The sequence below is a fragment of the Myodes glareolus genome, chromosome 7, assembly GCF_982192425.1.
Source record: "Myodes glareolus chromosome 7, mMyoGla1.1, whole genome shotgun sequence".
Lineage (NCBI taxonomy): Eukaryota > Metazoa > Chordata > Mammalia > Rodentia > Cricetidae > Myodes > Myodes glareolus.
Window position 1 is genome coordinate 50,501,500 of NC_142032.1, and position 122,978 is coordinate 50,624,477.

At 42.9% G+C, this 122,978-nt stretch overlaps 3 protein-coding genes, 1 long non-coding RNA gene and 8 other non-coding genes across 12 annotated transcripts; 6 read left to right on the top strand and 6 right to left on the bottom strand.

The window, feature by feature from the left end:
- Nucleotides 1-16,061: 16,061 nt before the first annotated feature.
- On the top strand, nucleotides 16,062-17,015 carry LOC148121397 (olfactory receptor 4D11). Its single transcript, XM_087907611.1, has one exon. The coding sequence runs from the start codon at nucleotides 16,083-16,085 to the stop codon at nucleotides 17,013-17,015; it is 933 nt and encodes a 310-aa protein (XP_087763737.1). The 5' UTR covers nucleotides 16,062-16,082.
- A 10,873-nt stretch (nucleotides 17,016-27,888) lies between these two features.
- LOC125398006 (olfactory receptor 4D9) lies at nucleotides 27,889-28,824 on the top strand. Its single transcript, XM_048430566.3, is given in 1 exon segment — nucleotides 27,889-28,824. A coding segment is annotated over 1 exon segment (936 nt).
- A 13,921-nt stretch (nucleotides 28,825-42,745) lies between these two features.
- Nucleotides 42,746-42,818, bottom strand: Trnav-uac (transfer RNA valine (anticodon UAC)). The gene has a single exon. It is a non-coding gene; the product is annotated as a tRNA-Val (tRNA).
- Nucleotides 42,819-43,085: 267 nt separating this feature from the next.
- Nucleotides 43,086-43,158, bottom strand: Trnav-uac (transfer RNA valine (anticodon UAC)). The gene has a single exon. It is a non-coding gene; the product is annotated as a tRNA-Val (tRNA).
- Nucleotides 43,159-43,391: 233 nt separating this feature from the next.
- Trnar-ucu (transfer RNA arginine (anticodon UCU)) lies at nucleotides 43,392-43,478 on the top strand. The gene is given in 2 exon segments: nucleotides 43,392-43,428; nucleotides 43,443-43,478. It is a non-coding gene; the product is annotated as a tRNA-Arg (tRNA).
- Nucleotides 43,479-43,908: 430 nt separating this feature from the next.
- On the top strand, nucleotides 43,909-43,991 carry Trnal-uaa (transfer RNA leucine (anticodon UAA)). Its single transcript has one exon. It is a non-coding gene; the product is annotated as a tRNA-Leu (tRNA).
- Nucleotides 43,992-45,426: 1,435 nt separating this feature from the next.
- Nucleotides 45,427-45,499, top strand: Trnak-uuu (transfer RNA lysine (anticodon UUU)). Its single transcript has one exon. It is a non-coding gene; the product is annotated as a tRNA-Lys (tRNA).
- A 1,107-nt stretch (nucleotides 45,500-46,606) lies between these two features.
- Trnaf-gaa (transfer RNA phenylalanine (anticodon GAA)) lies at nucleotides 46,607-46,679 on the bottom strand. The gene has a single exon. It is a non-coding gene; the product is annotated as a tRNA-Phe (tRNA).
- A 2,925-nt stretch (nucleotides 46,680-49,604) lies between these two features.
- Nucleotides 49,605-49,677, bottom strand: Trnak-uuu (transfer RNA lysine (anticodon UUU)). The gene has a single exon. It is a non-coding gene; the product is annotated as a tRNA-Lys (tRNA).
- Nucleotides 49,678-53,837: 4,160 nt separating this feature from the next.
- Trnaf-gaa (transfer RNA phenylalanine (anticodon GAA)) lies at nucleotides 53,838-53,910 on the bottom strand. Its single transcript has one exon. It is a non-coding gene; the product is annotated as a tRNA-Phe (tRNA).
- Nucleotides 53,911-62,204: 8,294 nt separating this feature from the next.
- On the top strand, nucleotides 62,205-62,874 carry LOC146893587 (uncharacterized). Its single transcript, XR_015003224.2, has 2 exons — nucleotides 62,205-62,311; nucleotides 62,463-62,874. It is a non-coding gene; the product is annotated as an uncharacterized LOC146893587 (long non-coding RNA).
- A 1,381-nt stretch (nucleotides 62,875-64,255) lies between these two features.
- On the bottom strand, nucleotides 64,256-95,826 carry Osbp (oxysterol binding protein). Its single transcript, XM_048430515.3, has 14 exons — nucleotides 95,385-95,826; nucleotides 90,108-90,316; nucleotides 87,357-87,607; nucleotides 83,042-83,240; nucleotides 82,695-82,797; nucleotides 82,376-82,430; nucleotides 82,057-82,188; nucleotides 76,647-76,892; nucleotides 76,289-76,409; nucleotides 70,334-70,437; nucleotides 69,376-69,471; nucleotides 68,066-68,247; nucleotides 66,617-66,837; nucleotides 64,256-66,533 (listed from the first exon to the last, which is right to left on the bottom strand). Exons 1-14 carry the CDS (start codon nucleotides 95,738-95,740, stop codon nucleotides 66,391-66,393), a joined length of 2,418 nt encoding a protein of 805 aa, XP_048286472.2. The 5' UTR covers nucleotides 95,741-95,826; the 3' UTR covers nucleotides 64,256-66,390.
- Between the last annotated feature and the right edge of the window lie 27,152 nt (nucleotides 95,827-122,978).

Genomic DNA, 122,978 nt, shown 5'->3' on the forward strand with positions numbered 1-122,978 from the left:
CAACTGCTCTGAGCATGAGACCCTCAAGAGTTCCTGACGGCAGGGGAGTGGTTTCTGGTGGGCTTGCAGCTGAGAGTTAGGGGGTGGCCATTGGTCAGGGAAGGCACTATATAAGCTGCCCTGGACACAATAAAGTTGGCATTCTTGTTTCAAGGGGGCATTCTTGGCCTTCTTGTTTCAAGGATGATCCATGTCTGTGTGTGTGTCAATCTCTAGTTCCTGGCCCAGCTCACAAACCATACCATAGTGTAAAGAGTGTAGAGTAGGCATTACAGTACAGTCTCCAATAGTCACTGGATTTTCCACCTCAATACAGCAAATACTTACACATACTTCCCACAAAACTCGTCCAAGAGGGAACTGGGGAGATGTATCAATTACTAAGAGCACATACTGGTCTTCCAGACAACTTGGGTTTGATTCCCGGCATGGCACAACCATATCTGATGGGAACAGTTAAATTCATAAAACCAGCACAGCTTGCTTTACAAAGATCCAGGTGTCACATGATGGCTTTGATCTCTGCAAGTTATATGCTTTGGGGTGTGGTTTTGGATATTTGTACAACTTTGGGATATTGGATTGATAGGAAATTTCTTATTAATTGTTTATGCCTTCTCTCAGGAGTACTGCTTCTAAACTTCCCCAGGAAAGTCCTGAGCAAACTGCCCCTCCCATTTTCAGGGAGATATTTTTATCTACCTGAAGGTCTTCCTATTCCTTGGAGATTGTGACACACATAAAGAAGCCAGAGATCAGCTGGGCAGGGGTGGTACACGTCTTTAATCCCAGCACTCAGGAGACAGAGGCAGGTGGATCTCTGTGTGTTCGAAGCCAGCCTGATCTACAAGAGCTAGTTCCAGGACAGCAAGGGCTTTGACAATGAAAAATCTTGTCTCAAAAGAAAGGAAGAAAGGAAGAAAGGAAGGAAGGAAGAAAGGAAGGAAGGAAGGAAGGAAGGAAGGAAGGAAGGAAGGAAGGGAAGAAGAAAGAAAGTATTGGGTTATAGGGTTGATGAGTAAAAATTATTATAAAAGATAACTGTTGACAAAAAGATAACAATGAAGACTAAACTTGAGGAAAATTATTGTAAAAGATAACTCTGTTCTGCCACAGTTCATCAATGATGACTACTTGTGACCCCGCATGTGTAAGAAAAAAAAATTAAACACATGTCCAGAAACAAAAAAGAAATGTCTATGTTTTGGAACAACATGAATCTATCCCTGCTTACTGAATTCTGTATAAATAAAGAAGCATTCTGACTGCTACACAGTCAGGCTGCAAGATTCTCGCCCCCACCATGGCCTAGCTCACTTCTTCCCTCACCTACTCCTTTCCTCCTCTCTGGAACCTGTCAACCACTGGGCAGGCTCCGGCACCAGCACCCAAATCAGGTTGCTCACAGATACTTGTAGCTCCCACTCCAGAAAGTTCTACACCTCTGGGAATCTCAGGCACTCATATGCCTGTGGTGCACATGAATTCCCACAGCTATACACACATATATATAAATAAAAATGAAGAAATGTGTTTTTTAAATATTCCAAGGCATAAAATCTGCATGTTTGCAAATATCATGGTCACAACCACACTCCTGGTGCAATTTCTGCATTATTTTCATTTCTGTTGCTGTGAAGCAAAATACCCAAGTTAAAGAAAAAAAAAACAGCTTAAAGGAAAGGTATTGCTGCCTGGAGGGCCAGCCACAGAATTAGTCTTTTTTATCTGAGGGTGTTAAGGGAAAAAACACTCACACACTCTCTTGATGACTTCCCTCAGACCTTTTTTTTAATTCTTCATTCATATTTTCTATTCTTCATTTCCCTGGCAATTTCCTTCTCACATTCTAACTCTTTATTTTTGATGTTTTCCTCCTAATTCCTTCTAACTCTACCTTTATTCTTGATGTTTTCCTCCTAATTCCTTCTAACTCTCTTATTCTTGATGTCGTTTTTCTTCTAACTCATTTTAGTTCTCTCTCTAATCTTTCTCTTGCATCTGATATACCTCAGAAAATCAGCAATATAAAAATTACAATGTGGTTACATTCAACTTCTCAAGTAAATGATTACAATGAATACACATAAAAAACAGCATCTTTCCCATATCCCTTAACATGATTAAACATTTTACATATTACAGGTGAAAAACAAATTATCCCAAGAACCCATGTTTATTCATGCACAAGCAACTTTTGTATAAATTAACACTGTGTAAGTAAGCAAGATATTCTTTTATTGACAGCCTGCATTTTGTGATCACAAAGAAAGGGTCAACTACCTTATTACTTATCTTGAAAGATAATATTATAAGGAATCTTAAAAGAATCACAAATCTAAGATTTTATACATGAAAAATATTAGTCAACTCTTGGCAAAGACTACTTACTCATTCCCAGCTGCCCAAATCCAAAATAATCACACAGAAACTATATTATTTCTAATACTTTTTGGCCAATAGCTTAAGTGTATTTCTAACTAGCTCTTGCATCTTAGATTAACCAATTTCTATTATTTTATATTTTACTATGAGGCTTGTGGCCTACTGGCAAGGTTCCAGCTGGCGACTCATGTCTTTCGCCTCTGGCAAGTACATAATGTCTCTCTGACTCTGCCTACTTTCTCCCAGCATTCAGTTTAGTTTTCCCACCTAGCTCTATTCTGCCCTATCACATGCCAAAGAAAGTTCTTTATTCATTAACCAATAAAAGCAACACATGTACAGAAGGACTTCCCACACCAGTCAGTTATATTTTAAATTTTTAGGGTGTATACCCACTCATCAATAGTTTTTATATCAGGAGACTGAGGGCAAGAATGGGTACAAGGAATTAATCATCACCTTTGGTCATCAACCAATCCTAGCAAGAAAGGCACATCAACTCATGATAATTAGGCTGCTTTGTTCTTGTTCCCTGACCTTAAAGAGTTCCTCACTCAACTATGTACCTTTCTAAAACTTTAGGTAGTCTCCTTGGATTATTCACTCCAAAGTTATTTGACAAAAACATCTTAGTCTAACTTTAAGTTATTTTCAAAGCCTTGTTTCAGCTATAATGTACTCTGAAAACACATCTCCCTACATTTAAGGTTAAAAGAACTTAAGCTAACTGGTCTACTGGGACTCAGTTGTTTTTCTTAATCTTTAACCTAAGGCACAGTCTATGTGGCTTCTCAATAGAAAATCATATACCTAGTTGTATGACACTTCTTTGTTTTAGTTTTTATCATCAAAACTCTACCTAAACTAAACTATCTGAACTATCGATTAGATGGTACAGATTAGATAGGAATCACATTCATAATAATCCACAGGTAAAAATGCCCAGTAGAAAAGGATGTTTCCATAAGATAAACACACTACATTACAGACAGTGGGGATCTCCTCACATCCATTCACACCATGCCAGATATCAGAGAAAGATGGCAGCAGCAAATATGTAAAGGCACAGCAGAAACAAAAGATATTCTGGAATTGGTCTCGGGGCTTTACCTGAGATTCACCTATCTGGGATTCTCCTCCAGGTGGGCTGACACCTTGAACTTTACTTGCCACCTGCTGGTCCTCTGACACTGCCACCAACAGAGATGGATCCAGTATACAGTTCTAGGTGGTAATTCATCATTGTGAGGATGTCAAGGTGATAGAAACCCCAGACAGCTCATCACACCACATTCACTGTCTAGGACAGAAACAAATGAATGCATGTCTGTTCGGTTGCTTGCTTGTGACCAGCTCAATTCTCCACTCTCATATAGGTCAGGAACCTCCTACCTCTGGAATAATGTTGACAACAATGAGCTACATCTACCCCTATGAATTAATTAAACCAGCTCCTCACAGATATGCCCGCTGGCCAGCCCAATGTAGACAATCTCTCACTGAGACTCTTCCCAGGTTGTGCCAAGTTGACAGTTGAAGCTGACCATTACAGTAATAGAGACAGGAATAGTAGAATGATATAACTCAGTCATGGACCTCTGTGGGTGAGAGGGCAGCCTTTCTCACCCTAGAAATAACCGTAACCAAGACTTCCCACCCCAAATGCCAGGACATGGTTTCTTATCATTTTTATTCTGCATAGCAGTAACGTTGATAACAACAAATATAGCATATGAACAACTGTATCAATTTATCTCTATCAGCATATAAACTTGCATCTATCTAACTCTCCCCCAAATGAAAGGTTTAAATGCAAAAATGGCGAGAAATGATTGACAGGTACATCTGTATACGCATTCTATATAACAACATGACGAGACAGGCATAAAGGTTCAAGAACCAGTACTATTCTGCTTGCTAAGGAAATAAAGAACTCTGAAACTGTTTAGAGTTTAATTCTCTTTTCTCGTTTCCAGATAGCCTCATTCATGATATCTATCACAACATACATACACACATATGTATGTATACATATACCCACACCAGTCAGCTATACTTTAAATCTTTATGATGTGTACCTAAAATATACAATTTTTATGTATTTGAAACCATGAAATAAGACCCTGCAATGTTTTGAGTATACAATCTGGCGTGTCTCAACAAGAACTGATTAACTCTAACAGTTAGGGGAGTTGATATGGCAACAAGAATTGACTAACTCTAACAGTTATGGGAGTTGATATCTCAGTTGAATACAGACTCAAATGCTGCTTTTTTCCATATAAATTTTCTGTGTGTTTACATGTAGATGTATACTTTAGCAACAATTTAACAATTCCCACTGAAACTCTGCTACCACCAGGGGAAGTAGCCAATTGATTTCCACTTTCTTGCCCAACAGAAATTCTCTGCCTAGCTCTCATTATAGAGCTGGGACTAAGGGACTAGAATACTACACAGGGGTCCAGTGCAAAAAAAAAAAAAAAGAATTAGAAGGTACAAGTCAAATAGACTCTTCTATTTCCTCTAAAGAATTCCAAACACAAGAAAAAAATATATCAATGTGCACACATGACTGTTTTGATAACACTTTAATGAATCCCATTGAAACAACATCATCAAAACTACAATAAGTCTGCTACTGCTGCTTTCCTGTCCAATAATATCCCCTTTGCCATTCTTGCATTAGGTCCAAAGCTGAGGGATTTGAACGTAATACAGGGACACACTGGCAGAACCTTAAAGATGTTGCTTGTGTTTGTCCTTTCTCTCCTGAAAATGAAGAAAGACACAAAGACATCCAATCACCCAAAGATCTTTACCTTCAGAAGCACATTTTTCTTTTTTTTTCTTTTTTCTTTTATTGATTTTATTGAGCTCTACATTTTTTTCTGCTCCCTTCCCTGCCTCTCCCCTCCCCCTTCAACCCTCTCCCATGGTCCCCATGCTCCCAATTTACTCAGGAGATCTTGTCTTTTTCTATTTCCCATGTAGATTAGATCTATGTATGTCTCTCTTAGGGTCCTTAATGTTGTCTAGGTTCTCAGGGATTGTGGTTTGTAGGCTGGTTTTCTTTGCTTTATGTTTAAAAAATCATTTATGAGTGAGTACATGTGATAATTGTCTTTCTGTGTCTGGGTTACCTCACTCAATATGATGTTTTCTAGCTCCATCCATTTGCCTGCAAATTTCAAGATGTTGTTAAGTTTTTCTGCTGTGTAGTACTCCATTGTGTAAATGTACCACATTAACAGGTATGGTGATATAAGTTATGGTCCCAGCACTTGGGAGATGGAGACAATAATATCAGAAGTTTAGTGGGGAAGCAAGTGGGAGGCCCAAGCCTTAGTACCAACACTTGGGAGGCAAAGGCAAATAGATCTCTGAGTTTGAGGCCAGCCTTGTCTACATAGAGAGTCCCAGGCCAGTCAAGGCAACAGAAAGAGACTCTGACTCAACCCTCCAGAGAAGAAGACCAGAAGTCCAATACCAGCCTCAGCTATTTAAAGAACCAATGAATGCCAACTTGGGCCGCATGAGATCCTGACTTTAAAAATAAATATAAACTATTTACTTTTATTTTATTTTCTGACTGCATGACTTCCAAAAAATAGCAGACATCTATGAAAGTAGTTCAGACTTTCTTTATGGGTTAAGAAATATAAGGGAAAGTGGACCGCTGTAGGCAATGTATCAACCTTAGTTTTATTTACTTATGATATTTACATATTATATATTTAGCATGCTGTGAATCTTTTCATTTTTCTGAAGATAGATACTAGTTCTTAAAATTGTTGAGTCTAGGAAAGTTTTATGTAAGGTACAAATTGCAGTACACAAATCAGTCAAGCCAAGACTCTGATGTGATGACAGACCTCGAGAGGATACAAGGAATGGCAAAGAGGCCGCTGATCCAGCTTAGGGGAACAAGAGGAGATGTGCAAGTTGAGGTCGGAAAAAGAATGGGAGAGTGGGACCAGGTGCTTTTAACCTACAGGATAGACCACTAAAAAGCTCTTGACATTCACACTGAATAAAATGGAAATCATTTGAAAAGTTTCAAAAAACAAAATAACGGTGCAGATTTTGAAAGAATAGAAGGTACTATCTCATGAGGATTGGTATATTTTTAAGTAATACTAAAACAAACAAACAAACAAAAAAGGTGCTACCTCTCTATGAACAGACTGAAGAGGGAAAAAAGCCAAAGAGATCAACTAAGATGTTTCTTCAATCAACCCATGAAATAAATAATAAGATACAATGTAAGATAGTAATGGTGGGCAAGGCAAGATATTTGAAAAACAATTGAAGGTCAGGTTAGTTGGGTTTGTTGATGCACCCAGTATGGATGAACTCTGTGAACATAGTTATCCAGCCATCAGCCCACCGAGAGCTTCTGCATTTTCCCCTACATGTTTCCTTCAGATCTGACAGTTCCTTTCAGTGCTCTACACCACCCATCAGGAATCCCCTGAGTAGATGAAATTGCCTTAGGTCAATAGAAATGCATTTCCCTACAGGAACATTACCATCGCTTGAGCTTCCTAGAGCTTCCTATAGGTTCATATAGGGGGAAAAAGATAAAATAATAAAATTTAAATTTTACATTTATTATTAAGCGGTATGCCTAGAAGCCACAATTATACAGTGTTGTTGTTTTCTGTTATGATTTCGCTATGGATATGTTGCCACTACTGTTATTTGTATTTCTGAGTTTCCAAAAAAAAAAAAAAAAGTATGTGAGGCCACATTCCAATGCAAATAAGGAGGCAGATCACAGGGACCCGGGAGGTTGAAGAGAATTTAAGGAATCTCAGGCTGATAAGTCACAATTTACTCTGCACAGGAAAGACCAGCACACAGGGGAGTTGACAGGCAACCTCCAGAAAGCACATTCCAGGACACTTGGGATCCTAAAGGGCAGCACATAGGCCCACAAACACACAGGCAGGCTTACAAAAGCCAAGGTGGTTGAACTCGTCTCTGGCTTCAAGAGCAACTTTATATAATATCTCACAAAAGTGGCATTCTTCCAGAAATACTTATAAACATTACTGTTTAGTTTTGAGGTTTTCCAGCCATCTGGTGTCAGCCATTTGTGCTAACTCATAGCTCCCAATATCCAGTGTGAGCCATCTTGACCCCTAACAGATATTGATATTGATATCAGCATCATTGACTCTCTCTGTTCGCTATAGCACCATTGCAGTGAGGGGAGGAAGAGGAAGAAAAGGAAGGAAGAAATGCTGCGGGAGCTCCTTCTGCTCCTTCAGCCAATAGCCGCTGAGATACCAGCCCATAGGGGCGTGGTCTCTCTCCCTTTAAAAAAGCAGCGGCTGTCCTCCACTCTCTCTGGCTTCCAGTTCCGCTTCCAGCTCCTAGACTCCTTTCCTGTTCGTGCAGAGGGGCTGTTGTCTGGGATGGTAATCTGTAACTTTTTTCCCCTTTGAATAAATAACCATTCTATTAATCATAATTCCAAACTGGTGTGAGATTGTTTGTGACTTACACCTTCAAAGGAACGAGTGAACAAATGAACGAAGGAAGGAAGGAAGAAATTTTCCTTGAAGAAGAACTAACAGTAGTACTAAAGCAGATACATACAATATATATCTGGAACATCTTGCCAAAATTCAAGGAAGTTCTCAAAAAGAAAACCTGAGGTGTGCATAAGGGACCAAGTGGCCTTTTTAAAGGGTTCCCAATGGCCAAAGTAGAAACAAGCCAAGCAACAAAATATATATGACACTGCTGAATTATTACTCAAAGCAGAAAAAAATCCTTGAGTTCATGTAGATATAGACATTTGGATGTATAAGCAAATTCAGGGTGCTCGTGTACAGAATTTCAAATAGTTTGCAAAGATTCTCCACCCTCAAAGATGTGTGGTCTAACTCCCAACTCCAGAGGTAATAGTTGTTAGGGATAATCTCCTCTTGATGTAGACAAAAGGATATTGTAGACAAAAAGATATGCACTGAAATAGAAAACACTATCCTGAGTGAGATAACCCAGACCCAAAAATATGAATATGGTATGTACTCACTCATTAGTGGATTCTAGTCATAAACAAAGGACATTGATCCTACAGTTCGCAATCCTAGAGAACCTAAGTAATAAGGTGAACCCAAAGAAAAACATAGAGATCCTCCTGGAAATTGGAAGCAGACAAGATCGCCAGGCAAAAGTTGGGAGCATGGGGGTGGAGGCGGGGTGGGGGGGGAGAGAAGAGGAGGAGAAAGAAGGGAGAAAGTGAGGGTTGGGGAGAGCTTGGTTGAGTAGGATGGTTGAGATGGAGGAAGGGAGGGTGGATATGGGAGCAGGGAAGAAGATATCTACATCACCATAAAACCCTCATTCAGCGACGAATGAAGATAGAGACAGAGACCCACATCAGAGCTCTGGACTGACCTCCCAAGGTCCAGTTGAAGAGCAGAAGGAGGGAGACTATGAGCAAGGAAGTCGGGATTGCGAGGGGTTGGTCCATCCACTGAGACAGTGTGCCTGATCTAATGGGAGCTCACCAAATACTGGGACTGGGACTGAACAAGCGTGGGGTCAAACTGGACCCTCTGAATGTGGCTGACAATTGGGGCAGACTGAGAAGCCAATGACAATGACACCCTTTGATGCTGTTTAGCAACATAAATCTGAGAAACTGTCTGAGCCCCATAGAGCTAAAAAAGACATGGACACTAAATGTAATCTGGTATCCTAGATATAATCCTGAGGTAGGAAAAAAAAACTAAAGAAACCTAAATAATGGATGGACTTTACCTAATAGTAATTTTTCAGCATGTTGTCCATAGGTCCTGATGCAAGAATCATGATGACATTAATGGTGAAATATACAAGAATTTTCTTGCGACTCTGCAGTACATCTACTCCAAAATTTAAGTTTTTCTCTTCAAAGTACCTGGCACACTGGAAAGATCAATGAATACAGGCCTTATTTTCGCATGGAGATGTTTCTCAAAAGTTCAATGAATACAGGTCTTATTTTCGCATGGAGATGCTTCTCAAAGCATTTCATTTCTATCCCTAAGGCTTTCAACAATGGGGAGACGGTGGTGCTGGAGACTGACATAATACTGAAAATCAATGTCTTGCCAACTACCATTAGTGGGAACCTCTTATATTTGTTTATTCAATTTAAAATGGATTGAAAGATTTGTCATCTTGAAAGAGATACCTTTAATAAGCCAGGCAGGTGTAAAGTAAATCCCTGTGTTCTTGTGACTGTGTTAGTTCTGAACCTAAGCCCTTCTTCAGCAACTATTCCTGCGAAGGTAAGGACTCCATCTAGTGACCTGAAACACTGCTGCATCACTGGATTCAATTCTGATTGCAACTGAGAAGTGACAGCTGGTTCTGGAAGCTGAGTCAAACTCAGGGAGACCTCCAGCCAAAGAAGGAAATTGAGCCATGCTGCCTCGAGGCTGCCTGGAGTCAAAGGAAGAAGAAGCCACAGGCAGCTCTGAGCTTGACCTGCAAGGAAAGCAATTATTGCCAGTGATTATGGTAAAGGGCCTTAGAACTACAGATCCTGCCAAGCATGGTGGTGTACACCTTTAATCCCAGCACTCGGCAGCAAGAGGCAGGCAGATCTCTGGGAGTTCCTGGTCTACTTAGTGAGTTTCAGGACAGATGCAGGGCCACTGTCTAAAAAATTTAGGTGACCAAAACAGTCAAGAAAGCTATCAAATGAACTCACATTTGTTGCTGTACAGCCATCTTGTTACCAGGCTTTATTGATTTTTCTTAGTCTAAGTAGTACCTGTTGTGGAATATTTGTTTATACTGTGAAGATGTATCTTCATCAAGGCACCTTCTGATTGGTTTAATAAAGAGCTGTATGGCCAATAGCTATGCAGAAAGAAGTTAGGAGGGCCTTCTGGAGACAAAGACTCTGGGAAAAAGAAAGGCAGAGTCACTAGCCAGACAAAGAAAGGAGACAGGAGGTGCAAGATGGAAGAGAGGTAAAGCCACATGAGAGAACATAGAATTAAAACTATGGGTTAATTTAAGATATTAGGTTATCGAGACAAGCTTAAGCTACATTACAGGCAGAATTTTTGTCAGGACTACCAGCTCCAAAATAAACACACAGAGCTTCAGTATTAATTTTAAATGCTCAACCAATAGCTCAGGCTTGTTACTAACTAGTTCTTACAACTTAAGTTAGCCCGTATTTCTTATCTATGCTCTTCCATATGACTTGGTACCTTTTCTCAGTACAACATGCTTATCTTGCTTCTCCCTGAATCTACTCAAGCCTCCTATGACTACACCCTTCTTCCCATCATTCTCTGTTTGACTCTCCCACTTAATCTTATCCTATTCAGCTATTGGCCAGTCAGTTTCTTTATTTGATATGGGATTTCCCTCTGTATGCTGTGAATATGTTTTGTTACTATTGATTAATAAAGAAGCTTATCAACCAATGGATTAGCAGAGTAAAGTCAAGCAGGAAATCAAAACAGAAATAGAGAGAAAGTGGGCAGAGTCAAAGAGATGCCATGTAGCTGCCAAAGAAGACAGATATCACTGCCGTAACCTGTCCAGTAAACCAAAGCCTTATGGCAATACACAGATTAATAGAAAGGGGTTCATTTAAGATATAAGAGCTAGGTAGGAATACAACTAAGCTATTGGCCAAGCAGTGTTGTAATTTATATAGTTTCTGTGTGATTATTAGAATCTGGGCAGCCAGGAAACAAGCAAACAGTCTCCATTTATGTTCATTAAACAAATCACAACGGCCAATCTTCATAGTGTATGAAAGGTTTGTTCCACAGCACTAAAGGCCAAGCTTTCAAAATTAATGATAAGTCTCTGGGTCATTATTTGTGGGTTGATGGTCCAAACGTAGTCCAACAAGAAAGCTTGCTACAAGTCCCCATACTACTTCAGCCTGCTTCAACCTCTTCCCAACATAGATGCCTTGTGAACAAAAGCTGCTGAGATATGAAGTTTAAAAGTTCTCCCAAACTTTATGTGCCTAACTAAACCCCTTTTCTATTGGAGTTAGGACAGGGAACTACACTTTTAGATGCCAAAGCATCCATTGCTGAGTAGCATCTTAATTACTCCCACTGAAACAACCTCACCATCAGCAGAAGTTTTCCAAGGTCACATCCACTATAATCCCTCTGATAACCCTCACTTCTGTTCTGGGACTTAGAAGTCAGCCAATATAATGGAACAGAGTAAATTAGTGAGGAAGAGCCAAGAAAATGTCATTCTTGGAGTCTGCCCTTCGTCACACCAATGAAAGGAGAGGCTACTGAACTCAGTGGCCTTCTGGACGTTCTGAGCCAAACAATCTCCAAGGCTTATGTGAACTTTGCTTAAGATGCTGGAGTTCTTGAAAAAAGGTCAAAAATCTTCGGTAAGCAATGGAATCTGGGAGTCTGTGGCATCCTGTGTGTAGAAATAGGGGTGAGAAGGTAACAATGAGACATGTTGAAATCTGAGTGTAATCATCCAGTCAATGTGTGTACAAAAAAATCCTACATTTCAGGGAACATGTGCTAGCAAATAACACAGATTAGAAACATTTACAGACTGAAATGAGACACACGAAGAGGAGATCCGTTCCGAACATGGGAAAAGGTATGCTTTGTTACAAGAAACTTCTCAAACTGTATTGAGATCTCCCCACCAGGCATTTTTCATCTCTGTAAGTGGGTCTCCTCTGACTGAAAGTTACAGAAGTAATTTTTATACTAAATTTTAACCTAAAAAATAAAAATAATTTATTTCAAACCTTCGAAAAACTTGAAAGACTAATACAAGGAGCCAGAAAGATGACTCAGCAGGTAAAGTCGCTTGCTGTGCAAGCCTGAGGACCTAAATTCAATCCCCAGAACCTGCATAAAAGTGGAGGGAGAGAACCATCTCTACAAAGTTGTTCCCTGGCCTCCACACACACACACATACACACACATACAACAATAATAATAATAAGTAAATAATTGAAAAGAAATAAATTTTAAAAGACTAATAAAAGTAACACCTACTACCCTTTCTCAAATTTTGCAAAAATAAAAATTGTTATAACAGTGATTTCTGTATGTATCTTCCAATACCTTTGTGTTCAAGCCATTTCTTTCCAGACAAAACTCCATTCCCCAAGAGGCTTTCAGTACCCAAATTGTCCCCTTGCCCACCTTTTTCCCATTCCCGTGGAACCCTACTATAGTCATCACCTCCTCTGTGCAGCTTTTCTGAGTCAACTAGTGAAAAACCCTCCTTTTCTCGAGCACAGTTTTAAGGTGAAGGGGCCACTCCCAAATAACTGTTAGGTCTGAATTCTTTTCCCACTGTGTTTAGATTCTATACTTTTTCTCTAATAACCTAAAACTCTGCCAAGGCTCCATCAGTATATACCAAATTATTAAGTGGATTAATAATGCCAAATTATTAAGTGCTCCACAGGGCGGAGCAGAAGTTGGAGAAGTTTTCTGGACATAAAACCTAACTTCCTAATCTGAGTTATGGTCTGCCTTCTTGCTTCCCACAGCAAGTGTGCTGTGTAAGTGGGGGGCAGAATGAAAGCTTTTGATGACTAAATTGGTCTCCTGAACATCTCTATTAACTATTCAGAGTTGGTATTTTCTAGTGGCCATCTCTCAGAAGCCAAGCATTTATAGTCAGTTACCACTTAGCTGATCTAAGTTAATTGACATCTTATACTAGATAACCAGCCTGTACATGAAGACTTTTACATATTACTCTAATCCCCACAACTTCCCTTCACCATCATCTGCATTCCACAGCAGTGGAGACTCCGTGAGGCCACACACTTGCCTGTCTCTCACAGACAAAACCAGGTCTTAAACCTTAGCAGCTCTTGCTCCAGATGCCCTGCTAAACCACTTCCAGTCTGTGTAGAAGATAAGAAACCAAACTAAGCATGTATGTGCTCTTTTCACATGTAATGCCACCCCATTCTGCAATATCCACTGCCTCTCAAAGAAACATGTCTTAACTTCCTTAAGAGTGTGTGCTCTGATAAAATTGTTTTAGGATATATATTCTGAGAAATACTCAGTTCCTCTGAGATATTGGTGTGTTTGAAGAATCTGATCATGTGTGAGTGGTTAACGCAGTTTTTCTTTAACACACACATAATCACATTTCCTATTTATTAGGTTTTAAATACTGATGTCTTACATGAATTAATTCATTTAATCCTCATAAAAATGATACAAAGAGGGTATCATTGTTGGCAAGTGACAAATGCAGAGACTGAGGCCAGTGAGTAAAGTAACTTGGCTGTGTTATGAGAGCAAGTGTCCCCACTGTGGCCAGTCTGTGTGGTGTGGGAATGCATCACCTCTCGGTTAGGACACTTTGGGTAGTTTGCTTTCAGTCTTCCAAATTAAATTGGTTCTAGAGAATATTGCATAAAAAACAACTTGAAGGAAAAGTGAATTATATGAAGACAAAAATCTCCATTAGAACTGAAAAACATACTCCAAAACGAAAAAACTTCCAAAATGGAAGGAAAAAGTGACCTTTGCCTCTCTTCCTTCCTTCCTTCTCTTTTTCCTTCCTTCCTTCCTTCCTTCTTTCCTTTCTCTCTTTCTTTCTAATAAGGGGAAAATGGAAGTAAATTCAGAAGAAAGAAATTAAGGACCATTTCAAAATTTCTTCAAATAAAAAAAAGAACTTTAAAAAAACAACACAACTATAAGGTGAGCATATATTTTATATTTCAAGAAACTGCCCAACTGTTTTCAAAAGAAGTTTGACCACTTCACATCCCCAACCACTGTTACAGTCCCTCTTGGCAAGTCAGTCTCTCCACCTTAGTTGCTCTCACGGATGTGAGCTGTCTGTCTCCACCTTAGCTGCTCTCGCGGATGTGAGCTGTCCATCTTTCTACCCTAGCTTCTCTCATGAATGTGAGCTGTCTGTCTCCATCTTAGCTACTCTCACGGATGTGAGCTGTCTCCACCTTAGCTGCACTCGTGGATGTGAGCTGTCTGTCTCTATCTTAGCTACTCTCATGGATGTGAGCTGTCTGTCTCCACCTTAGCTGCACTCGTGGATGTGAGCTGTCTGTCTCTATCTTAGCTACTCTCATGGATGTGAGCTGTCTCCACCTTAGCTGCACTCGTGGATGTGAGCTGTCTCCACCTTAGATACACTCGTGAATGTGAGCTGTCTATCTCCACCTTAGCTACTCTCATGGATGTGAGCTGTCTGTCTCCATCTTAGCTACTCTCACGAATGTGTGCTGTTTTTATTTGCACCACGACTTCACTCACACTGCAGTTTTAACTCATTGGTTTCTTAAAACAGGTTCTGACTGTGTAGCCCCAGGAAGCTTGTAGCATCCTACGTCTCAAACTCACTGGGATGTGCCTGCCTCTTCCACTTCTTTCCAAGTACTAGGATTAAAGATGTGCACCACCACTCTCACGGCATTTGTCCTACTTTTTAAATCAGTTTGGTTGATTTCCTACTTGTGGACTTTAAGAATTACAGCCATTCTATTTCTAGTTACTTCCTTAAGAGAATTGGAAGTATATTTGCCTAAGGCTACACAGCCCATAGCAGCTGATGTATAACAGTCAAAAAAAACTAGCCAGAAATGTTCAACAAGTAAATCCTTAAATACACTGTGTTGTCTCCACATGGTAAAAAAGAAAAAAGAAAAAAAAACCAGCAGCATGCACAAACCATGGGTGAGTTTCATGAGTAAAAGAAGCCAGAAGAAAATGGGAACAGATAATGTATTCAATTTACAGAAAATTCTAGACAATACAAACTATTATATAACAACAGAGCCCAGTGCTTGAAACAGACAGACAGTGACTGGCTATAGGAAGGTCACCAAAATCTCTTTTGGCATGCTAGATATGTTCACTGCCTTAACTCTTGTGATCATGACACAGCAATACATGTAGATCAAGGCTTAACAAGACATACATCTCAAATATGTGCAGCAATGACAGATCAAGAAAAGAACTGATTGTAAGGAAGAAGCTAAACTGATGAATAAAAGAGAACTCAGAATAACGTTGTCTTTCCATAATAGCTGAGGAGCTATTCTGCCATCTAAGCTAATTGAAAGTAAAGATGTCAATAAGTTGCTTCCAAGGAAGAGACAATAGAAGAGAATGATGACCTTAATGTTTCTCTAATTTGTTATGGAATGAAATTTGTGACTAATTCAACTCAAGGGGCATTGTTTGGCAAATAGATGTCCTTAGAGCTTTTATTTAATTGTAGTATCCAATCTAGAAAAAAATCCTTACAAAATGTAAGGTGTTCTAATTGTACAAAACAGTCACTGCTTTATTACACACACAAATATACTCTATATCACTTGTACTACAAATAATCCACATCTGACTGCTCATCATCCACCTCCATTTGCCTTGAATGCTTCCAGCTTATTTAATGAGAACATTGCTTTCATACATATTCTAAAATCATTTGTGATTTACAGATGAAAATAATTAAATGCATGCTTGGGTAATAAAATATCATTCATTCAAGACATACTACAGTGAAAATTATGATAACCCTGAAGTGGCAATTCACGTGACAGCATCTTATGATCTTTCTATTCTGATATTTGCCTCTACAAATCTAATTTAGTAGGGAAAAGGTAACACTTGCTAAAATAATACTCTTATTTTTTTTCAAGATGTACAAGAAAGGAAAATCGTGATTCAATGGAGTTGAGAAATGACACCAGAGTAAAAGAATTTGTATTTCTGGGTCTTACTCAGTCCCCACACCTGAGCCTGGTCTTATTCCTTGTTTTGGGTTTTGTGTACATGACAACACTGCTTGGGAATCTCCTCAACATGATCACTGTGACCTTTGAGCCCCGTCTCCATACACCCATGTACTTCCTGCTCCGCAACCTTGCCGTCCTGGACATCTGCTTCTCCTCCATCACAGCCCCTAAGGTCTTGGTGGACCTTCTCTCAAAGAGAAAGACCATTTCCTATGCAAAGTGCATGACACAGATGTTTTTCTTCCACTTGCTTGGTGGGGCAGACATTTTCTCTCTCTCTGTGATGGCATTTGATCGTTACATGGCCATCTCCAAGCCTTTGCACTATGTGACCATCATGAGCAATAGGCGCTGCACAGCCCTCATCGCGGCCTCCTGGGTAGGGGGCTTTGTCCACTCCACTGTGCAGATAGCCCTCTTGCTCCCACTCCCCTTCTGTGGACCCAATGTTCTTGATACTTTCTACTGTGATGTCCCACAGGTTCTCAAACTTGCCTGCACTGACACTTTTGTCCTTGAGCTCCTGATGATCTCCAACAATGGCCTGGTCACTACCCTGTGGTTTATCTTCCTGCTGGTGTCCTACATGGTCATTCTGACGATGTTGAGGTCTCAGGCAGGGGAAGACAGGAGGAAAGCCATCTCCACCTGCACCTCCCACATCACGGTGGTCACCCTGCACTTTGTGCCCTGTATCTATGTCTATGCCCGGCCATTCACTGCCCTCCCCACAGACAAGGTCATCTCTGTCACCTTCACGGTCATCTCCCCTCTGCTCAACCCCTTGATCTACACTCTGAGGAACCAAGAAATGAAATCAGCCATGAGGAGACTAAAGAGAAAGCTCATACCTCTTGAAAAGTGATGGAAAAAGAAACCCCAACTCTTGTCACCCAGAGCTCTTTTCATTATTTTTATATACTCAAATAACTGTCAATTAACCAACTATACTTTCTAGGAAGCCGTTTTATTTTCTGCTTATACTAATAGTAACTTATGACCCAAATTTCTATATGACACAAAGTAAATTCCTTTACAGAATTGGGTTGATTAATCTGTCTGTTGTTTAGTTGGTTGGTTTTGAGACAAGATCCCTGTACCCTTGGCTGGCCTTGAACTCATAAAGATGCACATGTTTTCTGCTTCCCGAGTGCTGGGATTAAAGGTATAAACTACCCGGCTTTTCTTCTATTTTTAAGAATTGTTTGTTTTATTATTATGCATATGGATTGTTTGTCAGGGTGTATATATGTGCACCGTGTGCATGCATGATGCCTGTGGAGGCTAGAAGAGGGTATTGTATCCCCTAGAACTAGACTTACAGATGGTTGTGAGTTACTATGTGAGCATGAGAGACCAAACCAGGGTTCCCTGCAAGAACAAGCAAGTGCTCTTCAGCACTGAGCCATCTCTCCATCCCCTGATGAATAATGCTTTTTTAATCACAGACCAAAGTTACATTCTACCAACCAAAACAAGTATGCCATTAAGCTCAACTCCTTTTGCAAAAGACAAGCAGTTAGTTTTGCCTGTAACTCCTGGACTTGGAAGGTAGAGGCAGAGGAGCAAGAACTCAAGGCCAGGTTTGAAGCCAACCTGAGCTCTATGAGAACCTATCTCAAAACATTAAGCCTTGCTTCTCCCCAGTGCAGGCTTCCAGCACCACAGTCTCACCGGCATACTACTTTGATTTGATGTGCAAATAATCTTCCTGGGTCTTTCTTTTACAGAAGTATCAGGAGTCGGGAGAATGGTTAACATTCCGAAGAGTTCTGGCTGTGGTTAAGAGTATTTGATTTTGAAATAAGAGAGATCTTGACTGGAGAAAAGCTTCTGCTGACTTTGAGACGCTGATTAACTAGTTAATCTTCCCATGCCTGCTTTCTCAACTATAAAACTGGTATAAAAACATCGAGGTAGCTGGTCCGTGGGGGCGCACACCTTTAATCCCAGCACTCGGGAGGCAGAGGCATGCGGATCTCTGTGAGTTCGAGGCCAGCCTGGGTTACAAGAGCTAGTTCCAGAACAGGCTTCAAAGTTACAGAGAAACCCTGCCTCGAAAAACCAACAAAATAAATAAATAAAGGTATAATATGACAGGAATGATGCAGGCTGTGTAAGAGATGAGGCAGCCGCACAACATGTTAGAATGGCTCCGGGGCTAGGAAATATATCAGCAGTTTGCAGCACTTGCTCTTTCAGAGAACCCAGGTTTGATCTCAGCATGCACATAGTGGCTCACAACCATCTGTAACTACAGTTTCAGGAGATCTGATGCCCTCTTCTGGCCTCTTTGGAAAAGGCACGTGTGTACATTTAGTACATATACATACAAACAATCAAAACACTCATGAATATAATTCTGAAAAAATGTTTTCATGTCATAAATGTTCACTAAAAGATAGCAAAAGAAAAATTAACTAAACAGAATTCTTCCAGTGGGTATGTACTCTGATATTTTGGGGTATTTAGCTTAGCTTGAACTCTGAGCAAACACTCACACACACACACACACACACAAAAGCACAAAATGTCTAGGGGTGGCACAGGCTTTTTAAGTTCAAGGCAACCTTGTCTACAAAATGAGTTGGGGGGGGGATGATGCAGATGACTGGCCAGTGGTACTGCACACCTTTAATCCCAGCACTTGAGAGGCAGAGGCAAATGTTTCTCAAGTTCCAGGACAGTCAGAACTAAAAGAAATATGTTAGAGAGGAAATAGTCACAAGTTTATTAATTTCTTGTGAGACAAGGTCTCACTATGTAACCCCTGGCTAGTCACAGAGATCCTCCTAATTCTGCACCCCAAGTGCTACATGCTTATTAATTTTAAGTTTTTCCTGAAATAGGATCCACTTACATTTAGAAACATGCACTTACATACTCAGTTCAATAAACCAAAAAATTAAAAAATGAAAAAAAATTAAAAATTCTAAAAAATTTTTTTAAAAAAACTTTTACACAAATCAAAAATGCCTATGTAACACGCACCTAGGACCCAACATTATCAATCCCGTAGGAGCCTCCTTCAAGCTCCTTTCAATTGTGCCTACATTAATAAAACAGAATGTTTGCTCTTCGGTGCACAGGCTATTTAGGAAAACAGAGTCTGAGAAATTCACTTACAGTGTTACAAACAATGTGGACTGTTCTTGCTGCCGTCTAGTATTGTGTAAATTTAACACTATCTCTCCGGTTACCAGTGGGCAGTTCTGTGTCCTTTGCTGGCTTGAGGAAGTTGTAAAGAGTGTTGCCGTGAACACTTTTGCAGATATCTCTTGGTAGATATGAAATATAAAGAAATACATCCCTACTAAATATAGCATGTAAAGATATATATCATGTATGTGTGTAAACAGGCAGGCTTATATAATTAAGCAGTAAAGTGGCTATACCAATCTCACACACCACGTACATTGTATAAGGGTTCCAGCAATCCCAAACCTCTACCTTCTCTTGATATTTTTCATTTGCTTTACTATTGTTAAATTTTTTTCATCATTTTCTTTCATCTTTTTCATTCTAGTCTTTCTGGGGTGTGTGTGTGTGTGTGTGTGTGTGTGTGTGTGTGTATGTGTATGTGTGTGTAAAATGATCCTCTGTTGTAATTTTAATCTATGATTCCAAGCTAATATGAAGTTGAACTGGTGTTTGGATATCCCCTCTTGTAAAAAGTTTATATCTCTTACGTTGCATTGCATTAGTGACAGAATCTACCTGCTTAATGACTGGGTGAAAATTCTGGTAATCTTTCAGGTAAAAGCTGCATACAATCACAGAGCACACATTTCAAAAATAATGTTTGCCAGGTATAGTGGCGCACACCTTTAACCCCAGCACTTGGTAGACAGAGGCAAGGCAGATCTCTAAATTCAAGGCCAGCACGTGTGAGGATAGCCAGGGCTACACAGAGAAAAGAAACCCTGCGAACGAGAAGGCAGAGGAGAAGAAGAATTATTTTCCCTCCTTAATTCCAAGCCAACATGCCACTGAAAGGAAATAGAATATAGACAATGTTATATAGTCATTGTACTATTTGTCTTCCAGAGATGCACTTGGAAAGGAATATGTGACCTGATGGATCAGGGAAATTATACCGCAGTGAAAGAATTTAACTTCCTGGAGATTGCTCAGTCCCAAGAGCTGAGCTAGATCTTATCGGTCTTGCTTCTGGTGTAAGAGACAACTATCACCGGAAACCTCAGCACCATCACCATGACTCTCTCACATCCCCATGAACTTCCTGCTCCACAGTCTGTTTATGACATCTGCTTTCCGTCATCACACTTCCTCATCAGTGTATCAGGGCGAAAACCATCTCCTAAAATGACTGACTCCCAGATACTCTTCTGCTTTTTTCTGGCTTTCCCCAAAGAACCTTCAACTAGAGACGTACTTTCATGACTGGTCTCCCAGCCCATCTTCCACCTCTATTCGGTTGTCCTTTGGCTAATTTGGTTATGTATTCTTTGATCTTCACTCCTGATACCAAAGAGATCACAAGTTCTAAAAGAAAATGTGATAAATCTTTGCAAAATATGAAAGAAATCTGAAAGCAATTTAATCAGGAATACTGACAAAGGAAAAGGAGCGGAGGTGATGGAGAGTGTCCGCATCACGCAGGGAAGTGTTTAGTTCTTGGACTTGAAGATCATGTCAGCCTCAGGAGTCACAACTTGGACATGAGCCTCTATCAAGCAAGGGACACTGTCTCAGAAAGTAAGGTGGAGAGCAATCAAGGGAAGAGAAGGCACCCAATTGCAGCCTCCAGCCTCCACACCCATTAGCATGGGCACATGCACCAACACACACATGCATATACATGGGAACATACACATGCCTCTCTCTCTCACACACACACACAGGAAAAATTAAATAAATAATAGTCAACATGGAAACTTTAAGAACAAAGGGAAATGTGTTTTCCAGTCTCTGTGGTATCTCTAAATATGTAATAGATGAAGAAGAAAAAAATAGACATGATGAGATATCCAAATAAGAAATTGTGTTCATTTTATTTCTAAGTTCCTATCTCTTACACACAGACATGTTGACTCCCTCTGAGCCTATTAAGCAAAGGTACCTGGGCTCTGGGCACAGGATCTATGAGGATTCATGCCCTCCCCTGCCTACATGAGGCGAGTCTCCAAGCCAAATTGCTTGTTTGTACACATCTTCTGGTGTACATTTTTATAATAACTCCCAACAGAATTTTCTCCCAAAAGAAAAGTCTGGCCACTGAACTTCAATAATTGTGCCCAACAATACCGTCTTTGGTGATTCTTCTACTGGTCCTGGGGCTGAGGGAGTGGCATGCGGGGCAGGCATGCTACAGAGAAGCATGGTAAAGTCATGCAGAAGAGATTCTGGGAGCTTTAAAGAGAGAAGATACTAACCCTCAGGTGCATGTCTTCCTTAAGGAGAAGAAATCCGTGACAAATTACCAAGGTCTAAGGTCAGTTTATGCAATCAAACAGCCACCTCTACTTCTCGGGTGGGAATCAGAGTTTGAGGGTCTTTAATGAGGTGTCAATATGAAGTCAAGACCTTGGAGAGTATGTTTGTGTGTCTGATCATGTATCTGGGGACATGCGTCTATACACAACCAACTTTAAAATATTACTGTGGACTAACTAGAAAGGGTTTGTATGTTGGTGATGCTTTCAGAAGGTGTGGGATGGTAGTTGTTAATTCTAAACGCCAGGACAGTGCAGAGAGGAATAATCTATTGTTCGCTCGAAGGACACAGGAAAGTTCACCATGTTAGAAGACGTGGATGATGGAGTTGAGAGTTTTCCTCAAGTTAGGAACTGTAACACTCAAAAGCCTACTTCATTAGAGTGTATTTCTCAGGCATATTTGTAACAAAGTACTTGGGATTTCAAGTTTATCTTACCAAAAACAAAGGAAAATTTTTTATACTCAGTTTCTTTATTCTACTCCAATGTGGTACATACATCCCCGGAAGTTCTGATTGATTCTGCTGGTTTCCATTTCTTGTTCCTGTCATTGAACGTGGAATGCTATCAGCTTGGTTCTTGTCAGCGGATTGGTGATTTGATCACTTTCAAGGCCGGTTTCTTTACAGAACCTCAGGCAGTTGGTCCTGTTACATTTTTGAAGACAGAAAACAAAGCAGAGAGTGGTTTTGTTGGTTTTGTTTGTTTGTTTGTTTGTTTGTTTGTATTTGGGGTGGGGATTTTTCTAGATAGGGTTTCTCTGTGTAGCCCTGGCTGTCCTGGAACTAGCTCCATAGACCAGGCAGACCTCAAATTCAGAGATCCACCTGCCTCTGTCTCCCAAGTGCTGGGATTGAAGGCATGTGACACCACTGTCCGGCAATAGAGTGTTTTTTTCCCCCTAAGTTTTATTTACTTCCCAAATCACTGACCTTCCACAGGTGGAGCCCAAGGCACAGCTGAGGTTTCTCATTTGCAATCCTTCCTGGTACAATTCAGCCACCTGAACTGCCCCCCAAACTCCCAGCGCAGAGGACACAGAGAGGGCTCCATTCTGAAGACTTCCCATCAAACTCAAATGGAATTTTGAATAATGTAGATCCATAGGATGGTTAACTTTGTGGTGGGGAGGAGGAACCAAGCGTTTTCCCCCTCCTAACCTCCAGTTCCTCATCTGCAAGAGTCTTCAGGCTAGGTCTGTGCTCCCTCTCTTGCCTTTGGGTGGCTCTGGCTGTCAATGGGAACGCACAGATCCCTCCAGCCTGTAAGACACTCTCACTGTGACTTTGATTCTAGTCTCAGAATTGCCTTTCATAAGACCCTATATCTCTGTTCTCATACTATTTCTGTATTGATCTCTTCAGTACCAGCTTATAAGTCTGACCAAGTGAAGAATAAGAGACATAAAAGGAATTATAAAAATAAGCTAGTTTTTTAAATATTTAACTTCTTTATTGATTCTTTGAGAGTTTCACAGTATGCACCCCAATTCTACTCACCTTCTGGTCCCCCATATCCTCCCCTCATCCTGCCGTGCCCCTCACACACAAAAGGAAATAAATCAAAGTAAGCAAGCAAGCAAACAAAAGCAAACAAACAAACAAAAAACAGAAAAATCTCTTTGCTTCTTCTTTCCTGCCTCTCCACCTCTTCATTCGTCCTGGTGGCATTGGAGGATTCACTTTGTCTCGTCAGTTTTACTGGCAAATGTTCATTGCAATGAGTCACTGGTCTGGCTCAACTTTCTGGCACACCACCATCACTGGGTCCTCATCGGAACTCCTCTGGGATATTCTGGGACTGCCATGAGTCTTGGAATCTTTCAGGTATCAGTCTACAGGACCAGTCCCTTCAACAGCTCCAGTAGGTCCTAGATGAGGTAGGTGCTAGAATGGGTCAACCCAAGGCCCAGCTGTGGGTCTGGATGGCAGCCAAGCTGGTCAGTCCAGAGCCCTGGGGCCACCCACCTCAAGCGAAGGGGTGGAGTCAGGTCCCCTACATGCACACCCTAGGGCCGGTTCCCCCTGGCCTGTGGTGAGGGGCGGGGGCCATCTCTCTCCAGCATGCAAGGGTCAGCAAAACGCAAGGTCAACTTTCCCAGGACCAACAAAGAGTGGGGCCGACTCAGCACGTCCCTTCAATTTCACCTCCTTTGGTCCCTAAGGCCTCCTGAGGTGACACAGGCCATAGACATCCACACAGACCCTAGCTGTAGCTGGACCACAGACCCAGACACGGCTCTCGTCAGAAGCTTGGGCCGGAATGACATCCTAACTCTGGATAGAACAAATGGCCACTCAGGTGGGAATGGTTCACTAGACACCACCAAGGGCCTCAGGTTGTAACCCTAACACTAGGCCTCTATGTGACCTTTAGAGGCAACTAAGGATCCAACCATGGTAGGCATGGACCCCCACAACATAGTCCTTGGCAACATCTGGGTCTGGATGTCACCACTGCCCCAGAGGCAGTCAGTATAACCCTGAGACACCAACATCGCCAGTGAACTCAGGTGTCTGTGATGCCTTGAATGGTAACAGGTGCATCAGACATAGCTGGGGCTTTGTTTTGTTGGTTTTGTTTTGCTGTTGTGGTGCTTTAGATACTGCATAATAATAAATATGGAGAGAGAGCGATCGAGGGACTGGGAGCTTAGCTCAGTGGTAGAGTTCATGCCTAGCATGCGGAAGCCCTGAGATCAATCTGTAATACTCGAGTAGAGGTCTCTAGATAAATACACATTTTAAAGATTTATTTACTTATTATGTAGACAATGTCATTGTATGCCTGCTAGCCTGAAGAGGGTGCCAGAGCTCACTACAGATGGTTGTGAGCCACCATGTGTGCTCTCAACCCCTGAGCCATCTCTCTGGTCCCGAATAAACACACATGCTCGTATCAGACTTAATCCTTAACCAACAACTTTTTCTTGAAAGGACAGTGGAAAATATTCTTTTAGTTTTTCTTTTGCTTCTTTTTCTGGTAGCGTTTATGTATCTATGCATATGTACTCAAACAATACGGTTGCCTAGGTAATTGTTGAGATAATCAAGCACAGGGGATAAGTCCATGGATACACAATATGGAAACCTCCTTCAGCACTAATTTATCAGAGATTCATCTGTCATCAACTTTGAGAATTTTTTTGTCTTCAACTAAATTGTTTATTGCCACAACACAGCGTATTGTATTTCTGGAATAGAGAAGTAGATGTTTCTACCTCAAAAAAAAAAATTTAAGGATTCAACTAAGTTCCTGCTCTCTTAGGGAGATAACGATGGATTCCACTCAGGGAGCGGTTTGTCTACAGAAGGTTTTGAGCTAGGTTATAAATGCTACTTTTCTTGTTCTAACAACAAAATGTTTACCTAAGAATGTAGCCTGCAACCTTCAATTGGTACGTTCATTTCCTTGGATCATGTTAATGCACTTTTTTATCTTACTCCTACCTTTTGGGGTCAGGAGTATTTTAAGCAAATGGAAATTAAACCAGGTGGTTTCAGTGCTCACTGGAGCTCCCTCCCGGTGCTATCCTATGTTTTCTGTCTTGTTATTTTCACTGGCGTCTTTGTGCCCTTCACTACTCTTCTAATCCCCATCCCCCACCCTGTAAGGGGTATTTATGTCAAAATTGGTCTCTGACACTATCACACAGCGACGGCGTGGGGTGGGCATCATTAAAATCCCATCACTTATACAGAAAGACAGTGGTCTAAGTGTCCCAGGGCCCACTCCACCCTCTACATCTCAAGGAGAGCCTGTGGCTGAGACAGTGTCCCAGAGGGATGGAGGCCCTCCCCAGGAAGGCCTGGTCCCAGAGGCTTGGTTAGTGTTGGAAAGCAGGAGGAAGGGAGTGAGGTCCAAGAGGACAGCCTGGGGCTCACACAAGAGGGCCCCCGGAGGCTTCTCAGCCTTGAGAATTTTTATAAACAACTAACTCATCCTATAAATAAATTCTATTATATATAGTTTTATGCAAGCTGTTTCTTTCAACTAGTGTGTCATGAACTCTTTCTCTACGCTCATTTGTAGAACAGCCTGGATCTTTTCAACAGCCTCGTGATACCTGGTTGAACAGACTTTTCCAAGGATGTTTAAGCAGTACCCCATGGTTCGATATTTTCTATTGCAGTTATCATATCATAGATGAGAGTGAGAAAAACACCCTTGTGTTTTAAAAAATTTTACTTGTTCTCAATGTCTGTCTCTGGGCACCAAGAATCGGAATACTTAAGTTCAGAAGCAGGAAGTTAATTCTTATGAGAAGAAATCAGTGGGCCAGAAGCCTCAGGGCCTGAGGAATATTCCCAGGAGGGATTTCAGAGTCTCAGAAATTCTCCTCAGTGAATATGGTTGCTGCTGAGACCCAGTCAAGGCCAGTAAGAAACAAGACTCTCATTTCAATGCTAACAGCGCCTGACTGTACAAAGAGCTGAAGTAAAAGTGTGATCCCAGAACAAGGACCCCTTGACTAGAGACACAGTTTCATGAATTCTTCATCTTGTCCATCTCTATTAAACCATCCTCTTTGTTTATTTAGTCATGCAGGTTGGTTGCCTCTCCTCATACCAACATTTCTGTGATATTTGCAATGTTTCATGATAATTGTCCTATTGATATGTCTAGATGGCACTGAAGAGATGGGCTCAGCAGTTAGGATGTCTTTATGCCTGAATTCAGCCTACAGAAATGACCAGAGACAGCAGCCACTGAAAAACGTTCAATATAATGAATCATCACACTTGGCTGCACTTAACCTTTATTTTTATTTCCTCTATTTTCAGATAGAGAAATATAGAAACACTGCATGACTGAGAAATGATTAAACAGCCAGAAATCAGCACACCGTTTCATAGGCTTCATTCAGTTTGTATTCACATGGACCAGTGAGCCTCGGCCTCGGCCTCACTGCACATAATTTCACATTGGGAACACACAGCAGACGGGCAGCTCACCTCAAGGCCACCAGGAAGCTGCAAGAAAGAGGCTTGGACCAGGGTCCCAATAACCACTCAGCTCTCCCTCCTGAAGGCTTCATGACTGTGGAAAGAAAGTAGTGACTGCACATGCCAAGGTCTTTCTCTCACTGCTATGAACTATGTCTGTAAATTCTTGTTCTCAGCAGGTTTGGTTTTTGTTTTGTTTGGTTTTATTGTTGTTGCTGCTGCTGTTGTTGTTGTTGTTGTTGTTGTTATTTAACTAATGCCAATCAGCCTCAAGTTCGCTGTCAGGAACAAAACCTGGCAAGTTGAGTTTATGACCAAGGCTAAGTGCTGGTAAGTCCTGGGCAGAATACAGCCTTGCCTTCTCACTGGGTCACTGGAGACAACACTATTGAAAGCAATTCAGTAGTAAAGCCCCAAGGCTAGAAGGGCTAGGGCAAATTCTTTTAATGTTGCTTATGTGCTATAAACACCTTACCTCCCTGTGGTCACTAGTGCACAATTCCACTGATGGGACACTAAGACTCCAGGGTCCTTACGCCTTTAAACATTGGGCCATTGCTCCGCCTTACTCCTTCAGTCCTCGCGGTGCGCGTCAAAGCTCGTGTGTCCTCAGCTGTCGTCTTTGCTCTCTACTAAATTGTTCTCTATCACAGTTTAAACTTACATGAAAAAAAAAAAAAGATCTTCTTAGGCACTATCTAAATGGTGCGTGGTAGGTCTTGTAAAGCGTTTACGCTGAAAAAAATACCTGACTATTTTATAAACTAAAAAAATGCCTGCAAGCCCTGAAATTTTCTGAATTGCTGATAGATTAGCAAATAATTAGGGGTGAAACTAGAGAGTGAGATTTGCATGGTCTCAGCCTTAAAGGGGACCAAAGTAGGAAAACTAGCAAAATAGTTCAGTGCTGGTGGGAAGCAGCCCAGTAAAATCCAGAGTGCTCAGTGGTTAGAGCAGGGTCAGAGAGCAGCCTCAGGAAGGACAGACAGAGGGAGTATAAAAGCACCTGAACAATGAAGGTAACCAAACCCAGGGCCGACAAGGTGGCTCAGTAAGTACAGGCGCTTGCCCCTAAACTTGATAACGTAATACCCAGGACCTACACAGTGGAAGAAGAGAACTGACTCTCATAGGTGGTCCTCTGACCTCCAGGAGTGTTCTGTGGCATGCCATGACACACACATACACACACTCGGTAAATGTAATAAGTTTTTTATAACAAAATAACACTCAAAGCACAGTCCACATTTCTTTTGTTTTCTGATGATGTGCTTTTCCGTAACAAAATTATTTCCTCCCCAGGGAACAGAAGAAGTAGAGGAAACATGAGCCAATGGAACAGAGAAATTACAGCAGGGTGAAAGAATTTGTTTTTGAAGGACTGACCCAGTCCCAAGATCTGAGTTTGATCTTGTTTCTTTTCTTGTTCTTGGTATACACAGCAACTGTGCTGGGCAACCTCCTCATTATGGTCTCTGTGACCTGGGAGTCCCGCCTCCACACTCCTATGTACTTCCTGCTCCGCAACCTCTCTGTCTTAGACATCTGTTTCTCCTCCATCACTGCTCCAAAGGTCCTAGTGGACCTTCTCTCAAGAAGAAAGACCATTTCCTTCAATGGCTGCTTCACCCAGATGTTTTTCTTCCACCTGCTTGGTGGGGCAGACATTTTCTCTCTCTCTGTGATGGCATTTGATCGTTACATGGCCATCTCCAAGCCCCTGCACTATGTGACCATCATGAGTAAGGGGCGGTGCACAGCCCTCATCGTGGCTTCCTGGGTGGGGGGCTTTGTTCACTCCATGGTGCAGATTTCTCTCTTGCTCCCACTCCCCTTCTGTGGACCCAATGTTGTTGATGGTTTCTACTGTGATGTCCCCCAGGTTCTCAAGCTCGCCTGCACCAACACCTTCACCCTTGAGGTCTTAATGATTTCTAACAATGGCTTGATCTCTACTCTCTGGTTCGTCTTTCTGCTGGTGTCCTACACAGTCATCTTGGCAATGCTGAGGTCACACACAGGAGAGGGCAGGAGGAAAGCCATCTCCACCTGCACCTCCCACATCACGGTGGTCACCCTGCACTTTGTGCCCTGCATCTATGTCTATGCCCAGCCTTTCACTGCCCTCCCCATGGACAGAGCTGTGTCCATCACCTTCACTGTCATCATCCCTGTCCTAAACCCAATGATCTACACCCTGAGGAACCAGGAGATGAAGTCAGCCATGAGGAGACTCAGGAAAAGGCTCTGATGTTCTGAAAAGGAATAGATGCTGTAAGTCTCCAATTAGAAAAATCAGAACTTAAAGACAGAAGACCCTAATCTATAGACCATGGTGAGACTAGTGTTTATCTTTATTGTAAAGTAGAGTGGTCTGGGAAGTCCTCCTGTATATGTGTTGCTTTTATTGGTTAATGAGAAGGGAAAAAAAAGCTGCTTAACAGAATATAGCCAGGCTGGAAGAGATATAGAGACAGAGAGTAGGCAGAGTCAGAGAAGCCATGGAGTCACCAGAGGAGAAAGGCGAGCCGTCAGCCAGAGCCTTGCTGGTAGGCCACAAACCTCATGGTAAAATATAAAATAAGAGAAATGGGTTAAGTTAAGATATAAGAGTTAGTCAGAAATACACTTAAGCTATTGGTCAAACAGTATTGCAAATAATATCGTTTCTGAGTGGTTATTTCAGGGCTGAGCAGCCAGGAACAAACAAGTGGTCTCCAACTACAGTGGAATCCTCAAAAGCTAGATAGAGACAGTTGTCTCTCTAGGGTTTGCTCATGGTGAGGTTGATGACAACACAGAGCCTCAGACATAATTCTTGTCCATTCTTGAGCTGGAGAGCTGGCTCAGCAGTTGAAAGCCTTGTTGTTCCTGCAGGGGATCTGAGTTCAAGTCCTGGTTCTCATATCAGATAGCACATAACACCCACAATTCTGATTCTAGAGAACCTGGCATTTCTGGCATCTAACAGAAGCAGACATACACAGCATATAATTAACAATAAAATTAGATGTCAACTCTTAGGAACTCAAATGCTTATAAGACTCAGACAACTTAGGTCTTGTTAGGGGGTGAGGGGGTTGTTTCAGGGTTACTGTTTTTTGATTGGTTTATTTTTGTGTAATGCTAAGAATTGAACTTGTGAGATTTTTTTTTCCATATCAAAAGTGGCTAACCCACCAATGACCAATATTCTGTAAACCTCCCCATTATTCTGTGAAACCCCTGTGTATCTGTCTGTTCTCACACCATCCCTGACACTTTCCTATCACATCCTTCCCCTTAATTATGAATTAGCCAATCACATCAGAGTATGATGCCACATTTCCACCAACGAGATGAGACACAGTCACCACCATTAGCATAAAAATTAACTGAATTCCTCACCCCAGTGTGACTGCTTGTTCAGTTTGCTTTTGGCAAACTTAGGGCTGGAGAGGTGCCTCACTACAGCTAAGGGTTATGGTGTGTGCATTTTACAAAAAGAAATTGCCTTGCTGGGTTACTGTCACTTCGTGTGTGTGTGTGTGTGTGTGTGTGTGATCAAGAATACTCTTTTCCAGCAAACCCATGGCCTCACACACACTAGACAAGTTCTCTGCCACACAGGTTATCTGCAGCCCATCTATTGACTCTGAATTGCGGTTACACAATGTGTTGTCCAGGCAATAATGAGTAAAATGACCTTTCATGGTCCCAGAGTAAAGTTAATAAAATGCAGCCACTTTTCATGCAGAACTAGTTTTCCTTTGGAAGATTCCTCTCCATTTTCCTAAGAAAGCTTCCAAACTTCCTCTTCAAAAGACAAATAGGAATTCAGATTTCATCAGAGGCACAGCTAGAACTGAGCTAACTGACTCTGAGAGAGTACAGATTTTATTAGCCCTGCTACCTCAGACACAGGTGTGGAATCTAAAACAAACTCATAAAAAGCGGGGAGGCCGGGTAAGAGAAGCGAAGAGAAAAAGGAAAGAGAAGGAAAGAAGAAAACAAGCTCTTCTCTGTTGCAGTGCCGACCCCGAAAGGCACTTGGTCGCCCTCACCTGACCAGACAGCGCACACTGTGAGGTGTCTGGTGCCCACAAGGTTCATCATCACTGTACAGCCATTCGATTCTGACCAGTTTTCCAGGAAGAAAAGAATCCTACCCTGCCCACATCTCCTGAGTGTGCCTGAGGTACCTGTGCACAAGAGAGAAGACCAGCTTTAAAACCCTCCTCTCTGGAGGCCCCGCTGCTCTGCCATACAGCTTGGGCTCAATTCCCAACACCTACATCTTGGGTTCAATTCCCAACACCTGCATGGCAACACAGAACCCTCGCTAACTCTTGATCCACTGTCCTCATCGCCAGCTCAGCCTATTGTCCATTTTGCTCTCTGTGTCTTTAACTCCTTCTCCTTAATGTAAAAAAAGAGAGAACAAGATTTTAATTCTAACGCCAGACATGCTGGTTCTTGCCTTTAATCTCAGCACTCAAAGGGCAGAGGAAACTGGATCTCTAATGAATTCCAGGCCCGGTCTACATAGTGAATTTGAGGCTCGCCAAGACTACATAGTGAGACCTTGTTTCAAAACACACGCACGCACACACACACACACACAAATACACACACACAAAATTAATTCTAGCAACATCATTTGTCAGTTACGTAGCTAATTAGTTTTGTTTTTAGATGTATAACTTTTATTTATATGAGTGTTCTGACCACATGTATATGTGTAGCATGTTGTTGTGCTTGGTGCCTGTGGAGGTCAGGGCATCAGATCCCCTGGAACTGGAGATGGTTATGTGTAGCACAAATAATAAAAGCCCAGAGACAGATACTGGGATTCAAGTTGAAGATCAGAATGCAAAGCTAGCCACATTAATAAGCCATACAAGACAGGCAGTGGTGGCACACACCTTTAAACCCAGCGGCTACACGAGTTAGCTATAGAGGCCAGGCAGTGGTGGTGCACGCCTTTAATACCAGTGGAATTAATAGGAGAGAGGAATATAAGGTGGGATGAAAGAGGAACTCGCTCTCTTTCAGTCTGAAGATTCCATAGAGGGAAGAGCTCTCTAGTGGCTTGTCTACTTTGCTTTTCTGATCTTCAGTTTGAACCCCAATACCTGTCTCTGGGTTTTTATTATTTGTGCTATAGCTATGAGTCACCCTGTGGGTACTGGGAGTTGAACTCAGGGACTCTACAAGAGCAGTAAGTGCAGCAGGTATGATGGCCCATACCTTTGATCTCAGCATTCAAGAGACAGAGGGAGGCAGATCTCTGTGAGTTCAAGGTCTACAGAGCTAGTTCCAGCACAGCCAGGGCTATTCAGAATAACCCTGTCTCAGGAAAAAAAAAAAAAAAAGTGCACTAAACCACTGAGCCACCTCTCCAACCCCTCCAAGTCCTTTTGAGAGACATTTAAGAACATGAGTTGTGGGTTATTTTTTAGTTATTAAATTAGCTGCTTTTCAACCACTGTGACAAAATACCACAGCCAAGACAATTTAAAGAAGAAAGAGTTTGCTTTGATCTTATGGTCCCGGAGGAATAAGAGAAGCGAGGCAGCCACCAGAGGCATCTTGGAAGTAACAGCCAAGAGCTCACATCTCAGGCCACAAACAGGAAACAGACAGACAAACTGGGGATGGTGAGACTCCAAAGTTTACTTCTACTGATGTATTTCTCCAGCAAGGCCATACCTCCTAAGCCTCCCCAAACACTGTCACTAACTGGGGACCAGGCAGTTAAAGGCCCAGGAATTTGGGAAGACATCTCCTTCAAACCACCACAATTACTATTCTTTGGCGATTTCGTACATGAATATAATGCACCTTCATCATAGATGCACCCATATTATCTCTTACCCATCCCACTAATCACTCTTCACGGCAAATTCTCTTCTTACTTTGATATCTCCTCCCCTCCCTCTCTCTCTCTTTTTCTCTCTCCCCCTCAATTCAATTAGTGTTGTTTGCATGAACGTGGGTAGGGGGTTATTTATATACTGGTGCATGGGTAAATAACCATTAGCTACACCACTGAAGAAAATTACACACCCGCTCTAGGTAGCCATTAACTGTCAAAGGGTCCTCAGGGAGGGGTGGGGGTCTCTCAAGCCCCTCCCCTATTGCTATGGTTTAAATGAGAATGGCCCCTATAGGTTCATATACTTGAATACTTGGTTCCCAGTTAGTGGAATTCTTTGGGAAGGATTAAGAGATGTGGCCCTGGAGGAGCTGTGGTACTGGGGGTGGAATTTGAGGTTTCAAAAGATGTGCTCCATTTTCAGTGTGCTCTCTCACTCTCCCTTCCTCCCTCCTTTCCTCCCTCCATCCCTCCCTACTTGAGGATCAAGATGTGAGTTCTCAACTGTTTCTGCCATGATGCCCTTGCTCCACCACCATGGACTCAATTTCAACCCTTTCTTTTATACATTGCTTTGGTCATGGTGTCTTGCGGCAGCAACAGAAGAGTAGTTAATGCACCCATTCATAATGGGACATGGAAGGGGAAGAGAGGAGAAAGAAGATGCCACATGTGAAGTGAGCCATCTACAATTATGGCTTCATTCACTGGCACAGTTTTAATGCTTGTCCTGCTCACCAACCTGCCTCTGAGCTTTTGGCTCCCGTATGACTTGTCTTGATAAGTTGTATATCGAAAAGAATATAAAATTATGCTGGGCGGTGGTGGCACACACCTTTAATCCCAGCACTGGGGAGGCAGAAGCAGGTGAATTTCTATGAGTCTGAGCCAGCCTCATCTACAGAGTGAGTTCAAGGACAAGCTCCAAAGCTGCACAGAGAAACCCTGTCTCAAAAAAAACAAACAAAAAAAATGTAAAAATAGATAACGCAACGCTCAAGGTTATAGTTTCTTTAGCAGGGGTAAATGATGCCTTTCTGTGTGATTATTTTGGGGCTAAACTAGCCAGGCTGTTGGGACAAGCAAGCGGCTCTCCTCCTACAATACTTTCTCCCTCACCACCCTCTTCACACACAGACCAAATGCTGCAAAACTTTACTAACAACTATGAAGACAAATGTGGTCATTGCCACAGCAGAGCAGACAGGGAAACTCTGAACAAAGTAAACACAGATAGGAGACTGTAGCCAAGGAGCAGAACTGAGGGAGAGTGTTCATGGGCACAGTTACTGAGAGGGCTCTATAAAGTCAGGGCATTCAGACTGAGATGGCTGAAAGGAGTAATATTGTCAATGTAGCATAGCCTGGGGTCACCTAGTGGGCAAACCTCTGGGATGTCTGTGAAGGAGTTTCTAGAGGCATGGAAAGAATCACCCTAACTGTGGATGTCAGCATTCCATGAGCTGGGATCCCAGAGTGAACAAATGGAGAAAGGGCACTAAACACCAATGTTCATTGTTCTCTCCTTCTTGACCCGGGGTGCAACAGAGCCAACAGCTTGAAACTCCTGCCACCCTGATGCCCCTACCATGATAGACCCTTAAACTGTGAGCCAAGACAAATCTTTTCTTCCATAAACTGCTCTCATCAGGTGTTTGCTACAACAACAAAACAAGTAACTAATACGATCAGTTTACAGGATTCTTGCCGACAGCAGGCCAGGATGCTCAGGTATAAAATGTGGGCAGATTGGGGCAGGACAGAAGGCTCAGTGATCGAGAATGCTAGTGGCTTTTTCAAAGGTTCCCGTTATCCACATCAAGTGACTAAAAACCACCTGTAATTCTAGCTCCAGGGGATCTGACACCCTCTTCTGGTCTCCACAAGGACTGCACACAACTGGGGCATGGGGTGGGAGTATTGCACATGAACCAAATTTACAGGATTCTTGCTAGTACTGATCCATTTGTTTATAGGCTCTGGACAGGGTGGAGACCATTCAACAAATGATGAAAGCAGATACAGAGATCCACAGCTAAGCTCTGGGCCAAACTCTAAGAGTCCAGACAAAGAGAGGGATGAGTGATAATATGAGCAAAATGGTCAAGACCATGATGGGACACCCACAGAAACACCTGACCTGAGCTAGTGGGAGCTAACTGACTCCAGAACGATAGCAGGAGAACCTGCATAGGACCAAACCAGACTCTCTGAATGTAGGGACAGTTGTGTGGCTGATACAATCTATGAGACCACTGGCAGTGGGACCAGGATATATCCCTAGTGCTTGAACTGACTTTTTGTGAGCCCATTCATTTTGGAGGGACACCCTGCTCAGCCTGGATATAGTGGGGAGGGCCTTGGTCCTGCCTCAAAATGATGTGTCAGACTTTGTTGACTCCCTATGGGAAGCCTTACCATCTCTGAGAAGCGGATGGGGTGGGATGAGGAGAAGATGGGGAGAGTCCGAGGAGGGGAGGGAGAGGGAACTGGGATTGGTATGTAAAATGAGAAAAAAAATGTTTTAAGAAACAAATAAATAAAAAAACAGAAGAAAGTTACAAAAAAAGTTTTAATCCTTGAAAGCTATTTAGGATAATAAAGAAATACAGGTTAATAGTCATCTATAACAATCAAACTTACAGTCACATTAGGTATCTTTTCAAAGTCAAACAGAGATATATTTTAGATAGACAGGTTGTCTTCAAACACTTCAGAAACCTACAGAATATGGTATTTAAAATGTTTTAATAACATAAGACCTTTTTATGACAATGAGATACATCTGCTCCTGGCAGCACCACTCTGCTTCATAAAAGGATGATGGGCATCAAAGAACTTCCATATGGAGTTTGATTTCATTTGTGACAAAATTAGCTACTGGACAAAGAAACTGCCCTTGTCTCAACTACTGGCAGAATGCTGTCTGAATTGAACAAGCAGGACACAAAAGAAGACAGCTGCTGAACTTTGCCAAGACAACATAAGACAGTCCTTCAAAATCTAGGTGGAGGAAAGATGTCAGAGGACATGGAGAGGAAACAGGAAATGCAAGATAGAAGAGAGGTAAAAAACACAAAGCAAAATGTAGATTAATATAAATTGGTTAATTTAAGTTATAAGAGCTAGTAGGACAAACTGAAGCTGCAGGACAAGCTTTTATAACTAATAAGAAGTCTTCATGTCATTGTTTGTGAGATGGCAGCTCAGAAAAATCCACCAACAGCCCATTCTCATCCAGACTACCACTTTATGTTCACCCTGAAGGGTCTAAGGGGCAAGAGGGTCTCTCCCAACTCTTTAGTCTCTGAGGGCCCTGGCTACCCCTTAGGTTGTTGTTGAATCTTTGTTTTCCTTCCCTTTCTTCTCTTTTCATGGAGTCCTCAAAGGGACAAGAGACTTAACATTTTTCATGTACACGAAGTAAAGTTTCTTTAATATATAGATCATATTTTGTGTACTATTTAACAACTTTTTGCCTGACCAATATCCAAGATTTTTCTAATACCTGGTAGCTTCCAGTTTTACTGAAGGGTTGAAGAATAAGAAAACAAAAATGTAGATTCCAGAAATAGGAATGTAGAAGTAAAGAAATATAAAGTTGTAAGCCTAGGAGAATGAGAACAGACTGTCAGCAACTTTTTTAGTAGCTTAAAGATTAACTATTAACAGTGGGTTCCTCCACTTTACAACCCATAGCTCTATTTAGAAGGCCAAAGCATTTCTCTGCAAACTGAGGCTAGCCTATGGATATGAGCTGAGTCAACTTTTAGGAAATAGATATATGACCTCTGGGTTATGCATCATCCCTGCTATGTGAAACTGGCAGCATCAAAGGGGACAGCACAGGGCTGCAGTAAACACCACCTGGAAGCACCAAGGAAGACAATAGATTAAGTACAAACACTAGTTTAACTGAGAAACTCTGTTAATGGAGATTGTAAAGTAAGGTAATCTGTATCTGATTTTTACCTTGAGATTGTAAACATTCCTTTGTTCAGACCTAATCCTTGGTGCCCCTACTATAAAAAGGTGGGTTCAGAAACTGGCCTCTGCCACAGCCATCTCTGTGTGGTCTCAGCTAGCTGATAAGCTTTCGTGCCCCGTGGAGATTTTTTATTTTATTTTTTTTTTCTGGATTCTGGTTTCTGGAATAAAGTTTGCTTCTGGCTTATTAGACTTTGGTGATCTGTCTCCATCTTTGCACAATCCCCCTGGACCCAACAGTTACATCTTTCTCTCTTGCTTTTTTGAAGTTTAAACAGAGAAGTCTCCGGTAAGGCATTCTCACATGAATACCTTTGTTGGAAAACATGAATGTGCTTTGTTGGAAAACCTTCAAAGACGAGGTTCAAAAAGGCTCTTTCTTTGTTTGATGAATAGAATTGAATTACAAAGGAACTTGAATTAAAGATACTTCATAAGAATATCAAACTTTTAAAATAACGCTCCTTAAAAGTATTTGCCTAAGAAACACATTTGATTGAAGTATGTGAGTGGTGGGCCTCTTACAGACTGGGGCCCGGGATCTGTTAGGCTGTCTCTTTGTGTGAACTTCAGTCAGGTTTGTCTAAGTCACTTCCCTAATAGGCCTCAAGCCTTGACAACACAAAACTGAATGAGAGCTGGAAGGAAGGTGTGACCCAGCTTAATGACCCAGGGATGGAAGTCAAGAAAACATTCAGGAGAAGTCCAAGCCACCCTGTCCTGAGTGGGTGATAGGAGACCTTTAAGAAGAACCCTGGGGGCTGCAGAGATAGCTCCACTAGTTAAAAGCTCTCACTGGCTGCTCTCCCAGAGGAACTAGGTTCAATTCTCAGTGCCCACATGGCTGCTCACACCTGTCTGTACCTCCAGTGCCAGGACTTCTAACACCCTCACACAGATATACATGTAGGCAAAATACCAACGAACTGTGGAGGCCCAAAACTGTGAGCCTATCGCCACCTTGTCTGATGGTCAGAGAGTTTGGAGGTTGCTCAAAATGGTTGACAAGTGTTGCTGTACATCCACTCAGGATGTGATTACTTGGTTCTTTTGACATTAAGATGGCTCATACAGGTAGATTCATTCCATCCTGACTGATGGCCAGGATATGCAAGCATACTTGTGCTTCTTCTTCTGTAATATGAGGTTACCTGGGGAATGGCTGCCTTCAGGATACCTGGTCTAGAGTGGTTTCACTGCCTAAACAACAGAATGCTAGTGGCTTGATGTCTCAAAGTGTTAAAGCAATTAATTGTTTGAGCTGTCCTTTGTAGCATGTTAAAGAAGTCTTTTGTTGCCTTCTTCCCCCTTTTGAATTGGGTATAAAAGTGTATGGAAAAACACACACAGATATTTTCAGTATTCACTGGAATGCCCTCCCACTACTATGGTTTCTGTTTTATTATTTTCATGCACATCTTCACATTCTTTAGTAATATTTCTAAATCCCCATGCCCCTACCCTGGTAAGAGGTGTTTTTGTAGAGGACGATCCCCAACATATGGCAGCCCAACATGGCCCAATCACCGACAACAAACATAAAATAAAAATAAATTATGTATTTTTAAAAAGAGCGACAATGGGGGTGAAGGAAGCACTAAAGAGATGGATTAGTGGTTAGGCTTTGTAGAAGATCAGATTCGGTTCCCAGAACCCACATGGTGGCTCGCGACCATCCATAATTCCAGTTTCAGATGATCCAGTGACCTCTGCTGACCTCCACAGGCACCAGAAATGCGTGCAATACACATACATATCATACACAGATGCAGTCAAACATTCATACACATGAAATAAGCATAAATTATTTTTTTTTTGGTTTTTGTTTTGGTTTTGGTTTTTAAAAACAGGACTATTAGTCCTGGCTGTCCTGGAACTTGCTTTGGGTCCAGACTGGCTTTGAACTCACAATGATCCTCCTGTCTCTGGCACCTGAGTGCTGGGATTAAAGGCATATGCCACCATGCCTGGTGCAATAAATTATTTTTTTAATAATGACAGGGGGATATACAGATGGCTCAGCAGTTAAAAAAAGTTACTTACTCTATCATAAGGACTGGAATTCAGATTATAGTAGCCATAACTGCAACTCTAGTAGGTCATACACCCTCTTCTGGCCTTGTGGGAACCTGCACACACACGTGCATGCACAACACACACACGAAAAACTTAAAATAAAAATAAATCTATTTTAAAAATGAAGTTGGAAAAGATATTTAAAAAAAAAAAGAGGAGAAGGACCAACTAACTTACTGAAGATTATAGCACTAGGGACCTTAGCCTAGGTATTCACTACTTTTTGCTGGGACAAAATACTTGAGAAACACAACTTAAGGAAGGAACAGTTTAGTTTGGCTCACAGTTCAAGAGGCTGGTCCATGTGGCAGGAAGGTTTGGTGGCAGGAGTTTGAGGAAAGCGGCCACATCGCATCATCAATGAGGATGCCAAGAATGATGGGTACTGATACTTAGCTCACTTTCTCCTTTCATTCAGTTCAGGACCCCAGCCATGGAATGATGCCTCCCACATTTTGGGTGTGTCCTCTCCCTGAATTATCCTACTCTAGAAATTCCCTTGTACAATTCTTTCCATGGTGATTCTAAATCCCAGCAAGCTGAATCAATCATCACAGTCCATTCTACGCTATTGTGATGGAATATCTCAGCCTTGGGAAATTTATAGTGAACAGAAATATTTTGGGCGTTTGACTGTGTAGGCTGTGATGTCCAAGATCCAGGAGTCCCACCCATCTGGTTACAGGGCTGACAGCATGGTGTGGTCAGTCAGAGCAAGACATTGAACTTCTGCTTCAAACCGCTTTGTAATCAACTTTACACCATCCATAAAGGTCAGTTGCTCATGACTCAAACATCCCCAGTAAGCTCCATAGTCTCAGTGCTTTTACCTTGGCAACCAATTTTTCAACACACAGACTTTAGGGCCATATTCAAACTCCAGCAGGAAAAAAGGAAACAAAGCAAGAAACCTGGTGGCCATAGGGACTAAGTGTCAGAGTGCTTTCCAGGTCGGAAGATGAAGGGCTGTGTAATGTCTACATTTTGAGAAGTTGCTCTGGTTGTTCGTCAAGTGGAGCAAGACCAGTGATAGGGGCCCTGCTGGAGTCCCAGGACAAGGCATCAGAAGTCTTCAAGGATAGAGACGTAAATGCAATGAATCTGCTGCTTACAGAAGGGTTTCCAGCTCTGGCCATGGTCTGGGTGGTGGGAATAAAGAGAAAGGGATCAGTGTTTTTGTATCCAAGCTACAGAAATTTTCAAGAAGGTAAGAGCAACAGAGGCTCATTTTGAACAGTTTATGCTATGACTAGAATTATGTCTACCCCAAAATCTTATATTGAAATCTCAGCCCCTGGTCTCCAAATTATGAACTTTTTAGAAAAGAGGGTCTTTAGAAAGGTGTCCAAGTTACAACATGGCCACTAGAATGGACTTTGATTGATTATAATTGGGACCCTTATTTTTTTTAAAAAAAAAAAAAAAGGTAACAGAGGTACCAAGACACACTTAAAATATAGTGTTGCCTGATATTGCCATTGTTCAGTTATTGTGTAGGCAGCCATATTGTTGAGATATCACAACTTTCCTACCATTTCTAAGAAACGCAAACTCACAGCAGACTTACTGGCTCTTTTGCTCTTACCAGTTTTCTGTCTTCTCTTCTTTGAAGTTCTTGGACCTTCAGGTGCAGGAGTTGTGTTGTAGATAAAGCCACTGTGACTGGACTCCCTCCATTAATCACTGCATTTTGACCAGTTGTGGTTTTCTCTGAAGGTCTTGGTTTGCTTTAGAGCCAAGCATCTTGGATGAGGGTTAGGAGCTGCCACATCCAGTATCTGTGGCTGTAAGGATGAGTGCTTACAGTGTGGTTTAGGAAATGTGCAGTTAGGTCTGGTAAAGTGGTAGCAATGGGTTCTCCTCTGAGATTCATGACCTAGCTAGCTCCAGGTAGCAGAAATCTCTTGGGGTCTGTCTGAGTTAGGGTTTCTACTGCTGTGAAGAGACACCACAACCACGGCAACTCCTATAAAGAAAACCATTCAGTTGGGTGACTTACTGCTTCAGAGGTTTAGTTCTTTATCATCGTGGTGAAACATGGTGGCATACAGGCAGACCTGGTGCTAAAGAAGCTGAGAGTGGAGGAGCCACATCTTGATACACAAATAACAGGAAGTAGTCTGAGACAGTGGACATGGCTTGAGCATGTGTAACATCTCAAAACCTGCCCCCACAGTGACACACTTCCTCCAACAAGGCCATATCTACTCCAACAAAGTCATTAATGTGCCACTCTCTATGAGACTATGGGAGCCAATTACATTCAAACAACGACAAGGTCCCACCCATCCCTAGACAAAAACTACAGGCAACTAAAAATTGGCGAGAAAGGAAGAGATAACCTCCCCCGTTTGTTTATTCAATACCAAGTGGTTACCCCTGAAATGATATACATATAAACAACACTAAACACACTCAACAAGTTGTATCTATATATTTATGTGATAAATTTATCTCTCTGTGTGTGTTAACAATAACAGTTGCAGAAAAAGAAGCCATCAGTTCCAAAGAGATTGAGGAGGCAGAGACATGGAAGAGGGTGGAAGAAGAAAACAGAAGAGGGGAAGTGATGTTATATTTTAATTAAATTCCCAGAAAAAGGAAAGAAAAATAAGGTAAGGACCCAGAGAAAAGAGAAGACAAAGAAATCAGCCCACCAAGCCAAGATGTTCAGCAGTTAGCAGCTCCCAAAAATGTCTATGAGGGAAAGACCCAATGCTGTCCTCAAACTGTGCCAAGTGTACTGGACAAAAAAACTAACAACAATTTTAACTCCGAGCTGACTATGAGGAGATTGTCACTTAACCAAATTCTCTTGTTTTGTCGACAAACAGGCACACAACAGGAAGGCCGATACACTGGTTATGAGATCTGCCCAAGGCCCTAGTTCAAGGGAAGTTGACCAGCCAAGGACTGAGAGAAGTGACTCTGAGCCTTCTTTATGGATCCACAAACCCCACCCCTCAACCCCCAAGGTTCAGGGAATAACTCAGAAGAGGGAGCAGGAAGAACCCAGAATTGCGCTGCCGTCAGCTCTCCGCAGTTCCTCAGTGGCTGCGCTGCACCACGTAGATCCTCCCCACGCCAACCCCAGTCCCAGGCTCGGACAAGCTTTGCAAACACATTTCCCAGACTTGCCGTTTGCCTTTGCACTATACTTCTGATAGTCTCTGCCAATACAGGAATCAAAGGGTTTTACAACGTCAAAGTCGTCATTTAAAGGGCTTTTAAATTTTCCTACTTGGAAAAAACAGAGTGCTGCTCTGTTTTAAGATAATGCACTAATAACTATGCTGTTTGCTGCTGGTCATCCTGTAACAAAACACTTCTACTGTTTAAATGTTTGGTCCACGTGGAATGTCTGCTACCAAGCGCACCATGAGAAGATACACTTGTGCAGAACTGTAATCGGATATTTCTAGGAGGTAACAAAAGAAACTTCTAACAATGAAAAGTGAGAGGAAGAATGTTGAATTGCTTCCCTTATTGCTGATTTCTCAATAAGAACTTTTATATCGGGGAGGAGGAGCGGAAGTGGAAACTTTTATAAATTAATGAAAAAAATTTAAAAAAAAAAAGAACTTTTATATCGGTACGCTTAGTTTGAAGCCAGCGGACCTGTAGTTAATCAGCACTGATGGTAGCAACTTTTTAACTTCTCTAAAGCAAGGATTTTAGGCATGCTCCACCATGCAATGAAAGCAACTTTTTTTTAACTTTCTTTTTATTTATTCTTTGTGTTTTTCACATTATGCATCTCGAGCCCATTCGTTTCCCCGTTTCTTTGTATCTGTCCTCTGCCTTTGCAACCGCCAACACAACCCCCCGGGAAAAAAAAAAAAAATGTTTTAAGAGGGAAAAAAAGGAAGTATCTCGTTGTGGAAGCTGTAATGTGACACAGTGAGTCGGCCCGCGAGAGGACTGCAGGAGTATCGCCTCAACACGCCAAGCGGCTGGGCGTGTTGCACTAGAAGCAACTTTTTTAAGTGGCCCAAGGAGAGTCAGACCCGCAGAACCCACGATTGGAGGACGGAGGTGGGGGTGAGGGGGGGGGTCGCTCAGGCGCAGTGGCACTGGAGAAGCAATCCACCACTTGCAGTTCCCAGAAGAGAACACGAGGGGACAGTGTTACAGGCTCCGGGTGGTGGAGAAAACCTACAGGAACGGCAGCGAACCGGGCACTATGGCTCCCGACCAGAATTCCCGGAAGAGAATGAGCTTAAAACCCCAACGTTAATAAGAAAACATAAGAAAAATAAGACGGAAGCAATGGTTCCACTGGGGCTCGAACCCAGGACCTTCTGCGTGTAAAGCAGACGTGATAACCGCTACACTATGGAACCACGTGCTGGGAAAGCCGGTCAGAGATTGGATAATGAAAACATTGTAGTTTAAATCAGCGTGGTTAAAAACTAAAAAATCGAAACAGCTCTTAAAGAAAAAGTTTCAAACTGAACCCAGAGTTTTCAGCACGAGTAGAAAAAGGGGAAGCGTTTAGAAGGAGCTCCACAAACACCGTTCAGATGCGTCACAAGCAAAATTCAAAAAGTCAAGCTGACGGAAAAAAAAATCGTTCCTGCGGGGAAAAAAGTCTTAAATGACAAACCACATGGTTCCACTGGGGCTCGAACCCAGGACCTTCTGCGTGTAAAGCAGACGTGATAACCACTACACTATGGAACCGGGCGAGAGAAGGGCGAGCCAGACAGACTAACTAGACAAAGAGACACTGGGGAAACGGAACTATGAATCACAATGTTTGCGTATCCCCAGCCGAGAAGCTTCAGAACGTCGGATTTTCTAGCACTGTCGCTCTGCTCTCTCCCCGCCGCACCCCCTACTGTTGGAGAAAAGTGTGCCGCTCCGAGCCGCCGAGCCGCCTCTGATGTAGGCAGTACCGAGGAACAAACACACCTGGCTCTGTGGCGCAATGGATAGCGCATTGGACTTCTAGACTAAATGGAGGCATTCAAAGGTTGTGGGTTCGAGTCCCACCAGAGTCGCTTTTATTTTATAGTAAGGAAGAATGAAGTAGAGTTAGGAACAAAATGAACCAGAATCCTTGATCTTTAAAATGTCCTGCCTGGCGGCCGCAGCCATTAAAATAAATGAACAAAAATGAACAAAATGAACCAGAATCCTTGATCTTTAAAATGTCCTGACTGGCGGCCGCAGTCGTTTCCTGTGTCTGCTCACTTGGGATCGTCAAGAATCTTGCTGCTACTGCTACCGGAGCGTTCTCTCATCCACCTTTCACGGTCAATCACACTCCCAAAGTCTGAGGAGAAAAGAGCGAGGTGTAACCACAGTTACCAATCTCCCTCCATGGGGACTTCGTTTTTCAATGTTAATAACTTTAGGAGTTTTTAGAAGTGTTTTAAGTCTTGCAGTATTGTCCCAGTTGCTCATAAATAAAACTACGGGTCTTCAGGTACCAGAATGGCCGAGTGGTTAAGGCGTTGGACTTAAGATCCAATGGATTTATATCCGCGTGGGTTCGAACCCCACTTCTGGTAGATATGCTTTTCCTTTTTCCCCAACAACTACGACGTGGCTGGGACTGAGTCGTAGAACGAAAGCACAAGGTGCCCCAGAGAAACACTCACTTTATTCAACAGCCAACTCTCCAGACCCAGCTTCACACCGGATTCTTTTCTAATGGCTAGATACAGTGGTCAAGAGAGTTTAAAAATAAAACTTAAAAGTAAAATATTTTAAAAGGAAAAAATAAAAAGCAACGTCTGACAGAAGAGGGAAACAGCAAAAAATTAAACAGGAGGGTTTGGTGTGTGGTGAGCACTGTAAGAGAGAAATAGAATTTCTTGTCCATCATCTGGACATTGAGTTTCCGAGGCTAATTCTGCCGCTTCCCCACTGAAGTCTTCCCTCGCTCCAGTCACTCAAGGACAGCTCGGCCGTTAGTCACTCGCTGGGACGGAGGCCAGAGCCGGGAAGTTTGCGGTGGGCACAGCGACAGGGTCTCCCCTAGCCCTTCCGGAGCTAACCAACCAGCCCTGCGGGATGTCTGCTGGCTCAGCCAGACTTTCTAAAACCACAGAGGATTCGAGAGTTTAATGGGGAGCCGCAAAATGGGTTGCAGTTCGGGTTGCTGTAGCAAGTCTGTGCCACACAGTAACCCTTGATGACAGCGAGAGAGTCACGTGGCCTCAGTGTTCTGGGCTGCACTGGAGAGAACCGGAACCGATCTGCCTGCTCTGGTTCACCCAGCTCTACTCCACCGCCTCCGTGAAGCAAGCTCTCTAGCCCCAGACGTGGAGGTCGGTCCAGAGGTTAGACCGCTACACGTCCGAGCCCCGTAATTCCGCCCGCAGAGGCTGACCCCAACCAGGCAGCGCCCCGGCTCCAGGGTACAAGGTGTTAGACTCGACTGATGCTTAGGGTCCCATACGTTTGTATGGGACAACTACCAAATTCTTTTGTGATTATCCAATACGAGCAAAAGTCCCTCAGAGCGGGTCTGGGGGCTTCGCCTTGCGATCAGTACAACCCCACAATGGACCGACAGAGCCTGGGTCTTTGCAATCTCACGAAGTAGCAGAGATCCTGGAACTCAGCATACACTCAATAAATATCAAATACAAACAGAACCTCAAATTATGCATCTCTGCTGCTCCCACAAGGCACTTAATGCGCCTCAAAAAACAAGACTGGAATTAGAAATGTCTCCACCAGCTCTGGAGGCCAGACCAGAGGGTCCAAAATATGGGGTGTTCCTCCCGGGAAGTGCTTTTCGGAGGCCTCGCGCACGAGGGATCCCCAGTAATTTTAGTCTTCAAACTGTACATGTAATGAGAGAAAGAAAGAAAGACTTAATTTCATCACAAGCTTGCTCGCCGCAAAAGACTAAGGATTTTCAAGTATTTGCAAAAAATTTGGAGTCTTGGCCTAATTTTGACTGTGGATATTCTAGGAAGAAGGTTCCTGCCAAGAGCCCGGATAGCTCAGTCGGTAGAGCATCAGACTTTTAATCTGAGGGTCCAGGGTTCAAGTCCCTGTTCGGGCGGAAGTTGTTTTAGACACTCCTGTTCCAGTAGGACTAAACAAGAGTCCTTCAACGCAAGGACCTACTCGTTACCTACCCTTACTGCGAAGAATGGTTTAAAAAATTGAGATCAGACCTCATTTGGTTGGCTTTTGCTAGAAATGTGACTGTTAGATGACATTGCGTACAATTTTTGTGTTCACGATATCCATAAGTGTATAATCAGAAACATCGCACATCTACCCTGTCTTCACGAAGAATGAGTTCTGATACTTCTTTATGAAAGGCGAAGCTTGGGAAGCGAGGTACTAAAACTGCATTTCTGGTGGAGAAACGTAACGTAAAGTCTCCAGCTAGGAGAACTTTCTTAGCCAGATTCCCAGTGCTCTCTGATGGGCCCTGACTTAGGAGACTTGGCTGTGGAGGCAAATGCTTTCAGGACTGTCAAGTCGGTCACTGAAACTTGAAGGCTTAGCAAAGGAACAATATGGGGTGGCGGTTGGGGGACAGACCCAAGACGAACGACAGTTGGTGCGGCAGACACATGTTCAAGCATATTTTCGGAGCCAAACCGCCACCATCTCCGTGAATTCAGCTTGTTGACTGCTGATGTTCTCCTAGAAGAGGGGCCCGGGGAGGGTCGTGGCATCTACACCCGAGTTCCCAGTCACTCCTCCCCACCGGTCAGAGGCAATTTTAAGCGGAACTAGAGTACACAGCTGGAAGGGACTGGTGAAGGGGACTCCACATACCCAGCCATGGGGAAGCCGTCGTCCAGGTGGGATTCAAACGGGTGGCTTCTTTGGGGTCACCCACGCTCCTGCCCATAACCCCTCTCCATGATTTTGGTTTGCCATTGGGACCTGAGGAGGGGAGGTAGACCTTGACAAGTCCGCTTCCCCAGGGCAAACCGTCCATCGACTTCCACCAGAGAAGATCTTGAGCCATCTATTACTGCCAGAACCTTATCTTCTAACGACTAAAAAGAACACACAGTCCCTTTGCTTGTTTGTGTCTCACATTCCCAAGAGATGATCTTTGTCTTCACAACACTAATACTGACTATTGGACTGTAATTGGGAAGAAACGCCAGACTCCAGAGACAGAAACACCAACAAAAGACACCTTTGCTGAAACCCGGGATCGAACCAGGGACCTTTAGATCTTCAGTCTAACGCTCTCCCAACTGAGCTATTTCAGCGGCGGTGCAAAGGCTCTTTACCCCGTCCAAGAGAAATTTAAAGCAAAAAAAAAAAAAAAAATTAGGTTGACCTTATTTCTAAGTTTTGAATTTTTACCTTCACTTTTGGAGGTGTATGATTTCTAGTCTTCCCGTTTTGCGAACAGTGAGAAAATTAATTCCTACCAAGGCTTGTTCTGTTGCGTCCCCGGTTACCGTCTCATTTAGTTCATAAGGTTTCTCTAGCCCTAGTTAGGGTCCCAAAGAGATCGGGAGTACCTGGTGTGTATGACAAGGCCTGAAGGTCCCATTCAACTCTCACGTCTACCGGCAAGTCTACGCGATCATAATTCTTAACGGAGTAACCAATTTGTCCTCAATCATCCAGATCCGCCCGAGTTCTGAAAGGGCAGGGTCGAGACAACTTCAGTGTTTAGTCTGTAGCCTTTTAGAGAAGGGCGCGTGCAAACCATAGCTGAAAGCAGACCGCAGAAGGGGTAAGAAGGAAGCGGTGTTCTACACCAGCCCGGCCTGAAAACGATGGGAGCGAAGAGTTCTACTAGCCCAGCGTGGACTAGTTTGCGCTTCCCAAGGGTGTCCCTGAGGCAAAGGAGTCTGGGTATTTGCTGCAGGCACCTACTGTTTCTCTGGACGCCCTCTCAGGCACGAGATCCATGTTCGGCGATGATGACTTTGTATAGCTTTTGTTGGATATTACAACTTATACATACGTGCAACTTATACAACTTCATACATGTATGAACTGAGTTCTGATTACTGGAACTCTCTAGCCTGTCTGGCCTCCTTGGCAGCCCTACTATTAATTAGGCTCGCGCCCACATTCATGTCTGTTGTTTGTATTTTGGTTGGGTTTCGGTTTTTGAGACTTTAACCAAGGCCATCTGTGTGATGTTTAAGAATCCTTCATAGCTTAGTGGGCGCCTGGGTGGATACACAACTGAAGACCATGAATGCCCTTTCCCCAGAATCCAGATGATGCCGATTTTCCGAAAACCGAATCTCACCCTGCTGGCCACTCTTCTTTGATTAAGCGGCCACTGCTGTTCGTTTAACAAATACCCTCGCTGCTATGGGCCTATGCTTTTTGGTATACTGTTTGCATGTTTCTTTGAAACGATCCCTTACCCATTTCAACATATGTTTTTTATTTTTATTATTATCTCATCACCAGATTACAAGCTCTTAATAATTATCACATACACCTGCTTGCCTTTAGACTCTAAGACTGTGAGTGCATTCCGATCTCGTTTGATCATCACGGGCTTATGAGATGGAAGCCAGGATAATTACTCCTTTACTTCTGAGAAGGCTTCTTTTAGTGAGGAAGAGAAGGTCGGTGTGAGGTCGGTGTGAGGTCGGTGTGGACCCTGCGGGAAGCATCCCTCTGAGACATTGCCTCTCACTTGAGCTCCACCTCCATCTTTATTATTATTATTATTATTATTATTATTATTTATTGAGCCCTACATCTTTCTCTGCTCCCCTCCCTGCCACTCCTCTCTCCCCTTCAAGTCTCCTCCAAGGTCCCCATGCTCCCAATTTACTCAGGAGATCTTGTCTTTTTATACTTCCCACGTAGATTAGATCTATGTAAGTCTCTCTTAGGGTCCCCATTGTTGTCTAAGTTCTCTGGGATTGTGGTTTGTAGGCTGGTTTTCTTTGCTTTATGTTTAAAAACCACCTATGAGTGAGTACATGTAATAATTGTCTGTGTCTGTGTTACCTCACTCAAAATAATGTTTTCTAGCTCCATCCATTTTCCTGCCAAATTCAAGCTGTCGTTATTTTTTTCTGCTGTGTAGTACTCCATTGTGTAATAGAGGAATCTAAAATGGCTGAAAGACACTTAAGGAAATGTTCAACATCCTTAGTCATCAGAGAATGGAAATCAAAACAACTCTGAGATTCCATCTTACACCTGTAAGAATGGCCAAGATCAAAAACTCTGATGACAACTTATGCTGGAGAGGTTGTGAGGAAAAGGGAACACTTCTGCATTGCTGGTGGGAATGCAAGCTGGTTCAGCCCTTTGGATGTCAGTGTGGCGATTTCTCAGAAAATTAGGAAACAACTTTCCTCAAGACCTAGTAATACCCCTTTTGGGTATATATCCAAAGGATGCTCAATCGTGCCACAAGGACATGTGCTCAACTATGTTCATAGCAGCTTTGTTTGTCATAGCCAGAACCTGGAAACAACCTAAAAGTCCCTCGACCGAAGAATGGATAAGAAAACTGAGGTACATTTCCACCTTCATCTTTGCACTTCCTAGGACATTCTAGTTTTTTCGGGGGCGACTGACTTAACTCCCCATCCAGAGAGGAGATCGACTTCATTCCGTGTACCACCTGAACCAAGGAAGACTCGATATTTGTTAAGCAAAGGGTGGTTTCTCCTCCCAGGGAAAATTGCTTCACCTCGGGGAACTTGCACCCACTTTTTGTGTTTACCAGTCAATTTCTTAAAAATCCTGCAAGAATATGAATGAGAGTGTATGAATTTATCGTAGGTGTGCGCTGGCTTTTCTGATCTGCCCCAGCCCAGAAATGCACTCTCCATTACCCCTTTATTCCACTAACAAACAACTCTACCTCGATTTCAACATTTCGCGATAAGCATGGGCACACTTCGGGGCAGGGGACATCTGAGCTGGTGTGAAGAGGAAAGTTGCTCTACGTGGGGTTCAGTTCCCAGAGATGCGTCTTTTCCTGAAAGCAGGCTGGGACCGTGCCGGCAAACCCGAGTCAGCCACCCAAGGGGCCGAGGGAAAGTGGCTAAGTCTCCGAAACTTTCGAGATCCTTCCCAAGTACCCACGAGGCTTGTGGTGTGCTCGCCAGTATTTTTGCACTTTTTTTTTCTAAATGCCATGATGTCTAATACCCTAAAATGTGTAATCTGAGTAATTTTTTAAAAGAAAACAGTAGCGCCCGAACAGGGACTTGAACCCTGGACCCTCAGATTAAAAGTCTGATGCTCTACCGACTGAGCTATCCGGGCTCACGAGATGTTAAGTTAGTTCAGTATTTGAAGACTCTTACTGCTTCTTCTGGAATGCATTCGGAATTATTAGACTCTTTTGTGTCTAACACAATATCTGGGCACAGATCACGTGAGAGTGAGAGGAAAGCAAAATGGATTACAAAATGTAATGATGCAGTTGCTTACCATCTGGATACAGATTTCTTAAACGCCCCCTTTCACTTAGAGCCTTGTTCCTTTAGCCGTGAACCCCGAGTTCTGCAAAAGTATGTGGCGGGAACAAAAGCCGCCCGCTAACAATTACCACACTACGTGCTTGTTTCTCTAAACCCAGAGCAAACAGGCTGAAACCAGTGGCTACTGCTGTCAGACTGCCCTTTCATCCAACACACGACTTTCAATCCCACATCCCGAGTGCCCATCTCAAAAAAATGCAAACACGAAACACAATAGCCTAAAAAAGCCGCCCTGGCATGCCAGGAGTCGGAGTAAACCCTCTCAATCTAAACCCCCGTCCCGACCCAGGACTAGCCTTGCGCACGCGCAACACCAACCCTCGGTACGCGCGCCCACCCCCATCTTCTCTGATACCACAATATTTTATTTTTATAGCAGACTCTGCCACAACCTTTCGACCTTTGCTGGTGGGTGCTCTTGCACCTCCCTTTCGGTTCGTTCCTTATCCCCAAGCACCTGGAAAGGAGGAAGAATAATCCCTGTTTTGCTGCGTTCTCAGATGACGATCTTTTAACAAAAGGAAAAAGCAAGAGAAAAATAAGCAAGTGTATAAACACGTGCATTTCAGAGACACGAGAGATATACAGACTCGGGGGATGGGTGATTCTTCAAGTGGCTCAAAGTTCCAGTTAATATAGCACCTTCAACAAGAAAATAATAATAGTAAAATATTTTCGGATGAGTGGCAAGATAAAGGAAAAGGACCTTATGTTTCCAGAGCAACACATTGTGAGAAAGCAAATACATAGGAAATTAACAGTAGATAAAGGTAGTTAAGGAAGTCTGTTGTGTAGATTCCTCTGGTGCCATCTGCAAGCTGATAAGAGTTTAAAATCGTCTTTAGTTGACTAATCTTTGTCCTTCAAGACAGAGGGGGAGGAGGGAAACCATTTATGCACGGGTGTCCTGCTGACATGCGATTGGAGAAAAGATAGAGAGTTTTCCACTGAATTGTCTTCTTAACTTTCTAGGACTCAAACTTTGCGCCAAAGTGGCATGTTTGGGCATGGCATGGTCTCCTCCCTAGCACACACTGGAGTACCATCTTCTCTGGGGTGCCCCCTGTAACCAGCTGGCAAAGCATCATCCAGCAGAGTGGGTGGATAAAGGCATCTGAACTATTGCCTTGCAAGTTGAGTGAGGTGACACAGCTGTCCTCTCTATCCTTCTTGATTGGGTCCCAAGTGCTTCTCACAGGTGTCCTCTCCCCCCCCCCCACCCCGAGGACGGGGGAGACTGTAACCTGGACAGGGCAAAAGTGTATGATTCCCATTTTTATTAAAGAGTCCAGCCTCCCCCTTACCTATGTAGAAGAGATGCTGAAGCAAGCTGTCAGGTTGCTCCGGAGAAACAGAACTGAATGGCTACAGTTAGAGACAGAGATGAAAATAAAAGAGACAGATGTTTTTAAGAATGTAATACAAATACCTGTAGGAGCTTTAAGTTCAAAACCTGTCAGGGCCCAAACTTCCTCAGTTGCCCTAGCTCCTGGTACTGACAGACCTGGGCTCTGCTCAACCTTGGGCAGGGAAGCGTCTTTTGCAGTGGACAGTGGTGGATGGCGAGATGTACAACTGGTTACAGAGCTGAGAATAAGAGACTGTGACTGCTCAGCTAAACAGGGCATCTACATCAACCCCACCGCCACCAACAGTTAGAGAATCTTGCAAAACAGGAGACAGAAATTCAGGAATGCGCTGCAGCTGCGGCTACCTACTCAAGTCCTGCACAGAAATCAAGCCAGCCCACATCCCTTCACAGATAAATAGATGAGCTCCAGGCCCCACACTGTACTGAAGTTATTGGCAGTGGATAGTTGCTGAAGGAGGGAGAATCGAACTTCACTGAGAATGTGACCACTGGGAGGTTTCCCAAGCTCCAGCACATGGCCCCCACACCCATCCATATAACCCACCAGACTAAGGGGAAAAGAAAAAGACACAAAGAAAAAAAAGAAAGAAGTGAGAAGTTGGGAGGGGTGTCCTGGAAGGCTATGAATGGAGTTGGAGGGAGGAAGCAGGAATGGATACGATTATATTTCATTGCAGGCATATACGATATTCCCAAAAATTAAAAAAAAAATGCTGGGCAGTGGTGGTGCACTGGGGAAGCAGAGTCAGGTGGATCTCTGTGAGTTCGAGGCCAGCCTGGTCTACAAGAGCTAGTTCCAGGACAGGTTCCAAAGCTACAGAGTAAACCCTGCCTCGGAAAGCCAAAAAATGAAGAAAAAAAAAATCTATAGGGCAGTCTGACAGACTTAATATCAGTGAGAGCTTTGATGTGATGAAGCAGTCTCGATTCCAAACGAACACAATGGGCAATCAGCCAGAGGTTCAGGCAGGCATTTTATGTCCGAGTTTTTAGAATTCCTTTCTCATTAGAAGTTCACTTTTGCTCTTAAGGGTTTCAAATGACTGCATGGAGCAAACTACAATGTGGAGACTAATTAACCTTGCTCAAAGTCTGCTGATTTGTATATTACTTACAGCATCTTTTTAAATTATATTCATTTATGTATGGGGGAGAGGCAAACCCACGTCATACCACAGTGCCTGTGGGAAAAGTCAGAGGACTGTTTTCAGCGATCAGTTTTCTCCTTCCGTCAAGTGGATCCTGGGGAATGAATTCAGATCATGAGGCTTGACCACAAGCACCTTTACTTGCACACGCACACACACACGCACACATGCACACACACCACAATAACATCATCTAAATTGGTGTTTAACCAAATAAACCAAATAACCAAGCACTGTTGTCCAACTTGACACCTAAAAACTACTCACGGCCCACGTGAACACCCATCTTTTCAAGTCTGAACCGCGCAGTTTACTAGATGATCATTTTGGTTGGTTCCAGTGTTTGGCCATCACTGGAGTTTCAAGTCTCTGGCCAAAGCACATCCTTCCTCTTTAGAACCTACTGATGTGCTGGATGAAGCTCCGCATCATCTAGCCTCTTGGTGATTAACAAAAGAGCAAGAGTCGGCTTGCAGAAAGTTGCTGGTTTTGTTATTGTAGTTGTTGGTTTTACCGTAGTGTATCTCCTTAGAATGGGAAACTTGGATCTCAGTGGTTTCTGCGCCTGGTTCAGCCTGGTACCTGTCCACATAGAAAGCTCTGTTGACTCCTCTGAGCTTTGCTCCATTGCCGCGTTCAGCGGCTAACTCATCACCCTAGCACGTCATGGATTTGTTTGTCGTTTTGTGTTAAAATCCAATCCAAAGCCTTCAGAAACTCTTGTTTCCCACCTCTGTTCAGAAGAACTGTGCCAGCCTCTAGAGGCCTGGGAAGGTATGGGGTGTGAGGAGGGAAAGAAGCGGGGGTGGTGTGGAGGTGTGACCCAATCAGGTCAAAGATGCAGCAGATATACTTGCAAAAACTGTGAAGCAGTGAGGCTCAGCTAGTTCTCCCTCTTAAATTCAGTTCATCTTGAGTGCTTGAGGTGTGAAGTCGGAGGGAAGGAGGCTGTATAACAGTGGTTTTCAATGTAGCAGAAGAAAATATAGTGCATTCAGTTACACAGGAAACCCACGGAAACGACGTTTGTATTTTCCGGGCAAAATTTGGGACAACGATTATTCTAAAGGGTTATGTCTCTGAAGTTCACATTTATTTAGGTGTGCTGTATTTGGCCTGATAACGCTAGTGTGACCTGAACCGGAAAAGGATCCCTTCATTCCCCTGTACTCGATCCACCATCTGTCTTCGGGGTTTGGTTATTGTTATCCCAGCTGGACAAACGCCGTGTTCCACACTCTTCCGCGAAGGGGCTTAGTTGAGTACAAGTCAACTAACTTGTATACTATACAAACTTTATACTATACAAAACGAACTCGGGAATACATAAGAGAGTAAGAGACAGCTCAGAGAGGGAGTAAGTTAATTAGTATAAATCTGCTAAGCGTGAGCGCTAGTCCAAGTGAAGCCGCATAAAATCACTGCCGAAACCCGGGATCGAACCAGGGACCTTTAGATCTTCAGTCTAACGCTCTCCCAACTGAGCTATTTCGGCCACGGCTGAGAACCCCTTTTAACCTATGTAATTATAATGAGAAAATACTGTTTCACAGTAATAAAGCAGGTAAGTTTAGCTAAAGGCTGGGTATTCACAAGCCTCACAAAGGCAATGACGCAAGGACTACCTGGGAACGATTACAGCTCAAGTGATTTTTTTTTTTTTAATTATCCTGCAATTTGCTTCTCTGTATTAAAAATACTTGTGATTGCTTTTGTTTGGAGACAGGATTTCTCTGTGGAGCCCTGGCTGTCCTCAGGCTCAGTCTCTGATACCAGGCTCTCCTCGAACTCAGAGATCCGCCTGCTTAATGATTTTTTTTTAGTTAAATTCAAAGAATACTTTAATGAAGATTGAACCTAGAGCTTCATGCATGCTAGGTGGTACTCTAACACTGAGCTCCAGCCCCAATTCAGTTGATGAATTTTTGAGACTGAAATGCATGATAGTTACAATTGTGTGCTTTCTTAAGGCACAGCATTGACTGTTCATTAGATCACCCATGCCCCAGATTTCACGATGGAAAACAACATTGCAATGATTACATGCACATATACTAATATTTTGAAGGAAGCAAATTTTATAAGGTCAAGATATGATCTTACTTTATTTTAATTTAGTTTGTTTTAAGTTTTAATTACTATGCCTAAGAGAGCCATGAAACAAAAATGCCTCTGATCTGCAAGCCTAGGACAGGGAGTTCCTAGAATGCTGGAGACTGTTGTTTATGGTGAATAACAAGCCACGTGTTTTCACTCCCCTAAAGTTTGTTGGACCCATTTGCACCAGATGTGCTTGAACACATGTGGGCAGGAAGTTCACAGGCAGATTATACATCAGAGGTACGCTTGCCATTGATTGGATGTAGGCTAGAGGTACATCAGAATGTATGCTTACCCCTGATGAAAACTGCAATGAATTATGGGTTTTCCTTCTTAAACCACTGTCAGCTGTGATTCTGAGCCATTTCCCAGGAACCTGTGTATGAACCTGACCAGAGTCCACCCACTTGGCCAGTATTTAATTAAAACTTGCTTCAAATTTGGCTTTAAACTGTGGTAGTGGTCTTATTCTCGATCAGGGGAATTAACAATTTCTCTTGTAGAGTTTTTGCTTTGTTTTTATAGATGCCATCAATTTGAATGTCAGAAATACTTACAAAATACTGGGAAAAGATGGCAAGGCCTAGAATGTGAGCTACCCTGAGTTTGATTCCTAGTGATCACACACACACCCTCGACATTTGCAAACTCTTCACATGATATAGACTTTCCATGTTACCTCAATAGCAGTTATAGATACTGAAGAAATTGACTTGGCTCTGACCCCTTTCAAACTCTAAGAATCAGCTATGGATTAATGATATCCCTGATAGGCTGGTTCTATCCCACTGACACACATTTCATAGCTGTACTTTCCTTGCATGCATTTAATTTAAAAGTACCAAAAGACTAGTTAGATAATTCAGTGTTTCATACTAAATTCATCATAAGAAGGGGAACATGGGTTTATTGTAACTTCAAAAGAAAAGATTACCTTGGTTTAGGATTTGCAAAGATAAATTAAAGAGTGATTCCAGATTGCCTTTTTTCTTTTTTCCGAGATAGGGTTTCTCTGTGTAGTTTTGGAACCTGCCCTGAAACTTTCTCTGTAGACCAGGCTGGCCTTGAACTCACTCTCTTGTCTCTGCCTCCTGAGTGCTGGGATTAAGGGCATGCGCCATCACCACCACCCACCTAGATTGCCTTTTTCAAGAGAGTGAAAGAAACAGATTCAACACAATGCCCATCAAAATCCCAGCAAAATTCTTCAAAGACCTTGAAAGAACGGTATTCAGCTTCATATGGAAAAGCAAAAAACCCAGGATAGTCAAAACAATCCTGTACAAAAAAAGAACTTCTGGAGGCATCACAATCCCTGACCTCAAACTCTACTACAGAGCTACAGTACTGAAAACAGCCTGGTATTGGCATAAGAGCAGACAAGAGGACCAATGGAACCGAATAGAAGACCCAGATATCAATCCATACATTTTCAAACACCTTATCTTTCATAAAGAAGCAAAAAATATCAAATGGAAAAAAGAAAGCATATTTAACAAGTGGTGCTGGCATAACTGGATTTCAATATGTAGAAGAATGAAAGTAGACCCATATCTATCACCATGCACAAAACTCAAGTCCAAATGGATAAAGCCAGCCACACTGAACCTTATAGAAGAGAAAGTGGGAAGTACACTTGAACACATTGGCACAGGGAACCACTTCCTAAATATAGCCCCAGCAGTACAGGCACTGAGAGAAACAATAAATGGGACCTCCTGAAACTGAAAAGAACACGTACGTCAACAAGACAAAAGGACAGCCTACAGAATGGCAAAAGATCTTCACCAACCCCACATCAGACAGAAGTCTGATCTCCAAAATATACAAAGAACTCAAGAAATTGGACACCAAAAGATCACATAATCAAAAAAAAAAAAAAAAAAAGGAGGGCAGACCTAAATAGAGAACTCTCAACAGAGGAATTTAAAATGGCTGAAAGACACTTAAGGAAATGTCCATCATCCTTAGTCATCAGAGAAATGGAAATCAAACAACTCTGAGATTCCATCTTACACCTGTAAGAATGGCCAAGATCAAAAACACTGATGACAACTTATGCTGGAGAGGTTGTGAGGAAAAGGGAACACTTCTGCATTGCTGGTGGGAATGCAAGCTGGTACAACCCTTTTGGATGTCAGTGTGGTGATTTCTCAGAAAATTAGGAAACAACCTTCCTCAAGACCCAGTAATATCACTTTATCACTTTTGGGTATATATCCAAAGGATGCTCAATTGTGCCGCAAGGACCTATGATCAACTATGTTCATAGCAGCTTTGTTTGTCATAGCCAGAACCTGGAAATAACCTAAATGCCCCTCGACTGAAGAATGGATAAGGAAAATGCGATACGTTTACACAATGGAGTACTTACACAGCAGAAAAAAAATAACAACAGCTTGAATTTTGCAGGAAAATGGATGGAGCTAGAAAACATTATTTTGAGTGAGGTAACCCAGACACAGAAAGACAATTATCACATGTACTCACTCATAGGTGGTTTTTGAACATAAAGCAAAGAACACCAGCCTACAAACCACAATCCCAGAGAACTTAGACATCAATGCGGACACCAAGAGAGACTTACATAGATCTAATCCACATGGGAAGTAGAAAGTATAAAAGACAAGATCTCCTGAGTAAATTGGGAGCATGGGGACCTTGGGGGAGGATTGAAGAGGAGTGGAGAGGCAGGGAGGGGAGCAGAGAAAAATGTAGAGCTCAATAAATATCAATAAAAAAATAAAACAAAATAAAAAAAGACCTTCTTCTATATATACACTAAAAAGAAGTTTGCTCCCTTGTCATGAGAAAAAAAAAGAGAGAGTGAGAGAAGAACGCATCTGAGGTCTTGGGCTGCCACCCCGCAACTAGATGTTGTCAAGGTTTGTGCAGCCCTCGCAGTCTTGTTTAAACATCTCCATTTTGATTTTTCTAGGTAGTTGTAGTGGGAAAATCCTAAAATAATGCCCACCTAACCAACCCTCCAAATACCACACCACCAGCAAAGAAAACTACATAATCAATGGAGCCATTTAATACAATAGGGTTTGCCTGTTATGGTTACATTAGCCTACACAGCACATCTGACTCTAAACTACGCAATTACCTATTATTCGTAGAGGGTTCTGTGATGCTTATCTTAATGGTCAGATTGCTTCCATTGAAAGATGCCTACAGGGTTAGTAAGCATCCTTCTGAGGGAGTCCATGAGGCTGTTTCTAGAAGGGATGAGATCGTGGCAGCTTTGACCTAATCACTGATTTAAGCAATTGAAAGATTCAATATTGAAAATAGGCCATTAGGTAGTGTTAAGGTATGGAAGTTGTGCCTAGGTGGAAGAAGTAGATCACTTGGGGTAGGGGATGAGGGGCATTTCTTAGCCCTGGTCCTTCCTGTTACTCCGCCATACTTCCTGGTTACCTTGTTCCATCGTATTCCTTTAGCGGTGATGTTCTGCCTTGCATCTGGCCCAAAGTCAAGGAACCAGCGACCCATGGACTGAAATCATGGAGTAAAAGAAATCCTTCTCTGCCTTACTGTTTCTCTCTGGTGTTTGTCGTAGCAACAGGATGTCTGTCCAACACAGGGTCGGTCTTTCAGCCATACACAGAAGAGACTCAAGTTAAATAAGCAAGAAGGGTGTAAAGTTTCCTGGGCTTGAAGCTGGAGTCCACCTGGTAAGGAATGCAGCTAGGCCCTGGGATGAGACTGGCTCCTAGCTGACAGTCAACAAGGAGGATGGTTCTTTGCTGTAACAAGAAACTCAAGGACGCCAGCAAGGATAAGTCTGGAAGGATCTTCCCTGATGCCCCTCCTGATAAGAACTCGACCACAGCTTCTTTCCATCTCAAGAGACCCTAAACAAAGAATCCAGCTCTATGGTGTGACTCCCCACCTCCAGGACTACCTTCATAAACAGGCCTGGCTTACGGTAATTAGCTATGCGGCAATGGAGAGCCACTATCAGACTTGATGTTTGCAAGACCAAAGGTGACTTAAATCACGGCCAAGTGATTATCTGGCATTCAGAGCAAACCAATTCCTTCATAGTCATATTTTAAATATAATGACACTAATAATATAGTACAATCGTTACATATATATTAGCCTAACCCAATTTCCCAGTTGAATCCAAATCTCTGAGAGAGAGAGAGTTTGCTTGTTTTTAGAATTGGCCAAATGATTTAATCTGTGGCTTGGTTTTTCTTAGTTTTCCTTTCTCAGTTCTTTGATTACATAGAAGAACCATATTTAAAACTATTTCTCCAACCAGGTTACCAGGGCACATGCCTGTCAGTAATCCTAGCATTTGGATGGTAGAGGAGGAAAGATCAGGAACTCAAGGTTATCCTTAGCTTTATAGAGAAGGTCACCAGGGCTATGTAGAAAATTGGAGGCTAGTCTAGGCCACAGTAGACCTTATCTCAAAAAAAGAAAAAATGTTTTTTGATATCTCCACAGGTACCTCCAACAAAGCATACCCAAAAATGAATTCTTTCTCTTCCAAAGTCCTTTCCTTTTTTCACATTTTTATCTTATGTATATTGGTGCTTTGCCTCTATGTATGTCTGTATGAGGGTGCCAGATCCGGCGGAGCTGGAGTTACAGGCAGCCATGAGGTGCTGTGTAGGTGTTGGGAATGGAACCCAGGTTCCCTAGAAGAGCAGCAAGTGTTCTTAACTGCTAAGCCACCTCTCTAGTCCCACTTTATTTATTTTATTTTTATTTTTTATTTTAGAGTTCAAACAGGCCTGGAACTCATTCTATATAGGCTGGCTTTAAACTCACTATGTAGTCAAGGATGACCTTGAACTTCTGATCTTTCTATGTTTGCCTTCCTAGTGCTAAGATTAAAGATGAGAGTTGCAACGTCACAAATTATTTTTTTTTATGTATACATGTTTATAGCTCAGTGTGGATGTGTCCATGCTGGGATAGGTGCCTCTAGAGGTCAGAGAGCATCAGATTCACTGAGCTGGAGTCTAGGCAGGGATGAGCTAGGGATAGAATTCAAGTCCTCGGTAAGAGCAGTGCAGACTCATAACCGCTGAGCCATTTCTTTGTTCCTGAAATTCATATTAGCATCTGTCTCAGCTGGGGTTTCTATCCCTGGGATGAGACATCATGACCAAAGCAAGTTGAGGAGGAAAAGGTTTATCTGTATTATACTTCAACACTGTACTCCACCATTGAAGGAAATTGGGCAGGAACTCAAACAGGGAAGGAACCTGGAGGCAGGAGCTGATGGAGGAGTACTGCTTATTGGCTTGTTCCTCATGACTTGCTCAGCCTGCTTTCTTATAGAACCCAGGACCACCAGCCCAGGGATGGCATCACCCACCATGGGCTGGGCCCTACCCTATCAATCACTAATTAAGAAATGCCTTACAACTGGACCAAATGGAGGCATTTTCTCAACTGAGGTTCCCTCCTTTCAGATGACCCTAGTTTGGGTCAAGTTGATTTAAGACTAGCCAGGACCCCTGATCTTCCATCTACTGCAAACCCTTTCCCTCTCGACTGTGCACCCATTTAGAATTTCTCTCCAGCCTCTTAACTGGTCTTAGTCACAAATGGGTTTCTACCTGAAACTCAATATCCTGCTTTTCATTAGTTAAAAAACAAAATTGCTGGGTGGTGGTGGTACACGCCTTTAATCCCAGCACTCGGAAGGCAGAGTCAGGCGTGAGTTCAAGACCAGCCTGGTCTACAAGACAGGACAGACTACAAAGCTACAGAGAAACCACGTCTCGAAAACAAACAAACAAAAAACCCAAACCAAACCAAACCAAAAAACAAAAGCCAAGCCTTCTTCCTCCTCCTATCAGCGCATGAAGCATTTTGGGCCAGGAGGGCTAACTTTCTCCAGCGCCTTGTTTAGTGTTCTTTTTTTTTTTTTCTTTTTTTAATCTGAGGACAATTTCACTAGAGTTGAAGAAAAAAATTGTACAACTTAGGTGAGAATATAAGGAGAGGTTAAAGGGAAAAATTAGGCCTGGAAGGCAGGGTGTGGTGGCATATGCCTTTAGTCCCAGCACTTGGGAGGCAGAAGCAGAAGGATGTCTTTGAGTTTGAGGTCACATAGAGAGCTCCAGGATAGTTGGGGCTACACAAGGAAACCGTCTCAAAAAGCAAACAAACAGGAGGTGATAGCAGGTCTTTAATTCCAGCACTCAGAAGGCAGAGGTAGGTAGAAGATCACAGTGAGTTTGAGGCCAGCCCAGTCTACCTAGCGAAGTTCACCAGGACAGCTAGGTCTGTTAAACAAAGAAACTTTGTCTGGAAAAAACAAACAAAAGCAAAACAAAAGCTAGACAAAGTATAGAAACAGAGATAGCTTATTAGGAAAGGAAGAAAAAAAAATTCCCAGGAATGGAAGCTGGCTAGCTCACTGAGCAAAGCTAGTGAGCTAGCCCCCAAGGCTAGTAAATTTCTTGACCGTAAACTAACAAGGCATAGAGTCAATGCCAGTGTGCTTGTTTGGACATTGCTCTTGCTCTTCCTCTTTGTCTATGCAACACATTTACACAACCCTTTCCCTGATGCCTACTTAACTTTGCAACTCACGGTTCAAGTTCTTCTAGCTGTAGAAGCCTTCTCTGACAGGCCTCGATCCACTTTCTCCCAACTCCCTACAGGCTACAGCGCCTCGTACCACTGGCCAAACTTGATTGTAATTGGCTGTTTACCTAATCTCTTTTTTTTTTTTTGCTATTTGTATTCCCAATCGGTTAGATAACAGACGGGGGTAAACGCACAGAGAATGAGGGTGGTGAATGAATAGCTGAGAACATTCCTAGCCTCTTCTAAAATGAACTTGTTTTTAGTAACCTCTAAAATCACCTGGTCAAGCTCAGAGGCCATGACCTCTACAGGTTATTTATGACAGATTCTGAGTAATTTATCATGGTACAGGGATGAAACCCCGGGTCTTGATATACTCAGTGGCACTCCAGAACTACAGCCATAGCCCTCGAGCTCTTTCGGTTCTCGGTTTTAAAGACCCCTCATTGGCCACTCAGCTCCTTTCCTCAAGGAACAAGGAACTAGAGCGGTTTGAAAGGGTAGTGGGACTACAGTTATCACAGCTGCACCCAAAACCACACAGCGCTCCAGACGGTTCCAGTGAGTAAGCAAGAGTAAGGACAAGTTGTGTGCTTCATTGTTTACTTATTTGACGGGGGTCTCATGTTGTTAAGAATGTACTTGAGCTATCCTCCTCCCTCCATGTCCAACGGCTAGGATTCACAGGCGTGCACCACCATACTTGGAAGTTCTGAATTTAGGAATTTAGATGTTCATAAATTTTTTTTTTTTTTTTTTTTTTTGGTTTTTCCAGACAGGGTGTCTCTGTGGCTTTGGAGCCTGTCCTGGAACTCAGAGAGATCCGTCTGTCTCTGCCTCCCGAGTGCTGTGATTAAAAGTGTGCGCCACCACCAACTGGCTGAAGTGTACATCTTTAATGAACAAAATCCAAAGATTTTTCTGTACCGCTTTTAAAGAATTTATTTTACTGACCCTGTAGAGGAAATTCTTGATGTGTGTGGGTTGAATAAGTGTGGGACTTTGTGTGTGTGTGTGTATATGAGTATGTGAATACAATGACTTTTTATAAACGGGAAGAGAAGTGCCTAGGTCCTCATGTCAAGGCTCTCTTCTCTACTCGTGGTTGTAGGAATGAGCCTCCTTCGAGACCCCGTTAACAAGGGAGTGAGGACCTTGACCTTGGCACAGTACTTGGTCCTCGCGGGAGGACTCCGGGATATTGGAGTAAAGTTCAGCAGTGTTGTGGTGTAAGTTGTTCTCTATTCCTTTCATTATTCTACATAGCAGTTCCATAGCTTGGGAGTCCTCCAACACTCGCTCCTAATTCTTTGAATGTGGGGGTGGGGAACAGTGGCTGTCTTTCTCCTCAGTATCATCTCTTCTCTTCTTTTCCCACAGGATGGATTTCCTCTGCTGCTTTTCAACTGTGTAGAAATGAAGGCTGGGGAAGATGAATATGATAAACGCCGAAGTCATTTTTACTTGCCTAAAACAGCATGGTGAACCATCTCTGTGATGAAAGTCTGTATTCCCCTGAATTTGGGGGACTTTAAAGGTCAGTAAATGCAATGGTTTTAAATTTTGCTGAGCCATAATGTTGAATCATGTTGGATGGACTATGACCCTCAGATCCATACCCCATCACATTAGTAGATCAAAGAGGGATCATTACATGCTGTGGCTGTTTGACTGCCTCTAATGTTGGAATTAAATTATGTAACAGTGCTGTAGATCTCAGCACAGGAATGTTATACTTCGTAACTACTGTAGTGGTTTTCATCTTGCGAGAAAACAAAATAACAAAACTTTACAGCAATTTAACCTTCAATATTGTAATAGTAATCAGGCAAATTGAACAGGTTAAGTGGTTACTCTAAGAACCTGCTACAAAAACAATTGCTGACAACACAGCTAGTTTTGTTGACATGAATCTGAAAAATTCAGAGTCCTGGAGGCTGAATTTCTAGGATGTTCCTTGGGGAAGGGCCTTAAAAGAAATGGCACTAGCCCTATGAGCCTGTGCAGACAGCCGAGCAGCAGTCTGTGACACAGGCAGAAGAGGTCACGAGAAGAGTCAAACCATTTCCAAGTCAGTTATTCCCTAGGCAAAGGGTAGCTAAGAGAGGTCATAGCCACACCCAGCTTTGAATTCCAACCCTGACTAACCAATCAGCTCTTTGTGCCAGAACAAATTTAGTTTTCTGGGTTCTTTTTTTTCCCCCCACCGTCAGAACGATCTTAACTCTTAAAAGTTATGTGGCCAAGGAATGAGTTCCTCTCAGCTCTCAGTACTCTAGACTCAGAGCTCCTCATGGCCCGGATGCTTTGCTGCATTCTCTGATGTGGCTTTCTAGGCCCATATTCTATTACGCCTGTCCTCTTCCAGAGCCTGGATTTTGCAAAGTAAAAAGTAAAATGTTGTCACTGCTTGTAAAAGGTCTTTTTGCTTTTGAGGCAGGACCTATGTCTCTGGTTGGTCTGAAGTTTGCAATCTTCCTGTCTCCCATGTGATTGCCTACACAAGCATTCCTGGTCTTTTATTTGTTTGAAACTTGAGTTCCTGGGCTCAGGAAATCAGCCCCAGCCTCCTGACTGCTGGGAGACAGGTGTGCCCCTTCATTTTGAAGGCCTTTAAAACAAAGTACAACTGCTTATGGTCCCAAAGGCTGGATTTGAACCCATACAGCAAAAAGCTAAGAATTGTGAGAATTCAACTTTTACTAGATCCCCCCCGCCCCCAGGTAGTACTGGGATTTTATATTCAGGCCAGGCAGGACCGTGCTAGGTAAACTCTCCTTCTAAGCTATAGCCTCATCCCTACATTCTGAGGGGAAAAGGTGCGAATCAAAAATATTAGTTATGTTTCCCTATGCTAAGACAGTGGCAAAGGCCACACTGCAAGGTGTTAAGGCTATTCTGCTCATGAGCCTGGACTGATACTAAAGAATTGAAATCTAGGAACTTGAGAGATGGCTCCTTGCAAGAGGCCCTGTTTGGTTCCCACACCCTACATGGTGGTCCACAACCTTTCCACACATTCTTCTGGCTTCTGTGGTCACTAGAAATGCACATATCACACACACACTCACTCACTCATACCATTTCCAAACAGAACACGTCACCACTGGCCAGGTCTCCCTCTGTTCACCACTATTTCCTACCTAGTAGGAGTAGAAGCAAATCGGACAATATAGCTTTTTAAAAATTATTTAATTTAGTAGGTTTTTTTTTGAAAAAAAAAAGCAATAAGGCAAAAAAACTGAAAATATATTTTCTTGTTTTGCTTTCATGTGACATTATTCCATCTTCAGGACTTCTAGACTTCTTCCATTAGCAGGGATCTGGGCATCAAGCTAGAAATGTAGTGCAGATATAGAGGAAGAAGGGCTAAAGCAACAAGGTTCCCTGGGAAATTTCCATTCTATCCAAAGGCTCCAGAGATGGTGCCCATTTTATGGGCCTCCCTGGAGTAACCCCTTATGCTGGGAAAAGCCTTCTTAGGAGGAAATTCCCCAGTGCTCAATCTTTGATCATATTTGACCTAGGGAGGGAGAACATGAATGCGGGGGATGACTAAAAATACTAATTTACCCAGTAAAGTCCAATTTCCTGAAGGGATAGCTTCCTCTGGAATGGTATTTTCCCCACGGACCCACTGGCTGAGGCTCAATAGTTAAGGAACAAAATCAAAAATATTAACAAAAAGTACATAAGGAAGGCACCTCAATTTATGACCCTCAACCAAGGGTGGGTTGCACAAGGGTTATGTTTCTGAACAGGAAACTAAAATTATACAGAAAAAAATAAAGGAAGCAAGCCAGGGCCTGGCAGGCAGTTCCCACAGGGCACAAGGGCTCTTAGCTCACATCCTTGGAAGAAAACTCTTTTTGGATTTAGCCTAAGCTGGCTGGGACACAAGGAAGGTGGAAATCACCTTCCTGACTTTCTATCCATACCCCTAAGGAAGGAAACTGAGGCAGGAAAAAGACTAGGACTTCCTTTCCAAGAGCCAGGTGGTCAGGGAAGCAGAGCTGAGGCAGCAGGTGGATCACCATGGCACGAACCCTCCTCCTCATCCCTGTTCAGTAAGCGCCACATGTTTGGGGTTGTAGTGCCCCTCAAAGGTGGAAAGCAGAGGAGCATCAGCCCATATTAATACATGTCCAAGAGAGTCCCAGGGAGACAGGTGGTATAAAAAAAAACAAGATTCTTCATGGGAAAGAGGAAAACAAACAAAAAATTAGATTTTCTCTACACATACACACATACACACACACATATATATATATATAATATACAGATGATTTAACACATTATTCCAGAGGTGGTTCCATTCTGTGGGACTTTCAAGATGATGAAAACATTTGTTGCAGAGAAACTTCTCTCAAATTCTGAAGTGTACAGAATGGGTCAGGCAATGTTTAGCTCCAGAGTGTGGCACAAACCCAAACTGGTACTGTGCCAGGAGAAAAGCCAGAAAGGCAATGAAAGACGGGATGAGGAGGAACAGGGAAGGTACAAATGGCTAGCAGTCTTCTTCCACCCTGCCTGTGTTCTCAGAGGTTCTCCACCTGAGGAAGACCATAAAACCCCTTCATAAAAATAGTGTGGCCCTCTTATCAACTACCAAAAGAGGCCTCTGGTTGTTGTCAAAGTAGAAGAAAACAGCAGAGGGGTGTTGTATGCAAGTGAAGACAAAATCTCCAAGAACGTAACTCAATATTCCAGCCCTGGAGAACAATCTCTCCTGCAGATGCTCCCAAACCTTAGTTATTCATACACGCCGCTACATTAAACCAAGCCCATGTGTGAACACACTTCCTAACATGAGACCTGTGCAAGATGCCTCTGCCGATTAAGTCTTAATGTGTTTCTTTTAAAATAAGTTCTTTTTTAAAAGAACTTTAAAATCAGTTCTTGCTCTGAACAGCACCAAAATGCTCATGAATCACAATCTTATGCAGATCTTGGCTGAGCAGGACACTACAAGGGAAAGGTGAATGACGTCATCTTATATTGGGTCAGAGGGAGAAGACCACGGACACTTACTTGCCTTTACAGATGTAGAGTAACACTAACTTTCAGCCACTAAACCGCTCCCTTGCAAACATGAGTATCTACTACGTCGATTTCAGCGTCAATCAGCTAAGGCAACCAGCCAATCACCACCATGGGTGTCTGCTTCTGGTGATTGATTTGGAAAAAGTGATTGGTTAAGACAGACAAATTTGAGGAAAGCACTTGGTAAGAGTCCCAACTGCCAGCCTTCCTGCACATCCTCTGCCGTCTTCTCCGATCGACCCTCTTCCTTTGAGTTACAGCCACTTCAGAAAATGTCTGGGCAAGAACCCCAGTCCTGCTTTTCCTTACATTCCCAGTATTCACCCCTATAAATATGGGTTAGCTCCTTGGTGACAGGGTCCTTCTTCCGCTCAAACCACAGTGCCTTATAGGGGTCATATGGTGTGCCTAAAAGGGAAGAAAATGAAAAGTAAGTTTAGAGCTGGTACTTGCCATGCACAAGAAATCAGAGCAGGGGACAGGGTTGTTACCATCTTCCGTGGCTTTCACAGCTTCTGCTTCTCTCTTTTTTCTGGAGAGTCTCTGTTTTTCCTCTAGGCGCTGCTTCTCAGCATTTGCTTCATCCCAGCGCCCATTTTCCATCAGTCTCTGGTCAGGTCTCAACCGGCTGTCTGTGGGTGCAGTGCCACCTTCCCAGGCATTGAGAGTGAGGGCGAGCTCTGAGAAGTAGTACATGTTTTCTGCATTCTTCCTAAGAACAAACAAGACAAAGGAGAGACAGCTCTAGAGCCTCAATTCAATCCAAGGAGCAACAGCTTGGAACACTGCCTGCATCTAAGTGTCCCACACATGGAAAAACTCCAAACTCTTATCAGGTAACTCCAAATAAGAGAGCCAAACTATACCACTCCCACCCTTCCCAAGCATTACTTCATCCAATAGTTACTGCAGCATCTGCACTCAGAATTATCTATATTTATCAGGAAGAATAAAATCTCCAAAACTGCCTCATTTCTATTTCCTTTGCTTCCCTTCAGACCTCTTTCTGGGATGATCTGGCTATTTCTGTAGACATAATATATGATGATAACAGGAGATAAACGGCCTGCATTTTGTCTCCAAAATGTAGAGGGTCTGTAGGGAAACTGTGAGCAGGCAGAAGGCACCTTTCTTCCCTGGCTGTTCTGAATTGCAGTGAGAATGCAGGGTATGGGGGTGAAAGCCTGTAACCCAGCTTTTGAGAGGTAGAAGGATCAAGACTTCAAGAGCCTGAGCTACACAGTGAGACCAGTGGTGCGGGAGAATTATCTGTATTCTGTCAATCATATTTTAATAAAACGCTGATTGGCCAGGCAGGCAGTATAGGCAGGAAAGCCAGACAGGAAGTAGAGGTGGAGCAAAGAGACTGGGAGTATTCTAGGAAGCTCCCTCTGCCACTCCTGCGCAGACCACCGAAGAGGCAGCATGTAACTTGCCCAGCTGAGAAAGGTACGGAGCCATGTGGCTAATGTAGATAAGGATAATGGGGTAACATAAGTTACAAGAGTTAACAAGAAGCCTGACCTAATGGGCCAATCAGTTTATAACCTTATGGAGTCCTGTGATTGATTTTCCTTGGGAGTTGCTGGCTGTGGGGTACCGGGCGGGATAGAAACCCCAACAAGCTGGCCCCCTCATGATACAGATCAGCCTGAACTACATGAGACACTATCAAAAACAGAACACTAAATTATAAAGAGATTGTTTTGAGTGGACCTTAAGAAAGAAGAACTACAATGTGATATATGTTTGGTGAGGTAGATTCTTGGAAGAAAGCATGCTTAAACTCCTATCATGTATACAATCTCTAGTAATCTCTACACAGGTTCTGATCTCCCTGGACAATCCCACAGACAACCACAAAGAAAGCAGGCAGAACACCTTTATACTGCCCCAGAGTTATAGGCAAAGACCCCAGGAGGCTTGCATGTGATACTCACGGTAAAGGATTCCTTTTCCACAGCATAACCCTACTTTCTTCTGCTTCATGGCCTCTCTGTCGACCATCACCCCCATTTTCCCCAGAGGCTGGCTGAACTTTGAAACAGTCCATTTTCTCATCCCATGTCCCTAGGAGGGCAAAGTGAACTTTTCCTGATGGATCTGTCACTTCTCCTGTCACCTACAAGAAAAAGTCTTACAGTAAGTCCTAGCTAAATCCAATTATTATAACATTATGGAGTTAGCCAAGTATTCTTGTTGCTGATTTTTAAATTGTTTAAAATTGTTTAAATTCAGCCATGAATTCTTATTACACAGGAATTTCTGATGTAAGGATGTATGAAGGAAAAGTACCTGACTGACACTGAAAGTTACTTTGAAATTACACAGATCCACAAACCCATCTGAATCCTCAATTAGTCTTCATTTGTTCCCCCGTTTTTTTAAATAGAATTTCTTTGTGTAATCCTGGCTGTCCTGGAACTCAGTCTGTAGACCAGGCTGTCCTCTGCTTCCCAAGTGCTGGGATTAAAGGTGTGCACCACCCTCCTGGTTAGTCTTCATTCCTACATGACCATCTGGATTGTGGCAGGACCCTCCTGTGGTAGTAACAGACACCTCTCCTCTGCGGGTCACAGTGGTTCTGTCTGCACCGTCTTCCTTCCCTCCATGCTCGACAACCACTCTATGACTGTGCTGTCTTGTCTTGTCTTTTGTTTTTTGCTTGTCTTTATTTTTAAAATAAGCTTATTTTTATTTAGGTGTGTGTGTGAAAACCACATGTATACAGGTGCATTTTGAGATCTGAAGGTGTCAGATCCCCTGGAGCTGAAATTATAAGCATTTGTGAACTACCTGATATGGGTGCTGGGGATTCAACTCAAGTCCTCTGGAAAAACAGTAAGTGCTCCTAACCACTGAGCACCTCTCTCTCCAGACCCTGAACTTGTTTTTTTTACTTCATCTTTGTTGTTCAGAAGAAAGTGGTTCAATAATGCTATTTGGTCCCTTTTTGATCTTTGCGGGGGGGGGGGGGGGGGTTCGAGACAGGGTTTCTCTGTAGTTTTCGGAGCCCATCCTGGCCTTGAACTCACAGAGATCCGCCTGAGTCTGCCTCTCGAGTGCTGGGATTAAAGGTGTATGCCACCACCACCTAGCTTCTTTACATCTTCTTTATGTCTACTTTTCTGATATCCATATTTAGGATACATATCTTTCTACCTACCTACCTCACTACAAATGCACATTCGCCAGCCCTTCTAAAGGATACACACTAAATGAAAAATATTTACATTTCAACCTCTCTTACCTTTCTTGCTACATCCCGAGAGAAGTAGCTATAAGGAACAAATTTAAGATTACACTTGTCTCCTGTCTTGTGATTTACGATGTCAATCTCACCAGACTATAAAGAGAAAAGAATCATGGGTTAGTTTTATGAAGATTGACAAATTTTACATGTGGGCACTCCCTTGTTTAAAGTCCTGGGGCACAGTAGAAACCCTCCGTAATCATTGTATTTCAGGTTGAAATTAAGGTCAAACTGTTTATATGTGTCACATGTTGGTAACATGACCTGACCTTCAGTACACATACTGAAATGCACAAGTAGTAATCTACCCTTCTTAATAAGTCCCTCATTAGGACTCTTCTAGAATTCCCTTGCTTAACACAAATTACAACGTCAAAATTCTACAGATCTTCCTATAGACTCAATTTGTTTTACTTTTCACTCCTTTCTAGCCCTCAGATACTCAGCTTAATTCCACATCTACCATAAACCCCTCCTCAGAAGATAATATAGCCTCTTTTCTGGCCGAGCTAGAACACTTACCCCAAAGCTAACACTTAACTAGACAGACTCTTAGCATGGCTCCTGTATTAGGCAATTCTATTATACTTGCAGCCTACACATGCCAGATTTCTTCAGCGACACACTAATTCCTGCAGGGCCTTTTCTGACTTTGTAACACTAGTGCCTAGGACACAGTAAATGCATTAAGAGCTGGGGCTAAGAAACTTTGTCTTGCATTCCTTTATATTGCCCAACAGAGTCCTAAGAGTCACTGATGGAATGTATAATTTGGTCATTCATAAATACTAATTTGTAGATAGAACTTTATGGAGGTAGGACTACTGCCTGAGAGAATATCCTTTAAGAGATCTAGTAAAAAAAAGTCTGGGACAGCTACTGGATCCTAAATACAACAAAGATTACCTAAAGAGGTACTCTGAAGTTCAGAAACACTTTGGGTACCTTTGCTCACCTGATCTATCCACAACTTGCCCACAATAATGTTGTGCACTGTTGTGGTAACTTTTTTCCAGGTGTAATGGTGCCCAGTTGCATGGAAAATACAATGGATGGTACCTAGAAGCAAAAGTGTACAGCCAGGTATTAGAAAAACAGCACCATGCATACTAGAAATAAGATTAATTTCCTTTTAACATTTCTTACTTTAAAAAGAAAACAGCAAGTAAATAAAGAAAAGCATAACTTTCTTAAATGTTGTACTGGTTTACTTTTGTTTATTTGATTTTAAGTATAGGAATAAAATAGGTGATGTCAGATAACGACAATTGTTGCATTTTAGCTAGGGAGTTGTATTTTATAATACAAATTTCAAAATATACAGAAAAAAGTCAAATGTGTCCCATCATGGGGGAAAAAAACAAACACTGTGAAAGGAACAAGTATGGGCATCAGGATTAGTAATCAGTTGGAGAACCTTAAGCAAACCACTTATCTATGTGTCTTAATATTAAGAGTGGAGAAATAGAGAGAGGAGAGCTTCAGAATTGGAACTGGACTTGGTCCTGGTTTTTCACTCACTAGCTATGCAACCCTATGCTACATAATAATTTGTCTAGGTTTGCTATGGTACTAGGAGAATCTTCTGACTGCTGTAATTTCTCAACAGAAATTATCTTAGGTGGGTTTGATACTTTATGCTGCTGAGGTAACTCAGTGGATCACTGACAGCTAATATTAATGAAATAATTCAGGATGAGAGCAAGACAGGTCAGAAAGACAGCCGTGTGGTGGCCCAAGTTAGGGCTTTGAGTAACCTATTATCATCATACTTACTAACCATCAAGAAGGAAAGACAATGTTGAATTAAATCTTACAGATTTCAAATAATTAAGTTCACATTACGAACCCTACCCCAAACCAAAACACCCTCTGGAGTCCAAAATTCAAGAATAACACATCTTGATTTTGGGGGGAAAGGTCGTGGAAGTGCTGTATGCAGAACCCTCCTTGCTTCAGCTTCCAAGTCTCTTTCATTCAACTAACCCTGATTTGTAGACAGAATGACATCACTATATGTACACCACTTTCCTGAGTTCTACAAGTCATTCCAGTAAGTTTTCAAAACAAATGACGCTCAGTGGTTAAGAGCACTTTTGCCTTTGCAGAGGACCCAGTTTGGTTCCCAAAAGCTACATAATGACTCCCAACCATCTATAACTCTAATTCTAGAGGATCTGTCTGACATTTTCTTCTGATCTCTAAGGGCACCAGGCACACACATAGTACACAAACACATGTGCAGGCAACACACATACATAAATAAATCTAGAATTTTTTTTTTCAGTTTTCAAACCTGAGGGAACTTGGGTATCCCACAAATTTATAGCTTGTTGGCACCAAGTATGGGAAACTTTGCACATCAAAATTTGTGGCTTGTATCAAAAGCAAGGACAATCTTGAGGACTGTGCTCTTAACGTATTGAGTCTGTAAATACTGTGGGTAGTTAAATGTCAGAACTGCATTTATAATAAATATTTTAACTTTTGTTGGCTGGTTTTATCTACAGACTTGGGAAACCACATCCTGGTCAGCAGTAAATATTTTATTTGCTCACCAAGGTGCTTGTAATGTAACAAGTACTTAAATTAAAATCCGTAGCAGGAGCAGAGGTATCTGAGAAATTAAAATGTGTGTGTGTGTGTGTGTGTTGTGTGTGTGTGTGTGTGTGTGTGTGTGTGTGTGTGTTTGTAGTTAAGAGCACTTGCTGTTCTTGCAAAGGACCTGAGTTCTATTCCCAGCACTCATGTGAGGTTCTCACAACTGCCTTCTGGTCTCCATAGGCATCTGAACACTCGAGGCATACACATACACAGATATACATATATACACATAATTAAAAGATTTTAAAGAAACAAGAATTTACATTGAATTACAAGGGAATTTAATCAGCTAAAACAATTTTGAAAATGAACAAAGCTGGAAGATTCACACTTTCTCATTTCAAGCTTATTACAAAACCACAGAAAACTGGGCAGCGGTGGTGCACGCCTTTAATCACAGCACTCAGAGGAGGCAGAGGCAGGTGGATCTCAGAGTTCAAGGTCAGCCTGGTCTACAGAGTGAGTTCCAGGGCAGCCAGGACTGTTACATAGAGAATCCCTGTCTTGAAAAACCAAAACAAAATAAAAACCAAAACACAAACAAACAAATGCATACTAACCAAAATAATGTAGTACTGGCATAAAAATAAACAGGTTATGATCAAAAAGCCCACAGATAAGACCTTACATAGACTCTCAAATAATTTCTGACAAGGGTGCTAAGATCATTAAATAGGAAAAGGACAGTCTTTTATTTACATAAACATTAATCCCAAACATCAATTTTTTTCCCAAATGTCAAATATTACACCTCAAACTATTTAAGACTCAAAAGAAGTCAGGCAGTGGTGGCCCAAGCCTTTAATCCCAGCAGTCAGGAGGCAGAGGCAGGTAAATCTCTGAGTTAAGGGCCAGCCTGGTCTACAGAGTAAGTTCCAAGACAGTAGGGACTACACAGAGAAACCCTGTCTTGGGTGGTGAGTGGGGTAGGCTGGAGTGGGGAAATGGTGACACTCAAAAGAAATCAAAGGCAAAGTTTCAAGATGTTAGTTTAGTAATGACTTTTTTTCTTCTTTGGCTTTTCAAGACAGAGTTTCTTTGTATAGATCTGGCTGTCCTGGAACTCAGAACTTCTGCTTCTGCCTCCCTAGTGCTGGGACTAAAGGTAAGTGCCACCATCACCCAGCAGTAATGACATTTGGGATATGACACCAAAAGTATAAGCAACAACAAAAACAAACACAAAAAATAGAGAAAATGATCTTTTTTTTGAAAATTAAAAATTTTGTACATCAAAGGGAAATACAAAGGAGTAAAAAGGCAACTCACAAATGGAAGAAAACATTTGTAAATCCTATTTTTTTGTTTGTTTGTTTTCTTTTCTTTTCTTTTTTGATACAGGATTTCTCTGTGTAGAACAGGATGGTCTTGAATTCAGAAATCTGCATGCACCTTCTGAGTGCTGGGATTAAAATCATGAGCCACCACTGCCTGGTTTGTAAATCCAATTTTTTTTTTTGATAAGAGAATGATATCCAGACCACATATAAAACTCCTAAAACTCAACAAAACTCAATTTAAAATCTGGCAAGGAGTGGGGGTGAGGTGTGGTGGCACACAGTTTTAATTCCAGCACTAAGAAGACAGAGGCAGGGAGGTCTCTGAGTTCCATACCACTAAGACCTTGTCTCAAAAAACAAAATAACAAAAACTGCCAAAAGGCCCAGGTACGGTGGTGCACACCATTGATCCCAGCACTCCAGAGGCTGTGCATCTTGGTGAGTTCGAGGCCAGCCCAGCTGATACTTTGAGAGTCAGACAGCCAGAGCTACAAAATCTCAAACAACAACAAGAATCCAAAAAACAACTGGGAAAAAAAACTGCTCTAAAGTAAACACACAAATCATTAAAAAGCACATGAAAACATACTCCACACCACTGTTAGACCAAAAGCACATGAGATATACTCGAGGAATGAATGAATGAACAAGGACATGAGATAACTACGGCCTTGGCACACTGTCTGGAGGGATATAAAAAGGTAGAGTCACATAAAATGGTGGAAACAGTGTGGAATTTCTCAAAACATTAAAAAGAATTACCATGTGATCCAGCAATTCCACTACTGCTATATACTCAAAAAAGTAGAAAGCAAGGACTCTAAGAGATATTTATACTCAACTTCACAGAATTTATATGCAATAGTTAAAACATGGGAGCTACTTATAGTCATCAACAGGTGGACAGATTAAAAAAAAAACATGTGCGTACATGTGCAATGTAATAGGAATAGTTAGCATAAAAAGAGAAATCCTAATATTGAACATAGAAGAAAAAGACCCTGAGATGAAATAAACCAGTCACAAAAAGACAAATACATTTAAATCACAGATCTGTGAAAATTGTACAGACAAAAAGTAGAGCAGTGGTTTTCTGAGTCTGGAGGAAGGCCAAATGAGCAGTTTCTGGGTGCAGTTTCAGCTGAACAAAATAAAGTATCTTGAAGTCAGATCAGTAACAGTGTTAATATCCCATTATGGATGTAGTAAATAGCACTTAACTACACATTTAACATGTATGAAATGCATATATATATATATATATATATATACACATGCACACACATATATAAAGTATATAATTACAATGAAATATTTGAGGGGGGGAAGCAAAAAAAAGAAGCCAAAAAGCAGTAGAATAACAAAGTCAAGATATTGAGAAGACTATCAAAGGAAGAATTTTATATCCAGTAAAACTATCCTACATAAGCAGAAATTCAAGAATCATTCCCAGATCCATAAAACTGAAATAATCGGTCTTCTAAAAATTATGAAAGGACACACTAGTCAATAGCTTTAATCCACATTAAGAAACTAAGAGAGGCCGGGCGGTGGTGGTGCACGCCTTTAATCCCAGCACTCGGGAGGCAGAGGCAGGCGAATCCCTGTGAGTTCGAGGCCAGCCTGGTGTACAAGAGCTAGTTCCAGAACAGGCACCAAAAACTACAGAGAAACCCTGTCTCGAAAAAAAAAAAAAAAAAAAAAAAAAGAAACTAAGAGAGTCAGGCAGTGGTATCACACACCTTTAATCCCAGCACTCGGGAGGCAGAGGCAGGCGGGTCTGAGTGAATTCGATCCTGGTCTACAAAGTGAGCTCCAGGACAGCCAAAACTGTTACACAGAGAAACCTTGTCTTAAAAAACAAAACAAACAAAAAAAGAAACTAAGACCAGTAAATCCAGCTATATATTAAAGACAGTATATAAGTTTTTCTTATAAAATATCTGTATAAGTAAACAAAATAAAATTATGTGATGAGATTATAAAGTATAAAAGTACACTTTGCAATGAGTGGAGAAATGGCTCTGTGGTTAAATGTTCTTGCAGAGGACCCAAGGTACAAACATCTGGTGATACACAACTGTAACACCAGCTCCAGGAGATCTGATGACTCTGGCTTCTGTGGGAACTACACTGAATACAAATGTACACATTCACATGCAAACTCACATACACATACACACACACACACACAATTAAAACTAGCAAAAATAAATCTTAACAGGGTTTCTCTGTGTAATAGCCCTAGTTTATCTAGAACTTGCTTTGTAGACCAAACTGGCCTTGAACTCAGAGAGATTCACCTGCTTCTGCCTTCTTTCGGGATTAAAAGCATGCACCACCATGCCCAGAAAAAAAAAAAAAAACCTTAAAGACTTCTCTCTCTCTCTCTCTCTCTCTCTCTCTCTCTTTCTCACACACACACACACACACACACACACACACGCACGCAAGAAAATCAGTGCAGAATGAGGAAGGGCAGCAGCTGTAAAGTTCTGGTGTGCTTCCAACTCTACAGGTCAGGATTCCTACTCCCATGCTTCATCTTTTTGATCCCAACACACACACACACACAAATAGCTTGTAATCCAATAAAATAAAGTTTCATTTTATCCAGGATTCAATCATTACATAAATGACACCTAATCCATCAAGCAGAGGAATAAAGACTGTGAGAGACTAGCCAAGAAACCTAATCTCATAATCCTAACTGTTTTTTATGTACAGATAGAACTAGAGTAATGGGGAAACAACATTGAAATAATGTCTTAAAGGCATGCTAGAATCCATATTCTAAAGTAGTACTTAGAGACAAAAAGTAAATAAACTAAAGAGGCAAAGATATGGCAGGATGGGTCTTAAAAGAGTACCTGGCCTCCTTACTCATTTGAAAGTTGGGAAGTTAAATGATAACTAGCTAGTGATGCTGGTGCCTGAATCAGAGTTTCCATCTCTTGATGCCTGAAACAGTAGCCTCCTCCATCATGCCAGAACACCTTTCACCGGAACAAACATGGTGGCCTTACCGAGGGGCATAATGGAGAGGTATTTGCCTCGAAACTTGCTGGTGATTTTGATTTCCTGACGCAATGTCCAGCCATTTTTGGATTCAGCATGGTGTGCAGCAGCAGGGGGATGATGACTCACCTTGAAGAAATCAGGTTTGAATTAAGAAAAGACTGGAGAAGAGAAAGACATGGCTCATTAATTGGCAATAAACACTCAAGAGTCTCCCTTTATATTTTTACATCCACAACAGTGGTGAACGACAGGCTTAATGTGTTGAGCCCTAATGAAAAAGACAGAATGGGCTGACTGAGACTGGCTTCTCAAAACCTACCCAGTCATAAGAAAGGAAAAGTGTTAGAGGTCTGGGCTCTTTACCTGCTCACAGAGGGATCGATAACCATTCTCTTCCAGTCGGTCCAGTTCGAAGGTCTCCCCAAGGAGTGGGTTGAATGGCTTGCTGGTTCGGAAGACAGTAGTGGAATAGGAGGAAACGGTGAAGGCTGCAACATAGCAGAGCTGTTCTAGAGAGTTCTCACATTTTGCAGCTCGGTCTAATAGCTCATGGTATTCCAGATCTTCAGTAAGGCGCTGAAGCATGGACAAGGGCTCATTAAAATTTACCTGTAAGGAAGAGAACAGATTTAAAGCCTTTTCCCTGCCATTCACAGGAGACAGCTGGAGATGCTGTGGTGATAAAGCAACAGGAAGACAAAAGAAGTTGTAGCTCTCCAATTAGACTCCAGGTGACCCCCTCTCCTCTGTTAACATCTATGTCAGGGAGTGGCAGGAACCACTGCGCCCTGAGATGGAAATCAAGCAGCTTCTCTAAGCAGCACTGCAGACGACAACAGCAATGAGTTACTGACCACAGGAGCCCTCATCAGACAGCAGATGAGGGAATGAGTAATTAAAGGAACGAAAATTCCAGAAGTGTACCTAGAGAGGAAGTTAGATATGGAAGACCTGGGGGGAGAAGCAAAGGGGAGATAAGATTATAAAAGTACAGGAGTGTCCTGACCACAGAAATGACTACACTGCCCAAGTCAGCTTCTCCCCTGGACTAGTCGCTGGTCAAGGCTTGGTAAGGAGCTGACTTCTGAGGCTGGACAGTGCTCTAGACATGGACTGCTGCTGCTGGAGTGGAGAGGAAGCAGGGCACTCTTCAAATCTGACAGCACAACTTATCGCTAGATGATGAAAGAGCGTGGCAGGAGTGCAGGGAATGAGGAAGCATTTCTGCTAGGGGAAATGTGTGCCTATCCATTATACAATATTATCTGAGTGTCATGTGTGCCAAAGCCTGTGCTTCCTACATGGTGGAGAAGTGAACAACAGACAACTGCTCACACTGCTTCTCCCTCAAGAAAATAAGTTAATTTCTAAGGTAACTTTGAAATTTTAAATAATTTTGCTAATTTAAAATTTGTTGTAAGACCAGGCATGGAAAGAAAAGAGAGCAGGTGAATCTCTGTGAGCCTGAGGCCAGCCTGGCCTACATAAAGAGTTCCAGAATAGCCAGAACTACATAACACAGACCCATGTATCAAAAAACAAAAACAAACAAACAAGTATAATTTGCTTTAGGGGCTGAGCTTAGCAGGTAGGAGTTCTTACTCTGACAGCATGAGGACCTGAGTTCAAATCTCTACTACCTACTACTACCGACATAAAAAAAAAAAAAAAAAGAAAAGCCAGGCATCATGGCTGCATGAGCTTGTAACCCCAGCACCAGGGGTAGGGAGAGCCACATGTAGAGACTGGCACTTCCCAAGAGTTCAGTGGCTGTTCAGCCTAGCTGAAATGGGGAACTTCAAGCCCAGTGACAGACCATCTCAGTAGGTGAGGTTCTCTTCTGCCCCCCATGCACAGCCCACACAAAATATAAATAATTTAAAGAGAGAGAGAGAAGGGAATAGAAAGATGGCTCAGTGATTTCTTTTCTTTTCTTTTTTGGTTTTTTGAGACAGGGTTTCCCAGTAGCTATGGAGCCTGTCCTGGAACTCTGTAGACCAGCCTGGCCTCCAACTCAGAGATCCACCTGCCTCTGCCTCCTGAGCATTCATATCAGTTGGCTCACAAGCACCTTTAACTCCTGCTCCAGGCAATCAGATGACTCTGTCCTCCAGCCACTTGAACTCACACACACATACCCACACACATATGTAATAAGCCCGCACTACAGAAAATGCTTGAGTGTGGTACTCCAACTGGTAACAGTAAGGCCCGAATCCTTACTGCAGAAGAATCTCTTAGTGACAACAATTCAAGCAGAATGAAGAAAAATTCTCACATATTCAGAGGAAAATCATGAAAAGCTGTGTACTGTGCTACCAGACATAGAAGAGAACCTGGACCAGACTCCATACATCACTAGTCTGTCACTACTTTTCATTTACATACAACCCACCTTCTAATAAATATTCCAAGAACCCGGTCACACTCAGAGGCCAAACGCAACAAATGAGTTTGAGTATTTTAAGGAGAAGGAAGCAAGGACATTACTCACTGCCAATGAGAGGTAGTTAGCCACAAAAGACAACCAGAGATGAGCAACACCAGCCAGCCATGAGCTGGGGACATGGAGAAGGGACATCACTGTACCTCAGAGGGTGAGGGGATATGGCAGAAGCTTAGCACCTTGAGGAGCTCAGGGAAGACTGTTTAGTGAAACCTAGAGTCACACAGATGTTGTCAGAAAAATGCCTAAGAGGGAGCCATGACCTCCTACTGCTGTCTTATACTGGCAGTGCCCAGCCAGATGCCAGCAGGAACAGAAGCTTTAAAACCGGCTGACCCCAGCTCTCCTGTGATAGAACGCTGCCTGAAAAGATGACTTGTCTGGAGGGTACAGGATTGCACATTCCTAATGGCGATATCAATAAGGAGAGAAGATACAGGTCACCTAGCCCCAGAAGCTCTTTATAAATAGAATCTACATCCTGAGAATGACGGCCTGCCTTTCCAGTCCACCTGCCTACTAATTCCTATAAGGTGCTCAATGCTCAAGCAAGTGGTCCTCCTTTATTTCCATTTCCCAAACACCAGTTATTTGGAGGTTTCTCTAATATAAGCTCATTAAGATCCTTTTCTTAGCTGGGTGGTGGTGGCGGTGACGCACGCCTTTAATCCCAGCACTCGGAAGGCAGAGGCGGGCAGATCTCTGTGAGTTTGAGGCCAGGCTGGTCTACAAGAGCTAGTTCCAGGACAGGCTGCCCTCAAACTCACAGAGATCCACCTGCCTCTGCCTCCTGAGTGCTGCGATTAAAGGTGTGCGCCACCACTGCCTGGCTATTACTACCACTATTACTATCCCATCATCATCAATATTATTATTTTGTAGTACTAGAGATGGAATGTAGGGCCTTAAACATCCTAGGCAAGCAATCATAACATAAAAACTAAACATTACACATGTATAAAAACCTATTTGATTTTTGAGGCTGAATTAATTAATTACTTTAGTATTTGCTGAATGTCAATGTCAGGCAGTATGCTGAGCATCAAGGACATACGTAGCAACAACACAGTTCCTAGCTATGAGAAACAAACAGTCTACGAAGACGTGGTGCCTATGTACCAAGAGGCTGAGGAGGTATTTTATTTCTGCTTCCAAGTACCAGGTTATGGACAGAACATGCAGCTCCCCATCCTAAGTCTTTATTTCTAGACTTTTCTCTAGGTAGCTATGGTCAGATAAGTAAGTTGTGGCCACAGAGATTCAAGAGATTAATGGATTGTGTAATTTCCAGGAAGTACCTTTAAAAGGCACAGCCTGCTCTTACTTTTCCATCCTCTAGCTGACTGCAAAGTATCCTCCAACGGCTCAAGGAGCCATTACAGATCTATGAATTATAGCACTTAATCATAAGTAGAGAGCCACAAAACAGAAAGAAACTTGGTACTGACACTGGCCGTATCAGCTCTGGACAACCTACTTTTGGATTTCAAAATAAGAATGTTAAGCTAACATTTGTTTAAGGCAGTTGCCTGTTTTCTGTTTGCTTTGTTTTTGTTTCCTCTGTAAAGAGCTACACAGTAAACATTTAAGCCTTCAGGACCAGGTGGTCTCTGTCACATCACTCAATATTGCTGCTACTGCAAGACAGCAGCTACAACAGAAAGGAATGAATTAGAATCTCTGTCCCACAAAGCTTGATTTGTGGACAGTAACCTCATGAATTATTACATTCCTTTAGATTTCTTCCCCAACCACTTAATAAAAAAAATAAATAAATTCTTGGCTTATGCTTGTTTAGATGGCAGCCAGATTTGGCCCCAGGGCCTTAGTTTGCTGACCCCTGATTCAAATTAATGTAGCTTGGGATTTCTTTCTATAAGCCAAACATCTGCCTAAGACACACACTGTAACTGCATAGGGCAAATTAGAGACACTCAGAAAATACTTGTAGAATGAATAAGCAAGCAGAATACTGCCAGAGACAAACAATGGAGCTTCCTGGAGCACTGGGGATCAATATTTTACCCTGATAGATACTCTAGAGGTTTATTAAAGAGACACTACAGCAAAATCCTCAACAAAGAGCTGTAGTTACAACAAAGTGCCATAGGCTGGGGGACAAATAAACATAGTTCAAGCATGAAGAGCAGTGTGTGTAAATGCCTGAAGGGAAGAGCCAAAATGCCTGATACTTGAAGTCTATCCTGACTCTAATCTTCATGACAGAAATCTGCCCATCAGGAGAAAGCACACAGCCCACTTAAGGAAGCAGATTATAGTCAAGGCAGTGATGACCCACTAAAGGAGTTGAGAACTGACATGACTACACTTCCAGTTTTAAGATCCCTTTGACAAGAGCATGGATAGACAGCAGAAGTGTGTTAGAGGAAGGGAGGTCAGTTCAAATCCCATCTCTTTGCTTATTTTTGAGACAAGGTCTCAAGTAGCTCAGGTTGGCATTGAACTCCATCTGTAGTGAAAGCAGATTCTCAACTCCTGATCTTCCTGCCTCTATGTCCCAAGTGTTGGGATCACAGGAGAGTACTACTATGCCCATCCCCAATATCCTTCTTCATCATGGAGATGGTCCTTATCTTCTGGGTTTAATTAACTACTTTTATTTCTTTGTTTCCTTTGTATAGGGCTTCCCATAGCACTAAAAGAGGAAAAATACCATTCACCTATTTCCTTGACTATCTCTTTCAATCTATGTGTGTTTTGTTTTTCTGTGCATGTCTGTAAGAGTGAGATAAGGTCTCACTTTTTAACCCAGGTTGGCAGGGAACTATGTAGCCTAAGCTAGTCTCAAACTCTTGTCATTCCTCCCAGTGCTGGTATTAACAGGCATGAATTGCCACACTCAGCTACTATTCTTTTATTTTAATTTGGGTGTGGGGCAGATAGTTGTGTGTGTATGTGTGTAATGAGTGCACGTGCACACCAAAGCAGACACCAATGTCGCCATGCCTGACTTTTTATGTTCTTGTGCTTACATGGTAGAACCTTTACTGACCAAGCCATCTTAAGCCATATAGTGGTCTCACTATATGCTTCTTAAAGACAGTATCGGTGCTGTGTTATCTGTGCATGCCTCACGCCTGCCTGCCTGCCTGCCATGGAATTGCTCATAAATGTTATCAAAAATAAGCAACTGACTCTAGATGATCTGGAAAGATACTAGGATCCATAGCCAGTACTACACAACCTAACTTAAAAGGATGGTTTATGACTAGCAAGGAAATAAAAACCATGCTTAAAGCTGCTACAGTGTGACCAGAGTGTCACTGAGGTGGAAAGGACACCAGTCTGAGTATTCGAGGACCTCACCGGCATTGGGATCTTAGAGAGCTCTTTTCCAATGCAGTTCTTCATGATGCTCCACAAGTTGAGGCTGTAGTTTGGCTTATATGGTATTCTGGTTCTCTTTTCCTTCTTGGTCTCCTCCAGCTGATGCTTGTACTAGAAGCAAAAACAAAGCCATTCAATCAGCCACAAAGAACAAAAAATCTGCTATCTATAACCTTCCCTTCCCCCATGCTTAACAAACAACAACAAAAGTTTCTATTTATCTTAGCACTTCACAGACAAGTTCTTGGGAATCAAAACTAAAGTCCCTCAACGCTGACAACTTCCAAATAAGAGTTACCTGTTCATCAAGGCTGATGTCACTGCTGGCTCCACTGATATTGCTACCAGTACGTCTTCATGGATGAAAAACAGAGGAGAATTAGAACAAAGACCAGAAGTTAAGTTTGGTCCTCATCAGTTCTTTATGAAGCACAATGCCAAATACACTGCACACACTTAGAATTGGTATGAATTTGGGGGTCTCTGGAGAATTCAGTGTGTAAGTGCTTAACAGTTTTCCCACATCTTAGCAACTGTCACCAGCTCAGATTCTCACGGGAAACAGTCTTATCATAAAAATACACGTTCAATTTCTTAAACAGTCAAGGACCACTTACTTGTGACCCAAATTTTCAGGCATGGTGATAATCTCTGGTGCATCAAAAAATTCATTCTCATCATCTTCATCACTCATGTCCCCTTTGCCAGAACAGCACTGGTCTACAAAGAAAAAAAGCCTCATTTGTTTTCTGTGGTTACATTTACCAATGCCTAGAACAGTGGGTTCTTTTAAATACTAATAACAAACATGGCAACAATGGTTGAAAGCAGTGGGAAAGCCAAAAGAAATCAATAGCTCTAAATGCATCTCACATGAGCCACCAATTGTGGAGAATTTCTTCTGTCAACTGCAGAAACCGTCCAGATTGCATCAGACCAGCTATGTAAGAGCTCAGTTTCTCACCTTTACCAGAGCCAGCACTGCCCGGAGTGTTTGCCGGTAGCACCGTGGCTCCCCGGAAGGCTCTTTCCAGGTGATTGTGCTGCTTTGCCAGCTGCTCAAGAGTCTCTTCCAGTCGGATACGCTGGTCTCTTTCATACTGGAGAGACTTCTGCCACTTTTTACTATGAGTCTGGGCTAACATGAAGAAATCTCTGCAAGCCTGCACAGAGAAAGTGTTGGTTATGTTACCTCAACTAGTCAGAGTCTCCACCAAGTAACCTTATTCTGGGAACATGAGAAGGCATATGACAATTAAATACTTCCTGCTATTTCACAGTATGGGGACAGCCAGCTCTGTGCTGCAATCAAGGTCAGACTGGGGAAAGAGCGAACACCGTTGTCATAGTTCTCCTATTTTCCTGGTCACGAGGACCAAGCAAATACCAAGTGAGCAGCAAAGCCAGACAAAGCATTAGTGGCAGCAGCATAAAGGGCGGGCATGTGAACTGCACCCGAGATCTACTGGATAAAAGATAAAGTGTATGAAAACTGCTTTCAATAAGTCAGCTACACTCACAAAACTCAAAGCTGAGGACTGAGACAGAGAACAGATCTGCACTGACTCAGACTAGAGATGGGGTAACTTGGCCTTGCTTTTATTTCAGTCATTTCGGAAACAATTGAACTTAAAAATTAGAATACTACTTGGTGAATCAAAGATGTGAGGTAGAGAAAGACAAACACTCCCCCCCCCACACACAATCTGATTATCTCCATACCTTTACTGACTCCTCAAGGCTAGAATCAAATCCTAATTACGGTTACAATACAAACAGCCCTCACACAACTACTCTCCCAGCCGCTGTTACCTCTGTACTGTACAACACAGCCACACTGAACTCACCATTTCTTGGACACACAGCTCCTTCCAGTCCTAACTACTTAGGTATATGCTACTCACTCTGCCTGCACCTCTCTTCCCTCTCCACCTTCTCTAGGATAGGAGAGGACCTATAAGAGAAATGGAATTTCTGTGACACCCCCACTCCTAAGCAGTCAGTTGCTTCTTCTATGTCCTTACCAGTTTCAGCATACTTCTGCCTAACACACGCACAGCAGTATCATGACTGGGTTTCTATCTCTCCAGAGGGATCACCAGCAACTTTAGAATACATTTTATAGCTTATTCATCTACAGGTCTTTAGCTCCTAACACACAGCAGGAGCCACATAAAGTTTGCTTAATAAATGAAGGAAGGAACCAATGTAAGCTTGAAAGTGTATTCCCTATTACAGAGAAACTAAAAGGTTCTATTAGAATGTCTGCTCCCATGGTTTCAACAATTGCCTACAGGTCCACCAATGGCTACTAAATCAGTGATTCCAAATTGGACTCTCTGAAATTCAGACCAGAATATCCAAGTGCCTATTCAATGGCTCAAAGTACTTCAAAATCAGTGGCTCTCACGCTTGATTCACCACATTCTCTTGCTGCCTCTTGTTTCCTCTGAATTTCTCTATCACAAAGCGGTTCCAAAGCCTTCAAGCTTCCAAGCCTATGGGTGTCTCTCTTTCAGAGTTGCTTCCTTCTTTACATCCAAATATTAGGTCCTAGTGACTCTCCTTTAATATTCTGGAGTCTGTAATCTCTTTCCATCACTCCACAGCAGAAGTAGTGGAGCACAGATTTGGAATTGGGCTGGCTAGCCTCAAGTCACAGCTCTTTCCTGCCATCTGGTTAGTTACAGAAGTCCTCTGTGCCTCACAGTCATTGTCTATAAACACATACTAACACAGAGACCACCTCAGAGTTGTCACTGTTCACATATAGCACTTAGGACCACACTGAGCTCACAGGAAGCATTCAGTAAGGCAGTAACCAGCTTGCTTGCCTCAAGACTGGCCTCAGCCTCTTCTAGTGGGCTACCCGCAGCCTGCTCATCCGCATCTGCACTGCCCTAACCTCCACTCAAGCTTCACCTCTAGCTACTTCCTCATCTAACAGTCACCAGCAGTTCCCAGACTCTGAGGAGAATGGGTCCACATATGCCACATCACTGCCTCTACCAATTCTTCCCCTATTCTCTTCTTATAATACTTACTGATAATAATTAAAATTTAGCAAAAACCACCAGGTGGTACCTGCTTTTAATTTCAGCACTAGAGAGGCAGAGGCAAACAGATTTCTGTGATTTTGAGGCCAGCCTGGTCTACATAAGTTCCAGGACAGCTAGAGCTACACAGAGAGACCCTGTCTCAAAAATTAAAATAAAATTGCCTTCTTTTTAGGAAGATTTTCATTCTCCCTCAGCATTTGGATGCTGTGCTAGCTTCTTTAACTTTCCTAGTACAGGCTAAACACCTCCAATGTGCTGCCTATGACGTCCACTCTGTCACAGCACACAGCTGCTCAGACTGGCTTCGCACTCTTGTTCCTCCTGCCTAAACCTCCAGAGTACTGAGATTAACAGGCATGCGTCACCACAAGCACTGCATTAAAGCCTTGCTATTATCACCTGAAAGATAAACAGATAACAACACAGAATAAAAAGTGAGTTTTAGGTAACAACTAGATGATAACAGGGGCATAGGCAGTGGACAGGAAAGCAAAGAGGGAAAGAACAGCTTTCTTCCACCAAGCTGTTGACTGACTCAGTGTTGTCCTGAGGACTGAACCCACGACCTGGAGCATGCGAGCAAGTATTCTCCCACAAAGCTACATTCCCATCCTGAAAGCTTGGTTCTGACTTCTAAGATCATTTCCAACATAACCTAGAACTCGAGGATGAATAATTCCCCAAAGAACACATAAGAGCAATTTACAAGAGAAAAGGCTAAGGCAAGGCTTTGGTTTTATAAAGCAAGGGCGCTTTTTTTAGGAAAAAAATCATATTAGAATAAGAAAAAAAAGAAGACTGTCATATAGTTGAGTATTTACCTGACGTTGATAACAATTAGCCATCCTTCTTAGGTGACTGTGACTGTGATGTTTCGAACAGCTTTTTTTTTTTTTTTTAAGGATACATATTTGGGACTGGAAAGGCTCTAGCAGAGGACCTGGGTTGGTTTCCCAGAACATGGTGGCTTGTGGCCAGCAGTAACTCCAATCCCAAGGATCTAATGCCCTCTTCTAGCCCCACAGGCACACAAGAGGTATACAGACATACATGCAGGGCAAACACCCATAAACACATACGTAAGTCTACATATTTACCATGGATATCTGCTTGTGCAATTACCAGGCTTCCTGGTCACTCAACACCTGCATCAACACTGACCTGCTGAAAGCTCCTAGGAAGTGGCTAACCTTCCTGAAATTCCTAAAAGGAAAACCTAACTCTTCTTCTTTCTGGCTGGGGCAAATCAGAGCCATGAAAGTGTTCAACATTTAAAATAAAAGCTAACACAATTGCCATCAAGTAACAAAGAAACAAAATGAGAAAATGGAATTTCCCCTTCCTCACGGGAAAAGGTCTTTGATCTTCAGGCACTACAGGAACTAAACTAGGTCTTCTCACGATCATTCCCTAAACAAGGGAAATCTGGCACTCGTGAGGTAACTTTACCCATTTAATTAGATGGGGGGAGAAGTTCTGCAAAACCGTTTCTCACAGAATACTCGTCTCACTTACGAAATGTCCTTTAGCGTTTTTATGTGCACAGGAGCTAAAACAACCTGTCAGGTGAGACTCAGTTACCGGGAGAGGAAAAACAGCATCGTAAACCTGGTCTTCTTTCATACCTAGCAATACATCAGTAAGGCCGGAGATGTTTTGTGTTTACCCACAGTCTCCTAATGCCTAAGTGGAGTATTCTGGAGTCAAAGGCTAACACTGAACTAACTAGTATTACAAGTTCTAAGCAGAGCTTGAGCCAGGTCCTGCTCGGCATTCTACATGCAGGATGCCTTACCATGCAGACTCCAAGGAAGAAGGAAGCAAAAGAACACAACAGTGTAAAGCATTCAAGAGGCTCTTTCAGCTCTGACAGATAAGCTTAGAAAAATAAAGCAAAGAGGCAAAGCCAAAAACAAAAGAAGTTTAGGCACCAAGCTAATATATAATAGCACCTCAGATGCCCTGCCACTCAGAGAAAGGAGGTTGCACCACTGGGCTCCTTACTACCTCCCAGGCTGATGCAATGTCCATCTGACCACTTGAGCAGAGCATCTTCACCTGGGCAGCCAATCCTGTTTCATGCGACAGATAAGGAAACCTAAAGCACCTGATCACCGAATAGGACAGTCACTGCTCTACCAGTTAGTTCCAAGCATTATGACAGCATTGCATTTCAGAAGGGAAGTGTCAAAAAGTCAGAGGTACACCATCTTTACTCACATTGATCATGGCATTGGATGTTATCCTAAAGAGTGTGGCTCGCTCGTTGACTTGTTTGATTTTCTCGTTGCTCTCAGCAGGCAGCTTCAGGGACTCCAGCTCACTGAGGGAACGCTGCAGGGCAGTGCCATGCTTAGCTATCAAGTCATTGCACGTGCTCAGGTCCTCCACTTTGCTGGAGAGGGTTCGGAGTGTGTTCTGAAGCTCAGTCTTGTCAGTTTGTGAGACAGACTCTTCATCCCCAGATTCATCTGCAGGGATGCCAAGATTAAGTTCTGCCTCTAGGATCAGGACCGAGAGTTGGAGACCTATCTCCTCTGCTCCAAGTAAACTACCATGGTTCACTATGTGCATTCTGAGCAACTGAGGGCTAGCAATTCCAGAGGATTCCTCTACAGCATGGCCCATGGCCTACAGCATACAGACCTGAGGTGCTTCATAAAGGTGCACAGTCTCAGGTTACAGTCCTAGATACTTAGATTCAGATGGTGAGAGGCAAGGCCTGGAAACCTGCATTTCTCTTTTAAAATTACACGCATTTCTAATTATATTTATGGGGCAAGGGTACGGTACATGTGTCATACTGCATATGTGAAGAGGTCAGAGAACAACATAGTGGGGGTCAGTTCTCTCCCTCCACTGTGCAGGGCTCAGAAGTGGAACTCAGTCATCAGGCTTGTTATAAGTGCCCTTGCCAGCTAATCCATCTCACTGGCCCAGAATATGTGTTTCTAACTGTGACCAAAGCAGTCCTAATGTATACTGAAGTTTATGATCCACTAACAGAAAGGATATTATGGAAAACTGGATAGCTATTCCGATTAGGAGCATATAACTAAACCTTCCAACTCTTTGTTGAGGCAGCATCTCATGCAGCTCAGGTTAGCTTTGAACTCCCTGTGTAGCCAAGATGACCTTGAACTCCTGATCCTCTTGCTCCCAACTCCTGAAAGGTGTGACCACATCTCGCTTCAGCTATTCTAGTGAACCAAAGGCTTCAGGCATAGTAGGTAAACATTAGCTTGAAGAGTCCAATGTAATCCAAACTAATTATGACCACAAAGCCACCACTACCTTTAGGGAGGCATGGAGGCCTTCTGCAAAATGGGTTGAGAACCACAGAGCAGCTTCTTTTTCTGTTTGTGTGTTTGTTTTGCAGAGCAGCTTCTTGAGATAGTTTATGCCGCTAAAAGCTCTATTTATTATTTTTCTCCAAGGGAGAGCTGACCTTCATGATGAACTTATCTGACCCTAAAGCCACTCCAAAAGCAAAACAAGAGAGCTCTCAGATCCTAATCAAGTAGGAACTGTACCGTACCTCTCTCCATCAGCTGTGCACTTCTCAGTTTGTCACTGCAAACTGTTTCTCCAGCAGTGTCACTCCTTTGTGGAGCTGACACCAGCCTTCAGATTAAACAAATGGAACAAGAAAGGACCAGTCCTCCCTGCTAAACTGAGGCAGGGCTCAAAGTCAAAATGTAACCCATCCCTACAAAATTGATAAAGCAATGGAGTTTCCTTTCATGACATAATAGACATTAGGCACATATGGGAAATGATGGAAAAGAACTGGTAAACGTAAGCCAGAACTAACTGTCTCAGTTCTCTGCCACTGAGCAAGCTCGGCATGATTATCAATATCTTGAGGACAAATCCTATCATTTTCTTTAGAAAAACAAAAGCTAATTTTAGAAAGATTTTTACTACTATAAACTGTGCTTGTGTGTGCCCTTCGCAGTCAGAGGCGGCAGATCCTCCTGGAGCTGAAGTCACAAACGGCTGTGAGCTTCCTGTCATGAGTGCTGAGAACTGAAATCCCATCCTTTGTAAGAACAGGATGTACCTTAACCACTGAGCAATCTCTCCAGCCCTGAAAAGATTGTTTATTAGGTCATCTGTCGATTCTGTTACAACTTTAACAAATGAGAAGCTATCAGACACTGGCCTAAAATTCCAGCATTGAGGTGGAGACAGAGGGAGCAGGAGTTCAAGGTCATCTTAAACTACGGACAGAGTGGGTTTCAGGCCAGCCTAGGACATGAGACTGAAAAACAACCTAGAGAAGAAAAATATACAAAGGTCCAAATTATGAGCTGTAAGATTACTAATACTGAAGCCAGGCGGTGATGGTGCACATCTTTACCCCAGCACTCGGGAAGCAGAGCAAGTGGAGCTCTGTAAGTTTGAGGCCAGTCTGGTCTACAAGAGTGAGTTCCAGAACAGCTAGGACTGTTACACAAAGAAACTCTGTCTCAGGGGGGAAACAAAACACAGGCCAGACATAGTGAAGCATGTCTTTAGTCCTAGCACTCAGAAGGCAGAGGCTGGAGGATGGGGTTCAGAGTCATCCAAGGCGACTAGTAAGACCCTGAATCAAATTTTTTTTTAAAAAAAAATTAAGCATAAGCACTTTAGTACCAAAGTTTTTCAACTTTGGCTACTTGATTCTTTCTTGGAGGGCAGGTGTGCTGTTCTGTGCCTCATAGGGTACTGAGCAGTATCTTTGACTTCTAGTCTCTGTGTGCCAGTCACACACCCAGCTTCCATTATTTTATCCAAAAATGTCTCCAGACATTACCAAATGGCATGTGTGTATATATGAACTGAACTCAGTTTAGAACCACTACTCAAGAGAAATAACACTCAGTGAGAAGATTGGGATAGCTAAGGTGCAAGACACAATCAAAAGATACATTGCAGTCAAGAGTAAAAGCCTGTGCTACTCAAGTTCAGTGTTCCTTTGCTCCTTACCTGACTCTGCCAGCATCTTCACAGCCTTGGCCTTGGCCAGTTCCAGGGCTGTCACCCAGCGCTGCCGCTCTACTTCTGAGCTGGCTTTCAAGTGGTAGGTCTGAGCACCGCCATTGGAAATGATAAAGTTGCAAGAGTCTTCTACAGTGATGTTGGCTGTGGCAAGATTGATGGTACCACGGCAGGTGTGTCTCATTTCTGCCTTGGACCTGCCATAGCAAGACAAAAAGGCTAAACAGAAAGGTAACAGACATTCGTCCTGCTCCACTTTTAGTTTCTTTCATAACTCTGAGCACTTTGAAAATTAAGTAGTGTTAGGAATTAACAAAGTCTTGTTATAGTTCTCTCAACCCTGGAAATTTAAACAGTGGGAAGCAGGGGGAAAGCTTCCCAAGCTTATAAGCATTATGTGAGTCGGATTTTATTGCCCCACTGTTCCTCCTCCCATTAGTTTGAAGAACAGTCTTTACTGAGCTAGAATTGCATGAAATATTAATTTAGCAGTTAATAAGTACAAATGAATGAGTTTTGACAAGTGGATACAATTGTGAAACCACAACCACGATCCAAGTGAAGAATATTTCCCTCACCTGACAAAGTTCCCTCGTACCCACTGCAGTCAGAAACTGCTTTTTACTTAGCAAGTTATAAAATACTTTATAACCTTGTGCAACAAAAATTTTTGACACTCTCATTCTCTAAGAATAGCTCCATTTTTATACACTGAGCCACCCCCACACTGTAAATCAGCCCAAATGAGAACTGTCATGCAACATTTAGGATTATATTGCAGAAGTGTATAAAAAGCAAATCTTAAGTGATTAGACTATTAGATATTGGTCATGGCTCAAATGATAAGAAATAACTATCAGTCTGAGACAATAAAGAAAGAACAAGCACAAAAAAAATCATCAGGCATTTCACTCTTTCTGATAAATTCAGTTTCCTAAGTTCTAGACTTTTATTGGTGGGAACTCCTAAGCCATCCTATTAATAGCCAGGAAAGACTCAGCAGGTCTGCACTCAAGAGGACTGGGTGTAAAACTTTCCCCGATCTCTACTGACAGTTCTATTAATAGGCTAACTTTTGAACTTCACAACATTACTTGGTGACAACAAATTACAGAGCACTTGACATAAAAATATCAAGATTCACCCTAAACATCAAAATCTCAGCACTACATGCATGCAGAGAACACTGCTCATGTCTTCACTACCGCTGGCTATGCCCAGGGACCTTCAGGTTCAAACTGCACTTCTCCCTGTCCAACTCGGAACATAAAGAGGTCAAAGTCCTTTGCCACAGTACAAAGCAGTAGAGCCAAACAGCGAAACACACCTGGCACATCAAGAATTCCTACATGCCAGGAAGGGCACACACCCTTCCCCAGACACCAAGATTTAGGATGTTTGAGTGAGTCTGTTTGCTGCCCTTGAAGACAGATCTGCTGTTGTTCATTTCATCTCGTCTAACCTTTCTTTCTCAAATGTACTAATGAGCAATACGGGATCACGGGGTGGGGGTGGGGGTCTCAAAGGACTGGCCATTTTCCATGGCCTGCACCTGCCACTGTAATATGAATCCCTGCTTTTTCTATTCTTACCTCCCAGCCCCAAGCTTCAGTTACACTATGAATAATGCAGGCTGAATTAGAGAGCCACAGCTGAAGGCCAGTTTATACTTACTACCTGGGCTTTCTATCACATTCCTCCTTATTGGCACTTTCACTAACAGTCTCCTAGGATCTCTTCTGCCTCCACTGTCTTCATGCACCAAAGAAGGTTCTCGGATAATATAAAGTCCAAAGCTGTTTAACAGACACTAAGGAACACTGGGAAGGAGGCAGGCTTGACCACAGCGCTTAGGCTTGGGCAAACATACCTGTGGCTATTAATGTTTCGAACAGATGCAGAAAAGATTCTGAGCCTGCAGGAAAAGTTCTTCAGTCATTACAGTATCACATGGTTAGTTTCTGGCTAGAAAGTCCTTGCCTGAAAAGGCCAGATGAAATAGTAATTTAATCTCTAGAAGCTAAAAGGAAAACTAATACTATAGCCTGGGGTGTTTTGGGGAGAGCTGGGATCCTGTGTAAGAGAGTTATGGGGCATTTAGTAAAGAAGTAAAAGAAAGATGTAAAGGAAGGCTTGCTCATGTCTGTTCTTCTGTCATCAGAGGATGGGGTCTATGAAGGAGAAAGGTATTTTAGAAATGGTATACTTAAGAGACTGTGGGTTTTGGACGTATGACAATCAGAGGAGGAATAACATAGTTAAGTAATTCCAGGAAAGAGATGGGGATCACAGGCACCCTACTAGGAAGAATAAGCTGCCAATGCTGTAGGAAGGAGGTACTTCACTGGAACTCTGGAGGTGTGGGGTAATGCATAGACAGATAAACTGGACACTGTTGATTGGTTGCTTGTGAGGGGGACCAGCCTAGTTAGCAAGGACAGGCTGATGGCATACTTTAGTATGTCTTGGAAGGAGTTTTCACGGAGTCAGTTACTGTGAGAAAGAAGGTAAAAGTAGCAACAAATATGAGGGGGACAGCAACAGGTAAGTTATTAATGTCCAAGGTCAGCACTGATCAAGATGGAGTCTAAACAATGAAGTAGCCTGCAAAGTAGATCATTCAAAAACTTGACTGGATTACAAAGGCCATAGAATATTTTTAATTTTTCTTTGAATTACTTTATATTGGTGTGGGAGAACTGTCTGTATTCTGTCAATCATGTTTTAATAAAACGCTGATTGGCCAGGCAGGAAGTATAGGTGGGAAAACCAGACAGGAAGTAGAGGTGGAGCAAAGAGAACAGGAGAATTCTGGGACAGGAAGCTCCCTCTGCCATTCCTGTGCAGACCACCAAAGAGGCAGCATGTAACTTGCCCAGCTGAGAAAGGTACTGAGCCATGTGGCTAATGTAGATCAGAATAATGGGTTAATATAAGTTGCAAGGGCTAATAAGAAGCCTGACCTAATGGGCCAATCAGCTTTATAACTTATAGAGATCTCTGTGTGATTGATTTTCTCTGGGACTTGCCGGCTGTGCGGTACCGGGCGGGTCAGATACCCCAATAAGCCGGCCCTCATGTTACATTATATGGAGCTTTTTGCTTACTTGTTTGGGTTTGGTTTTTATTTCTTGTGGGTTTTAGAGACAGGGCTTCTCTGTGTAGCCTTGGCTGCCCTGGAAGACCAGGGTGGCCTTGAACTCACAAAGATTTGCCTGACTCTGCCTCCCTAAGTGCTGGATGAAAGGCATTCACCATTACCACCGGGATTATTTTATGTCTTTTGCCTGTATTAATGTATGGGTAGTAAGTGCTCTTAACCATTAAGCTCTCTCTCCTGCCAAGACCATGCAATATTAAAATCCTTGCATAATGCAATTTTTTTTTTTTGAGTATGTAGTTCTGGCTGTCCCAGAACTTGCTATGGAGACCAGGATGCCTCAAACTCATAGAGTTCCACCTGCCGCTGCTTTTTGCTGGGATTAAAGTCTTGTTATCACCATGCCCAACCCTTAACGAACAATTTTTGAAAATGGACGGGGGGATCAGCGATTTATGAACCAAGTTAGGATATGAATCAACTGAACATTAGGATAATAGTCAATTAAAACAAGATACAAGCTTGAATAGATGGGAAAAAAAACTCTGGGTCAAACTAAAGCTTTAGATGTATCTTAGAACCCTAAACCAAATTCTAGAAGAGCAGAAGAAAAGGGCTGTATTAAAACTAATTCAGAATACAGCAATGCAAATACACCTACTCACAACTAATGCTGCATAAACAGAGGAGGAACTATCTTAAGGCATCTTCTGTGGCTGACAAGAGATAAGAATGGCCCTACAACAACCTCCAATTCAAACTCTCCTTAAAGGTCTTAGACAAGCCAATGCTGTTGAGGAGAAAGTTACCTGGCCCTGAGCCTTTTGGTAGTAGTGACTACTGGTGACACTACTAAGACATACAGGCTGAGCTCCTGCTCTACATCAGAGGCTTGGATTCCCAAACTGGATGGATGGCCTTTACAAAGGGATTTCAATGAGAAACGGAATTATACTAAGCAAATTCCTCTTACGGTATACTTCTGTACTTTTTCCATGAAACACATTAGAACCAGAATCCATAAACTGTTTTAGGTAATTACCTCTGTATCTAATTGGTTCATGTGGCACTGACCTTGGTTTTAGGTTATATTGATATAAACTGTAGTTTCGAACCTGATTTTTCCAAGACCTTGGGAGAGCTACCAATGCTAAGTTTGCTTCCTTGTCAAGAACCTGAGAACATGTCCTAACTCCCAGGAAGCTAGAGCTATGAATACTGTATGAAATGTAGCATGTAAGGCATCCAGCCACAGTGCCCAGCCAGTGGGAATGCTTACGACTTATCCCCAAATCACCTCTCAACACCTCTGTCTCCTCTGCCTAGTAATAGAAGCCCCATAGTGTGACATGTTATGACCACGTTATGAGTCACGGTAAGTATACATTAACCATACCAAAATAAGCATTGGAAAACTTTAATAATCATTTCAAAAACATGCATTCTTCCTTTAATAAAACTCAATCTTAAGTAAAACTATAAAGAGCACGGGACTGCTGGATAAGACAATCATTCCTGTGGGAGGAGGTGGGGCAAGCACAAGCAAAGCTATGGTAGAGTACGCATCTCCATTCTCGGCTGTCCAGATCGAGAAAGCAAGCGCAAGCTGGGAGAGGTAAGACATATGGTGGACAGAATCCCTAAAATCTCCCCGTCCGTGGTGCTTTGCTGTCTGAATGTGTGGAGGGAACAAGCAAAGGTAGATCTATCGAGAGTGTATAAAGAACCTTTAATTTTAGAGACTGGGCACAAAAAGTGAAGAGTTAGAACTTTCACTGTAAGATCCCGAGGGGCAGTGCCCGGGCTGGGTCTGTGCCTCTCCAGCCTCATAACAGTGGCTCACTTGCAGAATTAGTGATTGCACCCACGTGGTAGCGGAAATACAATGGCAGAGCAGATGCTCTCCAAACAATTGCTGACAGGAAAGACCCGGGGATGGAGGCAGACGAGGCACCAGAGACGGGTGATGGCGGGGACAGGAGCGGCGTGTCAAATCGGGAGGTTCTGACTTTTGCAAGCTGTCAACCTGTCCAGGTGACAGACAGGGACCCAGAGCGACCTTGGCAGCGAGGCCGGCCGGCCAAGAGTGACAGCGCGGGTCCGTGGGCTGCACTTGGGGGGGGGGGGGGGAGGCCAGGTGAGCGCGGCGCCCCGGAAGCAGTTACCTGTAGTAGCTCAGCAGCCCGTTGCTCAGCACGAACCATCGCCGCTGGTAGCCTTTGATGTAATTGGTCCATTTGAAGAGCCAGCCCTCTCTAGCAGAGCCCGAGCCCCCGGCGCCCGAACCGCCCGAGCCCGCGGCTGGCGGTGCAGAGCCCGGGCCGCCCGTCGCCACTCCCCCGGCCGTGGGGCCCGGGCCGCCCGCCGCCGTCGCCGTCGCAGACGCCACCCCGGAGCCGGGCCCCGCGTCCCCGCGTCCGCCGCCGCCTCCCACCGCGGGTGGACCCGCGCCGCCGCCGCCCGGAGCCGCGATGGCGGCCGGGCCTGGCCCCACCACTCCTCTCAGCTCGGTCGCCGCCATAAGCCGCCGCCGCCCGGAGAGACACGACCGGAACCGCCTACGAGCGCCGCCACCGCCGCCCGGAGCGCCCAACACGGCTAGCGCTTCAGCCGCCGCCGCGCAGCGTCCCCGCCCCGCCAGCCCCGCCGCGGGAAGGAGGGCTCGGCCGCCGGGAAGGAGGACGGCGATTGGTGCCGGCAAATGTCACTTGCGGAAGACCCCGCGGACATTGGCATTTCTCTCGGGCCTGTCATGCTACTCCGCCCAGTGAGAAGCTCGGGGCGCGACGCGTCCTCCAGGCCTGCTTCCGATTGGTTCAAAGGGAAGCCAATCAAGCGGGTCTACAAAACCATTGGTGCTTTTCTGAAGTCCGAGGACGGGAGAATGCAGAGTGCCCGGCCGGTTTGGCCTCCGATTGGCTAGTATCTCCGTCAGTCATTTTAGTTTATGCTTCTGTCACTGCCACGTCACCCCCGCCCATCGCTCTGCCCTTCATCCTCTTCCGCCCTTAGAGATTGGTGGTTGGTATCAGCTGCTCAAGCCTTCCTACCAATTATTGAGCGCGTTGAGGCAGAAGGGGCAGAGCCCGGCCTTCACATCCTCATTCTTATTTTTTATTGGCTGACACTTATGTCTTTCACACGTCGATGGAGAGGCGGGGCTATGACTGCAGATGATTGGCTCTGGAAATTGTCAGTGAAAGCTGGGGGAAGGCCGAGACGTCAAATAAATTCCTGGACGCGCGAGTGTGAGCCGCGCCCTTCTGGTCGCAGCTTTAAGGAAGTGGTGGACTTGTATAAGCGCTCTCTGATGTGGGCGTGATGTGGAATTCCTTCCTTCTGAATTAAGATTTGCAAATGATCTTCGTAGAGAGAGTTGGATGGTTTCTGGGCCCTCCTAGGGATTCCCTTCTCAGGCCCAGTTTCCTGAAGAACCCAGAAAAAGCTTCCTCAGCTTTCTCCTGGACCCATGACGCCTCCCCCTACCCCCACCTCATCTCTTTCCTACTTTACCCTCTGTCTTTTCATTCTAGATTAACGTACACTTCTACTGGTTCTGACCATCAATTTGCCAACTTAGTTTCCGGAAACGGTAGATGGGCAAAGACCTAGCTGCCCTTCTATTTCTTTTCCAGATCTAAAGACCCTTACTAGGTTTAGTGTGGTAAAAACACAAATAATTCTATTGTTTTTGTTGGGTTTTGTTGTTTTGTACTGAATGTTGAATCATTCGGTTTAATTACAGCTTGTGTTGGGGGTCACAAATTCAGTTACTAGTGCACCATTAAGCTGTTGTAAACCATTATAAAAACAGTCAAAATCTGTAATTCGGGGAACCTAATACCTGTTAGAGTTTAGCAGTTTGAACTGGCAGTAGGAATAAGATTTAACTTTTTTTTTATTCATTTCTTCTAATTATGTGTGAGAGTGTGCATCTCTGAGTGTGTTAGCACTTGTGTGCAGGTACTTGCGGATGCCAGAAGAGGACATTCGATCCCGGAGCTGGAGTTAAAGTGGATGGGTAGCCAACCCATAGGGATAATGGGAAGAGAACTTGCCTCTTTAACCATCTCTCTAGTCCCAAGAATCGCTTTTAGAGCCGGTAGAGACTATTTTCCTCATCGATGTCAAGAAAGTAATCTAAGCCAGGCAGTGGTGGTGCATGCCCTTAATTCCAGCACTTGCGAGCCCGAGGCAGGAAGATCTGTGAGTTCAAGGCCAGCCTGGTCTACAAAGTAGGTTTCAGTATGGGCTACACAGAGAAACCTTGTCTTGAAAAAACTAAAAAGTACACTGATATAGCTGTCACCTGGAGGTAGTGCCTTTAAAACAGCATTCAAGGAGCAGCGGCTGGCGAGCTACAGAGTGAGTTCCAGGGTGGCCGGGGCTACAAAGAGAAACCCTGTGTTGAAAAAAACAAAACAAAAAACTAAACAGAGAAAGTAATCTAGCCTGCTTTGCTTGAAAAGCCTGACTTCTTGTTTCGGTTAAAACATTTACAGGTGATAGCAGAAAGGAAGGACCGTACAATAGTGCAGTTGTAATAAAGTTTGTTTGAATTTTGACAAACTGCAAACAGATGTAAAAAAAAAAAATGTGAGCAGTGCTGCCACGTATCCCTCCGTTCAGTGTGTGATCACAAAGGGAAACGCACTTTTAAAACCAGGATGTCCCCATTTCAACCCAGTAATCCACTTTAATGCCTTTATCCCAGGAACAACATTTTTAACGAGGTCCATGATCTTGCAGCACAAAGTATAAATGTCATCGATTATTTCTTACCAAAATAATTGAAATAGAATCAAATAAAGCCTCTAGATCTGAACTCCTGTTTCTAGAGGCTAGAGAAAGCCGTTCAGTCATAGTCTAAGGAGACAGACAAATCAAGGATGTGGGGTCCCAAGAGACGGCTCAGGAGTTGTGATATTTTCTTCTCTTGCTCAGGAAGCAGGTGCAGGCAGATCTCTGAGTTCAAGGCCAGCCTGTTCTACAAAGTGAGCTCCAGGACAGCTAGGGCTGTTCCACAGAGAAACCTTGTCTTGAAAACCCAGCCAAACAAACAAACAAAAAAGATTTGGAAAATTATGCCCAAGTATATAGAGGTGAATGCTACACTATCTGTAATATACCTTGAAATGATTCAGCACAAAAGGCAGGAAAAAGAAGACAGTCACTCAGTCACTGTTAATTGTCATCAGTGAGACAGAGCATCTGAGAAACGACTTACAGTAGGAAGAATTTATTTTGCCTTATGGCCAGGGTCTCTTTGCTCCATTGATTCTGGGCCCGTGTGGTGAGACAGAACATGGGGAGCCTGTAGCGCAGCCGAGTGTGCAGCGCAGTCGAGTGTACAGCGCAGCCGAGTGTGCAGGGCAGCCGAGTGTACAGCGCAGCAGAGTGTGCAGCGCAGGCGAGTGTGCAGCACAGCAGAGTGTACAGCGCAGCAGAGTGTGCAGCGCAGCCGAGTGTGCAGCGCAGTCGAGTATACAGGGCAGCCGAGTGTACAGCGCAGTAGAGTGTGCAGCGCAGCCAAGTGTGCAGTGCAGCACAGCTGAATGTGCAGCGCAGCAAAGCACCTTGTTAGCCAACAGCAAACAGGGGCAGGTCCCAGCAGTCACTTCCTCCAAATCTTAGAGAGATGACTCTGCAGTAAGAGTGCTTTCTGCTCTCTCTGTCTCTGTCTGTTTTGTTTCTCTCTCTCTCTCTCTCTCTCTCTCTCTCTCTCTCTCTCTCTCCTCTCTCGTTTATTGAGACAGGATTTCTGTATATAACAGTCCAGGCTGTCTTGGAACTCACTTTATAGACTAGATTGGCCTGAAACTCACAGAGATCCTCTTGCCTCTGCTTCCCAAGTACTGGGATTAAAGGCGTGCGCCACCACCACCTCACCTTACTATACCTATAAAGGACTGAGGCTCAGTGTCCAGCACCCATAATTCCCACTGTCTGTAACTCCAGTTCTAGGGGAGTTGGTGCTTCTTTTGACCTCCTTAGGCCCCTGTACACACTATGTGTATAGTACACATACACATTCTCAGATACACACAAGTGTACATAAATTTTTTAAAAAGAGATTTGTCTATTGATTAGTTCAAAGCCCTTGTGAATCAATCACTCCTAGTGTTTGAATCCACCACATGGGGGAACCAAGCCTTCAAGAAAGGAGCCATTCGGCAGGCACTCCATGTATGTAAATCATCACAGGAGTGTACTCTAAAATCTGCATACATGTCGATGTACATACCTATGTGCTTGCAAAGCAAATATAGCAAAAATGGAGTGAGTCTTGCATCGTCGGTTGGTTGGTTGTTTTTCTCACATGTGAAATATATCACTGTCCGTTGTGCTACAATTTTTATTTTTGTTCAAAAAGATTTTCAAACAGCTGCATGTGGTGAAACATGGCTTTTTCTTAGCACTTGACAGGCAGAGGCGTGACAATCTCTGAGTTTGAAGCCAGTCTGGTCTACTGAGCCAGTTCCAGGACAGGCAGAGCTATGCAGAGAAATTGTCTCAAAAAATCATAAAAGAAAAAGACTTGCCGGTTGTGGTAGCGCTCACCAGTAGGATTTACTGAAGGAGGCAGAGGCAGGAGGATCACGAGTTCAAAGCCAGCCTGGACTACACAGTTAAAAAAAGGAAGACTTAAAAAAATGCTAATTTGAATTATTGTTGTCAGTCCACACTGCCTCTGAGAAGTTTCAGTCTGTCAGTCTTCTCCGCCCTCCAGCCTCCTTTCCTGCTTTTGTCTCCATGCCCCATTAAACCAATATACACACCTTCTCCAGGTGGGCCCTGGGTTTCTGCCTGGTGCCTTTGTAGAGACTTTCTCCCCATTCCAGTGACCAATATGATTAGTGTTATGCCCAGATCACAGGGTCCTCACAAAACCAACTAGGAGACCAAGTCCTGTGTGTAAAAGCAAAGAGCCTTTATTCTTATACAAGTTTGTAAACTCAGACTCTCCGTGTGTCCAACGTGACTGGAGAGCCCAGAGCTCAGTTGGAGTTGGGTTTTTATAGTAGTAAAGGTGGGGGTGAGGGATTTCTAAGGTTTGGGACCCCTGTTCAGCTGACATTTGTCTAGGGGCATCCTGGTGAAAAGCAATGAGTGTGTGCTGGCAGGTGATCCTATCTACAAGGATTGTTACGTTGGACCGTTAAGAATTTCCTTTGGGGGGGCTGGAGAGATGGCTCAGTGATTAAGAGAACTGACGGCTCCTACAGAGGACCAGGGTTCAATTCCCAGCACCCACATGGTATCATTGGTATAATGATGTCAGATAATAATCTGACATCATTATACCAATGCACATGAAATAAAGTTATATAAAGTTTTTTTTTTTTAAAAAAAAAAAAGAATTTCCTTTGGATAGTCTGTTCTGCATGATGCCTGGGTGGTCTCTGTGGTCTCTATCAGAACCAGATATTGCCTCATGGTAAACTACTGAGACTCAGGCCTCTGTTGAGTTTGTCATGGCTGGGTCCTACAATTAGCACATGTTTATAGGGTGTCCCCTGATTTCCACACTTTAGCACTTTCCCTTCTTCAGCTTCAGACTTTCCCTATGATATGGTCTTAAGTGTTAGTCCAAACACCAGAGGCAAGCAACTTGAAGACAAGGACATTAGTTTTAGATCATAATTTTTGTTGTTCTTTTTGTTTCTTTGTTTATTTGAGACAGAGTTTCTCTGTGTAACAGTTCTGGCTGTCCTGGAACTTGCTCCCAAAAGATGTGTGCCCATGGATCCACTGGAAACAGATGCTGGGAATTTTACACGGTAAACCACTGTCACGTGGCAATACACAGATTAATAGAAATGGGTTCAATTAAGATGTAAGGATTAGCCAGTAAGAAACTAGAACCAATGGGCCAAGCAATGATTTAATTAATGCAATTTCTGTGTGGTTATTTTGGGGCTAAGCTAGCCAGGCAGTCTGGATAAACAAGTGGGCTCTCCTTGCAACAATGATGCACCTAAAAGGTCTGCTTCACTAATCCCTTTGTCAATCTATCCAATCAAGTCAACAATCAAAATTAATCATTATGGGGCTGTGAGATCAGGGTTAAGATCATGAACCATTCTTACAGAGGACCAGAATTCTGTTCCTCGCTCTTACATCAGGCAGCTCACAACTGCCTGCTACTCCAGCTTCAGAGGGATCCAAACCCTCTGGCCTCCAAGGGAACTCATAATCACACTCACATGTACACACGTGCACAGACACACACACACACACAATTAAAGATAAATTTAAAATACTTTTGAAAGGTTAACTGGTCTTACAAAGATTTATGTTTCAGACGTATCTGCCCCACTACAGGGTGCTTACCTCTGAGGTACCATTCATCCCTGCATTATCCTTGGTTGTCTCTCAGTAGTGCTCAGCCTACCATATTCACCCATTCAACAGTATTAGTTGTGTATATGCTATCCACTTGAAGCCTCAGTCATGTATTAGAAACACCAGAGTAAATCTACAAATGGACTGGCTCCATGTGAAGCATAAAGAATCTGAGGGTCAGATGCATACTCAATATGGGATACACAAATGAACATATACAGTATTTGTACAGAGAAAAAATTTATAATAGCTATACGCACAGGAAAAGCCATGGAGGGCAAGTGGGGTGTTAGGAAAGAGAGTAACACATGTAATTTGTTTCAAAGAAGAATAGACACCTTTTAAGCTGTGATCTGGCAGTTGAGGACGAGTTAGGAAAAAATGGAGACAGTCATGCACGTGAAAGAGTCTGAGGAAGAAAAAGACAGTGACCCAGGTGGAGACAGAACATGTTACTCGGAGATCTGAAGGGATCTTATGAAGTTTGGATTTCTTTCTTAGTGCACGGGGAGTCGATTAAAGTAAGTGATCTTAACTTTTGTTTAAAAACTGCAGGCAGCAGGTCTGAAGATATAGCAGTTAGAAGAGTTCTTACCCAGCATGCATAAATGAAGAATATCATTTTAAGGTGTGTTACATTTGTTTATGCTCTGAAACATTTGTTTAGCGATGTAAAGATGTGTTGTTTTGTTTATGTTGCATGTGTTTAACTCTGTGAAGCTGTGATTCTTTGCCTGTCTAAAACTCCCGATGGTCTAATGAAGAGCTGAACGAACAATAGCTAGGCAGGAACCAGGATAGGTGGGGCTGGTAGGCAGAGAGAATAAACAGGAGAAATCTGGACAAAAGAGAGAAAGAGGAGAAGGAGCAAGAGAATAAGGAGAGGAGGACGTCAGGGACCAGCCACCCAGCCAGCCACCGAGGAAGAGTGAAAGTAAGAAAAGGAAAAAATCCAGAGACAAAAGGTAGTTAGGATAATTTAAGAAAAGCTATCAAGAAATAAGCCAAGCTAAGACTAGACATTTATAAGTAAGAATAAGCCTCCGAGTGTGTGATTTATTTGGGAGCTGCATGGTAGCCCATCCCCCCCCAAAAACTGAAAAAGTAAAAAGAGTAAAAACAACACACAAAGCCCTGGACTCAACCCCCAACACCCCATAAACTGAGTGTGGTGGCACACTGCCCTTGAGTATGGTGGCACACACTTGTAATCCCAGCACACTGCCCTTGAGGTGGAAGTGGGAGGTTCAAGATATCCTTTGCGCGCGCGCACGTATGCACACACACACACACACACACACACACACACACACACACACACAAACCAGCAAACAAAGAAACAAACAGAAATTGGTAACATCGCTGAATATTGTGCCAACAGATATGGGAAGATGTTAACAAATTCCAGATCATTTTGAAGTTAGGATTTGTGCATCTCAGTGGCTCAGTCATTGTGTGTGAACAGAACCGTTTAGTGTTCTCAGAGAGTCCTGAACTCATTTTCGTAGTCAGCCAGTCACCAAACCCCATGAGATTATCCATATTGCCCTTCTCTCCCCTTACTTGGGGGGTGGGAATTTTCTTTCTTTCTTTTTTTTCTTTTCTTGTTTATTTTTTAAAACTTTTTTATTTATTTTACATACCAACCACAGTTCCCCCTCCCTCTTGCTCCCCTCCCCCATTCACTCCTTGAGAGGATAAGCCCTTCCATGGGGTGTCAACAAAGCCCGGAATATATAGTTGAGGCAGGACCAAGCTCCTCCCTGCTGTGTCAAGGCTGAGCAAAGTATCTCACCATAGGGAATGGGCTCCAAAGAGCCAGTTCACGCTCCAGGGATAGATCCTGGTCCCACTGCCAGGGCCCTACAAACAGACTAAGGACACAACTGTCACCCACATTCAGAGGGTCTAGTTTGGTCCCATGCAGGCTTCCCAGCAGTCAGTCCAGAGTCCATGAGCTCCCACAAGCTCAGGTTATAGGACCCGGATATATAGAGGCCTGAGTCTCAAATAGTTTACCCTGAGGCAATACCTGGTTGGGGGGGGGATCACAAACTGAGACTACCCAGGCATCCCAGGAACAGACCATCCAAAGGAAATTCCTAACATTCCAACCCTTGTAGATAGGATCACCTGCCAGCACACACTCATTGCTTTTTCACCAGGACATCCTTTGACAAATGTCAATCAGGGGTCCTGAACCTTAGAAACCCCTCACCCCCACCTTTACTACTATAAAAATCCAACTCTAACTGGGTTCGGGGTTCTCCAATTATTCCAATATGTTGGACACATGGAGAGTCTGAGTTTGCAAACTTTTTTTTAATATTTATTTATTTATTTAGTATACAATATTCTGTCTGTGTGTATGTCTGCAGACCAGAAGAGGGCACCAGACCTGATTACAGATGGTTGTGAGCCACCATGTGGTTGCTGGGAATTGAACTCAGGACCTTTGGAAGAACAGGCAATGCTCTTAACCACTGAGCCATATCTCCAGCCCCGAGTTTGCAAACTTGTATTAGAATAAAGGTTCTTTGCTTTTACATACAGGACTCAGTCTCCTAGTTGGTTTTTGGGGGGACTTCACGGATCTGGGCATAACAATGTGGATTTTCCCATTAAAATCTTGACCCTCCTTGCTCATATAACTTCTGCTCCCTCTCTTCGACTGGACTCCCGGGGCTTGGTCCAGTGCTTGACTGCATCTGTTTCCATCAGTTACTGGATGAAGGCTCTCTGATGACAATTAGGGTACTTACCAGTCTGATTACAGGAGAAAGTCAGTTCAGGCACCCTCTCCATTATTGCTAGGAGTCTTAGCTGAGGTTATCCTTGTGAATTCCTGGGTTTTTCCTCGCACCAGGTTTCTCCCTAATCCTATAATGGGTCCCTCTAATAAGGTCTCTCTTTCATTGCTCTCCACTCGACCCTTCCCCAACCCAAGCATCCCTCTGTTCTCATCCTCCTCCCCTCCCTCCAGTTTACCCAGGAGATCTTATCCGTTTCCCCTTCCTAGGGCCATCCACTATGCAGCCCTTATTTTTAGGGTCTGAGCACAGGAGTCCTATGCTTTCAATGAGTCTGTTTGTCTTCAGCCTCTCTTGTAGCATGCATTTCACACAACAGCTTCTAGGGCGGGTCTTCTTAAATTCTAGATCAACCTGCCGCTGCCTCCTGAGGGCTGGGATTAATGACGTGTATCATCACACCTGGCTTCCATCCAGGATGCTCAATGGCTTCCTTGACATGGAGGTTGAAATTCAACAACGCTTCTGCTAGGTTCTAACCTTCCTTTACAATCTCAATTTTCACCATTCAGTCTATTTCAGCATACCTACCAAATGCACTTTGGACATCTATGCACTCATGACTTCTTCTTCTTCTTCTTCTTCTTCTTCTTCTTTTTTTTTTCTTTAAAGCAAAGAGTCCTTTTACAACCTGGGCAGGGATGGCACACACCTTGCACTTGGGAAGCAGAGGCAGGCAGATCTCTGTGAGTTCAAGGCCAGCCTGATCTACAAGAGCTAGTTCCAGAATAGGCTCCGAATCTATAGAGAAACCCTGTCTCAAAAAACCAAAACAACAAAAACAAACAAACAAACAAAAAGATTCCTTTTATATACCCCTCCTCTGTTTTTATTATTATTATTATTATTATTATTATTATTATTATTTCCAGAGACAGTTTTTCTATGTATCCTTGGTTGCCCTGGAACTCATGTAGACCAGGCTAGCCTCAGATGCACAGAGATCCACTTGCCTTTGCCTCCTGAGTGCTGAGATTAAAGGTGTGTATCGCCTTGCCTGACTGGGGATGTGTCATGTTTTAGCAATTAGGAATAAAATGGATATGAAGAAGAAAGATCTATGTGCAGGCTTTTTTTCTTTCTTTTTAAGTTTATTTTTTAAGTTAATATACAAAGAAGTAGGTTTCATTACAGCATTTTCTTTGCCTGTGTGCACATGTGGGTACATGTGTGGATGCATGTACACTTGTATGCATAGAGACCAGAGGTCAGCCTTGGGTGGTGGTGTTCCTCCAGAGCTGATCATCTTGTTTTTAGTGACACGGGTCCCTCATTGGCCTGGAACTTGCTGACCTGGCTATCATAGGGATCTGCTTCTCTCTGCCTTCCCAGCACTGAGATTATAGATGTGCACCGTCATATCCAGCTTTTTGAAATTAAACCAGTGAGTTTTCGTTTTGTTTTGTTTTTTGTTTTTTTGTTTTGGTTTTTGTTTGCTTTTTCCCAAAGCAAAGCCCTTTACTGATTATCACTCCAGTCCCCATTACAGAATTTCCACACAAATACTTTGTTCCTAATTACCCTGTCCTCTGCTCTGCTGGTGCCTTCTCCCCTCCAGATACTCCTGTCTGCTTCCTAGGCCGTTTCCCTTCCTTCTAAGCATACACGTTTTTATAGAAACACGTTTCCTACTTGTCAGGTCAAACCTCTAAACTTATTTTTCGTTGTGCATGGTGGCATTGGCTTTATGGCCCAGCTTTCACCGTGTGATATTTTACCAATGGTGCAGATGTTTGTGGTGGTGGAAACCTTGTTAATGTAATGCAGTGTGGGCACTGGGCCCAATTTTACCCCTCACTTCATTTGCATAATCGATAAAACACATTGTTATTGGGAAAGGTAATCTTTTTTTAATTTTTGTTATTTTTTAAATGTTTTCTTTATTATTTATTATGTGTACAGTGTTCTGTCTGCATGTACACCTGCAGGGCAGAAGAGGGCATTAGATCTCATTACAGATGGTTGTGAGCCACCATGAGGTTGCTGGGAATTGAATTCAGGACCTTTGGAAGAGCAGTCAGTGCTCTTAACCTCTGAGCCATCTCTCTAGCCCCTAGTTTTACCTAATTTTAGTGATTGATTTTTTTCTTTTTCTTTTTTCTTTTCTTTTCTTTCTTTCTTTCTTTTTTTTTTTTTTGGTGTGTGTGTGTGTGTGTGTGTGTGTGTGTTTTCAAAGTACTCACCATATATCTCAGGCTGGCCTAGAACTTGCTCTGCAGACCAGGCTGACTCTCATCTCTCTCTCCTTTTTTTCAAGACAGGGTTTCTTTGTGTAGCTTTGGCTGTCCTGGAACACTCGCTCTGTAGATCAGGCTGGTCTAGAACTCAGACTGCCTCTGCCTCCTGAGTGCTGGGATCAAAGGCATGTACCAACACTGCCCAGCTAAGGAGTCTCTTTGTAAATATGAATGTGAAGTAATCTGAGTCTGTCTTAGACTGAATTCTCCCAATGCTTTACTGGGAAACACTCCCTTCTGGGAAATGAAAGCAGCAGGAAGGATCAGAAACCAAAGAAAGCAATGCCATGGCAACAGAGACCCTCAAGCCCAACATGAGTTAGACCAGAGTCAGCTTACTGAGGTGTTCTAGCTTCAGAGTAGATAAGACTCAGTCTTCTCCCTGAAGACTGTCCAGGGAGTACGCAATCCTGAGAAACAGACACTAACTCAGCTGTGAGCCCTCAGCCACCTACACTTGCAGCTGAACAGAGTGCCTAATCCCAAGGTGGGCATCTAGGGGGTGCCTCCAGAGCATCCTATACTTCACAAGCACATCCCTCTTAGGTCAAGACTTTTTCAGTTCATTTAACCTAAGTGAAAGACCCTGGTAGAAACTGCACTTGGTAATCCCATTGTTGCTTGTGCTTGCCAGAGGGACACTAATTCCAGCTCTCCCTAAGTGATTCATAAAGCCTACCAGTTCCAGGTGCTGTTATCAGAGTGGAAAAGAGCTTGGGGAATGAATTCTATTTTTGTGAACACTGGGGATTGGTCTAATTTGCTTTGTTTGTTGTCTAACTTTTCCTGGAGCCAGGGCTATCTCTGAGCCTTCTAGCCTTCCTCTTTCACTCACGTCTGGGCAACAGAATGATGGAATTTATTGAAACTAAGGAGACAGAGTGAATAAGTTAGAACAGATCCTTTGATAGAGTCTCAAGGGAAATAATGGGCCTTCTGCCTTCGGATTTTTAGAAGCAAGAACCACATTTGGTGTGTTTTGTGTCTAGCCATGTGGGGGAATCATAGTTTTCAAACAAGGAGAGCTTCACGTGCCCTCATAGGAGGCACCATTCGCCTGCTTATTCATTCAGTCACAATGTCCCAGGGCCGTGGTCACCTGGGCTTTAGTCCTGTTTTCGGCAAATAAATTCGATCTTGGGCTGTTTATACAACAGCTCGCCAGTTTTCTTATCACCATATTAATAACTGTTTCTTAAGGATTTGGGGGAAGGATTAAATGAAAACACAGGAACTGTGCCTTGACATAGGGTAATAAATGCTAACTATAATTATTAATTGTGCAAGATCATTAGAGTCCAACATATCTCACCCAAGTTGTGGTTCGTATTTGAAGCCTCTCTCCCACAGGCTCATATGCAGAAGGTTTGGTTCCTAGTTTGTGGTCATATTAAGAGGTGATGGGATCACAGGACTCTAACCTCATCATTTGGAAACTCATAACTGAATGGGCTATTAAGAGATGAGGCCTGGTTAGAGGAAGTAGACTTATGCCTTGGGGCTGGCATTTGGAGGGCTATCCTTACTCCTGGACTCTTCTGTATGATATCTTATTTGTATTTTAATAAATAAAGCTTTCCTGAAGTTCAGAGAGTAAAACAGCCCTACTGGTCAGTCTTGCAGACCAGGCAGTGGTGACACACACCTTTAATCCCAGTAGTCCCACTAGTTGCTATAGAAACTGGGAGGCAGCGGTGCATGCCTTTAATCCTAGCCCTAGAGAGGAATATAGACAGGAGGACACAGTTCTCTGATTTGGTATTCCCCTCTGTATGTGGTGAATACCATTGGTTAATAAAGAATCTGTTTCGGCCAGTGGCTCAGCAGAGTAGAGCTAGGTGGGGAAAACTAAACTGAATTCTGGGAGAAAAGAGGCAGAGGCAGAGAGAAGTCATGTAGCCCCACTGGAGACAGATGCCTGACAGAACTTTACCCAGTAAGCCACAGTCATGTGGCGATACACAGATTAATGGAGATGGGTTAGTTTAGGATATAAGAGTTAGCCAGAAATACGCTTAAGCTATTGACCAAACAGTATTGCAAATAATACAGTTTCCATGTGATTATTTCAAGGCTGAGCAGTTGGGAACAAACAAACAGCCTCCTTCTTACTATAGCTCTCAGACACAGTTTCATTCTGAGGATTCCTGGAGGCAAGATCGCCATTTTGGACTGACGTAGAAGTAAGAGCCAGTGGCTGACTATTTTGCTTTTCTGACCTTCAGGTTGAACCCCAAGGTTTGTCTCTGAGTTTTTATTAATCATGCTACACTCTTCCTCTGCCTTCTGCCCACCATGAAGGGGAATTCTCCATCTACCACATGCTCCCTGCCTTGATGCTTTGTCTCATCACACTTGGGCCCAGAAGCGATGAAACCAAGTAAGCAAGGGCTGAACCCATGAGATCAAAACCAGCCTTTATCCCTTAAATTATTGTTGTTAAAGTTATTTTTTTTATTGTTTTGTTTTTTCAAGACAGGGTTTCTCTGTGAACATTCCTGGCTGTCCTGGACCTCACTTTGTAGACCAGGCTGGCCTCGACCTCAGAGATCTACCTGCCTCTGCCTCCCAAGTGCTGGGATTAAAGGTGTGCACCGCCACCATCTGGCAACTATTTTTTTAAGTGTGTGTACATGCATCCTTGCTGGTCTGTATGTGTACCACATGCAAGCAGTGTCTGGGGAGGCCAGTGAGAGTGTCAGATCCCCTGGAATTACAGGGAGTTGTGAGCTCCATGATTAGGGTAATGGGAAACACAACCTATCTTCTGAAAGAGCAGCAAGTAACCCTACCACTGAGCTATCTTTCCACAACTCCCCAAATTGTTTTATAATAGATATTTTGTTCCAGCAACTAAAAGCTCCAGCAGTTTTCACTAAGAGCATCAGACATGCTGTAGAGAAGCCTGGAAATGTCCGAACCTTTTAGAAGCAGACATGGATTATTATTTTGTGTAAAATATCTTCATGTATCATGCCATCTATGCTTTGATACCACCCCCACTCTTCTACCCACGTTCGTGGAGAGGACAGCTGAAATTCAAACAAGTAAAGTACCTCGCAAAGGCAGAGCCTAAGTTCAAACACAGACGTGACTAGGCATGTCATATATTACCTATAGTTTTTTAATCTTTTGTTTATTTATTTAGGGTTTTCCAGCAGGGTCTCTCTGTGTAATACTCCTGGCTTTCCTGGAATTTGCTTTGTAGACCAGGCTTTGTAGATCAGATAGTACGGGGGTGGGGGTGAGTAGGAGGGATTTCCAGTGAATATTTTGAATTCACCTGCATTTAATTTTCTATACACTTTTACATCCAATACAACAGGGGGAACTGTCAAGGACCAGCCTCAACAAAAAATACCTCTTGCCAGGTTAGGGGCATGTGAATTTAGAAATATAAGTAAAGACTATGAAGCCACATCAAAAATAACAGGACAGAAACCGTAGAAAGAACCCGGGAGGGCATTCCAGTGAGTACTAAAAATCACCTGTGTTTATTTTCCCATAGCTTTTATACCCAGTGTAAACAGGGGTGGAGGGGAGTAACAAAAGACTTAACGATACAAACGACAACTTAAACAGTCAATCGCCTTAACACTTGGAGACATCAAATCATTAGCATTCTGTTGTCTAGGTAGCCAAGCTGCTCTAGATCACATATGCTGAAGGCAGTCACTCCCCAGGTGACCTCATAATTACAAAAGAAGGAACAGAAGTGCATTTGCATATCCTGACCACCTGTCAGAATGACATGGACCTACTTGAATGACTATTTTAATGTTGAAAGAACCAAGCAATCACATCCTGAGTTGGGGCATGCAACTACACTTGTCGATCTTTTGAGCAATCTCCAACTCTGATCATTAGACAAGGTAGAAATGGGCCCACATTTTTGGGCCTCGATAGTGAACATAAGACTGCTTCAACATGATACAAAGGACAACTAGAATGTTACTTGCTTCAATATTTTGTGACATCAAGTCATTAGCATTCTGTTGTTTAGGCAGTGAATCCACCCTAGACCAAGTATCCTGAAGGCAGTCACTCACAGGGTCAAACCTCCTATTTCAAAAGAAGGAGCAGAAATATGCTTGAATTTCCTGACCATTGGTCAGAGTGGAGTAGATCTACCTGTATGGGCCATATTAATGTCAAATGAACCAAGTAACCACACCCTAGGTCAGGATGTGTAGCCCTGGTTGTTGTCAATAATTTGGAGCAACCTCAAACTCTCCGACCATCAGACAAAGTGGAAAGAGGATCACATTTTTAGGCCTCCACACTCCCTGAAGTCTTAGACACAGACAGCTTCCTCTATCCTGTGTTGTTTCTGTTGGTAAGGATACTTTTTGCCTGAAGGTGGCTGCCAGAGCTCTAGTTGTTTCTAATTGTGTCATAGGCAGCATGAAGAAACGGAGATTTAAAAGCAAAGCTTCTCTTTCTCTCTCTCTCCCTTCCCCCTCCCCTCTCTCCAACATACAAGCTCCATCCAGATCCAGTACCCTGCCTATCTGCCTGTTGTCCTGCTTTCATGTATGAGGGCCATGGACTCTAACCCTCTGGAACCAGAGCCAAGCCTCCCAAGGCTCAAAGGGCTGAGCAGCATCTAAAAAGAATCCAGTGCACTTACTAGACATACTCCTTTGACTTCCATTAAGTCAAATGGTCCTCTGAAGGCAAGTACCTGGATCTGGCACAAGGGCTGCAAGTATTTGAACAGTATTGTGCGAGCAAGAATCAAGGATGCCATGCAAGGGGTCTTGGCTGGTTTTGTGTTTCTACTTGACACAAGCTAGAGTCATCAGAAAGGAAGGAGACTCAGTGGAGGAAAGGCCTCCGTGAGATCCAGGTGTAAGACATTTTCTCAATTAGTGATCAATGGGGGAGGGCCCAGATCATGGTGTTTGGGGCCATTGCTGGGCTTGAGGTTCTGGGTTCTATAAGAAAGCAGGCTGAGCAAGACATGAGGAGCAAGTGAGTGAACAGCTCCCCTCCATGGCCTTTGCATCAGCTCCTTCCTCCAGGATCCTGCCCTGTTTGAGTTCCTGTCCTGACTTCATTCTATGGTAAATAATTTTGTGGAAGTGTAAGTCAAATAAGCCCTTCCCTCCACAACTTGATTTTTGGTCACGGTGTTTCATCACAGCAATAGAAACCCTAGCTAAGACACATGGGTTTATCATCAACACTGAAAAGAGATGTAATAAGCTATGTAAACGTTTAGCATCAGAAGAAAATGAGTATTTAAAAAAATGTAATTGGAAAAAGAAACCATCAAAGAGTAAAGAAATGGAATAAGAGAGAAAACCAAGTTATTAAGAGTGAAGAAGGAAAAAGGGAGGCAAGATTTTTGTGGTTGAAAAATTAGACCATCAATGAAGGGAGTGCTATGAGGAATTCAATACTAAATTGGTTTGTGTCAATGGGAAAAGGTGGGTAAGGACTGGAAGTGAAGATAGCATTTAGCAAAGAGTTGAAGATGCAAAATCTGGTGGAAGAACAGATATTCACAAGGTTCTTCTGGGGGAAAGACAGATTAAATTTAAAAAAAAGTGAGAAGCCCAAGAAGAGAGGAAACAGAAAGAACTAGTGGAAAACACATCTGAGCTGAAGGTCCAAGTCAGCAGCACCTAGGAGCAAAGGCGGGCTGCACAGTGCCAGAAGGGAGAGCAGGCCTGCCTCCTGAGGCACGACAGCGCACACAGTGCACAGGTTAAACCAGAGACCCAACAAGAGAAGCTTCAACAACAGAAGACAGAAACAGGAAACTAAGGCCATTCTTTTTGAAGAGCAAGAGAAGATAGTCTATGTAGCAAGAGCACAGACAGGAGAGGACTGGAACAAGAAATTTGAGGGAATGGAACCTTCAAGACTTAGAAAAAGAGGCAGACAAAAATAAACAAATGAGGGGCTGGAGAGATGGCTCAGAGTTTAAGCACACTGACTGTTCTTTCAGAGGTCCTGAGTTCAATTCCCAGCTACTACATGATGGCACATAACCATCTATAATGTGGTCTGGTGCCCTCTTCTGGCATGGAGGTGTACAGGAGGAACATTGTATACATAATAAATAAATCTTAAAAAAAAAAAAAAAGCAAGTGACTGAAGGCATGGCAAGAGGAAAAAGGTATATTATGAATATCTAATGTAGCGACGAAAGGGAAAATAAAAACAGCTCAAAAGAAAACTGGGTGGAACACCAGAGGACACAAAGGCTAAGAAGTTGGCTAAGGAGGGTCAGGAGCTGGCACTTAAAAGGGGGGGCATGAACGGAACTCATGAATGAGGATATGTGTACATGGAGACCCAAAGTTCAAGAAAAGCGTAAGGAACCGAGTTATATCTATTTTATTATTTGCCTTTATGTTTTAAAAGTTAAATTGCTTACTCCTACTGCTTATTCTCTGCCTACCAGCATCACCTGTCCTTCTACTGCCTAGCTGTTGGCCGTTCAGCTTTTTATTAAACCAGTCAGGTGCCTTAGGCAGGCAAGGTGTAACAAATGCAACACATCTTTACACAGGTAAACAAATGCAGCATAAAACATGCAACACATCTTTATATAGTTAGACAATTATTCTGCAACGCAAATGCAACACATCTCTACATAACTGATTCAGAAAATATAATGAGTGAGGTAATCCAGACCCAGAAATACAAATGTTGCATGTTCTCTTTTATTGGAGGCTCCCTAACTCCAAATCTTCAGGTGTGAGTACATAGACTGCAGTTAATTACAGAAACTAGGAAAGTTAAATGAGACCATTTCCAGGATAGGGAGATTGAGGGGAAATTAAAAGGGTAATAGCAGGGTACAAGTGATCTGGTAGGGAAAATGGGAAAAAGGGGGGCTACTTAGAGAAGAAAAAAAGAGGTAAACACACCAGAAGGGAGATGGATAATAGTATGGTAATCTGACAAGGCCACAAGGATTATAATACTATTTACCGTAAAAGTACCTACAATATATGTAATTCTGGGTGTGGATATTCATATACAGTTTTAAGAAACTTTTCTCATTTGGGCTGATGGTGTTTCTCCCAAGAACCAAAGATCACCTAGCAAAAACTTCAATGCCAGACATGAGAAGCCTTCTTTTGAGCTGTTGACTAGGACTGTCCAAGAGACTCCAAAAACATTACAAACTATTGACATTGCTCTTAGTTATCTGCCAGAGGTGGAAGATTAGTCCCTCTTTCTGAAGATACCAGGGCCAGAGGCACCTGAGCTGGAACTGACCTGAAATTCCCCTCTTAGAGGACTGTGTTTTATGGTACCAGAAGGCTTCATGTAAGCTTCCAAAGGAGGAAGGCAAGCAACAGTCCTACCCAGCTATGCTGTCTATGAACCACATCAAAACTAGCATGGCATTATAACTTTTTTTAAAAGATTTATTTATTTATTATGTATAAAACATTCTGCCTTCATGTATGCTTGCATGCCAGAAGAGGGCGCCAGATCTCATTACAGATGATTGTGAGCCACCATGTGGTTGCTGGGAATTGAACTCAGGACCTCTGGAAGAGCAGCCAGTGGTTTTAACTGCTGAGCCATCTCTCCAGCCCATGGTATTATAACTTTATGGGTGCAGTAGTGGCACACACACCTCAGTGGTAACCAACAGCTCTCTAACCAGACTTAAAACCTGCTTCAACCATGTCTGGTACTGGAAACCTAGCGGACTAGTCAGTGCTAGTGAAGTCATGGTTATTAGAGGAGAATCTATAGCTACTAATTTACTAATCTGGCATCATCTCTAACAACAATCTAAAAGCATTTGCTCATATGTTCACAAGTAAGTGTAGTCTTCACCACTCATCAAGGAACTTCTCTGCAACAGATGGAGATGACCACAGGAAGACATAACCAATCCAAGTACAGACTTGTGGAGACCAGTTCCAACAGAAACATTTACGAAACACTCCCACACCTAAGGCTCAGCAATTATTGCTGAAGAGTGGGGCAGAAAGAGTATAAAATCCAGAAGATTAGGGAGTTTGCTGCGAGATTGCATCTTATAGTAACATCAGGCGCTACACCTGTAAAGTCTCACCCACATGAATGCTCAAACATGAGCTGAGCAAGAATGACACCAATGAAGATGCCAAACTAGATGGGGAAAATCTAGAAGACATCAACCCTACACAAAGAACTATTGAGGAAAGCTGGGAGTGGGAGAGGTGGTCCTCCCCAGGGAAGAGCACATCAATCGTCTAGCACTAAATGGTCAGCCCTGAAAGCAAACATACCAGTAACATTGTATGGACTCAACAGGTTATATACACTTGTATAAAAATACATATATAGATGCAATAACAATTAGTGAGAAAAAGAAAGGACACGAATGTGAAGGAAAGTGGGGAGGGTCATAGAGGAGGGTTTGGAGGGAGGAAAGGGAAGCAAGAGATGTTGTGATTAAGTTGTAATCTCGACAATAAAAATTATTTCCTGGGAACTTAGTGGTTAAAAGCATTTGCAATTGTGGGTCTGGAGGAGTCACATTCAGTTCCTAGCACCCACTTGGTCAGCTCACAACCACCTATAACTCCAGTTCTTCTGGCTGCCATGGGTACTAACACTCATGTTGACACGGACACGTGTGTATATATGCACACACGCACATATGTACACACACACACAGAGTAAATATTTTTAAAAAGTTATTTCCTCAATGATTTCACCTTTTTTGTTTGTTTGTTTGTTTAGTTTTGTTTTGAGAGAGGGTCTCACGTAGTTAGGCTGGTCTTGAACTCCTGGCCTCTTGCCTCTACCTTTCAAGTACTGAGATTATAGGGATGCATCTTCACAACTGACTAGCTAGTCACTTTCCCTTTTAAAGATGCAGAGTCTGCATAAGAGGAAAACGGTGTCAGATTTTATTAGGGAACCTGCTGTGTTTGGGGTGTGACTTGCTAGTAAAATTTATGTTGAAGTTTGGTTGCCCATGTGAGATGATTAAGAGGCTATGGGACCTTTAAGAGATAATTAGGTTATAGGGTCTCCACTCGCATGAAGGAATTAATAAAGTGCCATAAAAGTGGGTTAGTTATCAGGAGGGCTTGTGCAGTGGGTCAGTTGCTCTGTTCCTCAGTTCTGCACACTCACTTTCCCTAGTCTTTCTATCACACATGGAGCAGCACATGGCCCTCGGCCAAAGATGAGTAAATTCTGGAGCCATACTCTTGGACTTTCAACAAAATGGACCAAAATACATCTCTTTTTGTTAGGTGTTAACTACTTCAGCTATTGTTACAGCAAAAGCAATAACACTTAGGTCTATTTCTATTTCTGTGCCATGGTGATTAATAATGGTGGATATCAGGCGTTTTTTTTTTTTTTTTCTTTTTGCTCTTAGAAGTGCTGTCTTTCTAATGCAGTGAGACTAGATCCTTCTCCAGTTTTTGTGGTCTATTCTGTTCACTCCTGTTACTCCAATGATATTGACCTTCAGTGGTTCCTGTCTTGCTTCTAGATTTACTTATTTCATGTTATGTGTATGATTGCTTAACCTGCACTTATGTATGTGCACCACTTGCATGCCTGGTGCCTGCAGAGGTCAGAAGAGGCCACTGGATCCCCAAGAACTGGAGCTATGGATGGTTGTAAGCTAGTATGTGGGTGCTAGGAACTAACCCTGGGACTCTTCAGTGTTTTTAACCACCAAGCCATCCTTCTACAGTAAGTGCTCTTAACCACTGAGCCATCTCTTCAGCCCCATTTCTTCAACTTTTTTTTTTTTTAATACAGGCTCTTATTCTGTAGCCCATTGCTGCAGGACAATGGTCTTCTACTCTGTAAAGATCTGTCATTTATATTGCTTTAATAAAATGCTGATTGGCCAGTAGCCAGGCAGGAATAGGTGGAGCAATCAGAACAGGAGAATTCTGGGAAGAGAAAAGGGTCAGTCTGCAGCTGTAACCCAGACACAGAGGAAGCAAGATGAGAATGCCTCACTGATAAAAGGTACCAAGGCACGTGGCTGACACAGACAAGAGTTATGGGTTAATGTACAATGTAAGAGTTAAAAGAGTTAATAAGAAGCCTGAGCTAATAGGCCAACCAGTTTATGATTAATATAAGCCTCTGTGTATTTCTTTGGGACTGAACGGCCGTGGGATCGAGTGGGACAGAAATCGCTGACAACAGCCAGGCTAGCCTTGAATTCAGACAGGGATTCTCCTGTTTCGGCATCCCAGGCACGGGGATTACAGGCTTGCACCACCACTTCCTGAAGTTCTCACGAGCTTCTTTTGTGTAGCTGTTCTCATTTTATTCATGTTTGCTTGAAAAACACCAACTTAAAAAGTCCGGCCCCCATCCTGTCATGTACAAGCCCCACTCAAAGCCGTCACCCTAGCTGCTTCTTTCTAGTATGCACCCACCGCTGCAAGTATCCCACTAGGGGCAGAAGCTGTACCAGAACAATAAGGTTTGGTTGATACTATCAAATTGTTCCTGACTTGCTGATAAAATGAGTGACAGTGTGTTTAGAAATAGGCCTCTGGAAACAGACTTCACACTTTTCACGTCTGTTTAAAGGGGGTCTTGGTATATCACCCTTAAGCTCGGTCCCGTCGTCGTACTGTCATTTCACAGCCTGATGATTTTTGGTTGCCTGCTACGTGTCAGCCCTATGCTGGGTTCTGTGGTGAACAAGGCAGTTTCTGCATTTGTTCTACAAATGCAACAAATCGTTTCTGCGTTTGTGCAGCTCAGACGTGAATGCAGTAAATTCCAGAAGGAACAACCCGTTTATGATCTGATTTTTCCACAGCACCGACAGAATGGAAGGAACGCCATTTGCGTCTCCTTCCCAGGATCCAGAGCCACATCACTACACCCATCCTTGTGATTCAAATCTTTACCGCAGACCCAGTTCCCTTTTTGGACATTCCCAAGAGGCAACTGCTTAATCTGCTTGCTGAAAGTGAAGTCATTAAAAGCCAATCAGGAAGGCTGCAGATGTTGCCTTCAAGCTGTGCAGCTTTCCAGCTGCTTCTACACAAAGCTCAGATCTAGGATCAGGATATCTTCCAGCTAGGACTCAAATCCCATTTTAGCCCTTACCAGCTGGATGATCTAGAATTCAGTGGTTCTCAACCTTCCTAATGTTGTGACCCTTTAACACACAGTTCCTCATGTTGTGACTCCCAACCAGAATATTACTTCGTAACTGTAATGCTACTGCTCTGAATCATAATGTGAATGTCTGATATGCAACCCCAAAGAGGTCTTGACCCATAGATTGAGAACAGCTGGTCTAGAAAGTCATTTTGGCAGTACAATTATAGTTGGCTATTCTCTTTCAAAAGGCTAGAGGATCAAAATAGAAAAGATTTGTTTGGGGACATAGATATGGCTCATGGCACACACATAGGCAAAACGATCATATGTATATAAATCATTTTTTAAAAGTGTAGCTGGGTGGTGGTGGAACACGCCTTTAATCCCAGCACTTGGGAGGCAGAGGCAGGTGGATCTCTGTGAGTTTGAGGCCAGCCCGCTCCACAGAGCAAGTTCCAGGCCAGGCTCCAAAAATACAAAGAGAAATCCTGTCTCGAAAAACAAAACAAAAAGTGTGTTCTTTCTAGATTATAAAATAGCTATAGAAATGTAAAGCTGGGTAGGGTTACCCTTGTTTATTCTTCATGAGAAATGGAGAGATAGCTGAAGAGTGAAACCTACCAACTGAAACAGTTAAATTTTTACACAGTGGGGCAAAGAACCATAAACAGGGCGGCTCTCTCTGCACTGATGTAAAAAGATGGCCATGGTATATTAAAGGTAAATGCAAAATGTCTATAATGTATATCTTTGTATGCATATTTATGCTGAAATCACTTCAAAGGCAATACACTAAACTCTTACCTTGTTTTTTTTTCTGGAGAGTAGAATTTTAGATTTTTTTTCTAGAATGTTCTATTTATTTATTTATTTATTTATTTATTTATTTATTTTATTTTATTTTTGGACAGGCCCTCTGCATAGCCCTGGATGTCTTGAAACACACTATGTAGACCAGGCTGATCTTGAACTCACAGAGATCCTCCTGCCTCTGACTCCTGAGTGCTGGGATTAAAGGTGTGTGCCATACTTGGTTCAAGATGTTTTTTATTGGCATATATTCCACACAAAAATTGGTTGCATTTTTATACATGTGTATTATCTCTTTGGATCACACTCACCCCTCCATTACTCTCTGCCTCCTTCCCCTTCTCACTAATGCCCTCCTCTTCCCAACCTGTTCCCCTTTTGTTCTCACGTCTGTGCGTGTGTGACTATCTCATTAGTGTTCCTTATAGGAATGTACATGGGGTTTATTTACAGAGGCATGGACACTTCACCAGTAACTACACCACTGAAATAAAAGTCTCTCCATCCACCCCCCATCAACCATTAACTGCACATAAAACCTCAGGGAGGGTGGGGCCCATGGGCCCCTCCCCCTTCCATAACAGGATGTTGATCTGTCTAACCTTGCACAGATGATCACAGATGCTGTGAGTTCAAGACTGCGATAGTCATATCATACCTGGAAGCCAGTATGATGTAGGTGGGTTTTCTGTATTTCTGTTGCTTTCATTGGTTAATTAATAAAAAAACTGCTTGGCCTGATAGGTCAGAACATAGGTAGGCAGGGGAAGACAGAACATAATTGTGGGAGAAAGAAAGCAGAGGCAGGCAGATGCCATGGCTCTCCTCTCCGAGATGGATGTGGGGTAGAATCTTTCCAGTAAGCCATGACCTCATGGTGCTACACAGATATTAGATATGGGCTAGATCAAGATGTGAGAATTAGCCAATAAGAGGCTAAAACTAATGGGCCAAGCAGTGTTTAAAATGAATACAGTTTCTGTGTAATTATCTCCGGTAAAACTAGGGGGGTGGCGGGATGTGGCCCGCCATTCGCTCCTTCTACACCAGTATGCTACCTTGTTTCCCCTACTGCCTCTGTCTTTTGTATTCTTCCCACCCCTTCCAATAGCGCCCTGAGATTTCTAGAGAGTGATATAGAGTTCCCACTTTTAGACATTCAACAGTCATTTACTCTCAGTACTTTGACTTGCTAGAAAGAAGTTTCTCTGACCAACACTGACAGCAAGCAGCACTCATTTACATGCATATACACATAGCTATTTAGAAGGCAACTTGATGCATACATCATAACTATTAGCAAGACAACACAGCAGCTGTTCCTGTCTTGGGTTTATGACCTTCTTGGTCATGTTTTTTTTTAAAAATATTTATTTATTTGCTTGTTTATTTATTATGTATACAATATTCTGTCTGTGTGTATGCCTGCAGGCCAGAAGGGGGCACCAGACCCCATTACAGATGGTTGTGAGCCACCATGTGGTTGCTAGGAATTGAACTCAGGACCTTTGGAAGAGCAGGCAATGCTCTTAACCTCTGAGCCATCTCTCCAGCCCCGGTCATGGGCTTTTGACTGGGTATCAGATGAAAATATTCTCCTGTGGTGCCAGCATCAGTACCATGCAGAAAGTGGTTGGTTACCCCCACAACACACTTGCCACTATTGTACCAGTGGGCTCAGCTTGGCTAGCTGCTCTGTACTGTTGTAGTGAGGGTCCACAACTGACAACAGTTTTCAGCAGCTTGCATAGCATCTTCCAGCACTATGAGATCTAGCTAACACGTAGGAGACTTTCAGCTTGATTTATGTCCTGAGACCAAAGCATCTTCAGAAGTACAGTCTTACTACCTAGTTCTGGTGGCAATCGATTGTTCTGGGGCATCAAGGAACTCCCTCACCAACATCTCATGAGGTAGTCCACCCATGGCTCTGGGATTTTCATTTAACAATTTTTTTTTTGTTTTATCAAGTATCAGATTTTTTCCTCTATTGTCACATATCCCAGGCTGCCTATAAATTCATTCTGCTGCTGAGGATATTGAACTCCTGATCTTCTTGCCCCAGTTCCCCAGTGCTGGGAGTACCCAGTTTTATGCAGTACTAGAGATCAAACCCAGGGATTTGTGTATGCTAGGTTAGCAGTATCACCAGCATTTATTTTTCAAACTGATACAATCTAAGTAATTTTAAGGATGTTAAATTCACAATTGGCAAAAACAAACAAAAAAACCCCCAAACAACACACATTGCTCATCACTTAGCTTTCTTCTACATAGTTTGGAGAGCTCAAGTCCAGTTTTGGTTAGTATCACTTTGAAGAGTGAGTTCAGCTAAATTGGGAGCTTGGAGAGTCACGTTGAATAATGAGCAAACTCCTCTGAACAGCCTTCCGTCCAACATTTGCAAACTAAAAAGTAAGGCAGAGGCTGTCATGAGACCTGCAAGCTATTCATAACTGTGTCTCTAATGCAAGAGGAAAGGAAGTCAAAATAACGCCATTGGTTCATTTTAAGATGCTGAGTTGTCTGACTAAAGCCTTGCTTGCGGAAATCCAACATACTCACTTCTCAGAGATCACAATGCCAACCAAGCTACTCAAGCATAGCTAGAAGAGGGAAAGCATAAGGCCATTTTGGCCTTCACACACAGTAGACCTCACTGTCCTCTCAAAATAAAAATTTGTAAGCCATGTCTTGTCTTCCTAATGTTAAAGGCTACTTCAGTGATTCAATAGCTATAGATTTGAAAAAAAATGCAATTTAGGATGGATAAGGGAGCTTACTAGGAATCTCCAGCTTGGACTTATTAAAATGGGTCTTTAAGTTGGGAGGTAGTGGTGCACACCTTTAATCCCCAGCACTCAGGAGGCAGAGGCAGGCAGATCTCTGTGAGTTCAAGGCCAGCCTGGTCTACAAAAGCTAGTTCCAGGACAGGCTCCAAAGCTACAGAAAAACCTTGTCTCAAACAACAACAACAACAACAAAAATAAAACAAAAAAATTGGTCTTTGATTGTTCAGCTGGTATGCTCTACCCTTCTATTGTATTTTCCCCTGTAGCATTTTTTTTCTGAGCCTGAAGAGATGTCTCAGAGGCTAATAGCACTTGCTCTTTCAGAGGACTTGGGTTCAGTTCCCAGCATCCAACATGGTGGCTCCCAATCATCTGTAACTACCTTTAGGGTATCTAGCATCCTTTTCTGACTTCTCCAAGAACCAGCCCAAATATAGTTGCACATGCATTTGCAGACAAAACTCATAGATTGATGACAGTTGTTATACCACAAATTATCTTATCATCTAATATAACTATTGACTACATTCATTATTCCTACACTTACAAAATACTTTCAAAGTAACTAGAACATTCTCTGGGTTTTTACTATTAGTTAACCCAAGGCCCAAGGCGAGTTCTGGGTTCTTCCAGAGCCTGAGTTTTCAGGTCTCAAAGTTGTGAAGTATTGCATAGTACTTTAGTGTCTCGCTGGACACTTTGAATTTAGCCTTGTGGATTTTCCCCAAGGGAAGCCACCTAACAATAGGATTTATGCTAAAGTTAAGAACACATCTCTTGCTTCATTCAGCAACTGGTGGAAACAGGTGCAGAGACCCACAGCCAAGCATTGGACTCAGCTTTGGGAATCCTGCTGAAGACAGGCAGGGGAAGGGTTATAGAAGCCAGAAGGATCAAGACATCACAAGAAAACCCACAGAATCAACTAACCTGAGCTCATAGGAGTTCACAGAGACCGAACTAACAACCAGAGAGCCTGCATGAAACTGACCTAGGCCCTCTGCACATATGTGACAGTTGTGCAGCTTGGTCCTCTCGTGGACCTCCTAACAGTGGGAAGTGGGGGTTGTCTCACTCTTTGGCTGGCTTTTGGGACTCTACTTCTCATACTGGGTGCCTTGCTCAGCCTTAATACAAGGCAAGGTGCTTAGTCTTACAACTTGATATACCATGTTTTGTCAATATCCACAAGAGGCCTGTTCTTTTCTGAACAGAAATGGTGGAGGAATGGATGGGGACGGGGGAAGAGGGGCAGAAGAGAGGTATGGGGAGGGGTTTAGAGGAGAGGAAGGAGAAACTGTGGTTTGGATATAAAATGAAAAAAAAAAAACTTTCAGAAGTGGTGGCACATGTCCTTAATCCCAGCACTCAGGAGGCAGAGGCAGGCAGATTGCTGAGAGTTCAAGGCCAGCCTTGTCACAGAGTGAGTTCCAGGACAGCCAGGGCTACACAGAGAAACCCTGCCTAAAAAACAAACACAAGGAAATACATCTCTCCCCATTACATTCTACTCCTTGCAGCAGAAACACTCCATCTAACACTCTGCTCTTGGATCCGACTTCCCTTCCCACTGTTCTTCCTTTAAAACTAAAGTGTATATGGGTGCTTTGTCTGTGTATGTACCTTGACACGATGCCTTTGTGTCCACAGAAATCAGAAAAGGGCAGCAGATCCTGTGGAATTGAAGTTATAGATGGCTG

What these genes read in the sequence shown, in the direction of transcription:
- Osbp (XM_048430515.3), bottom strand. Translation starts at nt 95,740, where the DNA reads ATGGCGGCGACCGAGCTGAGAGGAGTGGTGGGGCCAGGCCCGGCCGCC. An exon ending in CATCCAATGCCATGATCAAT is followed by an intron (nt 83,241 to 87,356) that starts GTGAGTAAAGAT and finishes TTCTCTGTGCAG; the next exon opens with GCTTGCAGAGATTTCTTCAT. An exon ending in CTCGGGATGTAGCAAGAAAG is followed by an intron (nt 68,248 to 69,375) that starts GTAAGAGAGGTT and finishes TTTTTCTTGTAG; the next exon opens with GTGACAGGAGAAGTGACAGA.
- LOC148121397 (XM_087907611.1), top strand. Translation starts at nt 16,083, where the DNA reads ATGGAGTTGAGAAATGACACCAGAGTAAAAGAATTTGTATTTCTGGGT.